General features: G+C 38.5%; 1 protein-coding gene across 1 annotated transcript; it reads left to right on the top strand.

Moving 5' to 3' along the window:
• Window positions 1–4592: 4592 nt before the first annotated feature.
• Window positions 4593–111818, top strand: LOC124169656 (homeobox protein OTX1-like). The gene is made up of 5 exons (XM_046548307.1): window positions 4593–5322; window positions 67798–68168; window positions 107238–107334; window positions 108737–108975; window positions 109554–111818. Exons 1-5 carry the CDS (start codon window positions 5103–5105, stop codon window positions 110253–110255), a joined length of 1629 nt encoding a protein of 542 aa, XP_046404263.1. The 5' UTR covers window positions 4593–5102; the 3' UTR covers window positions 110256–111818.
• The last annotated feature ends 32361 nt before the right edge of the window (window positions 111819–144179 follow it).

Consider the following 144179-nt stretch of genomic DNA (forward strand, 5'->3'; position numbering starts at 1 on the left):
ACGTGGATATCTTGGCTACATTCCAAATTTCATGGTGAATAATCTTAATTAATGGGATTACATTACATTTATTGCCGTAATGATGCTCACCAAAGCTGTCGTGAAGCTTTAGCGAGAAGAATGCAACGGGATTCAGAACCAATGCTCCATAGATGTGCATAAATTATCAATATGGCCTTAAAAACACAAACTCATGGCATAGGTTCATCTAAAACGTAATGAATTATTATGAACCATAAATGATTTTACACTTTCCCGGTGAACAGAATATTTAAACTTTTCTCAGGTTTCCACGCGGGTAAGATATTTAACGAGCGCCCAATTTCTTCGCATAATGCAAAATGTCAATGCTAAATTAGTTATCAGCCTAATTCTGAGTGTCTTTATTTAATTAATAGCTATAAGATAGAAATAATTCTTAGAAATCACTTTATAGACGAATTATTAAATAGAAAATTTCAATTGTTTTTTTTTTCGTAAAATCTGTATCACTCTTGTCAGTGAGATTTGAGATTCCATGTAAAAAATTGTAAGTTTTCAAATATTTAAAATTTTTATTCATTGTGAACGTTGTGGAAAAATGGTGGCAGTAGAGGAGCTAGACATTTATTTTAAGGAAAAACCCATGATTGCCGACAAGATCACTACTATAGGAAATTTAGGTATACTTATTAAGTATATCTTCCTATCTGGAGCCAATAAAATTCTATCCGTTGAGATCATATTGGATTTAACCCATCTACCGAATGGCTAGCTATTTATTCCGAGATTATAAAAGGGGGATAATGTATCGGATCAATCTCCTCTATCAATCTCTCTTAGAACTTGGGCTCGACTTAATCCTCTTTTTATCTTCGTGGTATCCGATTATCAAAGTTCCGTTCCATCAAGAAGCTTTGTGTGGTATTGGACATTGATAATCGAATATTGGGAATATTAGGGATTGGATAAAGTGAACTCAATACTGCAGAAAGGCGATTCTCTTACCTTGCTCACAGGATTAGCTGAGGCTAGATAAGGGCTTCCTGATATGGCCTACGGATAAAGAGGAAATAGGGAAAATTTGAATGAATTTTTATTGATTTTGAAGGTCCTTAATTTGCCTTTAAGAATGCCAGTGATTGGTCATTTAAATATGAATTTATCTTTGGGAAGAAGAGATCGTTATTCCAATGCATTTAGCGCAGTCGTAAAATATCAGTGGGAGGAAATACTGAACCTGCTAGCTTTCACATGGAGAGTCTGGGTACGTCCTACCGCCAAACGTGTCCCGTATTACCGCAGACCTAGCACAAGGAAATTTTATCATTAATCAGGAGTGTTTTTCTCCTTCAGAAGAAGATATTTTCATATTTTTTGGATTTAATTTAATTGCCTACTCTTGTCCCATCTGGTCTATCTCTTCACAAACCAACCTCTCATCCCTCGACTGTGTCAGCAATTTTTTTTGCCAAAATAGTAAAAAATAGATAACCGCATTTACGCAGCATGTCCACTAATGCTATCATCTCCTCTCTCTCCATCCCTAATCTCACTACCCATAGGCTCAAAGCTGATTTAAAACTTACTTATAAGATACTCAATTCCACCATCGACTGCCATGAATTGCTCTCTTTTATCAATTTTAAAGTTCCACCCCGCCCTACCCGTTCTCATCCCCTAACCCACAAGCCCATTACTAGACTTTCACTCACTAAACGTTCGTTTTTCTACCGCATTACTTCTGTGTTGAACTCACTCTCTCCACACATCGACCCCTTTGCACTTCCATTGAAATCCTTCATAAGCCTTTCCTTATCTTATCTGTCACCGAAGTAGGCTGTACCTGCAGATTCTTGTTGTCCTTTAGTTTTTGTAAATTTAATTGTTTTCTACTTGTAATATTGCTTCTTCGTCCTCTAATTTATGTATTGTTACCTGCAAACCACCACTGCCTCAAATCCACCCCTGAGCATAAAGCATATTTCAAAGAAAGAGAACAACATAAGTACAGCATATATTTACCATTTTATAGTGGCCAGGTAACAATACATAAATTAGAGGACGAAAAAGCAATATAATTAGTGGAAAACAATAATTAAATTTACAAAAACTAAAGGACAACGGGAATATGAAGATGTTGGTTTGAGAGGTTACTTAAGATTTTTAAAAGAACTCTTTTCTCCAACTTCTCTTAGTACTTTCTCATTACTTACTTGGTCGACCCATTTTATTTTCATCATTTTTCGGTAGCGCCACATTTCGAATGCTTCCAATCTTGACTTCACTGCACTTATCAACGTCCAAGCCTTGCTCCCATAGCCAAACACGCGCCATATGTTGCATCTGATGAATTCCATCTTTTCCCTAAGATTTTTAGAAGATTTCTCTGTTCACCTTCTCTTCATTGCCTTACATATTACTTAGTCGGCGGATCCATTTTATCTTCATCATTCTTCGGTAGCACCACATTTCGAATGCTTCCACTCTTGACGTCTCTGCTGCTGCCAACGTCTAAGCTTCCCTTATATGGAGAAGTAAAGGAATGAAGGGAATGTATACGCAAATGCTACAAGTTCCAAGCGTGGGAGAAGTTTGAGTTGTGTCAATCGTGGAGCGTAGCATTCCCTATTGTAAAAACGCCCCTCTCCCTCGGGGGGTATTCCATACTCCCCGGCCCCAGGTCATGACCCCCCTTAAAATTTGATACTGAATATGCCGAAGTACCTATGCTACATGCTGTTAGAAATATTACGTTAATTAATGAAAATGAAATGAAATTGATATAATTCTGAAATATATTGTCTCCGCAAGTATTTTACGTTGGGAAAAACTTTTTATGCACAAGTGCCTTAAAATATCACGCATCAAGGGCATGGGGACCGATTATTTTCCTTGATCTGCATCGCATTTCGTAGATTTTGGATCATTTGATTGGGAGTGCCCGAAGGAAAAGCGAATTCGAATTCGAAGCGTATGTTTCATCTGCATATACATCTACGTAATACCCCGCAAGCCGCCTGAAAGTCGTGTGGCAGGGGGCGTTAGGAAACCAGCCGTTTACAAATAAAAAGGAAGTGCTCTAAGGAAATTACGACTAGCATTTATTGAAATCCTTTACGGTTCGGGGGAAAAACGAATTCCCATATCTATCCGTTCGGCAAAACATCTCTCTTAATTTATCGCTTCTGTCGGACCTGGAAATGTAGTGGGGCTCTGATATTATGTTCTCCGTGTCGCTCCTAAAGATATCCATTCTCAATTGTTCAAGCAATCTAAGCCTTGCGCGCAGCCTCCGAGTCTCTAACGGCTCCCAGCCTAATTCGCTCAACATCTGGGTGTTGAATGTTGAATAGACATTATTTCCGACCGAGGAAAAAGTTTAAATCATTGATGGCAGCCGCCTGTGAGCCGTAATTTCGATACCTTATTCTTCACAGTGACTTAAATATGTCATTTTCCCTATATACACACATACGCCAATTTAGACACATTTCACGAATCTGCGCTCATGTATACATTATCATAAATACGTTTCAACCACCTCAAACCGTCTCAAAGTGCGGGTAGACGGGCGCCTATCTCGACCAGAGCCTTTCTGAATGACAGACAGGCTTCAGGCGTCGTCGTATTCATCAAACCTTCACCGCTTTCAGAGACGAGACGTCTCGGATGCACTCAGTGCCATCTGTTAGGCGACTGCTGCAACAGGACGAGTCACTAAGCGAGGGAGGGCGAAGGAAAGATATATATACATATTGGGAGGGGAAGTCACACGGAGTATGGGGAGGAAGGGGAAGCCGCTTGCCTTTCGTCCAATGCAACTACTCGAGCCATCGATCCTCGCCGTCCAATGGGAAGCCGGCTTTCGCCGCGGCCTCCGACAACACCCCATTACCAGCCTAACGAGTCAGCCAACCGTACCGGCAGTGGGACCCGCGCCTACACACCCCACCTCCACCGAAACTTCCCGCCCAGCTCCTTTGGCTTGTCTCGCGCCGCGCCATTGGACGAAGGGTGCCGTAACCGATACTACCATTGGCGGAGGGGGTCGAGTATGGAAGATGCCGCGAAAGGATATACTCCCTTCACCTACATGCATTATATATGCACCTATATGAATGCACATTACTCTATATATCCTATCCTATAGAATGGTTGGGGGAGTTGCGAGTATTATATGAAGGCGGGAATGGGTTGAGAGTGAGGCCTGCTTGATTCCAGGTTGGTTAAAAAAGGGGTTATGAAAGGATATATGCCTGTAAGGGTGAGGAGACTAGTTGAGGGTACGAGGGAGTAGGGATGAGGAACCTTTCCTTTTATGCACTGCACCCTGTCCCTCCCCAAACCATCAGAAGAGTTCTCCCTTGGAAGTATATCTATTTGGAGGGGTTCATTATATCCGGGTTAGTCTTGCCGCTGTGAGGGAAGGGGAAAACTGCCGGCTTTCTGTGCCTACCCCACCCTCCCGGCGTGGAGTTCGCTTAGTTCGGTGGTGTGGGTAGGGGATTATACGCTCTGGAGGGGAGTTTTGCCTCCTCCTACTCCCAACTTCCCCTACCACCGGTGCCTGCTCGTCCGGCGATGCCTTCCACACTTGCCAGCACGCCGTCGAACAGATTAGACGCTGGCTGTGGACCCAATCGTTTCGCTGTTATCGTCCGGCTTCGGTAGACGGGACCAGAAGGACATCTCAGCTGGTGCCTGGTTGTGGTACGGGGTATTGCCCGCTTCGACTCGGCTAGTTTGTTTCGGTGTGAAGACAGAGATAGTTCCCCTTCGTGGACGAGAGAAATCGACACCGCGGCGCTGAGGACTGTGTTACCAATTAGACCGACAGGATAGCGCCCAACAATCACCGCGGATGAAAACAAGATAGCTCTATTTCCCGTGGATGACAGGATATCATCCACACAAGTGGCGCCCGGTGCTACAACACGGTTTGGGAAAAGTTTTGTGTACTTTCTCCCGTAAGTAGGGAGCTGAAAACTTGTAAAGTTCAGGAGAAGTCATAGACGTTTGTTGTGGTCGGCGCCGGGGGGCAACGGTTTTGGCGGAATCTGCAGATTCGTCTCCCGGTGTTCAAGACGTCGTCGGAGGCCCTCTTCTCGGGGTCCTTCGGGATGATGGACAGGGCGACAGCGGTCCACGCCCGGGCGGCTGCAGAGGCGGCGGCCGCGGCGGCCTCGTCTTCCGCAGCCCTCCTGACGGCCGCCCCACCGAGGTCCTCCAGGGTCGTCTACAGCATTGACCAGATCCTCGGCCGGCCGCCTTCCTCCTCGCCGCCACATCACCACTCGGCGTCCGGGGCCATCCCCATGGGCTGCCGAGGATTCGCAGACGGTGAGTTTGAATGATACTCAAAGCTTCTAATTGTATACGGTAATGTAACCTTCAGGAAAATGATTGTAGCTCTAAGGTTTATAAGCAACAAGCATATCAGACGAGACTTAAATTCCACTCCTGCATCATCTCAAAGTCGGTCTACATAAATTTGCTGAATCCTTTGATTAACAGAGAGCCTAATACTTACATCTCTCTGGGACTGTGACCCTAAACCGAACCGTAAGCATAAAACTCCAAAAATTGCCCTTAACACCTTCCACATCCCATCCCCTTAATTCCCTTAATAGAAACTGTGCCATGGCTATACTGTTTTGACCTGACAGCAACCAACATTTGAAGTAACCCTCATTGAACAGCTGTAATGCTGTTATTTGAGAATGAATAAGATAAAGAAATCCGTTGCGTCCGTGCACGTAAGAATTGCTTTTTTAACTTTCCACATTTTCATAATTTCACACATTCATTACAGTACCTACTACAATGCTAAGATTGGTATATTGCAGCTCTATATTTCCCCTCTCCCACGTCAGTTTTTTCATCTCCCTAAGGATCTTTTCCTCCGTGCCCTTCTTGATCTGCCCTAAATAATTATCCTATGAGGACTTTTCCATAAAAGTTTATTCAATTTCACAAAATTTCAGCATATTTTCATATTTTTATGCAATCTATCGGCTTTTATATGAAGACTTAGGGAATGGAAAAGAAAAATTCTTACCGATAGTGCTAGATTTGTTGACTAACGACTTTAGATTAGGTGTGAATTTCCACAATCAATTAATTTTACTATACTATAACGAAACTAGGTTCGTGTGTAATTACACCTAATGATATCAGGATGTCAATTATTTCTTATTCGCAGCTCCGACTCATATAAATGGATAAACAACTTTTGATAGTGTGGTGACAGGACTTATTATGTTTGTTAGCACGACACGGTTCCCTAAGAATTAAACACGCGAGCGTGTTCACAAGCGTGCAAAAACAGCTAAACGTTTTGATATTGCATGAAAGTTGCTAACTGTATTCTTTATTCAGCAACTGCATTCAAGGCGGAATTTCGTTGGTAATTTTTTGTACAATATGCCTGCTTTCGTAAGAATGTGCAGAAGATTTTAAACATGGCACACATCTTCAAAATATTAGCATCTATTAAATATTGCTTCAATTCATCGGCTATCATTCTATTCTTAGAAAATGCGAATAAAGTGACGAACTGAAGATGATTGACGGCGATGGATTTATTTTCTCACCGAGGTTGCAATCTAGATTCACATCATCTTATTAACGTGCGTGACAATCATGTTCATTTGATTGGTTTCATTAGCGTCATTTGTCAAGTTATTTGACGGTCGCATCAATGACAACAATATATGTGGCGCCTTCGATATTTACATAATTGATCTGCTGATGGTAATGCGAACTCCTATGAAAAGTAGGGTCGCATGTAAATTAGCCTTGTGGTATTGACATATCATTTCATTTTTTGACCTAAGTGGAAGAATTCGAAAAAGATTTAAATTGGGAACATGCTGGTGACAATTTGAGGTTTATTAAGGCGACAGGTATCGCTATTTTTCAAATGCGTATTGATTCACCAACGTGCAAAAACAGCGTAATATATTTATACCGCTCCAAAATTATCACATCTGCACTCAAGGCAGTATTTACACCTGCAAACATTGTGTGTAAATTATTTTCTCGAAAACGCGCAGAAGAGTATAATGGTAACGGAAAAGGTTTCGTATATTTCTAGTGGATCATTAGTTTCTGTTTATTGCCAACAATACGCTACCGGAAGATTCACGCAGAGATCTTAAAAGTATGCCAAATTCATGTCACTTGCAGACTGTATCTTGCGCAAAAATGCCAGAGTAAACGCAACTTTGTACACACGTGGTATTGGTTGTCTCACTGCATCAACATATTTTGCATTTTTTCACATTAAAAAATTATTACTGCGTTTTAGAAAGGACAAAGGTAATCTTCATCATTTTACTCCTGTAGCGGTCCGGAATGGTCGCTAGGAAGCATTTATAGACCTGATCCGCAAAAACTTTAGCCAATTAATGCTATTATTTGTAGATAGAAATTACTTTTCTTGACGATTTACGAGTTTCAAATAGACATTTGTATTTCCCTGAATTTAATAAGCGCTCCAGTGCTAAGCAGGGCCTTCTCTACGATGTAAATGTTGTCAAAAAAGGCTCTATCATTTTGTTAGACGCTCGTTCTGCGTATTCGTTTTAAAATCATGCCTTCAACCATGCTGAATAGGGTAAAAAAATAAGAAAATCCAATGAGGGTACGTCAGACATGTAGAAATTCTGAGGCTAGAGGAGAATGTCAAGTATTACCACAGGAAAACGTAAGTGGACGTTGGAAATATATTTATTTATATACGCTCGGGAAAAATTCTATTTTCAAAATGATCAATGTTTTTTTTCTCATAAAGTTCAATGAAATTATTAGTTTTGAGCTTGTGTTCACACAAACACAACACTACTCCGAAATCACAAACAAATGCGCGCAATAATAAATGTATTGTTAATTGGCTGGTTAGGGTGAACTTGCTTCACCGGGACAGCATTAACGCACCTGCTGTGGGCCACGTAATGAGTGAGTAGAAAAAAAAGATTTACCAGATATTTCTGGAATAGAGGTACGTCACTGGATGATAGGAAGTTAAGTGATAGTTGAATCAAGGCTCCACCAATTTTAGATAAGGAAATGTTCTCATCTCTTCACGACTCTAAAAAACGACGAATACAAATTTTGTTTCGTGTTTTCGATAATATAGTGCTCACCCTAATGGCATCCTATTAGGCTTCACGTATGGTTGACACGCTATGGATAAGTTAACCAGCTGCAAGCAAAACAATGTTTAGAATTCTATTTAAAAAAAGGGAAATGTCACTGAATATCGCATTTTTTATACCAATTTATCCGTGGCCTTCCTCATTAACAAAGTAAATTATTTACTTGTGTTTTTGTCATGATCATTAGTCAACAATACTAAGATTGGTTTGACGCAGCTCTCCATTCTTCCCTCCTATCCGCTAGCCTTTTCATAGAGACGTATTTCTTCTCTTTTACACATTCTTTCATACAACTGATTTAACTGATAATACTTTATTGGTATCACTTTTTCATAAAGAGCGGTGTCAAGAGTAAACATAGTGATATCTTTTTGATATCACCATACGTAAAAAATATATCACTTTTCGATGCTTATTTTAGGAACAAATTTAGGAATCACTTTTATCTCAAAAATAAGAATTTTTCGTCTCCAATTACTTCAAACTGCTTTGGTAAAATGCACTAAAATATATTAACCGGGAAGGCTTGGCTTTTTATTTCTAATTTAACAGATGATACTTGATTTTTATCAATTTTTTAATTAAGTTTGGTGATTCCAATAGTTGATATGAATGCTTTGACACATTCCTTAAAAATGATTTTTTCAAATGCGGTAGTATTATGCAATTACAAAACCTAACAGGGTATTTAAATGAGCATCATCGTAAGTCAACAATCCTAAGATTGGTTTGATGAAGATCTCCATTTCTCTCTCCTATCCGCTAGCCTCTTCGTAGAAACGTATTTCTTCTCTTTTACATCCTTTATAACCTGTCCTATGTAACTCATTCGATGCCTACCTAATCCTCTCTTCCCTTCCACCTGTCCTTCCACGATCGTCTTCATCAGGCCGTCATGTCTCATGATGTGGACAACTAAGTTGTGTCGTCTTCTCATTAAGGGTTTTAAAAGACTTCTTAGCACTTCCTCATTACTTACACGGTCCATCCGTTTTAATGTTATTTGTATTTTTTAGTAAAATATGAGTCAATTAACTCTCAATAAAAGATACAGTGTCCGGCGTGATGCGGTGGAAATCTTTGATATTCAGCTTATTAAAACAACTTGTCTGTTTACACACTCTTTTATTTTCACCGACCATGGTTTCGGCAACTTGTGCCTTGACAATGGCACAAGTGGCCGAAGCCATGGTCGGTGAAAATAAAATAGTGTGGAAACAGACAAGTTGTTTTAATAAGCAGAACAATTAACTCTCTCATGATCTATCTAATGAAATATACTTAAGTATAGTCGAGTCGTGAAACTGTGCTGAACACCGGATTTATTTTTTATTTCACTTATTTTGTTCCCAAACCACCGAACACAGGTCATATTGGTCATTTGATATCGTGGTATTCAACAAATTTAACAATTAAACATACACGAGCAGTGGCGTAGCCAGGAATTTTGTTCCGGGGGGGGGGGGAGGGGGTCCAAAACCAGAGGGGAATTTTTTTGAAACACAGAGAACTAAGTTGAGGGTTTTCAACTACTTTTAAGACTTTTTATAATCGAAAAAAACTTCAATTGTCAAAGAAATCTTTTGCAATAGAATAAAATAAAATAACTTTATTTTATTCCACACTTTATTTTAAATAGCACGACCCGGGTTTCAACAACTACTATTATTATCAGGTGATAACACCCTGATGATAACACTACTAGTTGAAACCCGGGTCGTGCTATTTAAAATAAAGTGTGGAATAAAACAAAGTTATTTTTTTATTCTATAATGGAGCAATTCCACAATATAACGCCTGAGACCGTCTTATATTAAATATTTTATAAATTCATGATTTTTCAATATTTCTCTCTTTCACGAAGTAAAGTAACTTTGTTTTTATTTTATTATTGGGGGGGTCCGGACCCCCTGGTCTCCTTCGTTGGCTACGCTACAGTACACGAGCAACCATGCCATGGATAGGGGTGACCTACTCAGGCGGGACTAGAACCCGCGACCTCTTGTTTGGAAGGCGAGGTCTTTATCCAGCCGCCACCGAGGCCTTAGTTTTTGGAATACTAGGAACTTTCAACCGAGTCAGACGACTTTCGGATGTATATCTCTTTTCTAACTTAGTTGTTCAGTGGGATTTTAATGCCGTTGGACAGTTTCTGGTAAAGCACCTGCCTAACTGCTGAGGGAATTAAGAGTGGGGGGGGGGGAAATTAAAAGGGGAATATATGGGCAGCTGTGGCATTTGCATTGGAGGGTCAGGGTAAGCGAGGCGTAACGAACGAAACCTGTGTTTTTAGACGGGGTATCCACCCCCGATGATGCATGTATTAACTGGACACGGGTTTGTAGGGTTGAATTCAACGATAATTCTCACAAGTTCTGCGGCGTTGTGTGACTAAAGTTTTGCCAGAAGTAATACTTAGGTTGTGTGTCGATCCATCGTCTTGGAGTAATGGGCTTGTAGAATTTAAAATGCAAAGTTTTTCCAACGCTTCCGTATATTTATTAAACTTTATCTACTCATTATGATTGTATATTAGTACATATTTTGATAAATTTAAGGGATAAAAGATTATAACAAGGATTTTACTATAATAAAATAAAAAGAAGTTTATATATTCAATTATAGCCCTCATGAAGGTGCATAAATATACCGAATCCTTTTTTTTTATTTTCTATAATGCTCAATTATAGAAATAATTCATCTAATGTGATACAAGACGACCAGGGTGCCGGTAATTCAGTGTTATTTTCAAGGTAAAGCGTCTCATGAGTAGGTACCATGTTCATATAAACAGCAATACTATTACGTCCACCGGTGGATGGTATTAGGACCAATTGCGCATATAGGCAGTGTAGAAAGTGACTTTGGGTCGCCAAAAGCCGAAAGTTTTGTTAAATTATCTCATGAACTCTTATGAACTGGCTCCATTACCTTGGATACGTGGTATTACACACCTTTGGCTGTCTGGGGAGAGCTCTAGCCTCTCCTATGCGATCCAGCTTTCGGTTTTGGATGAGTTTTGAGGTAAAGTATTTTTCTTGGTCAGAATAATTGGGAATTGAAAAACCTCTGTAAGCATATTATATTTTGTTATTGATTTATACCTGTCGCAGTACAGGAAATATTTTCAGACGGAACTATGTAGTTGGTTCTGACACATTTAGTGTGACAAGCATATATGGGAATTAATGTAGTACGAGCCGACCCGGGTGCCGGTAATTCAGTGCTATTTTCAAGGTAAAACGTCGTGTGATTAGGTATCATCTTCATATAAACAGCAATACTATTACGTCCACTGGAGGAGGATATTAGAACCAATTGCACATATAGCTAGTGTATAAAGTAACGCTGGGTTGCCAAAAGCAGGCGGTTTTTGTAAATTCATTCATCATCATAAGTTATCAATCAAAAGAGCTGTTTTACACGCAAAATATGACGTTCGTACCAAGGCGCAGTCAAAATTGCGTCATGTAAAGCAGCGAATTGCTAGAACGCATGCAATAATGCATGGATACAAGATGACAGAATAGCCCCAGTTCTAATTTCGTTCAAGCGTTCGTGAAATTGCTCGCCAGATCGAAAACAATGCAGTTCTAACCTACGTAAATACGTGGCCCATGTAAAACGGCCTTAAGATAGGATTGATGCCGCTTTCCGCTTCCCTATCTGCTAGCCTTTTCATAGTGACATGATTTTTCTCTCTTTCACATCCCTAACAATTTGTCCGTATATTTCATTCCAATATCATTCCCATATTAAGATGTATCTTCTTATACGGGATTTTGGAAGATCTCTATTCTCTCCCACTAATGTTAACTCATCTTATTGCTTACTCATTATATCCATTTTATCCTAATTTTTATTCGTTAGCACCGTATTCCAAATGATTCTTGACAGGGTAGCATTTTAGTTGTAAATGTCTCCATCATAATCCGTGACAAATTAATCTTCTTGGATCTTAAATCATGAGAACCAGTCAATCAGAACCGACCTCGGATCCCGAAAGTACCTATGTAAGACGGCCAAATTTATGCATCGCCACTTCTGACCTGAAGAAGCCAGCAGGATGGCTGGAGAATCTGTCCTCATCTAAGGACAACACAACGCGAAGGAACGCCCGAAAGCCCTGACTCATAATTCAATCTTCTGAATTATTCATAATAGCCTTTTAAGATTTACAGAGATGATCATGTTTCTGAGTACTTAGTTGTCTTACAGTGGCTGCCTCTTGTCTTTCATAGGAACAACTTCAATGGGTCTTTTCTGTACTTCCTCTTTAAAAGTCATATTCGTGATGAAAATGAAAAAGCAGGAGCAATTTCCACTATTTTACATTTATTAATACTACCGGTTTCGCTTTTCAGCATCATCAGGTACAATTGTACCTGAAATTGTAACATTTGTATGTATTAACATTTGTACCTGATTTGTATGTAACATTTGTACCTGATGATGCTGAAAATCGAAACCGGTAGTATTAATAAATGTAAAATTGTGGAAATTGCTCCTGCTTTTTCATTTTCATTATGTCACGTTTCCACTCCATCTCGCCTGAAACCTCAGACTATAGTCATATTCCTGAATACCTCTACGATCTATTCACTATTTCTATCTATCCTCACTTCAGTATTTAAAAAAATAGCACTGTTGTTTTGAAATATAAGAATCTTTGTGCTGATTAACTTGATTTTTTAAACATTTATGTTCAATAACTCCTCTGTTTATGTCAAGCTTATTTCATAATTACTGTATTATGAGTGGAATGTGTCTGTACTTATGTTTTTTTTGCTCTTTTAGTTTTCCCAGAGCATAGACATAACAATTCATTCATTCATTTTTATATTATATATCCTCCCCATCTTAAACGCCAAAATGTTAGCCCAAGACGTCTGCTAAACATGAAGATTATGTTCAATTCATGTCAACACAGGTGACATGAAGGAGAGTTTTCTTGGCCAAATCTGCCAGGCAGTTAGCAAAAGATTATGGCTTTCCTCCTGAGGGTAGATGGCTAAAAGGATAGAGCACAAGAATTTCAAAAACTCAAGAAAACAGTTTTGTTGCAGTGAGATAATCAGCTGGAGGGCGGAAAAAATAATGTGAAATAAATTGTTTTCTCACGGATAGCATTTGTCGGAAAATCGGTTATTGACCCCCTTAGTTGAATGCGGAAGCGTTCTCCATAGGTTTTTCTCCAGAGCAAAGTATGGAAGTTTGTTATATTAGCTCATGTTTTTAAATATGTAAATAACTTAGGAGACAACATTTAAAATTCCTAGTTCAAGCGTGACCATTAATGCAAACTGCTAGATTGTTGGAAAAGGCGTCTCACTAGTAATTTGACGAGTAATACTGATTGGTAAAGTTGGTCAAACCCTTGTCCTGAATTGACCTAGGTTGTGACACGCGTTCATCAATTAAATAATTGGAAGTAAATTGGTAAGTAAATGTAAAAATAATCTAATTAATAGTAGCGGGCGTAATTCTTGGAGGAAATCCATAATAGTAGGGATAAAAGGATCAACAACTTTGCTATTTCCACATGGCAATTTATTGAGACCGACCACGGTTTCGTTACAGCGTAACATTATCAAGATGTACCACCATTATCACCTTGATAGTGTAACGTAACCATGATCGGTCTCAATTAATTACCATGTGGAAATAGAAAAGTTATTATTCCTTCTATTTCTACGTAAAAATAATCGCTAAAAAGCATGCTGAACGATGCTAGAAACTTAGCCAACGAAAAACATGCTGCGGACCAGCGGTTAGTGACCCGTAAAAATGAATGCGGAAGCATTGCCTCTGCATCTGTCCTCCTGGCTATGTGCCTACGGCATTTTGTCTTTCGCACTGCTCGGTAGGCACTCCTTTTAAAACGTGGCCGAGTGCCGCTGAAAACGGCGCCGAAGCCCCGTGATTCGTTCGTTCATGTAAAACCGACACCCGCGCTGGGACCACCAAGTTTAGAGCGAACTTAACATCTACATAATACCCTTCGAGCCACCTTCAGGGTGTTTGGCAGGGGGTGATCAATCGCCAGCATGCAGAACGCAATTTGACTCCCACATGCACGCCACACGGTCCAAAAAACGTCATGCACACTAACAAATTGTACTACTACATGCTGTTAGAAATAATAATAACATTCTGAAATGCGTTATGTTTTACATAAGTTAGTAGGATACACCACAAGTCATCTAATCTTTCTGTGAGTTCTAACGCTGCCGTTATCTTAATCTCATAAATAGTTATCTCTTAATGATCGTGGAAAATAAGACATTCTGGATATGCCTGTTCTACAGTCTATCTCTCTTATTTTATTTATATGATCTGATCAACCGTAGTATGTTGGCGTTCGTAAGGTATGGCTAACTTCGTTAGAAAAGACACTGATCATGAATTTATCTAAATGGTTTAATCTATTTTTCAATCTACGGTCTGAGAGAGATTCCCAACCGAGTTTACATGTAACTACATCTACATGATACCCTGCGAGCCACATCTGTTTATTTTTTTTCAATAGTATGTCTTCCACCATGTTGATAGGGAGTAAATTAAGAAATATCAATGGGGGCCCGTCAAACATGTTAAAATTCTGATGCGAGAGATTAATACCAAGTAAAAAAATATTGGGAAAACATACGTTGACGTTAAAAATATATTTGTATACGCTTGGAAAATGAACAAAAATGATTTTCCATGCATATCTGTAATAGAGGTATGTCACTGGATGATGGGAAGTTAAGAAACGGTCAACTGGGGTGTTTGGCAGGGATGATCAATCACCAGCATGTGGCATGTACAGGATTCCCACATGCACACCACTCGGTCATTAATATGTTTCGCATACTTACAAATTATACGTCCGCATCATTCAAAGACAACACTTGCTAACTACTCGTGGAGGTAGAACTGCAAATGTCTACGAAGCTAGAGCATGCAAACATGCTGTTAGAAATAATAGGGATATTTAGAAACGTGTATTAAGGTATACCTATGCTAGTAGGCTTCAATACAAGTCAAGTAACCTATTAGTAAGTCCTAAAGGTACCGTTATAGTCTCTTATCGTTCGCGAAAAAACGACATCTTGAATCAATGAATATGAACCATTACCATATTCAGAATAACATTGTGAATATCTGAGACGCTAATAACACTCAGGATTTGGTAATGCGTTCGTATATTTTAAACTTCAGGAAGTGTGTGCCGTTTTTTGAATTCACTACCGACAAAGCACCCTAAAGTTGGCTAGCATAAGAATAGCGTTAGATCAAGAAAAACTCTTCGGTTTATCATTTTTCTTGGAATACAAATTAAAATAACGTAATTTAAATTTTTGAATTTAAATATTTTATTTCTTACAAATTTTAGTGGAAACAGCTAAAAATGACTACTGACTGTTTTTTTTTAAACATAGGTATGTCGTTCTAATGACTAGTGTGGTGTTGGTAAGATGGTCATCAAGGTCTCTAACGGTAGGCGTCAAAACATCACAGCAGTAATCTAATAATCTTCTTGTTCCGTTGTGAACTGTCACGTTTGTGGTGGGCATAATCTTTTCTTCGTGTTCTGTTATATCACACGTCGCACTTAAATAATATTAAGATGAGTGGCCTTAGTGGAGATTCCTGAGTGGAGAGATACAGCCTATTAGCTTCTGGACCACAAATGGTCGTCCGTAATGTATTGCGAGTTTAAATGACTTAAAATCATGAATAGATATTCGTTAATGTATACAAGTTGTGTAATATATTTATCACTAAACTTAAGTGACTCAGGTCTTACTAATCTTCATTTTGTTTCAAGGTAGAATTTTTTATTTAGTAACTTTTATGCCCCACAGCTTTAGGTAACGAATCAGATAACATCTCAGTTTGACGAATGTGCGGTAAAGCGGCATTTAAAAGTTGAGTTTGAAATGTAGATTTGTAGAACATATTTTTATGTGCCTCAGCAACATTATTAATTCGGAATTATGACACAGATTGGCTGTAGAAGGTTGTTCTACCTGTTTATCCCGTGGGGCAAATTCGCACTTTAGCCAGACATATCACCTCACATGTTTTCATCGAAGTGGACAAACATCGCCGTTTCGAAAGACAAATTATATGCAGCACAGAAGAAAACAGTATCTCATGCAGCCTATTCTGAATATGAAACCGCGAAGTCTTAATCTCTAAAGACCTCATTCATCCAGTGATTAACCCAAAGATTGGTTTTTATCGTTGTGTCGAATGCAAATTTTTGATCATGCAATATATTTTCCTGGCACTTTTGAACATGTTATAAATTAAACAGGATTTCATTCTTCAGTGATCAGAAAAAGCATTATTGAAAATATATGTATCAAATATCATGTAAATTGATCGTAATAGCTTACTCAAAGATTGAAGACTTACCTTATGTCCTAAATCATAAAGATTTTTATTTCTTGTTTAATAAACAGTTTGTTTTCACGGAATTAATTTTTTCCCAAACAAATGACTTTTTTACTAGCTAGGGCATTAGGTACTGTGGCTTTATATTTTTCTGTTTCCTACTTATTGTATCCCGACAATGTATCCGATATTTTTTTCTAAAGAGATGCTGAATTATTGCCTAGATTATATCTTATGTTTAAGGTTTCATCTATGTCGAAATTTGTCGCACGACAATGGGCATAAAATAGATACCGTTTGAACATATGAGTATCTTTGCATGACTCCTGTAGGCAAATATGAGGAATCTCGCAACCCATTTGACAGGTGCAAACATGCCGCCGTGTAATTCCATCCCAAATAACTGAGTCGACCAAAGTAGAATAGCGAAATGCTCCTTCCCGTTTGCACAGCCACTCGCAAGAGCTATACCTCGACGATAAACCGTTCCCGAGGCACTGGAGTGGGGAAAAAGATTTAAGTTGGGAATCCCCTGTTTCCACACTCGTGCACCCAAGGCAAAATCCGTGTCAATGTTCGCAAACATCATAATTGATAGCAAAGCATTGGGAATGTATCAAAGCTCTCATTATATTCAAATCATGTTTATTCCCTTCCAAGGCCTTGTCCTCTTACCTCTGTGTACGAAGTGTGCTTAGAAAATATTGGGAAGTAGGGCCTTAGTTTTCCCAGGGATGGCAAGTGATACGAAAAGAAAATATTTCGTTTCGACCCGGAGGTAAACGAAAATACAGGGCCAAGGTTTAGTTTCGTTCCCGCACGGAATTAAAATCACCAAGAAGTTTAGTTTCGACCCGAGACGAAGCTTTACTCCTGGGTACGAAAATAAATTGATAGGTACGATAAAAGATAATAAATAAATAAAAAGTAAATTAATTAATCGAAACTCCGATGCTCAGAGTTAAGTTTCGATCCTTTAAGTTCAGTGGAGGGGGATAAGAGAGAATAGTTTCGACCCGTTACGTTTGACATACGCGTAGGGAGGTTAAAACATTGAGCTTAAAAATCGAATGGCCAGTTTTCGTTCACCGTTCTCCTGTTAGTGGATATGGTTAGTTCTCCTGTTTACTACTTATCAAGGCATCAGATGAATGAATGAAGTAATAACTACTTACTAGGGCATCAGGTGAATGAATAAAGAAACAACTTCTTATTTTGGAAATTATTGAAAAAACGTTTTTTTTCACGTTCTTATCGCGCCGGATGAAAAATGATTCCAAATATTTTGAGGCGTTTCATTTTTTCTAATTTCCCATCTATAATAATAATAATATTCATTATCAGTGGCGGATCCAGGATAGAGGGGTAAAATCCCAGCGGTAGTAGGGGTCGGAAAAATTACCATTCTATCTAGTGTAAATTGGATACCCATTGATTCGCCACTGATCATTATAATTTTACATGCAATAAGTACTTGTTTTAAACCACGTCATTAGCGCATGTGCGGAGAAACCCGCTGAATAATGTCCTCTTCGTAAACATAGAAATAAGCTTGTTAACCCCTCTTAAAATCTTGCGGGAAAATTACTCGTGGTGTCTGTGGAATATCCGCGACAAAAAGTGACTTACGCAAACCCTCGTCATCTCAGCACTTTCCCCACTCACCTCCATGTCCCTTCTTTCCGGGGGTCTGTCCCCCCCCCTCCGAAATCACCGCCCCACTCCCCCTGTCCTCTCCCCTACTCCATTGTCGGGGTTTTCCTTCTTCCAAAGACCCCTTTCACCCCTCTCGGAGATTGCCTTGGTCTCCTCTTATTCAATATCCGCGTGGTTTACCTTCCCACGCGCTATGGCCGGAGGGTTGGGGAAAACTCCGCGGTGGAGGAGTTGGGGGGTGAATGAGGGAAGGAGGTGGGATATCACGCCGGAAAATTCCTTCTCAGGACGAGCCATTTCAAGGGTGTTTGGCAGTGGTTTACCATTTTTGCTCATTGGGACCTAAGCCAGGAGCGCAGCTAGGAATTAACACTTAGCGTGCCATGGATGTAATATTACGTCTTTCCATTTAATTGGCTTTGTATGCGTGAATCCGTAATATATCGCCCGTGGTACTTTTCCAGTTTACTGCTTAAGGGTTCTGTTTTTTCAAAAATCAACTGCTGGATGGAAAAAGAGTTCACTTTATGTCTTTAGGACGAAAAGTCCTCTGTAGCTACCGGCATCCTCATCTTAGGCCACTTAGTGTGAAAATTCTTTGGGCCAATGGACCGTTCGTTGAGGGTGCATTGACCCTTTTTGTCATCCAGGATTTATAATGCTTTGCTTGGAACAATGCTTTTTTATGATTTCCATGCTTTAAATAGTTCAAATTGAGCGTATAAAAAAAATTATTATGCATTTTATGGCGGTACATCATATGTTGCAACTTTTTTATTTTTAAAAAACAGTAGGTTTTCATTGTTAAATTATATATTTAAAAATTATCAATAAATGTTATTCAACTCATTCATAAAGTAGAGCAAAGCCCATTTTTATTGAAATGCACATCGATATAAATATATTTTTTATGCTTATGTTTTAAAAAATGTACGAATTTAGTAAAAATGGCTGGATTTTTCAATAGGGCTTTAAATTTAGCAGCCGGCACTCAAAGTGTTAAGGTTGGGGGGGGGGGGGAGGGGGTTAGTTACAACTAATACCGGTGTGTGTGGGGGTATGGAATACCCACCAGGATAAGCGGTATTTGCGAGATTAATAAATTGCGGAATTTTATGATAAATGGTTCAAAATGGTGAGTTTTACGGTTTTCTGAGGGATATTTTATTAATCCTTACACTATTATATTAGTTATATCAATCCCATTAAGTAAAATGGATTAAACTTAAAAATTTCACTGAGCTCTGGGGGGGTTTTATCCCCCAAACCCCCCCACCCCCTCGCTGTGCCACTGACCTTAGCAACATGTTACACTTTTTGCTGTCTAACATGAAGAATATCTTTTGAGACGTATAATTAATATTATAATTAAAATTATACATTAGGATTTTGAGAGAGAATGAAAGGGAGTAGGCCTAGTTGTGAATTTAAGAGAGGGAAGTTCATGAACTAAGGGAAAACTGCCACGAGTAGATGCAATTAAAATACTCGATGAAAACCTATCCTAATTGGTAGGCTACTTAAATAATAGTAAAACGTATAAGACTTTTTAAAGAGATTTTAGACGCATAATTGTTATTATGATAAAAGTATTCTACCGATTAAGGTAGGTTTCCATGGATTACTTTAGAAGCAATCACGGAGCTTCCGCTTCCTTCAAACATTGCCCTCTTCAATTCACAGTAAGACCTACCATCTTTCATTCTATCTAAAATCCCATTGTCTTCCTTACCCTCCCTCGTTTACAATATCAAAAATTATTGCCATTATTGAAGAATCCTAAAGATTAAGGCAGCACCTATTTCAAGGAGTATTAAAATTTGTATTCTGGCGGTCTCTTCTCCCTTCATGAACTTCCATCTTCATTTCACTATAAGGCATCCTCTCTTTCAGTCTATCTAAAAAAACCTATTCTCTTCCGTCCTTTTCTTCGTTTACCTGACATTATATCTTCCAGCATTGTTTTTAACATCCCCTCCCCGCTCAATACTCGCTCCATCCATAACTTGTCTCCTCCGTATCTCGTCTAGATAGGTAGTATAATTTGTTAGTAAGCGTGATGCTTTTTGGACCGTGTGGTGTGCATGTGGGGGTCCATTTGCATGCTGCATGCTGGTGATTGATCATCCCCTGCCAAACACCTTAGAGGTGGCTCGCAGGGTATTATGTAGATGTAGAAGGTGCCACTCCTCACCAACCATGTCCAGCAATTCGTCGTTCCTTCTCCTTTCCGTCTATTCAGCTGAATCGCTCTTTCCCTATTAGTATTCGCAGAGGCAATACAGAAATTATTCATGCAATTTTCTTGTCTTGTATTACTTATAATCTTGTCGCACGAGTCGGTCTTTATGAGTTCGTGCTCAGTACTCTCTTCGACAGGATTAGCGAATTCCTTGCCAGTCTGAATTATTTGGCAGGATTTAGCTTTTACTAACCATTCATCATTTATTGTGCAATTGCGAGAGAGTAAGATAGGTCCTTATATTCATAAATTGAATATGCTTCTTCCACATGAGTAGTGATGTCGCCGATGAAATAGAAATTGATGCAATTTTCTTCTCAAATGTTCTAATTATGTTAGTACGAAACAACCTTTAAGAATCGTGCTCAATGCTCTCGTCGACAGCATTAGAGAATTCTTCACCAGACTGAAGCATGTGACAGGAGTCTCTTTCCAAGCATTCATCATTCATTGTACTTAAGCAATAATGTAGGCCATTGTATTCACAAATTGAATCGCTTCTCCCACATGAGCAGTTATGGCAACGCTTAAAATAAAGCTTAACGTATAGATTAATATTCTAATTATGCTCGCATGTAACAGTCCTCGTGCCCAATGCTCACAGCGACAGGATTAGCGAATTACTTAGCAGTCTGAAATATGTGTCAGGATTTAGCACTTACCCAGCATTTACCATTTATTGTGCTAAGAAAGTAATGTGCTCAGAAACTGAATTACTTCTCCCAGGTCAGTAGTTATGGAAACGATGAAATAAAGCTTAATGCAAGTTTCTTCTCGAATATTCTAATTATGCTCGTACGAAAACGTCTTTATGATTTCGTGTTGAATACTCTCATCGACAGGATTAGCGAATTACTTAGCAGTCTGAAATATGTGTCAGGATTTAGCACTTACCCAGCATTTACCATTTATTGTGCTAAGAAAGTAATGTGCTCAGAAACTGAATTACTTCTCCCAGGTCAGTAGTTATGGAAACGATGAAATAAAGCTTAATGCAAGTTTCTTCTCGAATATTCTAATTATGCTCGTACGAAAACGTCTTTATGATTTCGTGTTGAATACTCTCATCGACAGGATTAGCGAATTACTTAGCAGTCTGAAATATGTGTCAGGATTTAGCACTTACCCAGCATTTACCATTTATTGTGCTAAGAAAGTAATGTGCTCAGAAACTGAATTACTTCTCCCAGGTCAGTAGTTATGGAAACGATGAAATAAAGCTTAATGCAAGTTTCTTCTCGAATATTCTAATTATGCTCGTACGAAAACGTCTTTATGATTTCGTGTTGAATACTCTCATCGACAGGATTAGCGAATTACTTAGCAGTCTGAAATATGTGTCAGGATTTAGCACTTACCCAGCATTTACCATTTATTGTGCTAAGAAAGTAATGTGCTCAGAAACTGAATTACTTCTCCCAGGTCAGTAGTTATGGAAACGATGAAATAAAGCTTAATGCAAGTTTCTTCTCGAATATTCTAATTATGCTCGTACGAAAACGTCTTTATGATTTCGTGTTGAATACTCTCATCGACAGGATTAGCGAATTACTTAGCAGTCTGAAATATGTGTCAGGATTTAGCACTTACCCAGCATTTACCATTTATTGTGCTAAGAAAGTAATGTGCTCAGAAACTGAATTACTTCTCCCAGGTCAGTAGTTATGGAAACGATGAAATAAAGCTTAATGCAAGTTTCTTCTCGAATATTCTAATTATGCTCGTACGAAAACGTCTTTATGATTTCGTGTTGAATACTCTCATCGACAGGATTAGCGAATTCCTCGCCACATTGAAAGGACTAAGTGAACGCCCTACTATTTTCCTCTTGCACGGATTTCGTGGACGCCGAAGCCATTGGGCGTCGAGTTTATGACAGCAACGCTATGTGATTTATGTTGATTATGTTGAGTAAAGATCCAAGAATGATATGCTAAATTTTTTGCCAACCTTTCGAGATATTTATTTGTCTTTCGCTAGTATGATTAATATTTCTATGACCGTGCGGTGTGCATGCTGCAATCCTTTTGCATGCTGCATGTTGGTGATTGTACGCTCATTAATTGCCAAAACGCTGCCACACACCCTAGGGGGTGTGGCTCGCAGCGTATTATGTAGATATGGATCTTCTTCATGGCTTTTTTGCAAAGATTTGTTTACTGATTGTAACTAATCTAGTACAGTATCATAGTTACCATCAATAATTAAAATACCGGTTTAGCATAAAGTCTTGCCCTTATTATAAAAAGTTTATTGCAGTACAACTGCTTGATATAATAATTTAAATTTAATACTGTTACATAGATCAGTGTTACTAGTTTTTTTTAAGATCAATTATGTTATTAAAATTCAAGGTGTGCCCCCTTGGTTTCTTGGAGAATGTCGAAGCGGTATTCCAGGTCCAGCCAGGTGTTTTGTAACATGTGTTCTGTAACAGTACCAACAGCAGCTTGTATCCTAGTCTTCAGTTCGTCGACGTGAGCAACTGATGTGGTGAATACTCTGTCCTTGATATAGCCCCAGAAAAAGTTATTATGCTAAACGTATATTCTGTAATAAAGTTTTGTAATCAGGGTAAGACTTTATGCTCACCCGATATAACAGGCAAATAAGCTTGTACATCATTTCTAGACCAATACTAAGGGACGTTAATCAACATAAAAAAATTGAGGTCAGGACAAAGAAAAAAGAAATCGATTTATATAATTTATGCAATTTTATTGCGGAATATCCTTACTCTGCTAGTACGGAACAAGTGTTAACGCTAGGCGTTCGTCGATAGGATGGACGATTTGCTTGCCAGACTGAGAGGATAAGAATGCTCACAAAGGTTTTTCGGTGGATCACTGGCGTCACTATGAGGGGATATATACCCCCAAAGCCTCGCAAAAGTAAAAAAAAGATATTTAACACTATTTTCCAGTTTTGAAATTTAATAACTGCATCTGTTTTTAGTTCATTTTTTAGTGCCAAAATTATGTAAAATGTATATCCAGGCATGTCCTTTTTCAACAATTTTTCCGGACCCCCCGTTTCCCCGGGGGGGGGGGGGTGTCGCCATCCCACGCTATTCCATCCCCCCAAAGCATATTCCTAGTCGTAAAGCCTATTCCTAGCCACTGTCGTGGACGGCAAAGCCAATAGCCCTCGAGTTAATCACGGATTTGGATTGAGCTTATCGTTCATTCTGTCGTAATGTGGAAATTCTACCGCACCATTTGGGCACGAGCCAGCTTGGCCAATCGAGACGTTGTATCGCCACAATTTCGAACTACGTTGGTTCTGTCCTTTGTTTTATTCGCTTGATTTTCCATCAACCAGGTGGCGCGATTACCGGGTGCTCATTATCGTGCTCGGACGTGTTTATCGCCACGCCTGTGTGAACTGTTGCTTCGTTCCGGCTATCGATCATTAAACACTTGGATTTATCTCGAAACCGGCAAGTAAAATACCTCAGACCCGACTCCCGCCCAGCAGTTCGGGTTTCGCTGGAAATACAGTTACTCTTATCTCGTTTTGAGAAAAATATCGTTATTTCCATGCGAAGATATATCAGAAATATACCTAATGGCTACTAACGAAGTATCAAAGCCTGAAAATCAAATCGCGGTCTAGTATTCATACCCATAGAATTTTCATGTCAATTTTTCAATGTTACTGATTGCTTCAAATAATCATCTCGGAATTTCGTTTTCCTTCTTATTCCTGCAACAAATACTGCAATTTCGAAAATATCTCCACGAATTCAAGGAAATTGCCGTATTATCTTTTCAGAACGAGCGTCTGCCTTTAATTTCACTGTTAATGGATGCTATTCATTAATGGAGGGCTTAGAAACATATTGGTGTTGGTCAAAAAATCAAAGTTTTTCAATAATTAAGTAATAATTTGCAAAGAAGTTGGAGCTGTGCTGAGGCCTCCCAATATATGCTGCTATTTGGCGGTCCCTAGTTTAACTATGACTTGTACCATTGTATTTCTAGGCATTTATACAATTTTGGAGTCGGTTGCCATGAATATATTAAAATCAACATAAATTTACTGGCACAAATCAGCTCTCCTCATGCATTGTTTCACTGTAAATGGATGAAATGTATATTTTCCTGCAAGGAGAAAATTTCAGAGGAGAAAATCGGTGGATCGCATCTGCTACCAATTTAATAATATTCTATTTTTATTTAATTATGTATTTTCAATAGGACTAGACCTCACAGAGTTTGGGGCCGGGAAAGGCGTAGTACATCAAGTTTCCCGCGCATTTCGTTCGGGATTAGCCTTGTCGTAATTTAGAGATTTTCCGGCACTATTTGGGGACGGGCCAGCTTGGGGAAGCCATGCATTTTATGCCCAAGCCTCGAGGTGCGTTTTTTCACGCGCTTATATTTGCATCCACCAGGAGGCGCGATTATCGGCAACGTCATTATTGTGCTCGGACGTGTTTGGCGCCACGTCTGCGTTAACTGTTGCTTCGTTTGGGCTGCTGGTCATTAAACGCTTGGATTAAACTCCGAAACCGGCGAATAAAACGTTACAGAGCCGACACGCGTCCCGCCGCGGCGTTAAAATTTATCTACCGGCGGCGGCGTCACGCGATTTGGCCGTGCGCGCCTTTGTTTTTGGCGGGAATTGATTTTAATGGACGGGTAACATTGTTGACTATCGCAAAGAGCAGAGAATGATGTGGGTTCAATTGGAAACATCCGCCTGTGAAATGTTCAGGGATTTGCCCGTTACGAAATCGCAGCACAGGGACTAGTTGAATTACCTAAGGATAGGGATAGGTCCAGAGCTAAATATTTTTGCTATCCTCTGTCTATGTTTACGCACCCTCCATTTCGTATCGTTTTACTATCCGACCGTGGTGCTCCTACGCTCGTTTAGTGTATGCCAAATAAGCTGCCTATTGTGTGCGTTCGCATTACGGAGAGATCGAATAAATGAAGGCAACGCGTTTAATGTGCGCAATAGCGAGTTATCTCCGCTACCTTAGAACCACTTGATTTTTACTTTACTAATCACTTACTTAACCCCATGCTCGCAGAAAATGGCTCTCCTTGGTACAATTTCAGAACATGTGTTTGAAATCATTATTTTCCTGAAGCTATTTAGGAAGTATTTATTTAGTGGTACTTACGATAGATGTCAATCAATACTAGAATATATGAAAGGTTTTGGCAAAAATTTGCATGAGCAGTGCCGCAGCGAGGGGAAGGGAGTTTGGGGGATAAAACATGCCACAGAACTCAGAGGAATTTTGAAATTAAATCCCTTTTACTTAACTGGATAAATATTACTTATAGAATAGTGTAAGGAAGTGTAATATCCATCAGAAAGCCGTAGGACTCACAATTTTGAACCATTTATCTTAAAACATTTCTGGGGGAGGGCACCCGCACGTCCAGTATTATTTGCGCCTAATTCCTAGCCTTAATGCCCAGCTGCGTGCCAGTATATGATGTTCGCTATATTTCAAGAATCATAGTAAAAATCAACTGCGATATGTTCTTGAAATGTGTTAATTTCATGTTAAAATATTATCTTGAAGTGTAGTGCATTAGTTTTAGATAGACACATTCTAAAATAAAATTGTGGCAGTTCGCAGTGCCGCGCTATGAGTGTGATATTTTCAAATGAATGCTGTCGTTGGGATTTAATCACGTGAGTTGCTTGAAATGGCTCTTCGGTCGGCTAAAATTGATGGAAATAGTATTATCTTGAAAATATAATTGCATACATAATCATTGAATTTCCTGCCTATGAGATCCTATTGAAGGACATTCCTTGGGATTTGATGACATACTAAGTGTCCGCCCAGTGACAAGGGGCTTATGGGTGTTTTGACACTTTCAATGAAGCCGAGCTTGGCCAAATTTTTATCTATCGTATAGTGGTTGGTTAATACCTAATAGATAATATTGGTCACTGAAACCATAAATTTCCTAACTGTCTAACATTAATTATTAATCAGCGAAAATTATGGTGTAATTAAAGTGTCTAAAATTACTAAAATAATCAACTGCTATACCTACAAACGTAATCATTTTTGGAGGCGGAGTGAGCTCCCATCAAGCATGATACGCTCCAAGCAAGATTACAACACAACTACATTTACAATAAGCTAAAAGCTGCTAGTATTGGAAGTATCTCACTCATTTCGTGCATGGTTAGAATCAAACAAAAATGTTTGCCGCGAATTAAAAAGGAGAAACAGTACTTAGGCTGATGTGGGGGTTTCTTGTATTAAGCAGTGGATTATTAAATAAGAAATATAGTAATCAGATGTTCTCATGCTATATACGGCTACTAGTACTCTTCTTCTGGCTACATGCAAGTTGCTGATTGCCTGCTCCTGCACTGAAAGATCTCAATCTAACACATGTTCTCCATAATGACTGAAACAATTTCTGTCGCACGTGCCAGGAGACATAGGGTCTTTGGTTCCGTTGTGATAGATCGGAAGTAGTAGATTATTTCCATTGACCAGTTTTAAATTAGCTCTCACATTACTTCAAATTCGATTTCCATTCCAGATGGAACGGGATGTTATCAGTGTAACGCTCATTACACCCTTCGAGGCAAAATAAATTAGTGAACTCAACTTATCTTTCATCTACAGATTAGGATAACCTAATGGGTTTGCAAATTCTTCCCTTAGCCCCAGGTGTCCATTTGCCTTAGGCATTTCAACTGGTTTTTCCGATATTATATGAAGGATTGAGTCAGCGGAAATACCAGTTACCACTTCGAAGTTGAGAACACATATTTTCATTGAACCGGTACAAAATTGCTGGTTAGTTAGAGAATAACCTAACATCTGAAACATTTCGTCATCTTTGGAAATGCAATTTTTCCAAAGTCTAAAAGACTAGTTCACGAAATAGAATCAAGACCATGGGCGTAGAAAGGGGTAGTTCAGGGTTGAGGGTGACCCCACACAAGGCTTGAGTTAAGGTCTGAGAAGGTTAGCAAAAAAACTTTTTGGCGATAAACAGTCGCTCTTGAAGTGCGGGTACCCCAGGACACCCTACGAGAAGGAGACCAATGTTGGACTCAATGAAATTTTATTGGCTGAGAAAACAAAAAAAGATATACTAATTCGTTTTCATAATAATTACATGTGATGCTCGCAGTTAATGTACGAAGCAATCGAAAAAAGTGGACTTTTTTCTTCCTGCATGACTGAAATCTGCCTGCCTGCCTGTTGTTAACTTATGCATGACTTGGCGTCAGCTCTTTCCTTATTATTTTCACATGTCACTATAATTACTCTAAATTAAAATCTTTAGTCATCATTTTATACAGTCTTTTTTACCGCTGAAATCAACTCCTATAAATAAAGTCTTTAGTCATTCCTGGTTCCTGGGAAACGTGTCTTGGTTGTAATTCCTTTATGACTCTTTTCTATAATATGGATTGATTTTTCATATACGGGGTATTTTAGGAGAAATTTGCAATGCTACAGGAATACAAGTAGTCCTTGAGCTTAATAAAACGAGACTTTTGAGCCTTTTGATACGATTGCGCTATCTCACCCATTTTGAGATTAATAGTTTCAAACAATTATAATCGCACAATTTCGTTCAACCTTGATTATTCGACGGGCTTAAAAATCCAAGATATTCAATAAAATACCGAAAATGCTGAATATTCAAGAATAAAAGTACTACAAGTGCATTTAATGAAATGTTGGCGTTGCCATATGGCAGTAACTTAAGTTGTGACCCAATGCTTATGGACTAAAAATCCTTAATATTGTCTCACTTACCATCTCCTGAAGTATAGCCGATTCTTCCTAAAATATCTTGTAAAAAAGAGTAAACATTCTCATAAAGATTTTTTTTTAGAGGAACTGGTTGTTGACAAGGCTCCCACCATTGCCGTAGCAAGGAATTTCGTTCGGGGGGGGGGGTCCAAAAGTAGGGGGGGAAATTTTAAAAAAATAGGGTTCTACGTAAAGGTTTTAAACTAATTTTAACACTTTTCATAATTGAAAAAAACTTGATTTTTTAAAGAAATATTTTGTAAATTAATAATTTTTTGTTTTCTTTTATGAAGGAAAATAATTGTGTTTTTATATTTCGGGGGGCTGGGGGGGTTCGAACCCTCGCCCTGCCTAAGCCACTGGTTCCCACCACCATTTTGAATTCATGCTAATGGTACGAAGTTTTTGAGGATGCTTTTCATATGAATTCGGGGACAATCAATCAATGTTTGACAGCAGCCCTCAAATCAGAGAATAGCGGCTTGACTCACGTGGGCCAAGTTTTTATATTTTCAATAACGGGCCACGTGTTTAGGGGGAGGTTGACGCGAATAGTGCCGGCGTTTTCTTTTTTTTTGAGCTTTGAAAATAAGCATTAGGTCGAAGGAGAAGAAGAAGAAGAAGAAGACAGCCGCTTGGAAGAAATTCTTTCAGTTATCATTTCGCCCACATAAAATGTTGAAGGGAAGAAATAGCGGTTGAAAAGACGATCTCCTTTGTCACTTAGAAAAGATGTCGTGGAAGAATAGCGTATGATGTTGAAACGGAAGTCAATCTATCCTTTTTGTGCCGATCGCCTATCGTAGGAAAGGTTGTAAACGTGTATTTACAGCTACATATTCATATTTCCCAACGGACCTCCTGAAGAGTGTTTGAAAGGGGTTCCAATTTCGACCTACGTGTATTTACATCTACATATTCATATTTCCCAACGGACCTCCTGAGGAGTGTTTGAAAGGGGTTCCAATTTCGACCTACCATGCTGTAAGCCACAGGTTACTGTAGCCGTAGACTGAAAAATAGACTAAACGTATTAGATAAATTCAGTAGCAGTGTAGTTTATGATGAAGTTAGCCATATCTTACAAACGCCATCGCTCTACGGTAGATCAGATTAAATAAATAAAATAAGAGAGATAGATTGTAGAACAGACAGATTCAGAATGTTTTTTTTCCACGATAAATAAGAGATTATAACGGCAGCGTTAGGACTCATAAATAGATTAGAAGACTTGTAGTGTATCCTACTAACTTAAGTATACCTTAATGCATGTTTCTAAATTTTCTTATTATTATTAACAGCATGTTTTGTGTATTCAGCTTTTTCGCAGAAAACCCTAATGAGTAGTTGGCAAGTTGGTCCTTTGAATGGATGTGGTAGTATAATTTGTTAGCATGCGTAACGTTTTTGTACCATGTTATGTGCATGTGGGAATTGCATTCTGCATGTGGGTGATTGATCGCCCCCTGCCAAACACCCTAGAGGGTATTATATAGGTATAGATGTTACGGTTTTTAATTATGGTTCTGTTTTTGGTTTTTAATTTTGGTGAAGTTTTGGTACGATCAGAAAGATGCATTATATATGGCTGGGGTTGTCTCTCTTAAAGGATGTACCATTTATTCAGTTGCAAAAGTACATCATCACATCTGAAACTGAATACATGGAGCAATTATCGTCATTCCAGTATTTCTGGGCATATTTTCCAGTAACTTTGATTTATAAAAATGAAATAAATTGCTATAGAGGCTGATGGAAGACCAAGTTTTGAGCTGTGATGAATTTTGTGGGTCTCTTATCTTTTGTTGCAAAAATAAATTTGTGGACTTCTCCCTTCTGTTATCTAAAATAATTTTAATCGTTGTGCAGTCTACTCTAGGAAGTAGGGTCTCTCTAAAAAAATTAATTTCACGCCTTTTACCGGGCTACATTTTGGGTATCTACATACAATAAAATCTATTTCCGACCATTAACTGACTTACTGATAGATTCATACAAATGTTTGGGGTGAGCGACGCGAGATAAAACAAAACGTCATGCAATCGGCCCCCTCTAAAATCATTTGAAACACCAGGAAAAATTTTCAGAAGACTAAATTTTCGATCAATTGCAGTGTTACCAACTATTCCTTTACTTTTTGGAGGCACATATCAGGAAAATCGATTTTTCAAAAATATCATTTTTCGAATCTACACCACGAGATAAAGAGGAGAACAAATTTTCAGACTGATTAAAGCAATGTAAGTTATTGCCAAACGTTGCATTTTATTTTTTTCGTAAATTATCATCTCAGAAACGGACGGTGATACGAAGTTGCGTCTTAGGGTTCAACAAAAATTGTAAAAAAAGGGTGGTGAATAAATATCGTGACTGAAGTCACCAAGAAAGCCGGATCTAGCGGGAGGTACGGGTGGAGTTTACGCCGACGACAATCCTTCTGCGACTTCACGCTCCGCCGCCAGATGTCGGCCTGGTTGTGTTTTACTCCGCCACACGTTTTGTTTCCGTGATGAAGATCGTGCGCGCGACAACAACAATCTCTTTAGCCTTTCACCCCCTCTTCATCGGCCAATCCTAATCCTCCTACCCTGGCCCGTGGTCTCCTTTTGTCACCTGACCTACCAGTTATTGTGCCCTAAGTGAGCCCGTGTTGTCAGGGATTATTTTTATAACCCAGGAATTCCTTCGCCAATCCTTTGAGACACACGAGATCCCTAGCATGGGACAGGGAAAGCGACACATGGGCAGCGACGCGTCGCGGAGGAAATTCGAACCGCCGACCTGGAGATACCACAACAGTTCTTGATCACGTCTTTTCCGACAGCGACCAAAGTAACCTCTTAAGATGTGGATTTTATGTTGAATCTTCGTGTGCCTTTCACCCCTGTTGACTTCGTTCGGTGGGGTAGGGAACTTAAATGTGTTTAAACGAGGGCTTTCGGATACCTGTGGAACGCGAGTCATTTGAATTTTGAATGAGCATCAGGTCTGTTAGTTGTATTCATGTAATAGGTGATTTGATTAGGCACTTAATACGGTAAAAAAGATTAAATTTTATAGATATTTGGGTATATATAGCGGACAGAAAGGATTAGTAATCCGTATATACCCCGCAAAAAATGTATTTTATAGCTAATAAAGTCATGCATTCAAAAATCTTATAACATATCAAAATATTCGTAGTTCTCGCATACAAGTTAATGGCTGTTGTCCTTATTTATTGCTGGATTTTCCTTTAAGCTAAAAAATGAGCAAGCCTAGAATCCTTCAGCTTTCCGCGATAATATTTTCAAAATAATTTCACAATTATGACACAATAATTGATGAAACATTAATACCTAAACATTCAGAATAGCGTGTTATTTCATAATTAATGTAACGCAATTATTCTGGATATTTTCTACGCTCTATTGGACAAAAAAACATTTTATTTACATGGTTTGAAGTTGTTAGGGAAGAAGGGCAAAGGACGAATCCGAATGAGTTGCATAGGTCAGGTTATAAAGGATGTAAAAGAGAAGAAATACGTTACTAAATAAAAAGACTAGCGGATAGGAGAACTACGTCAGACCAGTCCTAGGATTGTTGAGTGATGATGATGAGTTTCAATAGACAATCGACTGTAGCATATTGAAAAATCGTATGATTTTTAGTTTCCTTTTTTTCTGTTGACGGGATAGCAAAATGCAATGCAAGCAATTCATTTATATCTTACGACATGAAATTTGTAAAAAATCCTTTCTCTCGTCTCAATCCCAAGAAGGTCCTTCTTGGGATCTACACAAGAAAAAAGTATGTTGAGACAAGAGGAAGGATGAGAAACCAGCCTGTTTTCAACCCTTCTTAAGCCCAGGTGATGCCAAAAAAGAAAAGATCTGTGGGGTATTACGGAGAGGGTTGAGGTGCCGAAATTGGGGGTGTAACTCAATCTGTTGAATCCATGAGACGGTCTGAGAAGAGGAAAGCCGCTAAGTATTATGGGAAGGTGTGGGGTGTTAGGATGGGGTGGTTTTAGTTAAGATCAGGGTCGGCAGGTGGAGACATACGGTCCATTATTATAATGTGAAAGGGGTAAAATAATAGGGTATCTTCTTAAAAATTAAGGACTTTTATTACAAAAGTATGATTGGAAGACTGCGTAGGTGTGTACCACTATGCAGATAGCACTCGAATTGCTAGATACGCACTAGAGTGCCCTAGTAGGTACTTGAGTACCAGAACAGGTAAATGGGTATCAACCCATACATACTTGTGGTTACGCTAGTATTGTCCGTAATTATTCGAAGAGTTTATCATATATTGTGCATGAAAAAAGTTCGGGCATGGATGACTAAGGCTTATAAAAAACACGTGACAAGTGTAATCGTAACAATTTCCCATTTTATGGTGCACTTTTACAGAGAAGGATTTACTTAAACTATGAAGAAATTGCCACATTGATCAATTATAATAGAGTAGCATGGCAAGGACAAACAAACAAGGGATAAATGACATTGTTACTTATACATGCAGGAAAGTGTGTGAGTTCATAATTTGATGATAGAACATAATTATTAAGGATATTTTCTATGCCTTTTCGGTCAAACAATCATGTTCTTATCAAGGTTCGAAACATTCCTTCACTTCTTCCAGAATTCATTTCTGTTGCTAACTAACTAAGAAATTTAGGCGCAATATAAATGTCGAGTTTTTTTTTTAATGTTTCAGCATTAGTTCCCATAATACTAGCATTAGAATCATTGTTGATTGATTTGTACCTACTTAAACTACAACTTCCTAGTCAATTTCTGCTTGCATTGATCATATTTATTAAAAAAGCAGTGATGGTATAGTTGCATACGGGTAAAGTTTATATATGGAATTCAATAACATTTCAGGGTTCAACTCGTCTGCAATGTTTGATTTTGTTCCGTGGAACTAATTTTAAAAACTATGTTGAGTCTTACTTAACTGGTAGTAAGAGAGCTCGCTAAATGTGGGTATCATATGAACAATATATTTGCTTTTAAATGGCTTAGGGCTGTGAAAATATATTCGCAAAACGCCTGCTAAATGTCTTTCAATCAGTTTGTGACCAACCTTATTAAATAGTAAACAAATAACCTTGTTGAATTAAAAATACTTCGTTTCTTCTCATCTGGTCTTTTGAGCCATGCCTCATTATTTGCATATGATGATATCAGTAAATTTGTGGCACGTTAATTACCTAATCCTGTATTTCACATCCCGTTCTGATAGCTCTCAAAACAAATTTGCAGCAGTACCATTATTTTGAAATTTAACTACAAACTTCAAGTCATTGCAATGGGATTTTATATTCCTTATATTTTCACTGAACGGCTTGCCTATCGGAAATTTTCTCGACAAATTCAAACTAATGACTATCAACTTTTTGAATTAGCTTCTCGCATAAGATCATTATTAATGGAGGAATTGTGTGCTTAGAGATTATCCTGGATTGGGGAATCTTCCTCTTTAGATCTTATTTGCAGCCAATTTAATGAAATTCTCTTATTAAATTTGGTCTTTTCAATCTGACTCCATAGAAGACGTCATGCATCGTAATCTCGAGTCTCGCCGATTGTATGCGAATCTTTGAATTTATCCCTCTTTTTAAATAGCCCGAGCACCTTTAGGTATCTCTCTCTTTATAAATTTCCTCGTAATCGATGATCCTTATTCGATGAATTTCAGTAATACGCCTTAATATTTTCTTTCCCATCTTTAGAAAACTCGAGCGGAAAGGATTTTCTGTTTTCTTTCACTCTCTTGAAAAGACTAAATCCTCTTTTCCCCTCATGAATCATAATATCCTCGTGCTTCACAATAACTCTGATTTGTTAGCCTTAGCGTCTTCTCTTAACGCGATAATAATAACATTGAAGTTTGATATAACTTGAAAGTCTCTTTTTTTAATACGGAACTGACAAGATAAACATTGTACTTTGATGATGCTCTATGCCACATTTTCTCCATTATTAATTGTAATTGGTTCCTCATGTTTATCTCACTATGTATTACTTAAGTCAGTCTGCTGTTTTTCAGTACATTTTTCTTTTATAACTATATATTACCCTTCAAACCGTTAATAGAGGTGTTTGGCAGGGGGGAACTATCACTAACTTTCAGCACCAGAGGGTTAAAAATTACTTTCACGATCATACACCACGTAATATGTACTCTGCAAAAAAGTATGACAAATCTCACTATGTATTACCATAGAGTAAGAATATACTTATCTATGGTATTACTTAAGTCAGTCGACTGTTTTTCAGTACTTTATTTCTTTTACATCTACAAATTACCCTAAAAACCACAAATAGGGGCGGAAATTACTGTTTGTGTTCTTTTATCATGGATTTATAGAACTTTCACAAAATCCAGCCACAAACGATTTTATAAGTTCTTTAGTAAGGTTCATCATACTTGACGAAAACGAATTAGATTCTTTATTGCAATTTATTACAAGCAGAATGTTTCTTTTTCTGCAAATAATTTTAATATATTGTTACTAAGCAATGCTTAGAAAAGTCAACTTTCCGGTTATAACGAATAGAAATCTATGAAGAACCATTTCAGGTTACTTTACCATAAGTTTTATCCATGCTTCATTAAAGTGTAGGTTAAGTTTTTTTTCAGAATTAATTTCACTAAGGCATTGATACATAAGCTCTGGAAGCTTTAGACGCTTCATACGTTAGATTTAAAAAAATGCATATGTGAGCACTTGGGGTTATAATAGTTGATAATCTCTATATAAATGACAAAGTAAACAGCTGAAATATTTGCTGGGTAGCAAGAACACATCACGGATGCCTGATATGAATTTGAATTGTGGATAAATATGAGTTTATGAAGCTTTGTGTTTTGAAAAATCTCGTAATGTAGTTCTTTATAACCAAGCCACCGTTATGAGTTGGGTCTCCAAAGATATCCTTTTACTGTTGTGTATAGGCGATTAAAGGTCAATCATATACCACTCAAGCCTGCAAAATCTCTTGTACGACAAAGCCTTTCATTTAAATGGGTTTCAGACTAGCAATGCCAAGGCTTCTGTGCACCTGAACGGTTCAAGGCAGTTGAAATGAATTCCGTTGCTATAGAATAGCCTCATAGTAGAAGATGCAATCAAGCATTAAAACACAAGGTAGGTTGGATGAATAGACATCGCTGCCTGGTTTGGGAATGCTGCACCATTACTTCTGGAATATACCTGATTCCCTTGTTCCCACAGACTGTTCTCATATCTGCCTGAGAAGGTGGAAATATTCACTCTATTGAGGTATTTCAACGCCACCTGGCACTATCACGCGCGAATTAAATATTTTTTTACGTCTTTCCTTTCCTTAGCCGTACCTACTGACATTATGGAAGAATAATAGCTTTGCAATCTCCATCCGCAATTGATTTCACGATTAAATTCAACTTCATGTGACCTCTAATTCATCGAAGATTGGCATCCACCATCGTGTGCATTATTTCTGTCTTTCGAAGCACAATGTGTGGTAAAATGGTCGATTTAATCGTAGGTTTATCATATTTTTTCCTCTACCGTGGGAAACTCATAAGACGCCGTCCAAAGCACAAGGTATTCGTCTTATTGTGTTAATTATCCTGAGCTCTCATCGAAATATAGAGGAGGATGGTCTGATTTTAGAACCACATGATGTTTCGTGATTGATTTGGGATGAGTTCTGAATACATTTTCTCAAACTCCCCTCAAGTCTCGAACCCTTGGCCTTGCGAAGCGGAAGCTTGCCAACCAACCACCAGATTAATCCGATTCCTTTTGATTTCACGATCATCTTCCAGGTCGAAGCTTTCGCCAATGCGCTTTGTATTCTTACGCGGAATAGCTCCTAATCGGGCCGCATTCGTCTTGCGTGGGAAACTTGTACAAGACACCGTTCGAGAACCGATGATGCATCCAAGGTCTGGCGGGGCGGAGGGCCAGCCCTTCCCGGGGACTCCTGATCGTCGCGTCGGCATAATGGAGCATTCGACTGTGGGCGCTGGGGTGGTGATCGCATTAGACTCGCACCAATGGAGACGGCCGGCCGAGCGGCAAAAAACCCCTCGCCTCATTACCTCAACTCTCACGCCCCCTATGCCTTCGCGTCGTGAAGAGCGAGGCTGTTCCCGCCACCACCGTCTTTTAAACACCACCAGGCGCGGTTCTCACTAGCGACAAACAAAGAGATGGGAATGCTTCCAAACTGAATTAGGGTATTTTCAAAGCTCTTCCGCGGACAGAGACGCGGTTTATGCAAATTTAGCTGAGAAATTAAATCGCCGGAGACCAATTTGGACTACCATGCCAAAATATTTCTTGCGATAATTTGAACAAAAAAAGTATCATTTTCAGCTGAGTTTAGGTGAAAATGAGGTGTTCATCTACGTCTACTAAATACCCTGCGAGCCATCTCTAGGGTTTTTGGCAAGGGGTGATCAATCACCTGCATGCTATTGGACTCCCACATGCACACCACACGGTCCAAAAACGTCACGCACACTAACAAATCATGCTTCCAAATGCTGATAGAAATAATAATAAAATTCAGTAACATGCATTAAGTTTTACATAAGTTAGTAGGCTACCCTACAAGTCATCTACTTAATCTATTTATGAGTTCTAACGTTTCCTTTATAATCTCTTATGGCGCCACGCACCGGTATATGAATGAGTTTTGAGAGGACTATTATTCATCGAGTAAAAATTTATTCCATCACTTTGTTTTAAAAGCAATTGCTATCCTTATACTTCTCTTGTTGGACGCTGAATTTTCCTCTTAAATTCTCATTATTATTATCATCTTGCGTTAATAGATACTTCTGATTTTATATTGCTGCTTACCTATTGATTATTAGTTGTTGTTTTAGCACCGAGGTTGGCATACCAATTAATTGAAATTTAAATCTCGATGCATAAAATTTTCCATGGCACTAAACTATTGAAGAAATAATATCTCTTAATTGAACCAGCTCTGTAAACATCTGGGAAATGAAAATAAATTATACTTTTGTACATTATAGGGATATAGGCATGTGAATCTTCTCAATGCATGCCTTAGTATAGTCAAATCCTTTCAATTTCTGCCAATGCATCGCTAATAAAATGGGAAGGCATCTTATTACACAGCTTTAGCATTAAGCTTATCGTAGGTTAACGTCGTTGAAGTACCATTTAAGGTAAAGGGTGATGCTAACGATTTTTAGCTCGCAGGTAAGGAAAATTCCGATAGCCACTGGCCTCATTCATGGTGGTTTAAAAACCTTCCAGCTGAGCTTCAGAAGCTGTCTTCACACCATCCCCTCTAGCGGAGACCAATTAGCTGTCGGCGAAAGGGTTGGAGGCTCTTTCCCCGCGGGGATAGTCGAATTAACTTGCGCATGAACGGTCCACCTTCCTCGAATGCCCTTACATGTGCAGCCCAGGTGCGTCGGCTGTCGAATTATCGGTGCAAGGTGGAGGAATCCATTTTATGAGAACCTGCAACGGTTCATCATGGGTCTCCTATTACGCGCGGAATTTCTGAAGCCTTTTAAGAATCGTATTACTAACGGAATTCTCCAATCATAGGATTAACTGAGGCATAGGGTTTTTTTCTATGGTAAATGCCGAAGGGTTGAAGACCAAGAAGAATGATAAAGGGTACCCATCGTTTACCACATTATGGATTGAAATCCCCGCGCGCTGGTTGAAGTTCGGGTCTAATTTTCAGCTTACCACTGCTTTTACCGCGGTTAATTTTGGCTTAACCAAATTCCATTGCTATAGAAATGGACCTATTCCATTTTTTCGCTGATTTTTTTTACCCTAATGATAATGAGTAACGGAAATTAAGTACCCGCGCGCTGGTTCAAACTGCGGTCTAATTTTCTGCTTAAAACCTAAGGAGCCGAGGTGAATTACGGTTGAACTAAAGCTTATTGTTATAGTAATAGGGATATTCAATTTTTTTGTAGTTTTATTTACTCTGATAGCGATGTCTGGTGGAAAATTTTCATTGGAGAGTATTATATTTAAAAAGAGTTCCCGGATATACGATTGAAAATTTATTCCACGATAACACTTCTAAAATTAGCGTGAATCCTTCGTGACCATGGGTACTCAGAACTATAAGCGTGCAAACGCAATGGGCCAGGTAGCAGGCTGTCCGTGATAATACCACGCTTAGGGTTCTGGTTGCGACGCTAAACACTTTATTTCTTGGAAGATGATCGTGGGACGAAACCATGAGCTCTAAACTCATCTGTTAACCCTTGGGTTGAATCGCTGACTGAGTTATCTCCGTTGCATAAACCCATCAGTGATATTTATTAATAATGTAATCATTGAACAAGCCTATTCACATAACTTGCCTCATCCGTTGATGAATTGTAATTGAGACTCGCACTTTAGCTCCCCTTATTTTTTCCCCTCCCCGCCTTAAGCTCCCCCTGGCTAGCCGTCCGGCCCCCGTCGGCTCGTGACTCTTCGTCCCGTCAATCCACCCGTGGCGTGAAAGAAGCTTAGCCGCGGGTGATCGGCGCGCCTTGAAGGGGTTGTTGGGAAGAGGGGCAGGTGGCACAATGCACGCCGTTGAAGGAACAAAATCAAAAGGATGGGACGATCGCACTCATTCCATGTCTCAGGATCCCACATCCTTCGCATCACTTGTTTTCCTAAATGCCAAGGGAAACTGCTTAGAGGAGGCCCAATTCCATCCCATCGAAGGCTGATTTCTGTTGCCACTTCGGTCGCGTTTTAATCGGTTTTCAAAAATGTCCGCGAAGCGGTGATGAGTGCAATGCGATTCACTTTTTTCCAATATTTTGCAGTATGATATTTGTCTTTTCTAGGGATAACATTGAAAAGTAATGAAGTTAATAGATCATATAATCATGTTCATTAATTTCAGTTGATATCCCTACTTAAACCTGATTTCCCCGTGAAATTCGGGTCACTATGCCCGTCAGCGACGCGAGTGGCGACTTTTGTAAACCCATTTCAATGCGCGGTGCGTGAAGGCCGCTATACACGCTGAATGATCATTCACAGGATCATGCGAGCAAAATAGAACATGTTCTAATTTTCACTGAATGATTATGCGCTTGAAGGTTCATTCGCGAATTGTTCCGTCATACACGGTGAATGATGATGTGCATGATCATGCTGAATGATCATTCGCCGTCTATAGCGGCCTTAGCAACACATTCAGAGCCCGACTTGATCGATCGTATTTTGTAATATTCTTACTAAATGCCTTGGCAAATCTCATAACCCCATATCCTTCGCCTTACTTATTTTGCTACATGTTTGGCGTGGCGTAGTCTCATATCACTTGCTCTGTGCTGTAACCCGAACTTTCCTCCGCATATTTTAAGGTAGGGCTCATCCCAGACTAAACTGTATGCTTGTGATCTCACTCATTCCACATCTCACAATACCATATCCTTCACCTAAAATATTTTCCTACATGCCCTGCCGTCGCCTCATTTCACTTGACTAGTATTATAATCCGAACTTTGCTCCGGATAGGTTACGGCAGAGCTCATACCAGACTAAACCACAGACGTCTGGTCTCTCTCATTTTGCATCCCATAATCCCTCATTCTTCGCCTCACTTATTTTCCTACATTCGTTGGCAGACGCATAATGCGTTCTCTTATTTCCATTGCTGCAATCCGAAGATTAGTCCGGATAAATTAGGGTAGACCCATCCCAGACTAAATCACAGGTTTATGGTTTTAACAAATTGAGGCAAGCTCCATAAAGGCAGGCAAGTTACTTTCCCCGGAACACAGAACAACGCGGGGATATGTATTTCGCTTAATGCTTCAATGTGGAGGGTAGAGCTCAACCCGAACTAAGGAAGAGGTACGTAGAAATCTTTTATTTCGGGTTGGGAGCTGAGTCCCTAAGCCACGCTGTACTACGGTGATTTTTGTTGAGAGACTCATATTTGGCAATGAAGACACTGATAAGAAAAATTTAATGTATTTAATTTTTTCAGTTTTCCCAATGAAGTTGGAATTTTATTTTTTACGATATCGAGTAATTTCAAAGTTAGACTCGGCTTTCCCTAGCCGTGTTTGATTTGGTATGATTTATCTGTTGATATGTATGTGTTGTTACTGTCGTGCCTATTACGAAGTGCGAACCCGCGTGCGGACTTGGACGTAAATTAGGAATTAGTCGCACGCAATGCGAGACATGGTCCCATTTGCGTCTGCATTCCTTTTTGGACTTCTCCCCTTGTCTGAGGCTTCGTTTCGCCCCTGGAACCACGCCGTAGGAGGTCCCCATTCATTCTTCAGCGCTGTAAAACCCTTTTTCTCCTGTCCAACCGAGTGTTAGAATCCTCCCACCTTTGAAAGATAGGGATAGGATCACAAGACTTGCCCCTTCCGACGCTCTCGTCTGTTATATTCCATGTTTCCAGTCCTCACCTTTAGTTTCCTTTCTATTCCGGCCTAGTCTCGCTATCCGGGTATTTTTTCTTCCTCTTCGGCACCTTTGCGTGTCTTGATCACACCTAGTTTTCGGCACATCTGACGTTTCACCCACAACAAAACGTGCTTTATTCGGTCTCACTGCATCCTACCTTATATTGCCTGCTCTACGACTCTTCTCCGACTGGTGACACGTAAGTCCCTTCTATTCCCCTTTTGAATCCTTGTTTGGTGTCATTTTGAACGCATTTCAAAGGGTCTCCTCTTTCTGCTATTCATGTCCGTATGAAAGGGCCGTACCACACTGCCTGGACTTGCCGTGTTTTCGGCTTGCAAGGAAATGCTTGTAATGAAATATCCGGGCTAAAATCAGTCAGCTCTAAAAATCGATGCTAATTATTCTGTCCAGGATTTTGACAATTTTTATTGTGTACTCCAGACATAGATTATTACCTTAGCCAATCGTTTTGACATTATTCTCTATTCCAATAATCATTATTTATGCCATTCATTATTTAGCGCTTTTAATAATGAGAGAGATAGACTGTAGAACAGACAGATTCAGAATGTTTTTATTTCCACGATAAATAAGAGATTATAATGGCAGCTTTGAAACTCGGAAATAAATTAGATCACTTTGTAGTTTAGCCTACTAACTTATGTATACTTTAATGCTTGTTTCCGAATTTTATTATTATGTCTAACAGTATGTGGTAGTATAATTTTTAAGTATGCTTAACGTTTTTTGGACCGTGTGGTGTGCATGTGGGAATCCAATTGCATACTACATGCTGGTAATTGATCACCTCCCGCCAAACACCCGAGAGGTGGCTCGCAGGGTATTATGTAGATGTAGATGTACGCCATTGATTTTTATAGTGATTTCCAACTGTCTAGAATGTTAAATGCCCCGTATTTGACGCGTTTAAATTGTTCAATCTGATTTAACTCTTTACTTCATAATCCATGCAGTGAGCTTACGTGTCCGAGATCTTTCGCAATCATTATCACTTTATTTCTCCTAACCGATAGTGGTGATGAGGGAAGGGCATCGGTTGCAAGAGTGAAAATAATATTGAAACACATTGCCCACGCACAAGACCGAGCAGTAGTAAAGACGACGTACGAGTTCGTAACCTCATCATCAAATCTGCGAAAGGGTCAATTAGTTCCTGGATTATTTTACGGATAGCGCGAGGAGTAGACGAAGGGTAGGAAAACGGAAAAATGAGGGCTTCTTTATTTTTCTAACTCTATTGACAATTAGAATAAATGCTTTCTTGCCACGGAAATCAAAACAATGGAGTACTTACAGATTTTTACCAGGTACAGGGGCAGTTGAAAATTAAAATATATCTGGATTTAAATTTCAATGAATTAGTACGTCCCACCTCGAATATCAAACCACTACTAATAATCGGTAGGTGAGCAGCATCGTAAAAGTCAGAGATTAAAATTAACATGTGGTAATAATAATAATGGAAATCTAAGGACACAATTCGTTGTGTAACTAGAGAAGAATCAGAGTAACAACTGTTACAAAAATTAATGGTATAAATGATTACTCTCAGGTTTACTCGGTTAATATGAATTTACTGAAGTATGTAAGCTACACCACCGATAAAATTACCTATTTATAAGTCCCAAAACTTTAATGAATATCAGAATTCCTTTTTTTATAGTTTAGTGCTATTTGCCCATTGAAATGCAGTGAGATCGATGTGGCTCCATCACAAGCTAAGGATGCTATTAAGGTATTGTGCTGGAGACTTCAACGCCCATCCGACTAGCTGGCCTCAAACCAATGTCCTGGAGAGAGTCTTTGCCTTCGAGCGAATCTTCCGCTTCTGTAGCGAGTCTGCAAGCGCTTCTTTCTGGCTTCGATGCCTCTTCTCTCCGCAAGCTCAGTTCGAATGGGTGTCGGGCCGAAACTCATATGGGATTATCCTCAGTTGAGTCCGTTCACGGTGCACACTCGGGTGCCTCCTACGAGGTGTTCGATTGTGGACGAGTTAAAATCGCTCCGTTCGTAAACCTGTTTAAAAATTTGGCGCTCTGGGTGCACGTCTGTCTAAATGCATTATCTCCTGTGGGTTTGTGAAGGATGTTGTGGACGAAGTTGCGAATTCCTACATTGCATCGCTTGTTTTTCTAGTTCCCGGATGTTTTTACCGGTTTAATTTTCGCTTGGGATTAAAGAGACTATGTAAATTGTGACAAAAAGTAATACATTTTTTTAACAAACATAAAACAAGTTATATGCTCTATATGTCTTTTGAATGACCATGTTCTCCCGTATTTATTAGCTTTTTTGAATAGGGTTGGCGTTCGTCTTAGTTTTATGAATACTCAGTGATCGCTGTGTAATGACTTTCAAATAACAAATTATGACTTTCCTAATATGCGTAGACCTTCATGAAAATGCAGTTTAATTTTTTCTATTGCTCTATGTTTTTTTAAGGATCAATTTTTTATGCCAACTCTGATATGAAATCAGAGCTGAGCTGATTTGAATGAAGGATTTATAGTCTTGGCTAATACCATAGATTCGCGTACACCAAGGGACCATAAAACGATAGTTTGGCTCTAGGATAGATGGAGTTACTAGGTAAATAGGCTCTACATGTATAGTGAATAACTTACTGTATGTTGTATATGTCTAATGTGTAATTTTCTATCTGCATGCATTTATTTTCATGTTATAACTCAATCATAAAATCAGTTAATAAACTAACTTTTCGTTTATCTATGACTAACTTGTAGTTTCATTTCAATGGCATCATTTTCGTGGCCATAACACTTTCCCAGTTTCTGGTCTGACCGCGTGTCGTTGTCCTGTGTGCTTTGCATGTGTTCGGCAAGCGAGCGCGTATATAAGAAACCCTTTCTAACTCAGAGCTGCTTCTGGGAGAAATAAAATTTCAACACTTGTCAATTTAAAAAAGTGAAAATTTTCCTCTCGATCACAATTATTGTGGCAGCTACATATTTCACCATTTAACTTTACAGAGCAAAAGAAAACGTAGTTTTAAATTTTCCTGAGTGAAGCTGAAAATATTTATTTTTGATGATACTTAAAAGCAACGTTCGATCATAATGAGTTAAGGCTAAGATGAGTGCTGCATGGCTGTCGTGGTATCACCCCGTGCCAAACACCCTTTTGGTCCCTTGCACGATACCTCGTAGATGTAGATGTTAATCCAACCACCCACAAGGACTTCACGTAATCGAAACCACAACATAAGTGAAGTAAATCATTTCCTTAGATCTTCATGAAACAGGCGTAAAAAGGACGAATTACTAATAATAACCATGAATGAATTTTTGGCATATCGCAACTATGTTATAACTCATGCATGAATTAATTACTTCGCAAACTTTTCATTTTTTGTATCAAAAACTAGCACTTTAATGTGTATTGTAGGATTTTCATGTCCTTAGCACTCTCCTAGTTCCTGGCCTGACCGAATGTCGTTGTCGGGTGTGCTTGGCCTGTGTCCAGCAAGCGAGCGCGCGTCTGATTAAGGCTAGAATGAGTTCTGGATGCCTGGTGTGGAATCAGCACTTGCCACACACCCCAGTGGTGGATTGTACAATATCTCGTAGATGTATATGTAGATTTATTATTAATCCTTGGCAATATGTGGGCGATGGAGAGAATGGTTTTTCTTATGCATGTACTCCTTTATTAATAGGCAGTTTTTTGTTTCTTTCCCATACGGGCATTCTTTCTCGGATCAATTTTTAATGCCCACTCTACCTCTTAATCCCTCATTCATTCATTCATTCTCCGGGAATCTCTCATTTGCGCCGTTTTGAGCCTCTTGCACAGAGCAGTCATTAGCTGAAGCCTTTTTTTTATACCTCTTATTTAGCCGGACTTCCCGTTGAGGGACTGCGCTCTCCACCGTAGAAGAGAGCTTTTCATTTCCCATACCTGCTCGGTGAAGTGAGTTTGGATAATATTCGAATTTCAACGCCAATTTCTCTTCATATAAATGAGCATCATATGAGAAACGAAGTGCATATTTTTATGCTAGGCTTTCGGCGAACTTCACCACCCCTTGTAATCAAGGGTTGATTGGAGTTTGGCGAAGATTAGTAGAATGAACCATTATTTAGTTAAGATTATTTTATATATATAATTAAGATTGATAGAAACATGTTTTATTATGTAATGTAGTTTGCTGGCTTCGTTGGCGGAGTGTTAGGTCCTCGCCTGCCAAAAAGTGGTCGCGGGTTCGAGTCCCGCCTGGTAATGGTTGTTCATGCACGTGTATTTTTAACTTGTCAAAAAAAACCGATGCTTATGGCCAATTGGTCCTGTTTATGGTGGTATGAAAGTAACAAATGTTGTTTTATAAGATAAATGACCATTATTGGGCAGGGAGATCTGTTTTAATGCTCTAAACCGAAGATCAATTATAGCTCATCATAAAATGATAACAATTATTTTTGTAATTCTTTTAGTCTTCTATAACGGCCTTTTATAGCTACCAAGAAAAATCTTGAAGAAATAACATGAGTATAGATAGTAAACTTTATTATAAAAGTCCAAAATTTATAAGCCGTTGTTAAAAAAATGGAGCGGGCTTTAAAATGTGTGCTAGTTATTCGCTTCTTGCTACAATAACTAGTGAGGCCTTACTGATAAAATGGGATGTAATTAGAATGCTACAAAATCAACGCCACTTTAAAAAAATGATGATGAAAGTATTCTAATTTTTATCAACACTCACATTAGTTTGACAGAGACAAAATTTTGCATTAGTATAACCCTGCGTGATTATATTATTTTTAAATTAAAATAGGTACGTTAAACTCTCACCGGTATGCCGGATTTGACTCAAACCTTTCTATCAACAACTTCATATTTATGTTTAAATATTAGTTTTTTTAGGGGTAACTATGGGGTGAAGTAGCCGAATGAAGTACGTACATTAAAGTCTAGCAACGTGAAGATTTTTTCTGTCAGAAATAACAAGTCTGACATTTAGACTAGAATGACTCCTGATTTTCTCAGTATCCCCAACACAGAACTAACACTTATGAAAAGTCCGTCTCTGATGTCGGAGCACGATTATGGAACAGTTATCCGACGGATTTTAAAGATTCTGTCTCCTTGTCTCTATTCAAGAGATTTTTTCAATACATTCAAACCCTTGCACGTGTGTAAATACTTTTGATACTTCTTATATTCTTATGTCATTTATCACGGTAATGTATTCGTCTATGCCTATATATTTCCAATTATAAAATTTGTAATTCCTGTATAATGAACTCTTTTGTATGTAATAACCACAATATGTTCTTAATGAACAATGCCCAAGAGCAGTAAAACATATTATCATAATTTAATAGTAATCGGAAGTTCTGGAGGTAGTTTACGATATGGGAAGAGTTATAAAAGCCCTGGATAACGAATTGACGATGAACCGAAAAATGACTTTTTTCCTATCCGAATCTGCCTTCGAACAACCCACTACTCACAATCAGAGAAAGACGATTAGACTAAGGAGAAATCGTATCTCCTAAAAAGGGAATGAGTGGAAAAAAAGGTGGAGATATATAATGCCCGTATTTAAGTACGATATAACTTGCCTGTCCGGGGGTTTTAGGTAGCTTACATTTGTTTGCAGATAGACGGCAAAAAGAGCTTACGATCCTCTTTCATTTTTTCCCCATATTAAAACGCGTGTGGATGTGTGAGTGCTTGAGCATTTATGTATGAAAAGGAATGAATTAATTCCGGAATCCTGGCTGAATAGCGGGGATGTTTTTGGGAACGAGAGAAAAAAAGGGTGATGGGATTTTGGGAGGGGTTGGTAATGCTGATGAAGGATGGGCGGGGCGAATTTTACATGCATGCCCACCAACCGTTAAATTTTTTCAGACTCGTCCTCTTTTTGAATTGAAGTGAAGCGTTTTTTTTCTACCAATGGTACTCAACCCTTATGTTTTATGTGCTTGTATGCTTTCTTGTCTTTAGAGTGGATTGCATTATCCTATGGTGCATATTCTTTGGAGGTATTAGCACTTGTTCATTATGTAATTTCTTTTCCCTGAAGTGGATTGAAATAACCTAGGATCTATAGTATTGGAGGGTAGGTACACACTTTTGCGCAATTAAATATTCCAAAATAACGCTTACAATTTTGATGAATGTGGAGCAACTATCTTTATTCATACTCAAAATAAGATGAAAATAGCATTCATATCCTTATATAATTATTATAATTTAAGGATATGAATTTTAATTATATAAATTATAATTTTTGCATTGAAGATAAATATATATCCGCTTTAGCAACCAGATGGCGGTAGGTAATTCTGATGAAGGGTTAGAGGGGCGAATTTTACATGCATGCCTTTAAAATTTATTTCAGACTCGTCCTCTTTTTTAATTGAAGTGTTTTTTTCTACCAATGGTACTCAATCCCTATGTATGATGTGCTTATGCGTTTTCTTGTTTTGTAGTGGATTTAAATAACCTAGGATACATATGCTTGGGAAGTATTCGCATTTGTACGCTATGTAATTTATTTTCCCTGAAGTATACTCATATATTTCTAAATACCTCTTAAACTTTTGATCAGCGAAGAACACCTGTCATTATTCATGCACAAAATAATATGAAAATGGTAATTATATCTAAGTACCTATAACTTTTTAAATTGAAGAAAAATGAATATTTGCTACAGGTTCACCAATTAGGTTATGGTGTATGATTTTGTTTTTTCCCGCCGTATGACACGTGAAATATTCTTGGGTTTTTCACCGGGTGAGTTGCTTGTTGGCCTACGTTTCGACGGCAGCCTCTGCCATTGTCCTCAGGAGCATGTCGAAGTAGGCCGAAGTAGCCATCGAAATGTCGGCCAATAAGTAGTGGCAGATTGTTGTAGTTCATATTCCCCATTACGATTCGTTCTAATTGATGAGAAATATTCGAGAAAAAGATGATGTTGAGAATTATTGAATGCACGAGGAAATGTAGGCCTTTTCGAATTTCCGATATTTAAACATCCTCATTGAGCTTCAGGATCAACTTAATTATCAGAAATCTATTTTAACTGGTGGTAAAAACCATATTAATAACAATACGATGTGGTCTTGATGATTTTGACTAACTGAAACTGGAGGAATATGAAAAAAGGGTAAGACTGAATGCAACTGTTACCTCAGTCTAGTACTTCCAGATATTAATTCCAAGCCATCAATTTGTTTTCGTTATCCATAAGGATATTTCCATTCCTTTTATTCCGGCATTGAGTCTTGCGCCCCGTTTAATGAGGTGTTTTCTTAAAATCCTAACGTTAGCGCCTGGGAAATAAATCGTGCCTCTTTCCCGAAATGTGTAGAATTTTTACAGCCTGCGGCATCGTAGTGTGAGCTCTACCTTCACTTATCCACACTAATCTTAAGGTTGGAACATTGAGTGAGTGAGGGATCGATTAATTATATTGGCAATATTACTTGTTTCAGGATGAGATTGTTCACGCTCATGTTCCTTCATGTTCTCATGTATGTCTTCAAAGTTTAAAATAAGTATTGGCCTAAAAAAGAGAAGGAACGCGTAACAAATAGATTCGAGGATGAGGTTTAATTACCTCAAATACTTGTTGTTTTTATTATGAGGAGTAAATTATTTTTTATTTATATAAGTTAAGTATATGAGTTCACATTAACCTTAGTTTGAAAGGATATCATCTACCCGCTTTCGTTCTTGACTCTCAAAATATCTACTTGCATGAATAATAGATATCAAGAAAAAATAATCATAGTATGTAATTATTATGGAGAAAATACTCTGACAATAAGAGTTTATGTATATATTGTCATCGGATTCACCATTCACAAAACAACATACTAGTATAAGAAAAACTAAAAAAATGAAAAATATATGCATTAACTTTAAAAAGAACACAAAAAATAAGTAAAAAGCTGAACTCAGCAAGCAAAAACTAAATTGATGTAACAATTATGTGTTTCTATAATCAAAGAATTAGGTGGTTTAAAAGACATGTTTATGTTTATTTATGTTGATAATCACAGCTAAAATACACTGCTAGTGTGTTGCCTTGATAGCATAAGAGGGCTCTGCAGTAGAAGAGGAGGTTTTGGCCGTTGTGTCTCCCTCTCCCCCTTAAAACTTTTACCCCCTCTACAATGCTTCCCCCTCTCTTACCTTTTGCCCCCTCCGTGGGATTCTATTGGCAAATGAGAGATAATCCGTTTGGTTGCGCACGCGGCCATCTTCAGGTGAATGAAGACAACCGCCCAGCACCCACCAGCTTCCACCCCCGGCTTAAAAATAAAGTCGTCCCTTTAGTAGGATCCTCTCCCGGGCGAATAAACGTAAATGAAAATAAAAAGGTACACGAATCGAGTGCCCCTTTTTATATTAATCCCAAGCAGATCCCTAGTTTCATTTGCCTCGTTATCTCTGCGGAATTGAGGCATGGACAATGACAGCAGCGGAGAAAACAAGGGTAGAGACCTTCGAAATGCGGTGCTACAGAAGAATGATGACGATCAAATGGATCGATCTGGTTACTATTGAGGGCAGCCTACGAAGTATAGGAGAGAAGAGGAACCGAATGAAAAATTTGATAAAACGGAACAACTTAATAGGCCAAGGAGGATAGCCCATGAGAGGAGAGAATTCCATCAAAAGAACGATCTAATTTAAACACAGAAATGAGAAAACAGTTTATTAGAACTTAAATTTGGAATATTTTTCTCTACGGAAGTGAAGCATGGATAATGATAGCAGCGGAAAAACCAAGGGTAGAGGCCTTCGAAATGTGGTGTTAGAGGAGAATGATAAGAGTAAAATGGAATAATTTAGGTAGTAAATTGTTAGTTCCAAGAAGAATACGAGAGAAGAGACGCCTAACGAAAACTTTGATAAGACGGAACAACCTAATGCGCCCACAGGAAGAGAGCATTCCTCTGAAAGAAAGATCTACTTACATCGGGAAATTTGAACAAAGAAGTAAGGAAATAATCCATCAAAATATATATTTGAAATATGTTTCTCTACGCAACTGAGGCATGGGCAATGACATCAGCGGAGGAAAGAAGGGTCGGGAGAATGATGATGATCCAGTGGATTGACAGAGTTAGTAATGAGGAAGTCTAAAAAAGAGTAGGAGAAGAGTGAAGCCTCATGAAAAACTTAACAAGAAGACGGAACAACCTTATTGGTCATACCTTTAGACATGATAGCCTGGTGGCGATGATTTTCGAAGGACAAGTGGAAGGCAAGAACGGTAAAGGAAGACCTCGAACAAAATATATGGAGCAGGTAAAGGAGAGTGTGGAAGAGAAGAAATACGCAGGTATGAATAGAATAGTTGATGGGAGAATTGAGTGGAGAGCTGCGTCAAACGAGGCCTAGGTTTGTTGATTAGAGGATAGTCCAGAAAAAATCTGATTTTTTAAAATTCATTAGCGTATAGAGGTACACCGGCCGACCTGCTTGTGGGCAATGTTTGCATAGATACTTATTTCTCCATACAAGTCATTAAACTTTATATCCTGAATCATTTGAGTGACCACAGGCATAGAATTATTTCATGATTCCATGAGATCCTGTCTGTCCCAACGATTGCTTGAAAGGTGATTCAATAAGGAAAAAATGGAAAGAATATACTTATCGGTAAATTTTTCTGAATAAATTTCACACAGATTATCCTCAACTCGCTTGGGTAAGAAATGAATTTTAGAATATCTCAGCTGTATACTCTATCAATTATCGAATATATGTGTCATTAATTTTTAACACAATTCGCTTAAGTATTTTTAATGAGGCTTCATCTGGAAAGTGCCATATTTGAAAGATTTTTTTACTGTGTTTTGTCCAATTGTTAACATTAACTGCGAAAGGTCCAAATTCAATTTGTGCATGCTATTTCCTTCCATAATCACGAAAATAGCTTAATCACGGTACCATAGAGGTAAAAATTGTTTTCCTTACTAATGAATAATATATTTTCTCTACTCTTGTTACTATATACGAATGTAGTTCGTGTACGTGATTTTTTCGTAATTTTGAAAGGGCTAAAATTTGTGTCTACGACTTATTACTTATAAACAAAGGGCGTAATTACTTTACTGCTGTCACGCTGTTGTAAAAAAATCTGATTATCGATTCCCCTAATAATATGATTTGCATTATTCGATGTAAAAAGAATCTATTTTCAACCGAGTGTATCTCTAATTAAGTTTCAATTTTTCTGCATAACGTGAAAAGGGTATGGGAAAATTTTACCACCTGGCGCCCAAATTATGAAAAATGCATGATGAAACGGAACGATTGATCCAATTACTATTCTTTGAAATTAGCATATTTTTTTCGCTCTGGAATACAAAATCAAATCTCGGCTACAAAAGAGAGCACGCGTTTGAGTAATTAAGCATCGAACAAAAGAATGTTTTGGTAATTTTTCAAAACATAATGAGATCGCCATTAATTGACCTCCGAACATAAAGATGAGATTTTTTCCCATTGTTGTTCGCCGAATAATTCACCGAATTTTAATTTGGTTTGCCCGTCGGTGTTGGTCGTGATTAAGCGCTTTGGAATTTCAAAAAAGTTTATTAACTTTTTAAATAAATCGATTCGCTAAGCCCGGGAAACGTCAATACATACTCGTCCTGCTATCTCTCGTTCGCTTGTTGGATAAAAATTTTGTGTATTAGAAGTGAACCATATTTTAAACTTGAATTTTCACGAAGCAAGCGAGATGATGCGTTAGATACGAATGGTGGATTCAGTTCGAATGGTATTTATAATGCGGTGATAGTACATTGTGACCGTGCGCTTTTAGGTTGTGGGACCAAAGTTATACAATGTGTTATCCCAGCCATGTACTATTTCAAAGTGTGAGATCAAATTTTTGGAAAATGCACATTCTAGGCTTCTCATCAAAGAGAGTGTTGAGCAAATATTGTTTTAAATAAATTGATCTCACATTATTGGACGCGCTGGAGGCGCATTTCAGCCGTCCCAATGAACCAAGTTCACCACTACCAGTCAGGTTACAATAACAATTATTATTTTGAGCATATGTTTGTGTTGTGAGTGTAGTGTGTTGTTTGTGCTGGCAAAAAGTTAATTACTGAGTTGATGACATTTGAAAATATTGCAATCTGAACAGAATATTATTTACAGTCATTATAATAAATATTATTATTATTTTTTCAGTTGGAAGTAGCACTTTTTTACATTTTGTTATTTTATTCGTTTCTTTTTATCTATTATTATTTTGACTATTTTCTGTAAATAATTAATGTAAATGACTTATAAATACACTGTTTGTAAGTAGCTTTAAGGTTTGCACTTACATTGTTAAGAGATTTTCATCGTATCACTACACGAGCTATAATGTTTCTTTCTGTGAAAGCATAGTGTATTGTTAAATGATGTTAGACTTAAACAGGTTCTTCTACGAGGCTACCTAAAATTACTCTACATGTGTCATTGAAAAGTAATTTGTGTGGAGTAATAATCATAAACATTATTATAAACTAACTCGGCGTAGAACTCGAGAAGAGTTCGTTAGTGTCGCGTGTTCACCTAAAGCCTAAATATTATAATTTTAATTACCACATCTTCTCCACGCGAATGTACGTGAAAAACGCAGTCAAGGGGATCGAAATGGAGAAGGATCAATTCCATCCCATAGAAGGCTGATTTCTGTCGCCCCTATGGTCGCATTTTAATTGGTTTTCAAAAATGCAATTGAAGCAATATTGTGTGGCAGACCACCATATTATCACCACGGACGATATAACATCTATACGGACAGTATAATACACACGGTAGTATGACGAACGATCGAAAAACTCCTACGACAATCAAGAAGTAATTTTTGCATTTTCATTTTATAAATCAGAGGCGAATTAAGGAATAGAATACTTGAATATATACCTACACTGTTTGAGACGACCAAGTTTGGTCAAACCAAGATGGCGGAATTCTAAACACGATTAAAACTCGAATACAGCGCCTCCACTGTATTTACAACCTCCTTGATTTTCCCCCAATATTTTTCAGTATAATGACAGACATTTTTTAATGTTTACGAATCATTTCATGTAATTAAGTGCAATATTTATATTTTTGCATCCATTTACCTGGAAACTTGATAGTTGGAACTTGGAAAAACTACCTTTATTTCCGAGACATTTAAGTCATTGCGAGGCATATTGTCATGCGAGGAATAGCATTGAAAAGTAATTTGATAGATCACATCATAATTTGCATTATTTTTCGGTTAATACCCCTAATTATGCCTTATTTCCTCGTGAAACTCGGATCAATTTGTCCGTTAGCGACACGATTGGCGACTTTTGTAAACTCATTTAAGTGCGCGAAGGATGACAACACATTTTGAGGCCGACTTGAGGATCCTCTTTTGCAATATTCGTGAACGCAGTATTGGAAGATCGCAAACAATTAATATTGCACCCACAAATGTCTCGCATGATATCATCTCACAGGGCACTCTCGAAAGACCCTCTTCCTCCACCGTAGTCCCTTACACCGTTTGATTGCGGGCCTCTTGATCTCATATGAAAACCTAATAGGGCGTCAGGGACGTCGGGGAGAAGGGGCCACTCGAAAAAACAGCTTACGAGCGCGCGAAATTGAACAAGATCAATTCGCTTAATTGGAATTCACGAGAGGACGTGAAGAGTGGGTGGGGTAGAGGGGGGTTTTCCTCCTCCCCTCCCCCTTTTATACTACTCCTGCCTCTATATGGACAGCGTATAGTTAGGGGTGGAGTCCGCCAAGTGAAGACTTAATTTGCGCCCTGCACTCGCCGGCCGTGGCGAGCGCCCTTAACAGCGGAGATCCGGTGAGGAAATTGGGGGAATGAAGCCGAAATGGAGATGGGGGGATGGAGGAAGTGTTCTAGAGGGCGTCTTCAGCGGGGATGGGAGGTTCAGGAAGGGGTTGAGTGGAAGCTTTTCATCTCCCGTGTGCAGTTAATATCTCCGAATGAAGTCTTAATCTGCGGGGCCGCAAAAAAATAATGACCCTTCGGAAAAAAATGGTATTCCTTCATTACGTCCTTTGAGCTCAAGTACTTCAGACTATCGCTCTTATATGCACGATTCTCTGAAGGTTGGACCCTTTTTGTACTCTAAACGTATGCCATTGAGTTTACGACATTGTATTTTACTATAAGATATAGTTACTGTATAGTCGTAAACTTAAGTGCCTCGGCTATAATAGTCGATTTTACGAGTTACAACTCTCATGTTTCATAGCTAATGCACTTGAAAATATAATTGCACTTAATTTGATGACATAATTCGTATATATTTATAAATATCTATATCAATACCAAAATTCCCTTTGAAGTCGTAATCTGCGAGGGCATAAAAAAGTAATGACACTTCACCCATCGGAAAAAATGGTATTTCTTCGCAACGTCCTTTGAGCTCAAGTACTTCAGGCCATCTTCCTTATGTGCACAATTTTCCGAATGCTGTACCCCTATTTTATTCTGACCTTATGCAATTGAACAAGATATTGAAACTATATTATCGTAAACTTACGTGTCTCGCCAAAATAGGTACTTTTTCCAAGTTCCATTTATCAATTTTCATAATTTAAATATACATATGAAAATATAAAAAGTCCTGCCCCTTATTTGATGAAATACTTAGAATATATTGTGAAATATCTGTATTATTTATAAAGAATCAAATAAACATTTAATGAAAAACTCCATACAGTCGCTCACAATTATTCGTTTTTGCGACTTATTCCATTTCACCACATTACCACTCTCACATATTGCCCAAGAATATGATATTATACCTGTATTGTCATTTAACTTACGGGTTTCTCTGGAGTAATCTAGTTTTTCCAAATTCTAACCTCTTCCATCATAATTACATGTAAATTTTTTTTTCCTGGTACGGATTTGAAAGAATTATTCGTTTTTCTTGAGGCATGATTGTACTTTTCCCGTCATCTCAAAAATTGAACAATCCAGAGATTTTTTTGACACATCTCTCTTAATTCTTTTATCATCTACTAATAAACATTTCCATAATTTTTTTTTAACATCACCTAGTACGTCATTTTTTATGATGTGGCCGATTGAATTATCCTGTCTTCTTCTCAAGTTTATTCAAATTTCCTACTGTTCATAAGATATTTCACATACTCATTCGTTTAATACATTCGATATTCATCATTCTTTCTTCAGATCACATTTTGAACACCTCCAGACTTTTTTGCAGCTTCTTTAAATAGCTGCCTTTTTGCCACAAAGAGACGGTATGTCCCAAATGTAATTTTTAATGAATTTCTTCCGTATTTCGGGGTTTATGTTCCCAGCTGTGATTAGATTTATCTTTTATGGAAGGTAGCAGTCTTTGTATGGGATATTATATTGACCATTTCCTTTTTTCTTCGTCCATCATTGGTTTCCCGGCTACCCAGGTAGGATTGCTAAGATAAATAATAGGAATTTTATGCAAAAAACTGAAGATTTAAAGACATGGATGAAAAAGTTGATTTATATGCCCCGCGGGAGATTGTTAGTGTAGTCTAATTCTGTTATTTAACGCAGTCTAGGGTTTTCAGCTCCTCTGATCTTTGCAGTGTTAGGAGTATTGAGATAAGGCAGGGATAGTAATAGAAACTAAATGAAAGTAAAAAACCGCTGAAATTTCAATACTTTCGTTCCCGAGAGCGAAATGTAGAAACGAAACAAAACGGCGTGATAAACTCAGGGTCGAAACGAAATCGGAGTCAAAACTACTTCGGGTTGAAACTAAAATTCTGGGACGAAGCGAAACATAATTTTTCTCATCGAAGGGACCACGTTCTTCACCTTCGAACAGTTTAGTTTCGCCCCACACATCGAGTACGAAGTATGGTTAGAGGTTCGGCCTACTGCATTTAAAAGCATGGTGCACTCATATTTTTACCATTAACAGGAGAACGGTGAACGCAAATTGGTTATTCGATGTTTAAGCTCAATGCTTTTACCTCTTTACACGTATGTCAAACGTAATGGGTCGAAACTATTCCCTCTTATCCCCCTCAACTCAACTTCTGGGATCGAAACTCAACTATGCGCAGCGGAGTTTCGATTAATTTAGTTTCGTTCCCGGGAGTAAAGTTTCGTCCCGGGTCGAAACTAAACTCCTTGGTGATTTTAATTTCGTGCGGAACGAAACTTAACCCAGGCCTCGTATTTTAGTTTCCCTCCGGGTCGAAACGAAACATCTTCGTTTCGCTTCACTTGCCATCCCTGGTGAAAAGATTAAAGGAATCTTGAGTGACGATATTTAAGAAATGCGATAAGAAGTGCTCTTGAGCTGGAAATCCCCAGGAATTGTCCATTCTTGATGACTGTTCTGTCCTCAGGTGAGTTTGGGCACCGTTAATGGGTCCTCGGACTCGATATGAGGGGAAGATAAGGGACTCGCTTTGGCACGAGCTGCCCAGCGCAGGTGTGCACTCAAATTTAATCCATCCCGAATGTAATAGGACCTCCGTAAGGCTCATTTCAACAGCGCACACTCAAATATACGGTCGGAACTTGACTCAATTCAACCATGCAGCACCACTCATAGGTCGCGCGTTCGTGAAAACTGTGATCAACGTATCTCGAGGCTCTTTCGTCCCATGGGCATACCCAGCGAGCGGCAGGAGGGGGCAACTGCCCCCCCTAGAAGCAAAAATTGCAAATGTCTTTAAGGAAAATAATAATTTTCAAGAAAATGATTTTTAAAACTAATAAAGATATGTTGCAATTTCCTTAAAATGTTTATTTCATTCACCTTTTCCGTTCTTATATCTTATCTGCAACTTGAACAACCATGGCTTGCCCCCCCTCCCCAGTTTTGATCCTGGGTACGGCCTCGTTTCATCCCCGAATCAAAAAGCGCGCCCGTAAGAGAATGTCGATTTGAACACCTGGGAAGTCAGGTTGAAAAATATATAGTGTAAGTACCGTCAACAATGGTATCTGCCAGCTAGACAAGACTCCTAGATTTACGTCAATATACAACCACGCAATTAGACGCTTAGCGGAAGATAGAGGTTACCTGCCTTTATCCTGTACATGTATTCTCTAAAGGATTTATATATCACAGGTTTACAGCTGGGATATGAGATTTTTAAGACTGTGTAGAAATTTTATTGAAACAAATTTATTATGTATGCATCTGGAAGAAGAGAATACTGCAACCAGGTTGTGTCAAAGGCTCTCAATAAAGAATGTTTACCTCACAAACTTTTTTTTAGCAATGTTAATATAAAAACAGTATCAAGCTGAATTTTGCGGGATCACTCGATAACCAAATAAAATAAGATTGGTGAAATTTCCTCACTTAATGTATTTTGTACTCAACGCACAATGACTTCGACTTATGAACATGCCTGTTTCACTTTGAAAACGGCATCTCAAATTGTCAGATCCATGATCTTTTGAGTGCATATTATATTTGGAGTGGAAATATTACCGTTGTTTTAATTTAATACATGTATGTATATTAACACTTTGTATGCTATGGGTGTAATATTATGTCACGTGAAATCCATCGGTTTTCGCTGTTAATTAAACAGACGAGGGAAAAAAATTCAAATTTATTCTTGAACCCTTAGAGTGCTGGGTAGAGCGATAGCGATCCTCCTGCTATGCCATATGCTTATAGTTCACTAATTATTCAATAGTCAATATTTATTTTATTTTAGCATCAACTATTTTCTTTCAATTATAAAAATTAACTCATATTACAAAAAATTCGTCAAATAATACATTTAAAAGGTTAAACCACATATACTAAAGACATCCTTAAGTTTTTGAATATACATATATTATTGTATACCTATAGTTGTTTTTAAGAACTAATTTTTTTCCTAATAGTCTGCAAAATCAGCAAAAATGCCGCGGCACTTTTAGCATAGTGCCTTGAAAATCGGTTGTCACTCACAGGATTAATATGATACTAAACACCTATTCCTCGCATCAAAGGTTGCATGCTAAGAAATAACACAAAAGTACATATTGAAATTGCCAGGACTGTGATACCGATCTACTGTACTAAAATTAAGCACGATAAGTTTTAATGCATATTGTTTCGCAATGAAAGGCGATGCAATTTCGTATCTCTCCACATTTCATCTCCTATTATCTATTCCTATCCCCAACCGGCCTATACCTACCCTGCTATTCAATACCAACCTCCACCCTATCATGCTAACCACCCCATTCTCCTCCCTCCCGTATAAACCCTGTCCCTTCCATCCCCTAAGCCTTTAAGGCCTTCTGCATTGTGTTTGTGTAGTGAGGCAATTGCAGGATAGGTCTCCCTTATCCACAGCCCGTTCGATTCTTCCCTGCCAAAGGTTTTTCACAATTCCGTGTAATTAGCTAGCGGCGTCGGCTGAGGTATCGGGAGACCGGTAAGCGTTGCGGGGCAAGAGTGTACGACTTGGGGTGGCTTCCAAGGGCGCGGGGGGCTGAATTAGGCAGTTGGGGGTGGTTCCGGGCGTCGGGGGCAGTGATTCATGAATTAAAGGGCGTTGAAGGGTGGGTCTGAGATACATATGTATGCGTAGCAAGGTATTCGGGTTGACCTCCGCGTCGATTCATCTTCATGACGAGTGTCACCGGCGTTGCATCCGGCGTCCTCAGGTTCGAAGTGTTTGAAAGGGGTGGTGCTTTGGTAGGGGAGTCCTTATTGCCTGGGTCTATCAGCTCCCCAACATTTCGTCCTTAAGCCGCTGAGTTTGCGGAGAGGTTCGCCCGTCCGGTTTTTATTGAGGGTCCTTCACCTCCGTCTCTTCTTTGGACGTAGGTCCTCCTCTCTGCCTGTGGAAGAGCATGGACTCTTGTAGCGGTCATGTTTCGGTAGCAATGCGGCGAATGCCCTTGATAGAAGATTGTTCGGCTTTTCCGAAGCGGTCTTTTGCAATCATCTTGAAATGATGCTCGATGGCTGTGAGGGTGTACAGGATCTCCCTGGCGTAGTTCCACCCTAGTTGCAGGATGGTCCTCAATGCTGAATTCTCCGCCTGCAGGTTTTTTCCCCGTCATATATACATAGGCCTTGGTTTTGGCTAGGTGCGTTCTGATTTGTCCGTTTGGGTAAGAGTCTCCTACAGGCGTTTGAGAGCGAACAGCTGTCCTCCCTGTTGAATGTGGATATTTTAGCTATTTCGATAGCCTCTCGTATGACTCAGGGAAAGTAATGCTTTTCTCTAGCGATGATTTTTGCATTTCCAAAGTCCACATTGTGTGTTAACATGGAAATTACAGATCCTGGTCTTCGCAGTGGCATGAAAGGATAATGGCCCGTGGTTCGATTCCCGGTCCAGGGGAATTTTTTCTCATGACAATTTATATGCATTTCACCGGCGTTCACGCCGCATTCAAATCTATCACGTGGAAGTATGTATACGACATTTAATTTCAAAAACGAGTGATGATGGCGGCGGGTATAAAGCAGGGATAGCAAGGGAAGCGAAACGAAAATGATTCCTTTAACCTCGGAGGGAAACTCAAATGCGAGACCCAGGTTTAGTTTCGTACCCGCACGAAATTAAAATCAACGAAGAGTTAAGTTTCGAACCGAGACGAAACTTTACTCCCAGGAACGGAACTAAATTAAACGGAATTCCGCTGCTCATAGTTAAGTTTCGATCCCAGAAGTTGAGTAGAGGGGATAAGAAGGATAGTTTCCACTCATTTCATAACAGATTATGGAGAGTTTAAAACCCTGAGCTTAAAAATCGAATGGTCAGTTTGCGTTCACCATTCTCTTGTTTGTGGTAAAAACATGAGTGCCCCACGCAGCTAACGGCGGTAGGCCGAACCTCTACTTCATTCAACCATACTTCGTACTCGGTATGTGGATCGAAAGTAAACTACTTGGAGGTGAAGCGTGGTCCCTCCGGTGCGAAACATTATCTGCGTTTCGTTTCGTCCCTGTGTTTTACTTAAGTTTCGACCCTAAGAAGGTTTGACTCCGATTTCGTCTCGACCCTGAGTTTGGCTCCCCAGGTTTAAATCCATTTCATTTCGTTTCTATATTTCGCTCCTGGAAACGAAACTATTTTAAATTTTACTGGTTTGATTTTACCTTAATTTCGATTGCTATCCCTGATATAAAGCTTGGAACCTACATGCTTTCTATGATTTCGAACTTATCATTTCTAGAGTACCTTTGGGACTCCGGTAAGGTCTCGTAATACCGACGTGACAAACGAGTTTGAGCCAGGATCAAGACTTGAGTATGGTAATGAAATTCTACCCGAGGGCATTTCCCAAATGTACTTTCATACAAGTATTCGAATACCCAAACAGTATCTAATTACTAAAATAGGTTCTCCACAGTGGCACCGACTCCATGGGGCTTGAGGGGGCCCCGGGCCCCCTCAAAAATTCATTATGGGGGGTGGGGAACAACTGCGTCAGGCTTGGCGATTTTCACTAGTGTCTCCAGTTATCAAGAGTCAAGTTTTCAGGGTTCTAATGTTGATCATATGACTTCTAAAATGCTTTAAAAACTTTAAAACTCACTATTTATAAAATTTCCCAGGGAAAGACCCCCGGTATGGGCTCCCCCATTATTTTGTTAAGTCGGCACCCCTGGTTCTCCATTACCCAGGTTAGTCTTTTTTCGTGACGTATTTCTCATTTAAAACTTATGCGACAATTTCGAAATTGTCTAAGTATACCCATTGAACCCTCGCCAGAATTTACCACTGTAAAAATGCCGCCTGTGAAAAAATACCAAGGTAAATTCCTCATGTCTAGGAAACAAGTAGATGCCGAACAGAAAAACTTGATGATGTCGGCGAATACCGGCGAAACTGTCGTCACAAAGAAAATCCACGCGGTGAAACCCAGGAACATGGAGACATCATCTAGACAACACCGCGGAAAACTACGCATCAGAAAAACTTGATCCCGCCATCAAACTGCTGGCGTATATAATGACTTGACAATCTTTCCAAAAATATCATATTCTTATTTTCTGACGGGGGAGAGAGAGGATCCAACTTCATTAAATAGCCTACACGTTATTATTTTGTGTGGTTGAGAAATCAGTATATTTATTTCATTTTCACATTATCACACAAAATTGGCCGGTGATAACTCTTCATCCTCAAATATTTTATATATTTTTCCAAACAACAATGAAGGAATCCCACACAGTGGAGCCGAGTCGACTTTTATTTCATACAAATGTACGAATGGATCTATTTCTTTACCACTATGCATCAACCCCTCCCAAAGCACTCCCATTCTCCTCTATGCTTGATTTTTTTAAGCAGCCAATTCCGTAACACACACAAATTCGTCGCCGCTGAACACCGCGCGAAGCCCATCCAATTTTCCGAAAAAAATGTATAACCCCGAGAAAGAAATATCTACGGTTGCAGCGAGCGAAATTTCATCGGTGGTGTGGGATAAAATAATAACGAAAATATACATATGTATATCGAACCGTGGAAGGGTGGGTTGAGATATAGTTCGGAGGTATATCGCGAGAGGGAAAAATTGCCTCCCCGACTGTGACCGGGATGAATTTGTTACCAACACCATCTACCGGTAACGCCTCCCACCCCCGTCCAGCCAATGACTTCATGCAGATAGATGTATGAAAAATATAAATCGGGTAATGAGTCCGTAATGATTCAATGGTAGGTGGGATGGGAGATTGTGTAAGCTGGGTTTGGGACTTGGGCGCCCATGGTGTTTCATTTATTTATTCACTTTATTTTTTTCTTGCGGGCGGTGGGAATTACAGATCGGATAGGGTAGGGGTGGGGGAGGATACAGTAGGACATGCGTGTATGGTATGGGGTGAAGTTTTGAAGGGAAAGGATAAAAAAAGACTCCCTCAGTCACCCCTATGTGGATTTTCGGCCGATGAATGTTTATTTTTTTCGAGAAAATATTTATTATTTCAACTTTTGGGCATTCAGACTGGTCAAGGGGGGAGTTTTTGGAAGCTCTTTATATTCAATGTTATCTCTTTTCATTTTTGCTAAAGATGAATTTTTATTTTTTCACCCCCCCCCCTCCTCCCAAACTTCATTCATTTCTCAAATGGCATTTTTTGTGTATGCAAAACGCATTTTGATCGCAAATGAGAGCAAAGCTGAACTCCCAAAGCCGTTCGCTGGTGGAAGAGGGTATGGGTAACGTCCCTTTTTCGGTTTTTTTTAAATTAAATATTTTTACTTAAAGGATGGAAGCGACCAAAGTTAAACCGGACTCATGAAAATGATCACGAGTAAAGACATGCATGGTCGTTTGCAAAAGAGTGTTTTCAGAGAAAATTTCGTTAGAGGAAAGAAAAAAATTGATTTTCTGTGTGGACATGTGGGGTAATATACTCTATATATATTCCATGAGAAATCTCTGTCCGGATTTTAGATATAATTACGCGAAATGAATATTCTGCTGAATATCTAGCTCGCTTAGGATAATGTGTCATATTTATAGAAATGCTATTTTTAAATGTGAATGTTCTTATTTCTATAGATTAAGTAAAATTTTACAGTTTCACCTCGTTTTGTACCTTTTTATCCAATGAATATATTATAAAATTACGTAAAATATTACGTGTTTTTTCATGGCAAAGTGGTGATAGACCTGAAAATTATATTTTTACCTATATGATTCCCTGCTTTCCAAACCTTTGTTTTTCATGTTAAGATGAGATTTCCTCAGCATTAGTTGCAATGCGCTAAAATGCGTTGCAATATGAACAACGTGTAGAAAAATCCTTCGTAAAATTTTATAGCTTTTGTTACACTATCTGCTGTGTCAAATATTTTCTTTATTATACTTTGATGAATATCTCACATCTTTTTTGTATAGGCATTAGCATTTTGGATAATTCATCAATGCAAAATTTGTCGAGTTAAATTATGCTTTTAGTTTTAAAAATGAATTACTATCCTTAATTGCTTACCACCATTTGTTCTATTGAGTCATATTTTCTCAAACCTTAATTATTTTCGAGTCATGTTCATAATGATAATCGTAACGTGGTTATTTTTTTCGGATACTCACCTAAAACCAATCGAATAAAAAACCTTAAGTGGACCCTAAAGGTTATGAATGGGATCACAGAACGTTTCTCCATCGTTCAGTGGATCACGATTCATAGTTCAAAGAAAAGCCGGGGAAGTTTTCTTTGACTGCGGGCGACTAGTCATCCAGGTTGGATTAGCCTACTTATTACTTATTAGATTGTGACGAGGGATTGTATGGCACATCGTAGTTTATTTCATGTTCATGGAGGAACAGGAACTTTCCATTTTCGTATTCTTGCTGATTTTCTCCGGTTTATAATGCTGATCTACATCTACATCTACAAAATACCCTGCGAGCCACCTCTAGGGTGTTTGGCAGGGGGTGATCAATCACCAGCATGCAGCATGCATTTGGACTCCCACATGCACACCACACCGTCCAAAAAACGTCCCGTATAATAACAAACTATACTACTATATGCTGTTAGAAATAATAATTGGATTAAGAAACAGGCATTAAGTTTTACATAGGTTAGTAGGCTACACTACAAGTCATGCAATCTATTTACGAGTTCTATTGCTGCCGTTATAATCTCTTATTGATCGTGGAAAAAATGACATTCGGAATCTGACTGTTCTACAATCTATCTCCTATTCGCTGATGTTTGGCTTGTGACGAACTTTGTTGACGATCGTATCAGACGTCCTCCTGTATCCGTTATAATAGGTCGCTGTCCCTTCTGAGGCGTTTTCAAATAACTAAATCCCGTTACGAACCTCAGACTCACTGAATCATTCTCATGTGTTAAAGAAGAAAATATCTAAGTTTGAAAACACGGTGTGGTGGATATGGAGAAAGTTTGTGTTCAAACTCCGTAGGCAATTGTATAAAGTGAATTAGGTGTGGAGTTAACAAGACGAACACGTACTTATTTGTGAGTGATATTTCGCGTACCGTTATATTATTTCTCAAAAACATATCGACCCTTCTTGTTGTGTAGCCAAAACACTGAAGCTTGATTCTAAGCAAATGCGAAATGCTAAATAAAAACTTCGGGAATAATATCACCTGTTATTGGAACAAATTTCGCCAGTAAACAGTACATTGCTGCTGATAAATCTATGCCAATGGTAATACATCTTTGTTCGATTGTTTAGATGCCTAAAATTTTTAGATAATTTTCCTTAGTTTTGATGAAATTATTTCAATAAGTTATTGTGTCTCTTAAATATCTCTTTTAATCCAGAAAACCATAATTCATGCTGAAAACATCTTCGGATTTGGCGGGATTACAAGAAATATAAACAAATTATAAGTCTGCGCTGGCGCTCGATGTCATGTCCTCGGAATTGGCGTCCAAAAATATTTTTGAAATCTTTATTCGTTTATTGAGTTAATTTAGAAAACAAAAACCTGGTATGAAATTTTACAAATTGTGATATTCTCTGTAGTAAAATACTCTAATAATTCATATCATTAGAAAAGAAATTCTCCTGAATTAATTAGTAGTTACCAATGCAATTCATTGCTATGTTCGTTGCTTACAGCCATGAATACTTTTAAGTAGGTAATTTTCAATTTTCTCTGTATTCTAAATATGCCCAATATTGATTCACCTGACATCCCGCAAATTTTAAAAGTATTAGTATGATATAAGAATTGGCAAGCCATACACAGCAAATTAATTTCAGCGTTATGGAATTAGCTTGTTGGAATCAACCGTTAATTTTCAACATTTCGAGGCTTATGGGATTTGTTGAGGTAACTGGGATCTCTTCCTTAATTATTAGCCTTATGTAGAATTTTCATGTCAGCGTAATGGAATTTGCTTGTATTTATTGACCGTCAAACGGTCGGTGTTTGCAATATTTTGGGTTTTGTTGACCCTATGTGAGTTAACCCATAAGTATTCAGGCTTACGTAACACTTTCATGTCAGCGTAATGGAATTTTCTTGTTATAATTGACTGTTAAACGGTCCTTGTTTCCAAGGTTTTAGGTAGTGGTGAGCTTAATATGATTTATTCCAAGTTCACCAGCTATTTGCATTTCCAAGAAAAGGTGCGACGATGTTCCCGTTAATTTAGGTGCCCGTTAATATTTTCGAGTTTAGTAGAGAAGGTAGATTCCAAGAACAGATTAGGCACGTTTTAAGAAAATCCGAGTCCACAGAAATCGTGCGTTTCAGGTACAAGCGTGATACAAGATATAGCCTGCAGAAATTAGTGTTATGGACTTATTTCGAAGTTCGTATTCACTGCATCCGCTCATTACTCTCTTAAAGTGCTTCTATTATTATACTTGTCTAGTCCAGATTGCCAGAACCATCTTCGAACTTGGTTCGAAGAGCAATAACAAAGTAGAAATTCAAATATACGTCATAAGATCTGCATTATACCTTCAAGAAATACCTCTCTGCTTTACGTAGGCATGCCGTTAAATTCAGAGTATTTGTTCTCTTAAATGGACCCTTAGTTCCCTTAATTGATAGTTAGAAAATTAATTAAACATAGGTGTTCTTGTGCGTTGGATTCAACCATAATTTTAAAATTCATTTGTCACTATCCTTTAAGATATTTCTTTGTCTTTAGACGTAAATGAAGGGTTCATCAAATGAAATAGCATATGTAAGTGCTGCTGTTGTGACTCTAGGAACTGCTGAATTTTCAGATCTAGAAAAGCATGAACCTTTACTAAATATGAAATCAATGGCATGAATTTCTCGACTGGGATTGTGAATAACGAAAATCGCCGTACTTTAACATCAGGTTTAACAAATTAAGTCTTACTAATGCAAATGAGTTAATCAATAAAAATAGCGTGATGAATTGCAATATGAAATTAAAACAAATATAAAAGAATGAAGCAAGGCAAGAAAGTAGTGTAAAAATAAGTATAGCATCAGAATTATATATTAATAATATATCATAATAACTATATATAAAATATTATATACCTAATTATTCATGTATAACTATTTATAAAATATTATAAAATTACGTAATAGATAATATATTTTACAATTATTTATAATTATATAATATACTACATCCTAAAGTCACCATATATATTATATAATTTTGTAATATATTTTGAATATCTCTGTAAATTTGTCATATAATTTTTTATATGTAATACCCTGATCCGCAATGATATTTAACTGATCGGTACCACCGTTAACAGGGTAGTGGCGTAAAAGAGAATACAGTGAATGAACGAGTGCGACACAGCCACAATGGAGTTTTGGAAAAATCCATCTCTCCCGAAGGACCTTATCTGACCCCTCGTCCTCTCCCCTTCCAGCTAATATGGCCACCCTTCCCACGCGGCATCGTACGGAGCCTATCCCTTTCCTGCTTCCCATCCTCCCACACATTAATATACATATCTCCACACACACGAACCACCGCCATCTCTCCAATTTTTTCTCTCCCCCGCTCGATTTTTCTCATCCCTCCTCCCTTTTTCCATAAATGGGCGTTTATTTTTATTTTTATATTTATATTTGCCCGGCGCATTGGCTCGCCGCGCCCTCGCCGCCATATTGCGGCCACCGCCCCTCTTAACCTCTTCTCCCCACCTACTTCGTCTTTCATTCCTCTCGTTACCCAGCACGGCAATCTTTTGTCTTCCATGATGCTGTTATTTTTGCATCCGTTCCGCCTCGTTGCCGGTGGTGTATGGAAGTGACCAAGCTCCCACGCTGTCGACTGGGGGATGTACCTCAGGGGCGTGGACTTGCACCTTTGCATTTTTTTTGCAATGACTCCATGCCGACAGTTGAACAGTCGCCTGCGAGTATTAATCATTATTGGGCTGGAACGTCCTGGATACATCTACATAATACCACGATAATACCCTGCTAGCCACCTCTACGGTGCTTGGCAGGGAGTGATCAATCACCAGCATGCAATAGGATTCCCAATTGTACACCACACGGCCATAAAAATGTTACACATACTAACAAATTATACTGCCACATTCATTTAAAGGCAAAAATTGCCAATTACTCATTTAGGTAATCTGCCAATAAATCTATCACACACAAAACATACTGGTAGAAATATTAAGAAAATTCTGAAGCATACATTAAGGAATACATTAGTTAGTAGGCTACGCTACTAGTCATCTAATTTATTGGTGAGTTATAACGCTGCCTTTGTAATCTCTTATTGACTGTGGAAAAAAAGACATTCTGAATCTGTCTGTTCTACAGTCTATCTCTCTTATTTTATATGTATGATCTGATCTTCCGTAGTATGTGAAGACTTATGAGAATTTAGACACTTATGAAAAGATTTAGACACTGCTACGATAGACGAAATTTGTACACTAATATGAGCTTCACAATCTTGGCGAACCTCTTTCTTTCGTCCCGTGTAAAATCCACATTTAGTCACTTACTACCTTCCCATGCCAACGCTTCAATTATACTACGATTAATATCAGTCGTCGGTTATCAATAACATATACATTTTGTTACTTCCACAAAATATTTATAGAACTTTTTCTATTACCGGTTTCGGATGTTAGACCATTATCAAATGCAGAAAATTGAACAATATATAAATGACACTACATATATATGGTGGTAGACTATGGTTGGGGATGGTGGAATATGGTGGGAACAGAACATATATTTTATATTTTTTTATATTTTGTGTAATTGATAATGGTGTAACCACAGAAACGGGCTGAAATTCGTGCGTAGGTTTCCGCGGCGTTATTCACGATGACTGTTAATTTTCGGGTTCTCCAGCCGCGTCTGTCGTTTATGGTTGACAACAGTTTCGAAAGCCATCCTGCTTTCGTCTTCAGGTCGAAGGTGACAAGTTTTCATTTACTTTTAGTAAATAGTTTTCGGCTACCCAATCGGCAACGTGTGGAAGAGAGTGCTGACCAATCAGCTCACAGATGGAGATCGGCCAGTGAGATAAGACGGCAAAAAATGAATTAGCAGTCATCGTGAACAGAAACGGGCAATAAAAATTTTTATAAATATTTTGTGGAAGTAGCGAAGTGTCTGTTATTGATAATATGGAGCCCCTCCACCACGTGAAAGCTTCAAGTTTCAATTTAGCAAGTGTTTGAGATAAAAATAATCTCCTGCTAATATTTTTCTTATTCTATCTCTCCCAAATAGATGGCGTGGATTCTATGGCCCGCAATGAGTCTTCCTCCTCCCCATCGCCCTCTTCTCCCGGCGAAGATAACCAAGACGGCGAGGGTCACTGCATGGACGGGAGGCCGTCCCCAAGGCCCGGGGGCGGCGGCGGAGGCGGTAACCTCGGCCCCTCCCCGGATGGCCTTTGCGGTGACGTAGGCCAGGGGGGTCCTGGGGGCGAGGAGGACGAGGAATCGAACAAGCCTCGTAAGATCCGTCGCAGTCGGACCACCTTCACCACTTATCAGCTGCACCAACTGGAGAGGGCGTTCGAGAAAACGCAGTACCCGGACGTGTTCACGAGGGAGGAATTGGCCATGAGGCTAGACCTCAGCGAGGCAAGAGTACAGGTACGTCAAGCATAATCCAAATCATAAGTATATCAGGTTATTAGGTCAAAATGATGCAAAAATTTTATGCCGACGTTTCGGATTATTTGTAAACCATCTTCAGGGCTTATTTTTGCTCAGGGTTGTTTATTGATAGTTATTTATTGTTACTATGATGTTTCGGTTTATTTGTTAACCATCTTCAGGGCTTATTTTTGCTCAGGGTTGTTTATTGATAGTTATTTATTGTTACTATGATGTTTCGGTTTATTTGTTAACCATATTCAGGGCTTATTTTTGCACAGGGTTGTTTGTTGATAGTTGTTTATTGTTACCATCAATAAACAACCCTGTGCAAAAATAAGCCCTGAAGATGGTTGACAAATAAACCGAAACGTCGGCATAAAAGTTTTGCATCATTTTGACCTTAGCTCCAAGATAGTTATGATCGTTAAAAAATAGAGGTCAAGACAAGGGAAAGGCAATTCTACTCATCAGAATCATCATTGATGTAATTGTTACAATTTCCGCGGTCCATATGTTGTGAAATAATGAAACGTTTTAGTTAACGCGTATCTGATGTCTTAAAAGTCGACGTTTCTTTCCCTCTGCCGGGGACCTCTTCAGGCTTACGTCTATTTATAAATAATACCCTGCGATCCACCTTCAGGGTGTTTGGCAGGGGGTGATCAATGACCAGCATGGCATGCAGCATGCAATTGGATTCCCTCATGCACTCCACACGTTCCGAAAAACATTGCGCATTCTAACAAACTACATTCATTTAAAGGCAAAACACTGCTTGACTGAGGTGACTCGCAGAGTATTAAATAGATGTATGCGTACCTGCATAATGCGCACATTGTGCAAGACCTGGGATTAGCTTACCTTGGTCGCCTTCACCGTTCATTCATGCTCAACGAAATTGACAAACGAGGAGCCATTCTTTCTCCTTAGCCTTTCTATTCTCCCCCACCCGTCCCAAAGTCCGTTTCCCACACTTGACTCATTATACGGAAACCCCTTCCACCAAGAACCTCCTCAAGAACACCTCTCTCGTGTCTTGGGTTTTTCCAACGCCTTGGGTGGCTGCTTAAAGGAAGTGATAGGGCGAAGGGTGACTGTTGCGATTTGACTTTCCTCGCCAGAAGAGATTGGGAATGATATTTAGGGAGCTACCAAGAACAATTGCGAGGGTGAGAAGCCAAAAGGTAGAAGTGATTATTTTCTCGACAGAGTAAGGTGAATTTAATTGTTAGAAGAACTACACAAAAACTTGGTTGTCATGGGATACGAGTGAGTCTCATGTTTGTGCTGACATCGAGTGGAAAATTAAATGCACTTCTAAATATCTAATCGATTTAGTTTGTTTTCTATACCTAATTTCTGTACCCAACAATACATAGAAAAAAGAAATCACTTGTACCCCTTGGCTTCTCACCTTCTCAATTATATTGTAGGCATTTTTGACTGAACTTTTTCCATGAGATTTTTAACTAACGGGTGTAAGTATTCGGTCACAGTTTGAGGCGTGATGGTTTGAAGAATACGATCGATTAGGCGTAAAGAGGGTGGATGGAATTTTTGGTATGCATTATGTAGGAAAGTTTAAATCTAAATTTATCTAAAATATCAACTGATAGTTGAATTTAGTGGAAAGCCTTGTCAAACAATTTTATAATTGCTTACGTATGGTGGCGATGATGAAATTTTTTTCTCTCTCAGAAATCTATTTCTTAGTTGTTACTTACTCATTTCTTAGAGCGAATAACCTCTTAACTCTTGCATATACAAGCCTCAGGCAAATAAGTCTTTTATACGCAAGTTCAAGTATTCCGAATTATTATGCATCTACATCTACATCCCTGCGAGCCACCAGCAGGCTTTAGCAGGGGGAGACCAATCACCAACATGCAGCATGTAAGAGGACCGCCACATGCACACCGCACTGTCATAGAAATATTACGCATGCTAGCAAAATATATCACTTTCTAGCATTTAACTTTTACAAAATGCTCAATACGTTCCATGCGTAATAATGTTCGATTCTTCTACAGTTACCAGCTATTAATTATTTAATGAAATTGTAGTTATGCATTGCAGCTTTTAAAAAGTACATATTTGTAACTGTGGGCATTTATTTTTCCCTGATAATTTCAATAGCCCAGTCTCTTGTATTTGCCTCACCCTATGTATGACCCAGAGGACAGTGTACCCTCTCCTAGGGTTCAACCCTGGTAGGAGGCATAAAGGGCCTTTCACAGGCCCTGGCAATATGGGTTCTCCCTTTCCTCAAACCCTTGCTCCTGCAGTCCTCTCAGGGATAATGCCCTCCGTTCAACCCTCAAAGTTCTCAGGTAATCCCTTTACTAACCTCGCGGTGGTCCTGATTGAGGGACCGTTTGGGCAATTAGGATTATCGTTTGTCGTTAATTATTGGTGCTACCTCAGCCATTATCTTCCTCGGGCTGGGTTTGATTTCATTGTCACTGAAAGCTTCTCCTCCATATTCTTCTCCTGGGTTATGTCGTGAGTTTTCATCATAATTTAGATAATGACCGCTCCTTCTTGCTGATTAGGAAAAGGCACGTGCCGTTAAAGTTTCCATTGCAACCATACGAATATATCAACCTCTATAATGTCGTGCTATGCAGAATAAGTTTCGCGCATGCATTTTCATTTTTTTTAAACCATCCACCTGCACGCATTAACATATGCATCACCTAAAGGCTATCCATACGCGGATTAATGTTATAAATCATATAGCGCACTATTTATTTTGTTCGTCAAATTTTCCTTCTTACAATGGACCGTGAATCGGATATGAATAGGAAAGTGTAAGGTTATAACAGTAAAATTAATCTTTCCATCAGAATCATTCTGTTAGTACTTTTGGGAATTTATTTTTAGCATAATTGTTTACGCATGCATTAGGTATGACAAAATGCATAAATGCTTGGAGTAACTTTAAAATGGTCAGGACCCCACTGCTTAATTAATTGTCAGATTCAAGACCTCGGTGCCTAGCTCTTGTGCCATTCTTTGCAAGCTGTAACAAGGAGTTTTAAACTTTTTTGCATAGAAATAAGTTGCCCTATTCTTATCGCACCTTCCAATCTATCGTCAATTCATTATGAAAGATTTTCTGTCCTTGGTAAGAATTTGGTACCCGATCCTTCGGCATCATGTAATGTTTATTTTTCCTTTGAAACATTCAGTAAAATGAATTTTTATATTGAAATGGAATGGAGACCGCCGTTTCGAAGATGTATAAGCCATTAAACATAGACTAATATTTTTAAAAACGTTAATGATGGTCAATTTTGTAAAAACCTTAAACGTGTGAATAGGTTTAACGTTGATGTATTTACAGCCGGCGTTTGGTTGTCCTTCAAAGTTCAAATTTGAAAGTCCATGATTTGGATGGGGTGGCAATTTTTAGCCCGAATAATTAGCTGCATGTAAATAGTTGACAGGAATCGTTTAGAATGTCTAAAACTAATGTGACGGAAGACGACAGGACACTCGTTAAAAATGCGGGCGGTTTCGTCGGTTGGGTCCTGAATACCTGGCCGTTGTGTGGTCCTCTTCGCTTTCCGCTGTTTTGAGGTAATCCCCGACCGTCTTCGCTGGATTCTCGGAAACCTTCCCAAACTGTCCGTCCATTGCCCCATCGCGGCCACTTTACGGCTTAGTGGCCAATAGCATCGCTCCTTGGGCCCCGCACTTCCTTTCCCATCCGTTCTCTGAGGTTAATTCTTGGGATTAGCTTAGCTAGTCCTTGACTCCAAGCGCATTCGAAATTCCTTGCGAGGAGTAAAAAAATACGAAATGTTTCAAAATGAATATTAGGATTTTGAGTCCAAATAGAATTTTTATTCCTCCTATTATAAAACCTCTTACTAACAGGGATAACCACGGTGCTTGGTTACATTATTTGTTTATTTATTTATTTAATCCAGTCCAAAAACAGCACGAGGCCAATTACAGGGGACTCACAATAACAGGAGTAACAATTTAATAACATTAAGCAACGTAACCAATAATGAACAAAAAATATTCAACAGTATTTACAAATAAATAGCAAAGAATACTAAATTTCATCGGGTGGTGCGAGGAGTAAGGGGAAATAACGATAATGAAGGTGCAAGATGGATGAGGGATGAAAAAAAGGATCAAAATTTGGAACACATTTGGGATAGGAGTTAATGGAAGGAGGATGTCTGAATAGAAAAGAACGTTTAGAGACAGAAAGGCGGGGGGTGAAAAAATGAAATAGGTCACTCGACCTCGTCGTGCGCGAAGGAACACGAAGCGGAAAAAAAGAAAGAAGGCTGGATGATCTGACTTTGCCATTAATGATATTTAAGAAGAGTCTCCGGTCATTGAGGATACCGCGATCAGCTAAAGTTGCAAATTTTAGTAATAGTAGTTTTAGTAATATTTGTAAAAGACTTCCGACGCTATAAATTATGAAAGCCGTTTTACACGGCGCACGTTCTTGTACAATCTGACGTGTGTACGAAGGCGCAGTCAAAATTGCGTCGTGTAAAGCGGTGAATTGCTATAACATACGAGAATGCGTGGACGTGAGATGGAAAAATAGTCCCTGTTATAATTTTGTTCATGCATTCGCGCAATTCCACACCATTTTAGAATTAGTGCAGTTCTAATCTGCGCAATTCCGTGCGCCGTGACAAACGTTCTTAAGAGAAGTGCTATTTCGCACTCGTCCGGCCACGCATTGGAATATGCAGTTACCATAAGGGATCCTGCGCTGAAAGAATAAATGCGCGAATTCAATAAAATGCAAAGGAAAGCTGCGCTATTATAAAAAAATGATACGAGCGTTACATGAATTAAGCTGAGAGCCTCTAGAATTCGGAGACTATGCGCTGGTAGGCTTAGGTTGCTGGAGAAATTAAGAATAGGAGAAATGTTTTTGAGCAACAGGGGGAAATCATATGAGAACTTAACTACATTTCCAGATCCGAAAAAGAACAATAGATTAAGGGAGAGACATTGCCTAATAGATAAGTATTGCAATTCTTTTTTCTCCCGAACAATAAAGGGCTTCAATAAATTATTAGAGAAATCTTTTAATTGCTAACGGCTGATATCCTCACACCGCCCGCCACATGACTATAAGGGCAGCTTGTAGGGTTGTATCTATATGTAGCTATATGAAAAAAGTGCGTTTAGTCAATATCTACTGTACTTTAGTCTATCTAATGTCAAGTTAAGTCTGAAGCTATTAGATAAATGCGTTTTCTTATTTACATACGGTATGAATGACATCCTTGTCAGTCTTAATATGTTGTCGCAATATAGCTTTGTATAATTGGTAACCCAGCTGCCTTATCAGCCTCGTTTAATTCCATACATACCTATCTTTAATCTAAGACTCAAGCCTTGTTATTCTGAGCGCAACCGTGAAGGAAACTTTTCAGATCAGCAACGAGATTATTCTTTCAACCATCTCACCCCTTTTGTGCCCTCTAGGAATTGCTTGTAGGGATTTCCAAACAGATGGGGAGAATAAGCGTGAACGGGCAGTGAAATTCTGTCATGGGATATTCCATCCATAATATCAGGGAAATCCCAGGGTTCCAACCGTTATGCTCGCGCAAGAGTACACAACTTGTAACATTCTAGCATTCTGGTCAAGGTGATGGAGTTAATTTTTGCTTGTTTATGAATGAAAAAGTGCGTCTTGTCATACATTTTTTTTAATTCATTAAATTGAAGTACATGATTGGAAAATTCATGTAAAGGTACTGTCTCCATTCATCGAGCGAGAAAAATTTATGTGCCAGTCTAATGTGGTAATTATCACTGACGATTCTATTGAAAGAGCTTTCGAAATAATTTCTTTATGGGATTTTTTCCGATGTATTTTTCTCGCAATTTTACCACCGTACGCTGAAAGAAGCCCTCAATTAAGGCAGAGGGTCTCTCAAGATCGCATTTTCTATCGATCGCAAAAGCTATTTTTGAAATCCTGCTTTGTCCTTAAGTTAGTACATTTTTTGCAGTGAAGTTTTCTCGGGTTTCGCACCGGGTCAGGTCCTCTATTCCTCCTTCCAACGTTTCGATGGACAACTCGCCCATCGTCGTGGAAGGAGAAATGGAGGACCTGACCCGGTGCGAAACCCGAGAAAACTTCACTGCAATTGTTCGCCGGGAAAAAAACCAAAAATTATAGTACATTTTTTGGTGTGTTAAAATACTTCTCATTCATTTCGGAGTCTCGTTTCCACTGTACTCATGAGTACGGCAATGTTTCTGGACTGGAGTCTAAAAATACTCTGATTCATATTCATTCATTGAGACATAAAAACACCTGTGCCTGTTTTTTTTACGTTGATGTTTGAGCTGCCCTAGCTACTAAACATGTGGTGGAAGGAATAATAGTGACAGAGGGTTAATATATAATATATATGAGGGATAATAATATGTTCTCAGACGACGTGAATCACATCCTTCGTTTACCATCGTACTATAGTAGACGTGAACATGAGAATAAAATAAAAGAAATAGACTGCAAAACAGAGAGATTTAAAATTTCATTCTTCCCTGGTACTATTAAGGATAGCAACGTTGCCTCAATAGATAGGATTAATGGCGTCGCTCGCTAGGATCACTCATTGCATGTTTTTTTCATAGTTATAACCTTGCATGTATTTGCTTTAGGTATTACTTAACATAAGAAAGTTTTTTTTATGAATATGCATGTGTATTTTGCTAGTATGCGTAATATTTCTATGACCGTGTGGTGTGCATGTGGCGGTCCTCTTGCATGCTGCATGTTAGTGATTTGTCACCCCCTGCCAAAAACCTTAGAGGTGGCTCGCAGGGTATTATGTAGATGTAGATGAATAGTTTTAATTTTTCACATTTAGGTTATGTATCTACGTCATAGAGGATGTGGAAATGGAATTCCATACCAAAAGTGTTGATGTGGTTGCCAATGGAATTCTTAGCCCTTTCCTACCACAGCAATCCCGTTATACTTCCAGAGGTAAATGAACTATTGGGAAAACATAGTGCTAGTCACCACGTGTGAAAACATATCGCCTAAACACTCCATGCGAAAACAAGTAACTCTTTTGCAAAACACTCTCCCTGACCTACCTCTTTCCCCTCGAGGCAAATCAGTTTCGGCCCGGTAACGGGGCATCAGACCGAGACGTGAGTTATTTTCCAAAGGAAATAGCAAGCCGTTCACCGTTAGATGAAAATGATAGCCGAAGAATTTCACTCCCATGCTGTCGTTTATGTTAGGACAACTAATATGGTGGGTAGAAAGATTACAAAATTGCAGAATAAAAAAAATGTACTCATGAAACAAGTTTCATTGTTGAAGCATGGCATAACGGTTGTCAAAACGAATGTAACAGATTATTTTTTTCAAACAGAATATGAAAGGGGAAAGTAATAGGGGAAGAGTGATATGATGCTTCGTCATTAAAACTGAGTGTATTTTTGATATTTTATATTTGATCCCTTCGTTTTGAATAAATTTATCTTAGAAGACGAATTTATTTATAACTATACCTTTATTGTTAGGAATAAATTGATCAATTTTACGGATAAAAGTTAATTTAAGCAATATTGGTAAATTTAAAGGCATACTAACCATCGAAATTTCGCTTTTGTATAGACAAAATCGCAATCTGTTGGTCAAAAATTTACAAACAACCTTAATTGGCTGTGACGGTCACTTTTTGTAATTCTCATTAAGCGATAAGGATTATAGAAAGAGTTCTAACAACCCTGGAATATGGCATCTTGTATATCATGCCGTCTCGAATGCTCATGATTATTTGCAAATCATTGCAATATATTTGGGTTCTATATTTCAATGAAACATTGAAAACACCCATGACCAGGTGGAACTCGAACCCGCGATGTTTGGATTGGCGAGGCGAGGAAACTAATTAACTATCCAGTAATACCATATTTTGCCTCTAAAGCATAGGTACTGCTCTTATTAATTGCAGCCTTGCTCCTTAATATGCAATAAATAATTGATGTTACACATTGGTACACATATATATGAGTGAGGTATTTGATTATAAAGTAGATCATCTCGATTCCACAGCATTTCAGTCTTTAATTTAATGTATCTTAATCACTTATGGCTGCAGTTTTGCTCCACAACTATCAGTGAACAATGGATACAGCATTGTGGCGTTCGTTTTTATTATGTGGTAATTGCTTAGCATGAGTATGCATATACATCATGCCTAGATAACTGCATCCCCATCCCAAAGTTTATGCTTAAAATTTCCTCCGTTTGAAATCTTGCTACTGGATACTTAATGAAAATGTTATATATCTTATTGACAGTTGTGAATATTATGCACTAACACCTTGGTTTAAGTAAGCATATAGATCGTGCCGTGTTTTTAAGTATCTAGTGCATCCCCAAGTGACCTCATCCCTCGCACGCTTGCCTACACCCCTCGTATCCACCGTCCCATTGTCCTCTCCGTCCCATCCCAAGCTTGCAACCCCCCCCCTCCCGTTTCCAGGCTCCCCCAACCCCCCGAGAGGGGTGCAGGGGGGGGGGTGTCGTGCGGACGCCCCTCGAATTATCCGCTTTCTGCTCCCAATTGCGCACCCTCTTCGAATCGGAGTCCACATTCGCAGTAATTGCCGTGGCCACCGCTGCGAATTAGCCGGGAATTAGCGCAATTTTAATCCCCTACCATACCCCCTATCCCCTTCTCACCCCCTACCCACCCACCGCTCAAAATCCATAGCCCCAAAACCTTAATGCTGTGCCGTGGGCCGTTGGTAAGGGATCTACGGTTGCATGTGTAAGAGAGGATATAATGGCATCAACATCTGTGTAGGTAGGTACCAATCAAGTAACTAGGGAGATGGGCGCAGTTATCGTAGAATGTTTAAGTCTAATGTTTCTCGATCACTTCTGGTTTGCAGTCTTGTACCACAATTATCGAGAAATATTTATTGATGATTGTCATAAATTATTGGATTTGGCATTTGGGCATGTATGTTTATTCTATAATATTTACCTAGGTATGTGGTATTACTCGACATCATCTGTATACATACACATGATACAGTGATGTTTTATTGCATCCCTATCCCCAGCTTTATGCTAAAAATCCGTTCCGTTTGCAGTCTTACACCTGAATAACAAGTGTAATGTGGACAAGATATGTGATTCTCATTCATTGTTACGAGTATTCTATGATGTCATCATTATCATAAGCAATTAATCCGATGATTTGCTTGGCGTAGCATTTCACCATACTCCTATATTGTCGTATGTACGTATTTATTCTGTCTTACAGCCTCAAGAAGTAGTCCCGTCGTTTGTAAAAATCAGGTTAGGGATCGCTGGTGCATGTATAGGAGATGATATAATGCGCATCAATATCTTCGTTGGTAGGTGCCAATCAAGCAACTAGGGAGATGGGCGCAGTTACTCTTGGAATATTAATCTAAGTCTAATGTTTCGTGGTCACCTCTGGTTGCAGTCTTGTTCCAGAATTATCAATGAGTTGTGGGTGTGAAATTTTGGCATACATATTTATTATGTGGTATTTTGTGTGCATAATTAGAATGAGTATGCATGCACGTCATATCAAGTTTATTGCATCTCTATCCCCAAGTTTATTCTTAAAATCATTTCTGTTTTCAGCCTTGCTCCTGAAGAATAAATCTATTTTTGACAAGATTGTGTGTATTCGATTCATTTTTACCAGTATTATTCCAACTTATCATCGTCATAAGCAATCATTCTGAAGATTTATTTAATGCAACTATTCACTCCGCTCTCATACGAGCTAACATTTTCATATTTGCATTTTTTATCTCTTTTACATGCTCAATAGGTAATCCTTTACATATCATTCGGGGTCTTATTTTGCCCTTACGTGTCCGTCGACGATTTTTAGCATTAGGCCATCATGCGTGATGATATAGTCGATCAAATTTTCTCGTGTTCTCATTAGGGTTTTCGAAAGACTTCTAAAATCCTAATCTGTTATAAATAATTTCATTACTCACTCTTAATGAAATTGTATCTAGAATTGATTTACTGGTATTCAGCATATTGGAAAACTTTCTTCAGATTTATTGGCTCTTATGCATTGAGCTGGGTCTAACTAAAGGAATCCTTGAAATGGATTTCAAGTGTTACATTGGCGAAAAAAGTATTGATCAACGTAAGTAGGGCACTAGCAGGAGGAGGTAATTCCCTTTAAAATGCAACTTTAAGTTTTCAGATTTCATGCAAAAAGAGAACCATTGTGGCATAGAATCATTGTCCACATTGTCAAAACTAGAAATACTTTGAAAAAAATAATTGGAGCTGAAGTGGTGCACAAGTGAGCAGAGATAGAATAGGCGTGGTTAAGTGACTACCATTCTAAAAGTCGAAATGGTATTTTCAATGCCGAGTAGTAAATACCATTATTACACCGAGGCATACTCAAAAAATTTAATTTTTGAAAATTTCATTTAGAAATTCCGTTTGATAAATCTATAAAGATGTGACCTTGTCATCCATACATAATTTCGGCGTAACATAATTCCGCATATTCTACGTCTACATAAAACCATGCCAACTAGATAAAGGCTATTTTGTTGGCAGTAAATTTAACCGATAATTGCAGAAACAAACGTAGGAGACAATTTTCCTATCTTTATGGGGTTGTAGGTACTGCTATACGTATTTATATGCTGTTATCGTATGAGTTGGTGTTATTTCTCATTGATGTCTACTTGTACATTGTACTACCAATTTAAGATACTTAAATATCTTGTGTCTATTGGATTTAATTCCTATTTATGCCCTTATGTTGTATCTTTTGTATGTGTTTCTTATGTTTTCTATATAACCGGGCCATACGTGGTCCCGGTTTTACTATATATATTTTTCCAAATGTTATTCATACATATACCTCATATACTGTGCTTACTTAACTGCAGTGGCAACAAAGATGACCTTTATGCAAGACTATGCCATTTCGCAAAAAATCCTAATCAGTTTCCATATGTGTGAGAATTATTGGAGTCATATATGTCCCAGGAATTACCCACATATATCTCCTATATTTTATTTTACAGTGTGGGTAGTCATTAGCGAATTCTACCTATCACACACAATTGGGGTACAGACGGCCTTCCGACAATCCGTTTAATTCACATTTGATTCACTGGCCGGGGAGCCTAAAAAACCAACTTGCATAATCCGTCGTAGGAAAGGTTCATTGACAGTGTGGGTCTTACAAATTGGTTTCTTTGCCATAGTGGAAACCATTGCGAAACTTAGAATGCAAAAGGAAGGCCGTATCCAGGCGGATTGTCGTGCATTAACTGACTTAAATCTCATTGTGGGTCGTACCTTCACCTGGGCTTACCTGGAGTGTGCGGTTCCCGTCCCATGCTGTCACTGCAGCTGTCTGACTGAAGAGTTCTGCTTGTCCAATTAGCGAGTTCGGATGAGGAAGTCTCCCCCGCCTGCGGCCTCCGTAGCTTCCGGCCAGGATTACCAGGCGTACCATTGAAAAACGCGCTCTCGTTGACCAGCTAACCGAAAGTGCACTAGGTAAAGGAGGCCCCAGTCCGTTCCGTAAAAATTTCCGCATATTTTACTCAGTCCGCGTCAAACTATCCTGAGCTATTGCGAGTATTATCGTTCCCTATTATGCGTGGAAAAACGACATCTTAAGTCTATTTGCCCTGCAGTCTATTTCCCCAATCTTATCCATGCGATTGTTTCCTCCTGTGTAATGAATCCCTCTTAAAACATCATGTAATATTAGTTGCTCAACTAGTTGACCAACTAATTAGTTGCTCAACTTTATCATTCCCATCATGAATACTGCTAATAAACCTGTGGTCCAGGAATGGACCCTATTATTTTACTTGCCGTCGCTTTTTTTTGTATGCTAACGGGAAGCTAAGGTTGTAGAGTTATTATCATCACTCGAGGCATCACTAATGGATCGCTGGAAGAAAATGCATTGCGACAGCCCGAAGCCAAGTATTTCTTCCCCGCCCGAAACGCCGGGAGTGAGTCACACTTCCAAAGGATTCCGCACCCTTGGTATTCCTGCTACCTCCTTGGCCAAATCGGACGGCGTCCGTGGGTGAAAGCACTGCTGAGACTTCATTTGTCGAATTACCCCCGGCATGGCCGCTGCATCGTTCATAATTGGGATGAAAACGTTCGGGTGGGCGAAGTAATACGGGTGGCTGGGAGGAGGTGAGATATTGGGGTGTATCCCATTATTGCTACCACTAGAAACAGTTATTGAAAGACTCTATATATGCGAAAATAAAGCCTTCTGACGTATCGAATAAAGTTACGGAAAATTAACCTCAAGTAAGATGCTCGATGAGGTCATTATAATGGCTTCTTATAGAAAATTGGCAGTATCCTGGTGGAAATAAAGGGATAATTTTGATCAATAATCATTGTACGAAAATAAAACATGATTTTATCATCATTACGACGAAATGATATTCTGTCCTATTAAAGATATTTGTTAGAATTGAATGGCTGTATCAATTTTCCTTTAACTTCTAGAAATGTGCGGAAACCTTATGATTTGTCGCCATGAATATTAATTAAGAATAATGATGTAATTGTGGCAGTGAAAGTAGTTGAAATTATAGATATCCGTATCCTGATTAACTGTTTTTGCAAAGGACACCGTGCAGAGAATACATCTACATCTACTTAATACCCTGAGAAACACCTCTAGGGTGTTTGGCTGGGGGTGATCAATCACCAACATGCAGCATGTAAGAAGGTCGCCACATGCAAACCGCACGGTCAAAGAATCATTACGCATAAAAGCAAAATGTCTATGCATATTCGTGCAAAGCAACCTTGCCGACGGAAAGTAATTCCTATAGGAAATCCATGCAAGGCTAGAACAGTGAAAACATTTTTAAAAACATGCAAGGAGTCGTAGCGAGTGACGGATTGATTTCATTCATTAGTCGAGACACCGTTGCTATCCTCAATAAGACGAGGAAAGAATGACATTTTAAATGTCTCTGTTTTGCAGTCCGTTTCTTTTATTGTCTTCTCAAGATCATGTCTACCACAGTGCGACCGTAAACAAAGGAAATCAAAAAGAGATTATAACGGCAGCGTTAGAACTCATAAATAGATTGCATGACTTTTAGTGTAGCCTGCTAACTTATGTAAGACTTAATGCATGTTCCTGAATTTTATTGTTATTTCTAACAGCATATGGTAGCATAATTTGTTAGTATGCGTTACGTTTTTTGAACCATGTGGTGTGCATGTGGGAGTCCAATTGTATGCTGCATGCTGGTGATTCTCATCCCCAGCCAAACACCCTAGAGGTGGCTCGCAGGGTATTTTGTAGATATGTTTCACGTTTCACGCAGATGTAGATATGTTTCACGTCGTCTGAGGAAAATCTTCTCCGACTTTGCTTAGTAAAATAAGGCTATAATTCGTTCTATGCTCCTGTAAAGATTCTCATCCTAACTCTCGTAACAGCTGGCGAAGTCATCTCTCGTTTATCACCAGGTGAGTTGATTGAAGGCCTACGTTTTTAAGGCCACCTCTTCAATAGTCTTCATTGCCCTAAATAAGATGCCAGAGAGAGAGCCAACGAAACGTCGGCCAACAATCAGCTCACCCGGTGGAAGACCCGATAAGACTTCACCAGCATCATTCGCAGGGGAAGAACAAAATCATGTCTCGTGTAATAGAATATTGGAATACCAGGAATACTCGAGCTAACCCGCGTATACCTGGCATTAAGCACGGGCAAATGTTATCGCTCAGGATTGGTTTACATACTCAAAATGTTGTTAGAATCGAATTTTCTGTCCACTTCTGCGTGCTTTATGAGCACTCCTAATGCCCTTCCCCTTTCCAGGGAACGTTTTTATCATCCCATAATTATCCCCTTTTCTCTGTTTCGGTCTCTGCTCACAACCCTGACGAAGCTCACCCGCGTCCACCTGGCGAAACGCTCAATTACGGGTTTGAAGTTGACTACGAAATAAGGCGTGCATTGGGGGAAGGCTGACTTAGATGAAGGGGCTAAGTGAATAGTGGAGGCTCATTTCATGAACAAAACATATTTCAAAGGTCTATTAAAGTCGCATTGGTTCGTGTTTACCCCATAAATCATTATAGTAGATCTAAAAAAATTTAATAATTGTGCTATCTTCGTGATGTTTACCATTGAAATATTTTTTCTACTAAAAAATTTACTTAGGCATCCATCTTTCATACTTCCTTTCAGTTCTTGGATAGAGTGAAAATGATATTATCTCATAGAAGTAAAAATATTTGGTTTATTAATTGTTTATTGATTAGTAGAAGAACCGTAACCCCTTCCACTCTAATTAATTTTTTTGATATCCTCTTATATTTTTGTAAGTGGGTATTTATAAATGGAATGGTAGATATTTTTTAGTTTGTAATCAACGCAGAACTGTGAAATATAAAGTGATTATTATTGTAAATAATGTAGTTAAGTACATCGAGAACACTGATATATCGCTACTAGTTTAAAATCATATTGTTACTTTCAATGTATCATATCTCATGAAATATGGGTTCTTTATGTTCATTATGGATGCTTTAAAATTGCTTTCTTTAAAATTTCATAATATTTATTTCATGGCTCGTATCCGTATCTATATTTTTCCCGTGGTTCTTTTAAAACGAAATGGTGGGCAATGAAGTGAAATTTTGTAGTTTGTAATCAGCGTACAGCAACGAAATGAAAAGTAATTATTATTTCATATTGATCACGAACAAGCCCTCTTTTAAGCTCTTCCCGTAAGAACATCGAGAATACAGCTTTCGCTATTCGAATAAAAAAGTGTTATTTCTTCTAATGCATCATATTTCATGAAATATATTTTCTTTATGTACATTATGGATGTTTAAGCATTTGCAAACTTTAAAAATATTTTTATTGCTCCCTTAAATAGTGCTAAATCATAAAAATCTGATGATACGCTACACACGTGATTGAGGGATTTGGCATCGGGAGTTCATGACGAGCTAAACTCATCATTTCCGCGCAAGGGATTTAAGGGAAACAGATAATTTCAGCACAACCAGCACAGCAACCAACTTTATGTAGCAGTATCACGCGTGCGGCATCAGACATCGGAGGTTGAGTTCCCTTCTAGCCGGAATAGTCTGGAACTTGGGACGTGCAGAGAGTTTTGTCGGAAGGTATAGAAAAAGGACGAGGGTGATTAAGTCCTCTCCTGATTCGTACATTTATAAGCCCTTTTATGACGCGAGCAAGTTGACCGGACGATTAGAATTTGAGTGCCCCCCGGAGGCGGAAACGGGGGCAATAATAGGGCACTAGTGGGGGGGGGAGGCGGAGGCTCTGCGCGCGTGGCGGACTGCTTTAGTCGCAAGGCGCTTGGCAGGGGGTGTATGGCAGGGACTGACTGGCGTTAGGGTGAAGTGGGAAGAGGATTAGCGTGATGCGTTCCCCATATTATGAGGCTGGTAGTGGGGATGGAGCATTGGAAGGCAAGTAGGGATATGTTGGAGGAATATATATATATACATACATATATATATGTGCAATGTGTACTGGGTTGTAATGCGTGGGGTGTGCCTACTGAATAGAACTGGTGGGTTGGAGTGGATACTCCTTGATCTCTTGTCGTGGGAACTGCAAACAGGGCCTCACTATTGTTGGCGATGTCAGACGGAGGGGCAGAGGAGTATTGTATTCTAAAGGGGGTTTATCCATGAAGGGAGGAGGGTTGTCAGGCTATCGGGGTTGTCAGCAGTCTAGCAATGTTCCCTTATCCCAGTGTTCATTAGATCCTGGCTTAGGCAACCGGGTATATCAACGGAAAAGAGTAAACATCTTCGCATAATCATTAAAGATAAGTTGATAATTATTTTTCGGGTTAATGCCGCGTCGACACATTTTTTGGTGCACGAAAGTTTCGGACGCATTCCTGTTCCCATCTTCGGGTTCATCTGCATAATACACTGCGATCCACCTCTAGGGTTTTAGGCAGGATATTACTTTTAAAAAAAATCAGTATTTTTTTCTCGTAATTGATAACTCTTGGCACGAAGTAACTACATTATTGCCCGGTTGCTTTTTCTCAGTACTTTACCAGCACTGGAAAAGGGAATATTGCAGTAAACCGTGCGAGTGTATCTACATCTACACCTACAAAATACCCTGCGAGCCACCTCTAGGGTGTTTGGTAGGGGGTGATCAATTACCAGCATGCAGCATGCAATCGGACTCCCACATGCACACCACACGGTCCAAGAACGGCACGCATGCTAACAAATTGTACTACCATACGCTGTTAGAAATAATAATAAAATTAAGGAACATACATTAAGGTATACATATGTTAGTAGGCTACACTACAAGTCATCTTATCTATTTACGAGTTCAAACGCTGCCGCTATAATCTCTTATTGATCGTGGAAAAAAAGACATTCTGCATGTTTATGCTCTACAATTTATCTCTCTTATTTTATTTATATTATCTGATCTTCCTTAGGCGTAAGTTAGAAAAGACACTACTCTTGATTTTATCTAAAAAATTTAGTCTACTATTAAATCTACGGTCTGACAGAGATTCCCATCCGAGTTCATTTAAGAGGTCAGTTACACTAACAAGACTATCGTAACGACCTTTCACGTACGTGGCAGCTCTTCTTGGCATGCGTTATAACTCTGTTATTCCTTTTTCATTAGGGCCCCAAACACTGGCAGCGTACTCCAAATGTGGTCTAACGAGGGAAAAGTAGCTAATGTCTCTCACTTTGTCGTCGCACTTTCCCAATATTCTTTTAACAAAACCCATTTTACGATTAGCTTAACATGTTTATTCCACGATAGATCATAATTGAGTCTAACTCGTAGACATTTCACGGATTCAACTGTCTTTAATTGGGTGAACCGAATTAAATATCCGAACCGAATCATATAAATAAAATAAGAGAGATAGTTTGTAGAACAGACAGATTCAGAATGTCTTTTTTTCCACGATCAATAAGAGATTATAACGGCAGCGATAGAACTCATAAATAGATTGCATGACTTGTAGTGTAGCCTACTATCCTATGTAAAACTTAATGCATGTTTCTTAATTTTGTTATTATTTCTAACAGCATATGGTTGTATAATTTGTTAGTATACGTGACGTTTTTTGGACCGTGTGGTGTGCATGTGGGAGTACAATAACATGCTGCATTCTCATGATTGATCACCCCCTGCCAAACACCCTAGAGGTGGTTCGCAGGGTATTATGCAGATGTAGATATAATTATGCTATAGTGTAGTTTGAAATAGTACAGTTCATGATTAGTTACACTGGAAGTCTTAAGCCTAAGCAGCCGGCCGTAATCAATTGGGGGTCTCATTGCATTATATCTGGGAGCGGCTGGATGATCGGCCGGTTGATTAGGTGCACGCGTCGCGCATCAACCGAGACTCGACACGCTCCCTCTGTTAAAGCTTCACTCCTCTATTAATATCCACGCTTTACGCTTAAACCCCACCTCATGCATAGACTATTGCTCTATTCCGCATATTGCGATGCATCTCCATGTGCATAATAGCAGAAAGGAGAATTATAGGTCCTCGATTATAGGTACCTTAGTTATTTATCTAACGTACTGAATAACGTAGGGAGGGGTAGTAGTTAATTGGGTAGTTGTAATTGGGTAATTGTATGTAGTTAATTTTAGTCGTATGTAGTCAATTGGGTAGAGTAGTGAATTGGTAATATTGTTGTGGGAGGCCAATTATCATCGCCATTGCTACCATTGCAGTTAGGGATTTTTAAAAAAATACTTGACGCGTGAGTCTGAAGTCTTTTCTTTCGTGAGTTTTTTTTCCTCTCGTGAAATCTTTCAACTAGAAACCTCTCGTCCACGCCAGAGCGACTTCTCATTCGCCACACGTGCTGATGAATCGCAGCAACCGGTGAGCAGTCGAGTCACACAGTTCCCTTAAGGCCGCAGAGGCTGCCGGGAACGTTGTCTCGCCCCGTCCTCCAAAAAACGACCCCAGCGCCTCCACGCGGTGCCGTGGCCGTTTAATTGGACAATTTCTAAAACTTGGAAGCGGGGTAGGCGATGGTGATCCGTTCGTTTTTTTTTTTATTCATTCGGGTCTGACCGAGTGAAATCGACTCAATTGACCGACACAATAGGGGCAATCGGATGTTCTTTTCGCATCACGCCACGAACCCCTTCCCCTGTCTGAACCCATTACGTCTCCACCTCCAACCTCACTCCTACCCTATACCCTGTCCAAATGCATACACTTGATCTGATACCCCTTCTGTCGATTTTTCATTGGAAGCGTGACTATTGAATTCAGACCGTACATACCGAATTTATGTTTCCCGTGAATATGATATGTTACAAATATACTGTAGCGTGACCAGAGAGGAAGTGTTCGCAGATGGCATTAAAAGTATACTTCACTTACCGTCGTATTATGGTAGAAGAGTTCACGAGAAGAAGATAAAAGAAATAGACAGCCGAGAACCTAAAAGGGCCGTCGTTTTACAAGCATAGCTGACATTAAACCGGGAAAGGGCGCGCGGGGTGTTAATGACACCCCATGGTTCTTCTTTGACCCATTGTACGTACATCGTGGTATCTACAGTGTTGCTAGATCTTATGCCTTCAATTCTCATACTTTTTAACAAAATACTGCCAGTATCCCATAAAATTTTCATTCCGCTTCAGGATCGGAAGGAGTTAAAGTGTCCTGGGGTGTCACCTACACCCCACGCGCCATCCACGTTCCTCTTCCAAGCCATCGGACTTCCCCTGAGCTTTTTTCTTCATGAGAGCTAATATTTTTTTTCTCTTTTAGCACGTAGAACTGCAATTCATGTAGAGTAGAGCATGTAGATTGAAATTCAGCATGTTCAATAAGATATTTCATGCCTTGAAACACAAAGTTGTAAAGTTAACGTCAAATATGCTGCCGAATGTCAAAGAAAGGGTGTAGAAAACTTCAGTTGAATACATTTCTCCCATTATCAATTTTATGGTAATAGTGTAAAAGTAAATATTTAGTATCAGTCTAATTTAATGGCCCATGTAATAAAGAACACAACATAACTTTATCATTCCACGTAAAGAGAAAAAAATATTTTCTTTGGGGTATTGATAACACCCTATGCGCCTTCAAACGTTACATTTCACCGCATGCCCTCTCCCGGGTTAAAAGAAATCGCTGGCAGAGCTGTAGGCAATCCCAAATATTGAGTTTGAAAAGTTTTCCGAGGATTGGAAAAAGCGTTGGCACAAGTGCGTGATATATAATGGGGACTATTTGGAAGGTGACAAAATTTATGTCGACGAATAAATAAATGTTAAAAAAAATTGAAATTCCACTTATTTTCTGAACACACATCGTACCTATCCCTCGGAAAAATATCTATCTGATTTTGTTGCTCATATCGGACCTGGATGGAACCTATTTGCAATGGAAAAAAGTATGAATCCGTCTCAAAAAATCAATTTCGTTGTGTTTTTTTCGAAAACACAGCCCCTGCCTACCACTTTCAGTAGGATGGGATTTGCCATGCAGGCGTAATCTCTTCTTGATCCCCAGCTGTTCGCTGTCAACCTGGCGTGTTTATCGCCTGCTTTGCCGGCGACAATGCATATCTGCCTCCGCGGTCGGAGCAAGATTCTTCGTTCCTGCCCGGAGCGAATCGCTACCATAAGCATTATGACGCGCTCTCCATTCTCCCAAAATGCACTTCGCCAGCTTCAAGTGACGTAGTCGAATTCATGCATCATATGGAACTGGTCCACCAATTCCCCAACGGTTTTCCGTCTAGTTTCATCGGGGTATTGAGTACCCAGAGGATGGCTTTATGAATAGAAATTTTCATCTTTTAGTGTTTTAAGTTAAAAGTTCTTCCAGTGAAGCAATTGAGGGGGTGAAGAAAATTCGTAGGAGGGAAAATTATTTTCTTTGGGCATTATTCGAACTCGAAACTCCGGGATTCATTCCGGATGTCCTACCAATTGAATTAATTAGGCATATTCTTTCCTACGGTGTTTTTCGAGTGAATAGAGTAGAACTTTGTCAACCTTTGTTTGTGCCGCAATGATGAAAAACTTAGGTTTGAATAAATACTGAGGTAAAGTTTTCAAATTTCAGGAGGGCTAAATGTTTGTTTGCGGGACGAGTCTTCCTCGATCTGTCTTTCTCTAAATGCGATAATGTTAATGGGTAGAATAAAAAATAAACTTAGCTAAATTCCACACAATATTTATTAAATACTGTGTGGAATAAATTTCATACTGGTTTCAGGTCATGATCAAGTACTCAGTCACTCAGTAGGTTCTCGCAGGTTTTTCACGCCCCCCTTCTTGTGTGGGCGTTTTCCTGCAGTGGGTTTTTTCGCTGAAGGTTATTACATCCTTATCCTCACGTTTGTTCCCATAAACAGTAATCTTTTTTACACAAAATTTTCACACATACTTGTTTATCTTTCTTGAAATTTCACAAACAGAGTCTATTGCATATATTTTGTATGGTAAACGTTTATAAACCATTTTTTAATATGTTTACATTGACGCTATCGAGGGGTTAGGTGGTAGAGGTTACTTCATAGTCTCAACCTCGCCCGAATAAAGGCAGTGGTGCTGCTAGAATGGTTCTAAAGTACTCCATGGAAACCTACCTTAATCGGTAGAATGCTTTTAATAATAATAATCATGTCACAGTACCACGAGATGAACTCGCGAATCATCGATTTGAATGTTACTGGAATCTCTTCCAATGAAGCCGGATGAAATTTGTCCTATCCCAAAAACGTATCCCTTCTCAAGCTCTCACGGGATGGTTAACGGAGACAGGGTAGGAAGGGGTACTTCTCCCCTACCCCTTACCCAAAACACCCCCTCCACATTTACCCCTTCCCCCGAAGACCTCCCCCCCTTCCTGGACCGTGGACTCAGCTCCATTCTAGCGAGCGGTGGAACACAATGGTCGCCAATCTACCACACAAAACGCTAAATGATCCCCTGACTCACGTCTCCCCCTCCGTTCCCCCCCTTTATCCCCACCCCCTGCGCCACGTACCCCTCCCACTCTGGAAACCAAGAACCAAGTAACTGAGTAACTGTTTTCTGAGTTACTGAGTAACGGATACATTTTAGATAATAATTACTTATATATATCATGTGCTCAGGGTACACTTCGTGAAACCACATATCTACTGTGCGAAATAACTCGGTAATGTTCCACAAAACTTTATTACCCTAGGTTTCAACCAGTGCATAGTCATTATTAACCTTGATAATGAATATCTAGTAGTTGAATATAAGACACGGTCTCAGTCGTCACTTTGTGGAATTGCTTCATCATAGAGTAAAATAAAATTACTTTGTTCTATAAAGTGTGGAATGGTTCAAAGTAATTTTATCTAGTAGTTGAAGCCCAGAATCTGAATAATGAAGTTTTGTGGATCATTAATTAGCGAGTTATTTCAGATTATTAATAATTAATTGTAATCCTTACAGTAGGATGTGAATTCTGAACTAAAATTGATCACAATGCAATTTATAACTTTTTTTGTCGCCAAAAAATTTAAATCGCAAGCATCACAGAAATGAGAGCTCTGGGTTTTAACTCGAGTGACGCGATAAAAAATCACGGCACCAGTTACCCGCGCTAACGTTAGCAAAAAAGAATGTTCGGTAACCCCTGTGGTTCCAAATTTTTACTGCTATGATGATTAGTGTGCCATTCAACGGATTCTCAGTTTATTTCAGTAGGATAAGCAGGATAAAAAAAACCTATCCGAAATTTGGACTGCAGCGTGAAACTGATCGCAAATTCAAAAATGTAACTGTAACGAGGCCTAGTAACTCATTGTCGATACTTTATCGTTCTCTGCTGGGAATCGTTATTCCTTCTCCTACCCTCCTATCTTTCCAGCCTGCTTAACACCCCCTGCCACACTCCTCCTAAGCCCCCGCCTCCTACTACGTTTCGCCCACACGCCACCCTTATTTTCTCCTCCTTCCCACCCACTCCGCCTCTCAAGCCGCGTGCAATTTCCCCATTTGTGTAGATTAATTGGAGAAATTGTCCCCAATTAAGTTGCAATTCAGACGGTTGTTGTCGACAGCCGAATGAGACGCTGTCGGGCAGGGGTACGGAGGGGAATGAGGGTGGGGGTAAGGTACGGGGAGGGGTGGGTTCTATTCCGTAGTAGTAGGGGTAAGCTTAGGAGGAAGGGTAGGTCGACGTTGGACTGAGATTCTCAACGGGAGACGAATTACCCCATCACCACATTAGATTGGGATACGTGGATTTTTACCCTATTTCCTGCTAGCGTGACGAATAAATTACGAAGATTCAAGCGTGATAGGGTGTAATTCCATATTTTTATTGCAGTGTAATATATTACAAAGTTAATTTATTAACAATAATGATGAAATTTATCGACACTTGACGGTACGGTATTTGGAGGAGGCGTCCGACAGCTGAGGTCATCTGCGCCAGAAGGGAAGGGTATGGAAGGAAGGGTGGAGAGAAACCCGGCGTCGGCATTAGCCTATTAGCCAAGCCTTTAGCCACATAACATTCAATCGGGGATCAGGCGCACGCTGAAAATTCTCTGCCACCGCCGGGATTTGAACCCGAGCCCACGGGGTGGGAAGCTGACACACTAGCCACCACAACAACCTGATCCCCCCTCCTAACTTGACATTTTACATAAACAATACATGGTCAATGTAATATAGCATATTACAAAGCTAATGCATTTACAAAACAATTTATTTAATGCATAAATTATGCATATTTGATAAATAATCATCACAATGAAAGATCTGAGATTTTCCCGGCGTATGATGACGTTGAAGTTGTTTCGGGTTTCCCAACGGGTGAGGCTCTCCATCTCTGCAGTCGTCGTTTCTGCCGTGTCGTCCATCGTTATCAGGGCTTATCTACGAGTTGAGTGAAGTCCAAACTATATAAATCGGATCACTCAACTTGTAGAAAAGTTCTGATGACGATGGACGACGCGGCCATCGAAACGTCGGCAGGGATGGAGAACTTCATCCGGTGGGAAACCAGAAACAACTTCAACAATCATCAAAATTTTAGCCCCACTAAGTCTGTTAGGACTTATCAACGGTCGCCATTTTATGCAAAGGTCATCTGCTGCGTTGAAATATCATTCCATATTGAAATAAACACTGGTAATTTTTCACGATTATAAAATTTATTACGACCTAGGTTTCAATGCTACTGAATCATCTTCACAGTGATGTAGTAAGATTGAAAATTAGGTCGTATTTGATTATTAAATAAACTTGGAAAATCCCAAGTATTTATTTCAACATGGGAAAATTGCACTCCATCACGCTTCAGTCTTCGAAATTTATGTGTGATAAGTTCTCAGAGTTGTTCCGCGTTATTGTTAGGGTTCAAGGTAATCATAATAATTTAAAATGTAGAATAATATTGTTCTTAGACCAAATAAATTTTCAGCTACGAAAACATATTTAAAAGAATAACTAAGCTTCTCTTCGGTTGGCGCGCCGTTCAGAAAAATTAACCCATTAATCCCCAGCGTTGCGTTAACGCAACATTATTGAATCCAAATTCTCAGAACAAGTTTCTACCCCAGAATAATTTTTTCTTCGATTTACTGACTTTTTATATCTCCAGTTCTAATTTTGTCATTTTCACCTACATTAACATTATTGCATCATTGTATTTTTATGACTGATGGCGTTTGGCATAAAAATCGATGCACACATACGAAATACCCTAGGAAAAATGACACACCCCAGCATGTCCGTCAAGGCGGAATGGGGAATTTCCTCCAACGGAATACTGATAACTCCCGGCGAAGATGTCGAGTGTGCAAATCAAGATAAAAAATAATAGATATAACCTGAGTTTTAGAAATTACTTTTTTTGTAATTATTTACCGGAGTTTTCCGTATTTATTTACCGTAATTTTTTTGTATTTATTTACCGTGCACGCAGCATTATGAAAATCATAGCATATGATGAAAATATTTTTATTCCAAAAATTCATCTTAATTAGGCCAAAGTAAATCTGAAAATGGGAAACAACCGAAGTTAAATGCCCTGAATACAGGTTGGGAAATGGGGAACATGCACAATTTTTAAAAGTACTATAATAAGAAGGCCCCTACCTCAAATGTACTCGCTGAAAATCTGGCGGCTGAATAATGCTTTTTAGCTGAGTTATGAGTCTTTAAAAATTAATCTTCGTCGGCTGCTTGAAAACACGACGTCATCGGAGCGTGACGTCACGGTACGGTATCCACTGATAACAGACATAGGAAGTGGATAGAAAATCGGTCAATGCAGGGGCTCAAACGAAAATTCGGCGAAAAATAATTGCTATTTTTACTTCGATATCTTGCATTCAAGGCTCTACCGCTCCACTATCTTAGCGAAGTGAATGGTGTACCGTCCGATGACGTCAGAAGCTGTTTCAGGTCACGTGACTTCGAGCGATATTCGAGTAATTTTAATTAGCATTTCATGGCCTTTATGGAATACTAGGTGAGATTTGGTATATATATTTGGACTCGTGAGAAAATTGTCTATTCACCGAGACTTACTAGCATGATGAACAAATTTCATGCATGTTCCCCATTATGGGTTAAACGCAGCCAACGTTTTGATTTCCATATTTAACCCTTAACCAGTGACGTGAACTATTTATTACACTACCAGTAGAAAAATAGGAAACCGCAATAAATCAAATATTCATAAAATGTTGCGACGCCATTTTTATTGCTTAAGTTTATGTTTCTTCATCTTCTAAAATATTATTCGTCACCAATACGAATCAAATTTTTCGGTAAAAAAAGGTAATTTAAAACAGGATCCAAAAGCTGATATCGAACACACTTGAATTATTGTTCTCGCTTTTAAGCGTCCATATCTCGCCACTATTAAAAATAACGTCTTGGTTGTCAAAGAAAGATGGTTACCTAAAAGGAAACGATAGAATTTATCTCGTTTATTCCTTTTCTTGACGCATTCTGCAGGCGTTACGTGAGGTCTCTCAGACCGCTAATCGAATCAATTTGTAAATTTACAGAATTAAATAATGAAAACGTTTAATTTTAATTGTGTTATATCCTCATACAAAAATTTGAAGCTAACGATGATTTTAAGTGATAAAAACAGCCAATTTGAAAATATTCATAATTTTAAAAACACAGAGGTCTCTCAGACCGCACATCACCGCTTAAGGGTTAAATCATAGATATTTAAATACGGAATATAATTATAAATTTATCAGTGTGAGCAAGTGATTTGTCATTAACATACGACCGGTTCAGTCGTATCTTAACGTTGGCATGGAGTGTCCCAGATTCCGCTAAGTTTCCTTCGGAAACTTGCGTCGTTCATGCTCCCTGGAGAACGATAAATTTCCTGGAATGTAAGGTCCCCACTCAACATACCTACTCCGGACTCATCTGCATGATCAGTCCGATAGGAATCACCCGACAATGCACTCTGGAGTGTGTTTCCATCGCACGCCGTTTCCGCCGCTTCGCGACCATGGCGCTGAATTCGCACCGCTCCACAAGCGGTTCAACTTCGCTTCATTTGCGTAATTAATTCGATAAGCGATCATGCATCGAGTTTTAACCGATTCCTGAGTCGTCAACCATCCATCCCTTCGTATTACTTCCTGGAGTTCACTTCCCACGTCCGATGCATTTATAACTGTACTCGATATGTCGAGTGATTGATACATTTCATGATATGTAAATTTTCCTTTTCTATATCCCAAGACCAATTTTCGCATGTATTGATACTTTTCTCATTTTTGTTTTGAGAGTCGCTTAACGTACAGGATGTTCAGTTGGGTAACTCTGATTTCACCTGTGATTCGGGGTGTGTCAATGCATTTATAGTTGTATATATCAGTGATGCATTGGTGTGGGTACTTTTTTATTTCTTCGTTATGAAAATTCAACGTTATTCTACAATATCCCCAGAAATAGTTTTATTAATATTAAAATAATAATGAGGAAAAAAACGTATATGTAATGCAGACATAAAAGTATTTGTGGTATCCACAACTAGTTCACTTATAGACTTGGTGTTCCAGAACATGGCATAGCAAATAGGATTAGCAGAAAATGGAGAAGGTTTATAAAACTTATTATTGTTTCTCCTAACTTCAGCTTCACGATTTTCAGAGTGTAAATAAAGTTATATGGTATCATCATCGCTCGTGCATTATTATCAGAGGGTATTAGTGAAACTTGGCTGGGCATTGGATGTTGGTATATCTATAAGAAATTATGATTCCATTAAGAAGGTATTTGCCACGATGAATTTCGATTATTTGCCTGTGTCTATGATATTTCCTGTCCATCGCCTACAATGGAAATATTGCAGAGAGGAAATCGTTTTCTCCTTATTTTTTTACCGTGGTGTAGTTTGGGAGATGAGCGTAAACAATTTGTGAAGACTACTACGTAAGTGTATTCTTGCATTCTCATCCGAGTAATGTAGGGCAGTTTACTTTGAACCTAAGACAAGAGAGAAAGCTGATATTAAATTCGATAAATTCAATATCAGAACACGGTTACTTTTCATATGTATAGTCTGCAGCTAAAAAACTTGTAATTAAAAGCGATAATTATGATCTCATCGGGTCCGAAAAATATATATCGAAATATCTACCAATAAAAAGTCGCCTCCCGATAAATTATCACCTATCAGTGGGCTAAATCTGATATTGTGTATCAATATTTTATCATGGTATTTTCATCGACAAAATTTTTTCAATTTTTGCTATCGTGCAATTCGATATTTCGATTTTTATTGGACAGCAATAAATCGTCGGAGTTCAAAAATAATAATCGAAGCATCAATTTACTTTATCTTGAGATATTTTCCAATATTTCGATACATTGATCAGACCCGTATGATGTATTCTATAATAAAGGCGGCCAAATGACAAATGGCGTACATTAAAATTGTCTCGTGAAATTTACTGCGCCGAAGATGAATCCCTGAGGGACACCATGAGGAAAAAATTAAATAAATACTCGCTCTCAAGTGTCGGTAGGAACGTGTGCTCTTTGTAGGCTTTGAGCGAAGAGCGTGAATATTTGTGGACCTGCGTTTATTTTCGCGAAGTGGTAATCCCGCCAATGTTTCTTTAAAATTTATTTTTTTCCCTCACTCGCGCGTCCGGTAACGCAATTACTGCGTGTTGCGGTGTGAGGGGAGAGGTTGGGGAGCGTAATACGTCGTAATGAACCTAGTGTCACACTTGAAGAAAAAATGATTTCGGAACCCATGAAGTTCCGCACGCTTGCATGAGCACGAAATAATTTGGAATTGGAATGTAAAAAAAAAACTTTCCAGGGGTACAAAAACGTTCCGGAAAACATTCTTTTTGACGATTACAGGGGGAGCTTTGGTGGAAAAAACTGAATTAATAACTCTTTGCAAAAACATTGCCTGTTCGGGAAGGTCCCTCAGGGGTTTTGGAACTCTGGAAAAATTGTCGTGCCTTCCTCAGGATTTCACGTTTTGTCGATGGGAGTTCTTCTTCCGCCTTCTTTTCCCTCTACGCTGATGACCCAAAATGGCGGCACGCCGAGCGAATTCTACTCATTTGTTTCAGTTCTCTAACATATTTCGGAGCACATGCGAAGCTCAACAATGAGATTGAAATATATTCTTCAGTAAGCTGGCGTAATCGAAGGTGGCTGGCATAGAGGTAAACTAAACGGATTTAAAAAAATAGCACACCAATAAAATGCTCTCTGAAATCTCTGAATTGCTTATAAAAACTGATTTCCTTGTTGCACTTTTTAATTCCCAAAAACAATAGATAATCATGGTGAATAGATTTGGTTTTATTCGAGCTCTATCTCTGCAAAATGTTCTCTAAAACCTAAGAGTTGCACATAAAAACAGATGGGTACTTTCTTTTTTCCCTGAATACTAGATACTCGTGGTGTATAGGATTGGTTTTATTTGTGTTCTGTCGTATTTATGTTTTTGAGATGTAACATCAAATTAATTGAAATATTTCCAGTCACCACTCAGATGTGTGAGATATATTTTTCAAAATTTGATATATTAGAAAAAGACTATTGATGAGACTATATATTTAGAGCAAAGCTAATAGTATCCCTAAGCAGCAGGAAATCAGATGCTGATAAGGATACACACTAGTCCCTATAAAAAACTCCTAACTTTGTGGGTAGGACAAATTTGATATACCCAACTTTTTGCCAAATATGTAATTATTTATATAAATTACGTACGGTATTAATACATAAAATACCGGTCAGATACAAATTATTGAATGATTTCAATTGGTTTCCATTCATATAATTGTCTAATTTCTTCCATGCAATTAAATACATTTTTATTTGATTTCATTTATGCTCCCTTACATTACTCGGAAATATTCTCCTTTCTTGTCGAATATTTCTCTTGCCCTTTTACAAATATTCACATTTTCAAGTGATTCACGTCGATTAATGTTTGCGTATCACTTGATTTTTATTAATCAAGTATTTATTTAGTTCAATTTAACGGAATTATGTTGAAATTATTCGAAAATAATACTTTAAATGAAATATTAGATTACGTTACACACGATGGACTGTGGCGTTGATGCTCAAGTTGTTTATCTGCTCATATTTCAAATGCGAAGTGATAAATATTCAATTTTTCGCTGATCGGATGTATGGAGATAGTGTTATGGAAACAAGAAATTCGATGAGGCGTAATCTTCATTCTTGCCAATGGAATTTTTATTTCCTGGAAATCGTTCATGCATTGATAAATAATCATTTTCGTGCTTTCCAACGGGGGTCCACGGCATCAAAAATGGCGTTTAGCTGCCTCTCGAAAAAAATGAATGTCTACTGATAGGCAGCTCATCGAATAAAGTGTGGGACTATGGAAAGGGGGCGAGAATTTTCGATTTGAAAATGGAGGAAATTGTAATTCCATCGATGAACGGTCGTGCGAAACTAATTTGAAATAGATCCCTGGGATTTGTTCGAGAATGACAGGATATTTACATGGAAAATGACGAAAGTTATCATATAATGTATTTTTTCTCCCTTCTATATACTGGTAAATATTTAAAAATTCATATTATTTATTAGATACAGAAAACCTACAAATATATAGATTCACTTATTTTGACTCTGACAATGGCTGCAGTCTAGATCGAAATTTATTTATTTATGCCCTAATCATCGAAGCCTTTTACATCGGTATTTTTAAAGTTAATAATTTCACGTGCACGAAGAACCATGAACTAGATAGGGACAAACTACCCAGGCGGGTCTCGAACCCGCGACATTTTGTTTGGCAGGCGAGGACTTAACCCCGCCGCTATCGAGGCCGTCAATGCTGTAATTTTGAGATTTATTAAATCAGTAAATATACATTGAGTACAATCAGTAGTTTGAGGCAAGATTAAATGAGATGCCTTCAAAATCAGGCCTGAAGATGTTGCACTGCTACCAAACTGGTCGTTATTATAAAATTACGTATGCATTTGAAAGTTAGAAAGCTTTTTAATTTCGATACACACTGATTCATAAATGATCTTACGATCGGATAGTGTTAGATTAGAGAAAAATTCATGTTGCTTGCGGTTTATGAAGTTTACTGATAGTATTTGTTCGAGTATGGCCGTTAAGGGCTTCTGTTATTATGTGTGTAAGACAGCTAGTACTTATGGGGTGAAGGTCATCAGAGGACACAGCCATTTCGTGTGGAATGGGAGGACTGATAACGTGGAAAGCACATGGGATAGGGTGGTGAAATTATAACGAAGCAGGTAGGGCTGAAAGTTTTGGTTCCATGTGCTTGACAAATGAGCGTTGAAAGCGAATGTTCTAGAACCCTACAAGAGGATGGTGATCTCTTGCCTTGCTGAGGATAATTCATAAAAATTATTGTCACCCATATTTAGATTTCTAATCTCGCTCATAGGAAGGTACCAAAACTGGGAAGTAATATTATAATATTTTTAATTATGAAGTTTGTGGGGACAGATATAAGGCACTCGCTTTGGCTTGCGATAATCTCCGTATCTTTTCATTAAGTGGTAACCATGTCTATGAAATAGGGCCGATTTCGACAATTTAGTGCCGTTTTCAAGGGTCTAACAGGTCTAAGAATAGGGGTAAACTTACACAGTGTATTGGAATGGAAGTGGGTGTTAAACATAAGGTTGCAAGGTTGAGGCTAGTAATGTAATTTCAACGGTATTCTAACATTTCATTAAAGCTTTAAATTAAAAAGCAAAATAACACTCATTATGTTATGTTAGAATACTGTTTAAATTACATTGCTCGGTGGCGGTGGGGTAAAGTGTTTGCCTGCCAAAATTAAGGTCGCGGGTTCGAGTGACGCCTGGGTATGTTACCTTTATGAAGGGCATGGATGTTTGTGCACGTTTGAGGGTTAAATGTCATCAAAAATCCCAATGCAAAGGCCGATTAGTGCTGTTTCGGGGGTATGGAATAAATAAATTAGAGGGGATGAGAAGTTAAGAGGCGTAATTGTTTTTTTTTATGAACAGAGTTAAGTACAGAAATCAGGTAAAGAAAACAAACGAGATCAACTGCATATTTATCAGTACATTTTGGGCCGGTTTATAATGTCTGGTTAGCCTTAACCGGAACATGGTACAGCCAAAACCATGGCTGGAGAATGTTAGTAAGCTACAGTTAGAAAAAGTAGTTCAAAATGACGTTTCGTTAAACTCATGACTTTCAACGAAAGGATGAGTTAGCTCCAGCTTTCATGCTCTGCAAAATTTTAACCAGGCATTATAAAACCGGCCCTTAATATTCCACTAGCTATGAACACGGAATAGAGACTCAGTCCAATCCCCCGGCCACCAAGATTTTGTACATTTCTTCTATAAATTTCTATATCTAACTCTGTTAAAAAAAGTTACTTGTACCCCTTGGCTTCTGACCCACTCATTTAAGAAGTGCCTAAAGGTACTGAGTCCAATTGTCATTTTTTAAACATTCATTGTCATTTTCAAGGGTCTAACCCGTCTAAGAATGGGGATAAACTTTCATATTGCATTGGAATGAAAGTGGGAGGTAAACTTATAAGTAATGAAATGTTGTAGGAGGTTTTAAGAGTACATTTGAGGGTTGAGAATCCAAGGGCACCAGTGACTTTTTTCTAATTCGTTTATTGAAATCAGGTAATTATTTAGAGTTGGGGCGTTTAGGGTAGTGGCGTAGCCAGGAATTTCGTTCGGGGGGGATCCAATAACAGGGGGGGATATTAAAAAACAGGGTACTAAGTAGAGGGTTTTAAACTAATTTTAACACTTTTCATAATCGTAAATACTTCATTCGTTGAAGAAACATTTTGTTAATTCATGCCTTTTTCAATATTTTTTTCTTTAATAAAGGAAAATAATTGTATTTTTATATTTCGGGGAGGGGGTCCGGACCTCCTGGAACCCCTCCTGGCCACGCCACTGGTTTAGAGCGCTTGCTTTGACTAGTTTGACGACTACTAATTCTAAGTATATTTTCTTATGCATTTGCGAAAATGTGTATGGCCCTAGGGGCACTGAAATTGTAGCGAAGTACGCAGGTGGTAAAGGACGAGGACTACGAAGGACAGAACGCGAAACGGCCCAGTGTTTTTGAGGCACGTGTCTGACAAAGGGAAGTTGGAAGCGAATATTGCACGGAGTGCACACGAGGTCGTGGAATTTCGATTCGCCATTGTTGCCCCATCATGCATTTTCCATTCTGCACGGAACGCTGTCACGACGGTTGCCTGGTGTGGGAACCTCAACTCTCCTGAGCATCAAAACTGGGCACCGCTGGGCGAACGATGATGATAAAAAAAGTGACGAACGGAGAACGAAAAGAGAGCGAGGTAGGACTATTTATTTCACCTTTTGCGGTGAACGTGTTTATTTTCCCAAGCGCAATGGAATTTTTTCATCTGCGAGAGGATCTTTTCATAAAAGAGGAGCTCAGGCAAATGACGCTCAGCGTGTTGTCTACTTTTTTATTTCTCTCTCTCTCTGCTGTATTCTTTTGGAAGGGTTAGGGCATGAAAATAATAAAAGAATAACGAAAAAAATTGCGCTTTTTTCCAATTTTGGATATTGAAATGCGCTCGCCTTTCCATCACGAGTATAACAGATGGCAATTTGATATTTTTCATACATATATCGCGGTGCCTCTTTCAATTTTTTTGTCTACCTTCTCTTCCTTCTCCCACCCCACGAAAATGTCAAGGTATTACTCGCGTGATAACTGGATTCACCATTCTCGGTTGTCATGCTGATTTCAAGGGAGCTCAGACGCGGAGTTATGAATACACATAGCGTCTCTATGGAGGGAGGAGAATGAATTGGTGCATTGCGTAATATATATAATGGATTTTTCAGTTATCACGTGAAAAAAGTGTATCACCGAGAATTGAAGTGTTCCCTTGCCCCCCATATATATAAAAAAATAATCCATCAGGGGGATGAGAGTCATCCTGCCGCCTACAGATTTCATTTTGTTGAAAAATTCGCTAATCTGAATTCTGGAAATGTCTTTACCAAATTGCGCGCTTTTTTTATTTATATAGCTCCCGCTGAAATATTCCTATTATCGTTCTCGGCGTCGACGAGCGTATACCTAATGATTCCATCGGAATATTGTCGCAGGGGGCAATTTTCGTGCAAAAGAATTAGTTGTCATCTTTCTTCTTTTTACTATTTTTTTTGAAAAACGTTCTTTCCCCCTGGGGTTGAATCTGCAATTGTGATATCTTTTCATACAGTTGCGACTCTTTGAATTCATTACTGGTCGCGCTCACGGTACAGAATGGATGTTGAGGGTCTATTGTGACCTCTTTCATTCTCTCTGATGAAATTGAAGGTTTTCAGGTATTGCATATCAATAGCTTGAAAATGGATCGTTTGGTTCACTGTATGTCATCGAGAAAACTGCTCAAATGAGTAAGCCTATCGTCTGACGAAACGAGGGGAACATCAATTTGCCGAAGAAGAAATGCTAACTATTTATTGTGTCCTGATATATTTATAAAATAACTTTACTCTTTCGAATAAACAAATTTAAATGTTGTATCAATTCTGTTTGTTACATTATGTGTAATTTTGCGACCAATATTTATTCGTTATCCGCAAAATAGAGTGATTTTCTGTGACCCAGAACTTTATTTTTATAACAGAATTTACTATCTATTGTAGGAGAAAGGCAATCATTGTCAGGAACAAAGCCGCGAAAAGATTTTTCTCCCAATTGGGTAGTTTATGTAATATTATGACCAAAATTTATTCGTTATCCGCAAAATAGAGTGATTTTCTGTGACCTAGAATTTTATTTTTAAAACAGAATTTATTATCTATTGTTGGAGAAAGGCGACCGAAAAGCCGTGAAGAGATTTTTCTTGCTAGTGGGTAACAACATTTATTTTTGGACACTTAATTAGCAGCTTATAATATAGTGCAACTTATTCTGAAAAGTACAGAATAAAATTCATAGTACAAATGGAATGTTGTTGAGCTAATAAAAGCCTATTAAGGTAAGCCTTTCGAACCGTGAGAGGAAAAATTCTTTTATAAAAATGGCGGTGATGAAAGACTTGCAGTTTACCAATATAGCAAATGTAATGCTTCCAATTCAGAAGGTCCCTTCAATACTTACATCTCCCCTACGTATCATTTCCCATTTCATTTGTATTAGTTTACAGAACCCAAATGCGGAGTCACATTGTAGTTTTTCCTCCTTTGAAAACATTTGCATTCATAGGACGGAGACTGTAATTACAACGGGTGTACGTTGTATTCGTTTCTATTCATCGTACTATGAGGAAAAGGCATCAGAATTGTAGTGTAAAGCAGAGAATACTACTTTGAAAGGGTTTTTATTTCCTTTTTTTATCCTGGAGTGCATTCTTCTTTCCGCGTGTACTTAACTCAAGTGGTTCCGTTCTAGTCAATCTTGTAAAGATGTTCAGACCTTCTCTTGCAAGAATTTTACGGCGTTTTAATGCTTCTGCAAGAGAGATTGCGTAGCTAGTGATGTGATTTTACAATGGGAAAATTTTGCTTACTCCTCAATCCCGAGTATTGTGCTGAATCTTCACCTCGTGTACTTTATTTCAGATTGATTTCAAGGACGTCGACAATGTTGAGTTCGTTGCTCGCTTCCCTGATTGTTATCCCGTATAGGTATCGTGTATTCTGCTGGAGTGAACGTGGTGGTCAATTACCAGCATCGAAATTAGTTGTAAATTGCCCAAATAAGATGCATAAGAGAGTTAATTTTGAAAATGTTTATTTTATCTAGGATGCGGTGCTGGCGACCAGTAATTTCAAGATCACTCACATTCTTAAGGATAAAATTAGGTCTGATGTGATTTTTTTTAAGTTCATTTAAAGTTATGAAATAGAGTGGTCTCTCTGAGATCCGGCAAATATTGGTCTAGAGCACGGGAAGATAACGAATACGCCAGGTAACTGGGAATAACTAATAATGACGCAATTAAATGGCAGAAGTTATGTTTTATTGTGAACATACATGTAGATAATATATTGTATTATAGACTACATTGGGACATACATGCAATGAAAGTGTAAACGTATGGTAAAACTACAAAAGAGAGAAATAAAACTCACATTACAGTATTGTATTGTTGTTTATCAATAGTCCACGCTATGCTGTTGAATTGGAAGGCTCCCCTCTCAGTAACTCTACTACGCCTATTTTATGAATTGGACTAGGCTCTCCTGCGATGGAGATTACTCGAAATTACTCACTTGTGACGTGTGAAGTGACGAATTATAGAGGGAGTACTGTTTGTTGATAAAGAGTTAAAATAGTGAACCAGTGATAGTGACTATCATGGCTAAATTTCCATGTCACAATATACCAGTTTGAAAGTTAAGAGTGGTGTTAATAGGGAGAAACGGCAAGAGACTAGAAAGTTATACGAAGGACGTTTTTTTTTTTGCAAACTCCGATATCTCAGCAAAAACACCATACAAGCGATAGGCGAGTACTGCGCGCATAGGGCGATTGCATGTCCTCCGCACCACACACTCAAGTTATTTATACGGATGATCGGATCGGATACCTCGGATCCAAATATCCGCGGATATTGCCCTTCATCGGATACATCGGATCCAAAGTCGCGGAAGACATCGGATCTGGATCCGAAATTTTAAATAATAGCTTCAGTGAAAGCAACGAAGTAGAAGCCCCATTAAGGGTGGAAAGAGTTCCGATTCTCTTTTCGAATGCGCCGTCGCATGCGATTCTTGTTCTACTCATGAACCGTTTTGTTTAAAAGCTATCGCAGAGGTTACGTAGTTGAATTTCAGCCGTCAATGGCAAAATTCGACTGGCACATAGTGTGACTCTTCCCAAGGGATTGAACAATCATCGGGGGAATCGCAGCGTCAGGAATTTGAAAATGCATTTGGATCAGAAAATATCCGATCCGAAAGATCCGGCTCCGAAAATCAAGGATCCGATCCGAATCCGTAAAAAATCCTGGATCCATCGTCATTTATGAACTTAAGTTTTTAGTTTAAGGTTATCAGCAATCTCATTAACCACACTGCTTCAATTGATTCTCCCGCCAAGTGTGCTCTGCGGAGCGACAGCTAGAAAACTCGCCGAATGGCTTCAGCATTGACATATCTTGACCTTTATGGCGATAAAAGAGAATTTTCCCTTAATGCAATGTGGCTAGAGTGTGAAAAATTACACCCATTCCCATTCAAAACAGAAGAGGAGATATGCTGGCTTCAGGAAGTGTTCTGATCCATGACAACGACCGTCATCTCAACGCTGATGCAGCCCAACTGCTCCTTTAGCAATTTTAATGGGATATTTTCGATCACCCGCCGTGCAATGTCGACATAGTGCCGTGTGACTTCCATCTTAACACTGAAGTGAAAAAGTAGCTAGTAGGGAAGGGTTTTCAAAAAGGCTTTGAGCATCAGAACTGAGGCAAAATTCATTGGAGGTCACTGGCGGTAAGATCTTCTGAATAGGGTATGGTAAAACTTGTCCACAGGCACGACCAATACCTCAATTGATGAGTCGATTATGTCGAAAGGATACCAAAAGTGTGCACAAAATTTAACAATGAAATAATTTTTAATCATTCACTTCGTCTTCTGTTCACGACCCTTCGGAGTTTGAAGAAAATTTCCCTCGTATTTTCTCTCTCTCTCCCCATTACAAGGTGGTTTTCCTCCCTTGCCCTTTCGACGCTATTTTTGCTTTTCGTAGACCTCGTGTGCCAACTCTACATCGCGAAAATAAAGGCAAGTTCTCCACCTCTTGCCGCCCGCACCAACCTCACTCCGTATACATCCACGCGGCACCCTGACAATGGACCGCAGCTGCCTATTGTGACCAGATTTCTGAGTCTCTTCCTGCAGCCAATGGTCCTCCGTTTCCCGTAATAGTGGGGAGAGGGCACGAGGAAGATCATGGGATGATGTTTCTGCGACAATAGCAAGGAACAGATTGGAAAGCATGAGCCGTAGCCATGAACCGTAGTCTTACTAGACTCGACGACTTACGCTTTTTTCCGCGATTTAAAGTGCTTAGTCATCATTGCAGTATTAACAAAGAATATTCAGTCGTGAGAGTAAAATTAAAAGTTTTGCTATTATATTTGATAATGGGTCACATGGGTATGCGATACCTTGATTCGATATACCTTGATTCACCTTAATTTTGAAAACATAGTACAGAGCAAGTTAACCTGTCTATAGATTCCTCTGCTAATTATTAATCTGGGAAGAACAGTTCATAGTTGATTCAGTTGCATATAGTACATGTGTGGCTCATTTTGTGTAGGCATGTTTGAGTTTGAATCATTTAGAGATATTAGTCACTTCCACAATCATGTTCTCAATTATACCTCATTCAATATTGACACCATCAATATTGAATTGTTGCGGAAGAAAACGTGAAGTATAGTAAGCGAATTACCTTGTCTCGTCGTTATAAGAGAAATTACGTAGTGCATAAGTAGCGTGCTTGTAGCGTCTCCAAACTTCAAGTTCTTCGAATAATATTTAGAAATTGAATCAAATGTGACACACATGGGGTAGGTTTGGGGACGTGTTTGAGTTTGGAACTATTAAGAGATGTGAGTCTCTCCCACAAAGGCTGAAACAAACTCTAAATGGTCTTATAAAATTTATTGACGTTTTTATTTGATAACGAGGTATTATAACGAAAAAATATGTAAATATTGAACACTCTAAATACTTTACTCTTTAGGGGAAAAGAAAAAATGAAAAGTTTCGAAGCGGCATCTGAAAACGACTAAGAATATGTCTAATAAGCGCATCTCCTACCCTCTTCGTTATGAGAAAAAGTACGTACAGCATAAGTAGCCTGCTAGTAGCATTTTCAACCTTCAAGTTCAAAAACATATATTTAGAAATCGAATCAATTTCAACACTCATGTGGCAAGACATGTTTGAGTTGCAACTCTTACGAGATATAAGTCACTTCTACAATCGTATTCTCAATTATACCTCATCTATAATTCATACCATCAATATCAATTCTTACGTACTAAAACGTGAAGTCTATCAAGTGAATTACCTTGCCGCGTCGTTAATAGAAAAAGTGAGATCAAAATAAGTAGACTGCTTGTGGCGTCTCCATCCTTCAAGCTCTTCGAAAAATATTTAGAAATCGAATCAATTGTGACACACACGTGGCAGGTTTTGTGAAGACATGTTTGAGTTGGAACTCTTAAGAGATGTGAGTATCTCTGATAAAAGGCGTCCTCAATGCTTGTCCCGCGAATATCACCCATTCTGCAGCGCTATTGGCCCACAATGGATATTCGATTGCAACTTCACCCTCTTCCCGATCGGTCCCAATTAGGGCTTCCTCGTCTTTCCACTAACGTTTCCGCCCCTTGGCCCCCTCACCCTATTGACTTCAACCACCCTTCCAGGGCCGGCACGTGTACCTTCGCGGATTTCACTTCAATCAGGGCCGGCAACGGTTCCTTCCTCCTCGTCTTCCCTTTGACATACAGCGCCGAACAGTGGGAAGTATTTTTCTTCCTCCCCCTGTGGACCAATTCTCATTTCCTTGTAGTCTCGTTTCCTTTCCATCCATCTCCCTTCTCACGAGTTATTCTTTGTGTTCCTATTCTTTCCTTAGCTCTCAAGTTGTCATGATGAAAGCGAATTCTAAATGGCCTTATACTAATAATTGACGTTTTTATGAGACAACGTGGTATTGTAAACCATTAACATGCATTTAAAATTTGAATTATGGTTTAGTTGAAGCATATTACTTCGGAATCGTTTTTATTTATGACTAGAAATTATGAAAAAACATAATACTTGTTCCTGCTTTTGTCTCTGAAAATAAATGATAAAACCTTTTGTGCTGACGTAGGGCTTGGATCTCCTGTCAGCCTCGCAAAATCTCTCTCTTATGATTGAAAAAGTCTTGGTAAATGAGGGTATTGTGTATAGCTAGCACGAGGCAATCTTTTGTGAAGAAAAAGGTGTAAAAATACGAAACAATATTCAGCCATGAGAGAAATTTATGCAATCAGGTTTCGATATCAAGTAATTTTTTATAGGTCAACATCTTTTGTTCCTCGAGGGAATTATTATAGTTCTCATATCTAATCATCCATTTTGAATAGCTACACCGTTTCCATTTTAATTACCATCACCCACCAAAGCCACTAGCAATTAGAGAAATTGATGTTTGTACGATAACAGTAGCCTCTAAGAAAGGAGGTATTTCTCCATTTCTCATTCCAATATTGTTGGTTTTGCGTTGGTTTATTGTTGCTTGCTATTATTTTATTAAATATTGTATGATTTATTCGAAATAAATGGTGGGGAATTGAATTGAATTAACCAAAGAAGCTCTGTCGAAGTGAAATTCCCCAGAATCTTGCTTAGCTGATTAATATATACATATTCACATACCCAGTTGTATTTGTTTTTATAATTGCTAAATGCTATTTTGTTGTTTACTTGCAGGTGTGGTTTCAAAATCGTCGGGCAAAGTGGAGGAAGCGAGAGAAGGCTCTTGGCCGTGACAATCCTGGTTTCATCCATGGCGACCACCAAGGCAGTGGTGAGTATCGCATATACCTTACCATCGATATCCACGGCTTTCCCGTGAAAAACTGTCTGTGTATTCAATGCATCTACTTGCTACCCCGAAAGCCACCTCAATAGGCGTGTGGCAGGGGGTGTTAGGTTAGGACACAAGCCGATAACAAATAAAAAGGGAAATGGTCAAACGAAGTCCCGCTTAGCTTTTTTATAAAGTCGTCCTCAGGGTTGAAGTCCTTACCTACTATCATACTGATGATCGCGGGTTCGATTTCGATAGGTTGCCCTGACACAGGGCATGGATATGTATGGTAGTCTATTGTTAGTTGTTGAAACCCCCGATGGAAAGGCCTCGTTATCCGCATGTATATCCCATAAGCATTTCGATTTACTCTAGTCACTGGTGTCTCTTCTCATAATATACGACGGAACAGTGTAGGGATAGGACAAGGCAGTTTTATCTTGAAAGAAAATGCATGCACATATTGGTAACTCTAAATATTGTACTCGTTGTTTGAAAAAATGGCAGATTATTACATTTGAGTAACCGTAGAAGCTTTTTTAAAGTGAAAATTTGCAACATATTACCTTGCTGATTAAACATACATTTGCATACAGTTCGATGGCCACTAGTATCTCTTTTCACAATTGTATTTATGAGGGCACTGATAGCACGAGGCAGTTTTTGTGAAGAAAAAAAATGTGCATATCTGTACTTCTAAATATTGTACGTTTTCATTGAAACAATAGTAGAGAACTTCATTTAATTAACCGAAGAAACTGAGTTCCAGTGAAATTTCCCAGAATATAGCCTTGCTGATTAAACATACATTCCTGTACAGTTCGACTATAACTGGTATCTCTACTCATAATTGTATATATCAGGGAATAGTTCTAAGGTGACGCGAGGCAGTTTTATTGTGAAGGAAAATGCATACACATGTTGGTAACGCTAAATGCTGTATGATTTATTGGAAATAATTATTGGAGAATGAAATTTAATTAACCATAGAAAGTCTGTAAAAGTGAAATTTCCTAGAATCTAGCATTGCTGATAAAACATATATTCACATATAGTTCAACTCCCTTATCATAACTCCTATTATTCACATTGATTGACTTGATGGTGGTAGTTATCATCCAGTATTCCCACATACAGTTGAGTTTGCTTTTTAACTGCTATCTCTTCTCATAACTTTGGTTATTCCAATTGATTGGCGCTTGATGATGACAATTATCAGCGAGTGTATCCCACGTACAGTTTTATTTAAATTGGTCACTGCTATATCTTCTTATAACTTTGGTTATTCAAATTGTTGACTGTTGATGATAATATTTATCAGCCAGTATATCCCACATACAGTTCAGTATACTTGTGTCATTACTATCCCTTCTCATAACTTTGGTTATTCCAATTGCAGGTCTTTCTGCCGCTGAGTTCGGCGTCCACGCGCACTTGGGCGGCCTTCCACCACTAGGCGGGCCCCACCACGACTCACCCTTCTGGCCCGGTGCTCTCGGCTTCGGGCCCATCATGGGCCTGCACCCTCCCTCGGCCGCTGCCGCAGCCGCTGCAGCCGCCGCGCTCGGCCTCGGACCCTGGGGTCCCCCGCCGCACCCGGGCTCCGTAGACCAACCCCCGACCTCCGGTGCACCACCCGTAAGTAAATTATTTTTCTACTAGGATGTATCAGTTAGTAAAACACCGTTATTGACCAAGTGCAAGATAACCACCAGTACTGGAGACTTTAAACGTCTGAAAGCTAGTAATTTTTCTAAAAAAGTGACTGATTTTAGCGTAAGTAAACTAAAAAAATATATTATTAAAGTGGCTCAACCAGAACTAAACAACTGATAGCATCTGAGTGAAAAGTGTTTCAAAATAAAATGGTTATCTTCTAGTTAAATGCAAAAACTTTTTATTTTTAAGTCTTTCTCAGTTCCTATTCGGTAGGGTATTCTGAAAGTGGTATTTTCTTGAATGACGACTATTGTCAAAAAATCAACTATTGATGTGCAGAATATTCATACTTGAATGTCTATATTATTGAATTAATGATGCTTCTAGCTTTCTGAACTGGCTTACTGAAGTATTGGAGGAAAATTTTCAGTAAATTTAATTTATTACTATACTGGAATTCCTCACGGATAAACATTAAGTACTCATTATTTTATAGTTAATTTTATAAACCGTCAACCGTTAACTTTAGATCATTAATACATTTCTTCCCATTCCAGGCCTTATCCGCTTCGCCACCCACCTCCGCCTCCCCAACTTCACCCACGCCGCACCACCATCACGCCGCTGCCGCCGCCGCAGCAGCCGCCGCTGCCGCGCCTCTGCACACCCTGCTGTCCCACTACGTCCTAGCAGGCTTCCCACCATCTGCAGGAGGACCGCCTCCGCACGCTCTAGCTGGTCTCTTGCCTCCCGGAGCTTTGGCGGCCGCCCTACACCACCACCATCACCATAACCACCACAACCAACAGCCTCCTCCATCCTCAGCTTCATCTTCCTCTTCACCTCCACCGTCGCATCCAACGCACCACCAGCACCATCACCCGCACCCGTTGCTGCACCACCAGAGGCTGCTCTCCGGCCCCCCGGCCCACCACCATCACCACGTCGCACCCACGCTCCCGGATGCGGCTGGGCCGGCGAGTCCGGCATCCCACGGGGCAAGTCCGGCACCTCCGAGTCCGCAGGCGGGTGACGCGCCTGATTCCGGAGCCGTGGGGCCGGGTATGCAGCAGCCTCCGAGCAAGGGGCCCGCTGCGGAAAGCCGGAGGAGCAGTATAGACGCGCTGAGGCTGCGTGCGAAAGAGCATCAGGCGCTGCTGGAATTGGAACAAAGGTATATGACGACGGTGAAGGTCGCCATGCCTCGGGAACAGCAGCCCGCACAGCAGCCACAGCAGGTGCAAGTTGCGAAGTCGTAGAGTACAATAAGTGGGTAGCATGAAATGATGCAGTCATTGAAGTCTCCTAGTAATCAGATCAATTACCAATAAATCAAAGAGCCTGGAGCCATGCAGCCGTTGAGGTCTCCCGGTAATTAGTTGAATTACTGTTAAAGCTACGAATCTGAGAAAATTCAGGCGTTGAGGTCTCCCGATTATTAATACGGGGTAATTGATACGTTGCTATTGGCTAACAAAAAGTGAAATATGCCTCTGTGGAGTGCCAATGCAGACATTGACGTCTCCCTAAAATTGAGTTGCAATCTGAAATCAACGAATCTGATGGACAGCATTTAGGACATTATGTTCAGCCTTCGGAGAATGGACTTACGAAATGGACATGCTTATGCTAGAGGTTAATTTAAAGGTGCCATGTTTGTCCCTCTCGAAGTGATGACATTTCGCAGAAAATTGTTGGATTTTGTATTTAAGGACTTCCAGGGTATCGCCTAGTTTTTGTGGAATTACAATATATGTGGCTATGTGAAGTTGGGATAGAGAATCCATTTTATTATTTCGAGAGTTAGCGTAATAGAATGGATGGATGTTATTGTGACACAATTTGAGGTGTTTATGAGTTTGAGGAGTTAATGAGTTTTTGTTACCTCATCAGAAATTCCCCTGTCAAAATCAGTGTTGGACTCTTTGTATCTCTGAGGTGAATACTTGAAGATTGTGAATAAAAAAGTGGGCGTTTCTCAAGGTTAACGGAAGAAAGAAAAGGTCACTGAAGTGATTGACATTGATTGTTCGCTATTAAAAAAACTAGTGGAACTGTAGTGAAATTTGATCACAATTTTTTGCCCAGTAGTATTATTTACTGGATTTTTTTGGTAAAAAAATCTGCCCTACATTTGCTCATGAGTGTCATCCCGACAATGGTGAGGGAAATGTTCCCGACTGTGTTACTAACTGTGATTACTCGTGAAGAGTTTGAGCTCGAGGTGATGATTTTCACCGCAATGGTACATTTGACCTTATTCTGGTCTCGCATTCCCCTAAGTTACCTCATTCCTTCACAGACATTTTTGTGAATATCCGCAAGCTGGCAATAATGGATTTTGGTGGTCAAGAGAATCACCTCAATCGAGTAATCAAACTTGAAAGACGAATTTTAATTTGAGTGATTCGCAGCCGCATGTGTAAGTGAACAATGTGTCGGTAGTTTTCGTAAATTATTTAAATATTCTTCTGCCAAAGGTACCTATAGTTATGATTATCTTAAGCGGACAGACAAAGTGGTGATGATGGTTGCAGCTAACTTTACAATGGCTAACTTTACAATGCATTTTTCATTGTTATCAAAGCTGTGGAAAACATTTCAATTTTGATGGAGAATAATTTTATTACTGTTTTGATCTTATTTGTTGTGAAGGAAATTTGAATACGGGATGAAAAGGAAAAACCTAAGTTATCTCGATGTTCTTGGTTTTACCAACGAAGACGAGTTTTATTTGGTCTCATTCAGTGTATAGTCGTTGTAAATGAAGTTTCAAAAACGTGAGAACATAGACAATACTTCCATTAAAACTTTTAACCATATGATTGATTGCTTTACTTATTGTTTCCTATCATTACCAGCCCCTAAGTCACATTGTTGGTTTATTTGAAAATTTTCATACAATAAACGAAATTAATTGACTTATATTGTTGAGATCCTGATTTTTAAAGTCCATTTTACAGCTCTATTTTTATAGACCTTATGTATTGAATTAGAGGTAAGTACGTTCATTTTTTAGCCTAGTTTGAAGGTAACTTTTGATATAATTTGCAATGAATACTTAATTTGATGAATTAATTAATGTTATAATTTGTAAATTGAAGAAGCTCAACAAATATTATTTGGCCATTTGCTTCTGGTATTTATGAGGTAGAATACTGTTGATATTTCGGGTAAAGGACAGCAGATGTTAATCTCACAAACAGTTATTTATCATTAAGCCTACCTTCACGTTGATAAAAGAACTTGAATTACCAATCTTGACCACTATAAAATCTGCTACAGAAATTAGTGTACGTTCAAGTTGTTACGATTAAGAATCTGCACGTTTTGAGGAAAATAAGTGTTCTTAAAGCATTAGTCATGCAGCCAAAAGGGAAAAGTTAATCTTAAATGCTTGGCTAATATTTGGTCAGTATCGTTGATTCCTGTATAATAACTATCAAAATTATTAAGTAATTCCTTATTATGCCTCATGGTGCGTTTAAAGTCCAATATGTTAGCACGTCGTTCTAAGATACTATTCAATCGTAATAATTTTAATTGCCATGTATATAGTTATTTTTTGGGAATACAATATTGCATTCATGTTTTAAATAGAAGGGCATTGGTCCATGAAATAAGCTGTGCGGTTGTCAATATTTTTTCATTTCTCTAACTCTGCCATGAGGGCACTGTAGATAGCGAAGCAGCTTTTTATTGTTTTTGGTATTCATTAATATTAAAATATTCTAGCTATTAAGGTAGGTGAACATGGTGTTTATCAGAAATATTCTGGCAGTCTCACTCTTTTCAAGTACTTCTCTCTTTAATTCATAATAAGTCCTAATCCCTTACATTCCATCTTAAAATCCTATTCTCTTACTTCCTTTCCCTTGTATAACCAACATCCTTCCCTCTAACACTATTTTCAAATCCCCTCCCATTGAAGTACTTGCTCCATCCATACCTTCTGTCTCCACCGTATCTAATCTAGAAGTTGCCTATCCTCGCCTACTGTGTCCAGCTCTCCGTCGTTCATCCTCCAAAATATTTTGAATTGGAGGATAAAATGAGGTGTATGACAATATATAAAAATTAGCTTCCTTGAACTCTCCCATAAAAATACCATTAAAAGCCCATTACCTTTCTCGTAGCCCAAAGCCCAAGCCCATTTCTCGTAGGCCGTCTGAATAAGATGGGCCTATGCAGCTTGGAGACTAAGCGTACGGCACCGTACGCAGAGGCGCAAATGTAACGCCCAATTCAAATTTCAACGCACTGAAATCAACCGTCACACAGTGAAACGCCCTGAAGTCTCTGGAGTTCCTTATCTACCTCCTTCCTCCAGTGCTGAACCTCGGTGCTTTCGAGTACCTTATCATTCTAATTGCTCTATATCTTCCCTTCCCATAAACATTGCACGCTGCAGTTGTCGGCGGAATATAAGACTTATTCAGTCGCGAACTGCCGATCGGTGTAGACACGTGGAGTAAAGTAACGTGAGTCCTTTTCCTTCTCTGGAAGACCAGTACCATTTGAGACAAAGGAAGAACGCATCACACCAAGGCCCCTTGTCACCTAGACTCCCATAGCAGTGCAGCCAACCACGGTTCATACCAATGTGAGTGCCAATCTCTTTTCAAAACACTGTCAGTGCCTGGTGGATTGTTCTGTGGTGTGTTTCACGGGTCTTTGTCACACGATTCTTGATTCAACCCGAAGGTTGGTTTGATTAGGTAAAGGTAGAGCTCAGTCCAGACTATATCATAGGTACATGAATTTTATACATTCTACATCTACATCTACATATTACCCAGCAAGCCTCCTAAAGAGGTGTTTGGCAGTGGCGCGGCCATTGTCCACGTTTTCTTTTAAATAAAATTTGAAAATTTTTCTGGGTGTTTTTATATCAGATGTATAATTTTCATAATTGAGATGCAGGAAAATGCTTGAAAGAGTTTACTCTGCGGAGCCTGAAAAATATCTACATACTACCCTACGAGGGTGTTTGTCAGGGGGCACAATCACCAACCTGCAAGAGTATTCCTACATGCACACCACAGGGTCATTAACACATTACGCATTTTATAAACTTATACGTCCACACTCACGCAAAAGCAAAAAATTTCACCTATTAGCCGGTGGTGAGAATAAATTTCACATTTGAGTAACTGATAATGATTATTGACAAAGGTTTGAACGAATTTCTCTGATTATTTAAAGAAGTTAGCCTAAGTTTTTATACTTTTAATATGAATGGGTATTCCATTCCTCTTGTAGTAAATGAATGCTCTAAAGTCCTACCCAGGGAGACTACATAAAAAATCACCAAAAAAGTATCTAATTCAATCAATCGGTCTTCCTTAAAATTCTACTGTGCTGAAAGATTCCTTGCGGTGATGTCAAAACTTTAATGTGCAAGCATTTATAAAGTTTTAACTACTAATAATTCAAGCATTTATTATAATAGATTTCTTCTATTATTCAAATAATACTTAAGTACGTCAAGCAAGATGTTTTTCTATCACTCAAATGATAATGCTGAGTGTTTTTGACGGATTAACAAACATTTTTTTGTTTAAACCTTTTTAAGATACGTTACATTTTTTCGTATAATCAATTATTGCTTCAAATTTTGATTTTTGTTGAACAGTCGAATTTTTTTATTTCTACAAAAATCGGTTTATAAAATAAATCGATTGATCGAAAATTGATTTGTCAAACAATCGATTTCTCGAAACAAACGATTATCTACAAGAGTTCGATTGCTCGAAAAATCGATTTCGACCGATTTTTATTTCTATTAAAATCTATTTCTAAATTAAATCGATTTCTCGAAAATCGATTTTTCAAACAATCGATTTATCGAAACAAACGATTATCTACAAAAGTTCGATTGCTCGAAAAATCGATTTCGACCGACATTTTTCCTTCGCCAACCCACTCTCCCAACCCTCCAACACTATCGGCCACTTAGTCACTTATGCCTCATTTCCCCTCTGTGAAGACTCATTCTCTCTCATTCACAACTCCTTTTTTTTCTTCCACTTGTCCTCACGACCACCCGCTCTCTCTGTGTCTCTCTATTACGCTCCACGACTCGAGTGGGAAATTAAAACAAAGAATGAGAACAATGAGGATTCTGTCGGGATAATAGGGTGGATTGGGCAGAAGGGGTTGGCGTGGAGCGGGGGTGGATTTAAAAGGGGAAGAAGGGAGTCGTAGTGGTTCACTTGGTTCAGCGTGATGAAGGTGCACGGCCAATGTCTCTGATATTTGCGCAGCCTTCAGTGTGTGCTGGCGGGGTAGGTTTCATGTTTTTACGGTACGTAGCACATCAAATCTATGACTATGAATAAAGGGCACCTTCACCTGTTTTATTTAGCTTATTTTCGAATAAATACTCGTTACAAAGTGGATGAACCGAGGGTATTCGATTTAAACTATTATCAAAAGCAGACAATTTGTTACTTCCACAGTGTATTTTTAAAAATGTCGACCGGTTTCGGCTGTTACACCGTTGAAACAACAACCTTGAAGTTTATGTATACCAGGACTAGCCTCGGTGGTGACTTTACAGGAGACATCCGCGATGCACAAATAGTGCGAAAAATCCACAGAGAAAAAATAATTCGCCTTGACCGGGATTCGAGTCCGGATATTTGTGGACTACACCGGACAAGGTGATATGGACTGCTGAACATATAATTCGACAAGCAGACCAAATCATGCGCAATACACCACAGCCGGAGAGCAAGCGCGGACTTCGAATGCATAGAGGTGTTCGCTGTTGACTATTGTGACAATCCTCGGTAGCTTAATTGGCTGAAGCACTCGACCGGAATACGGAGATCCGGGTTCGAACCATGGTCAAGTCGAATAATTTTTCTCTGTGGATTTTTCGCACAACCTTGAAGTGTTTTTACAAGCTTCGAAGTTCTCAGTAATTTTCGTAACCTCCCGGACCCCCATTACTATTGGGAGGTTACCCTCAGATCCAGATCCTCCATTAAGCCATATTTGTACTTGCATCCGCCACTGCTCGTTTATATGTTTTCATCGTTCACTCACTCACTCACTATTTACGCCCATCTTTTCCTCGACTTCGGTGGCACCGGAGATTGGTCCTAACCTGCCATACCGAAGGTCGCATGTTCGACTTCCTCCTGGATAAGTTTGTCTCTATCCAGGGCAAGAACGTGTGTGATTGTCTATAGCTAGTTATGCGAGGGTAACTCCATAACTAATGCACCAAATTTTTATGACACAACACCCCTTATTTTAGTTTCTTCTAAGGTTTGCAATATATTAACACATCCCTTAGGATCACCTTTTTACTTTTAAACATAATATCCGTCCTTTTCAGTAGCCTTACGCCGCCACCTTGGAACAAAGGCGTGTATGCCTGCTCGGTTAAACTGTGACTCGGCGTGCTAAAGAATGATGGGTGTTAGTACAGTATTGGGTCTACCGCTGCGTCCACGATCTTCAATATTGGCGTACCCATTCTCACCAGATGCTCGTTGTGCCCAATGACTAACTGCACTGCGATCGACATCATCATCTCTATACACCCTCTTCAAACCTTTCGTGAATGTTTCTGACCGTCTCATTCTCACAACCAGGGATGGCAAGTGAGACGAAACGAAAATGTATCGTTTCGACGCGGAGGGAAACGAAAATACGAGGACTAGGTTTGGTTTCGTTCCCGCACGAAGTGAAAATCGAAACTTCGTTGCTCATAGTCAAGTTTCGATCCCTGAATCTGAGTTGAGGGGAAAAGAGTATGAGTGCCCCTTGCATGTAACGGCGGTAGGCCGAACCTCTACTTCATTCAACCATACTTCGTACTCGGTGTCTCGGTCATAACTAAACTGTTAGAAGATGAAACACGTGATACCTTCGGTGCAAAATATTATCTGTGTTTCGTCCCAGAGTTTTAGTTTAGTTTCGACTTGAATAAGTTTTTACTCCGATATAGTTTCGACCCTCATTTTAGCTCCCCAGGTTGAAATCCATTTCGTTTCGTTTTTACATTTCGCTTTTGGGAACGAAACTATTGAAATTTCACTGCTTTTGACTTTATTTTAGTCTCTGTTTCCATCACTGCCTGGAACGGGTGTCTTAGTTATCTATAATTATCTGCGTTTCGTTTCGTTCCAGAGTTTTGGTTTAGTTTCGAAATGAAATTTTCGAAAGCAAATGTTTGTCACCCATTCTTAAAAATCTTGAAGTTACTAGGAAAGGGCTCTAAATGTTCTGCAGAGAGTTTATCCCAATCATCAACCGTCCTATAAGGTATGAAACTTATGTTTATGATTATGATATTATCTTTCACGAAAGTTAATATCCACCCGTAGTTCGGTCTGCCACTTTTTTCTCTCTTTTCTCTTGAGTAGTGAGTCGCGACCCTTCCCCCAGAATGCCCCCAGCCACTTATGCTGCCCACTTTTACTTTTCACGTTTCCCGGCTTGCTTGCAAGTGGAGTCCTCTTTAATCCTGAGGTGCAAGGTGGGGAAGGAGCACTAATTGCGTTTCCTGCAACCTTAAAACTTTACTCAATTTTACACTTAATCTTTAATTTTCCCGCATAAAGTAAGACAAAGTATAAAAAACTACTGGGAAATAACTTCATGGAAAGTAATTGTAATATTACTAAAAAAGTAGTTCTTTAATGCGAATAAGATATAATTGTTTTCAGTATAATATTCTTTGAAGCTGCCTTTATTTCTTAATCATCAATCCTAAGATTGGTTCGATGAAGCTTTCCACTCACTTCTATTAGGTACGTATTACACGGTAAAATATTTAAAACATATCTTTTATCAAAGTTCTCTGATATAAAATTTTAGGTTTTCCCGGCGCATAGATTGAAGAAAAATTTCTCGGGATTCCCACCGGGTTTGGTATTGGGTTAATTCTCCCAACGTTTCAGGGGTTCACTTGTAATGGTTCATTGCAAGTGAACCCCTGAAGACGATGGCAGACTTAGCCATTGAAACGTTGGGAGAATTAATCCAATACCACACCCGGTGGGAATCCTGAGAACTTTTTCTGCATTCTCTGATATAGATTTTTCACGTAGTGTACTACTAGTCCAAAATATTTTATAAAATATTCACTATTGATATATTTAATCATAGATGACTCATCATTTTCCAGTGTGACATGGCAATTATCTAAACCTAAGTATTTTTCTTTCTTATGCTCCATTACCTGTTCGACAAATGTGGTATATCTTAATTGTATATAGGAGTTATCTTATCTAATGTATATAGGAGTTATGCTTTACGTCTTCTATATGTTTATTCCTATTGCTAATGCTCTACCAGCATCCCATGATTAGGTCGATACGGCAGCCATACTAGTTTTTACGTCTATTATCTCAAGGCTGGGCCGATACGGCGGTGACATCGTATTATTTGTTTATTGTTTACCTTAATGTATTATTTTTTCATATTCATTCATCAATGTCTGAAAGACCAATGAGTCAACGATAGTAAATATTTTTTATTATTGCTGTGATCAGATCGATATGTTGTGATGTCACACTGCGATACGCGTTTTGAACATCGTGCGCCTCTCGGTTGGAACTTAGGAAGTGGTAGAATAGCGGACAGGGGGTGTGTGGCAGTGGGTTTCGCATTTGAGCCGTAATTATCACTTCCGCACTCTGCCATTGTCGGGGTGAATTCACTCAGCGCTGAAAAGGAGAGCAGGCTGGTTAGATGGAGGACGGAGGGGAAGGTAAGGGAATAAGGGAACGGAGTGAGGGTTTGCAGAGTGTAGTAGGGGTGACTGAAGGGCAGGAACACAGTAGGAGGAAAGGGGTACAGCGTGGTGCATTGTGGGGGCACTAATGGGGGGATTACGAGTCCTTATATCGCCCTCACTACACCCTTGAAAATTTTAATTTCAAACTAGTGTGTGATTGAACTGTTGTAGGTATGCATCTTGTAGTACGAGAGTATTTGTAGCCGCTTATTCGCTTTAATTTCAAGCTAGTGTGTGAATCAATTGTTGGAGATATGCGTCTTATAGTATGCGAGTATTTGTAGCTGATTATTCACTTAAATTTTAAGGTCGTGTTTAATAGAACTTTTGTAGGTATAAGTCTTTTAGTGCTTGAGTTTTTGTAGCCACTTCTTGGTTTTAATTTCAAGCTGGTATGTAATTAAATTTTTGGAGGTATGCCTCTCATATTATGTGAGTATTTGTAGCTGATTCTTCACTTCAATTTTAAACTTGTGCGTAATAGATCTGTTTTTAGGTATAAGTCTTGTAGTATGCCAGTATTTGTAGCTGCTTCTTCGTTTTAATTTCAAGCTAGAGTGTGATTGAGGTGTTGTAGATATGCGTCTAGTAGTACGTAACTATTTGTAGATACTTCCTATCTGTATTAAATTCTTCGAAACATAACGATATTTTCCAGGGAAACGGTTATGATTTCAAGCTAGTGTGTAATTGATGTGTCGTAGGTATGTGTATTGTAGTACGTGAGTATTTGTAGCTGCTTCTTGTCTGTATTAACTTTCAACTCTTTGAGATATTACAATATTTTCCAGGGAAACGTTGAGGATTTCATGCTAGTATGTAATTGAACTGATGTAGATATGCGTCTTGTTATTGGTGAGTATTTGTAGCGGCTTCAGCTCTATATTGAAGCTTAACTGTTCGAGACATTACGATATTTTCCTGGGAAACGATGATTTCATGCTAGTGTACGATTGAACTGTTATAGGTATTCATCTTGTAGTACGAGAGTATTTTAAGCTGCTCTTTTTCTGTATTAACGTTCAATTCTTTGAGAAATTTCAATATTTTCCAGGGAAACATTATCTAAAAGTACATGTCTATCTGACTTTAATTTTTCCCTTTCCTTGATATAAATAATAAATCCATCCTTATTTATGCATTCCTATCCTCACTAGCAGATTTAACCTGCTTTTCCACACTCATTATCTGCATGAAAGTTTCTTCAAATTACTCAAGTTCTCATAATTTCATCTAAATTTTTTGTAAAAATATTTGTTAATAGTCAATTCTGGTGAGAGGGTCTTTGGTTGACATTTCTTTAATTTTCAAATAGTTTGGTCGAGTGTTTGTACTTTAATACAACCTCATACAGTTTGCCTTCATGTAGTGCATCAGTATTTTTGCTGTTTCTTCTAAGCCTTTATTTTCCGTTCATCGTGAAAGTGAAATGTCATTGAATTTACTATGTCACATATTTTTTAGTTGTTTTATAGGAAACAATCATCCACACAAAATTTTGTGTTCACGTTCATGAGCCACTCTTTTATGCAACCATTTTACTTACTACAATTCTCCTGTCTCTATCAGGATAAATATTTATTCGTTTTTATAACAGGTATAGAGTTTATTGGTGTGATGCACGATAATTTTATTATTTGGTTTCCTGTGTTCTGTCTGCATTAGCCAAGTTCCATCGAAAATCGGAATTAATGCCGATATGATGAAAATGTCATAGAAAGAAGTGGCGCAGCGTGGGGTTTTTTGAGGGATACCCCCCAGAGCTCAAAGAATTTTTTTATAAAGATATTTTCACATGAAAAATTTTGAAACTAATATGAGGGGCACGGATGGCTCTCCAACAAAAACATCAAACAATTCAAAAATCCGTAGAACTCACCATTTTGAATCATTTATCTTAAAAATTTTCTGGGGGAAGGCCCTCGCACCTCCCGCTTACTCTGACGAGTATACCCTATCCCCCAGACCCCACAGTGGCGACTAAAACCCCCCTAGACTTCATTCCTGGCTGCGCCCCTGATAGTAAGATTCTGGTAGTGATATGACCTTTTGACTGTGCCATTGTCCAGCACAAAGTCAGAAGAGAAAAGGGGTACATCCTGGCGAACTTTTGAGCACTGGGATATAAATGGGAGGATTAATGGCACCCATACTTTATTAGATTTTTCATTTCGATATAGAGTAGGGTTGAATGGCTCTACATCTGATTAATATTGATATTTTTACGCTGATATCCGCAATTTTCTAGTATTGATTTCTTACATTTCAACTTTTTCCTCAAATTCCTAAAATTTCCCACACTTTTCAATTTTTATAATTTTTCTTGCTCCTCACGAACAACGCTTAGGTACTTACTCGTATAATCAAGGGCATTTCAAGAGGGAATTCACACTCCTTACTTGTTGATAGGGTTATCTATAGAATTAATCAATTCCACAGGAGTTACTCAACTTTCATGATCGATTAAGGGAAAGTGAGGAAAGAATAGCTTGTTGAACTGCACTACTATAATCAATTCTCATCTTATTACTCTTTTTTCCCTTAGGTTATGTGTTCTAGGCTAATGTAGGTTTGAATTCTTGTGGATTGGCTCCTTTCATGTCTGGTCAAAGCTTCCATTTCTCCACAGAAGTATAGCCAAAGAATTATATGATAGAGAATTCAATGATAATTTCGTTAAAATTTCAAAATATTCCTTTCTTTTTGTATAATTATGCTTCCTTGGTGTTCCTTGAAGGCCATTCAGGATAAGTATCAGAGAAAGAAGGCATTAAGGGGTAATGGTAAAGCTCTATACATAGAGGTTTAGGTAGTGGGTTATGCGAATACTCATGCAACCCATCTTACTGTTTTTTTTTTTAGTTTCAGGCTATAAAAGGGCTGTACGCATACATTTTGTCCATAAGGGTATTGGTAGCCACCTTTTCCTTTTTTATTGCTCAATTATTTCTAATTTCTTATGAAATTCTTACTATAATTTATAGTTTTTAATCCATTTCCATGTTTAAAAGGAAAGAAAAAGTTATCCTTATTCATCTGTTACCATATTTTTTCATTTTTTATATTTATTTTGTAGCCGAAGTCAAGTTGTATGTTGTGCAAAGTTTATTAGTGTTTTGTTACATTATCCTTTGGCATAATGAAATATCCTTAATGTTACTTGACCTATGCCCTTATAGGCCTGATGGTACCTTATAAACTGGCCTTTTGCATTTCAGAGCAATTAAATTCCATATATATTTATAAATATTGTGTTAAGTAATCTATTTAATTTTTAGGAGTGATAAAATTGCTATATGTGAGCTTCAAAATGATTCTATTTTCTTCTTCAACAATTCATTCACAGAAAAAGTTTATCATTCATTATTGAAATATCCAGTACTTGGGGCACATACCATAGATTACTGATAGTTGAAAATGTTGTTGTTGATGAAAATGATGCTGTTGAGGAAAATGTTGCTGTTGATGAAAATGTTGTTGTTGATGAAAATGTTGCTGTTGATGAAAATGTTTCCGTTGTTGAAAATGTTGCTGTTGTTGAAAATGTTGCTGTTGATGAAAATGTTGCTGCTGTTGAAAATGTTGCTGTTTTTGAAAATGTTGCTGTTGTTGTTGTTGTTGTTGAAAATGTTGCTGTTGTTGTTGTTGTTGAAAATGTTGCTGTTGTTGAAAATGTTGCAGTTGTTGAAAATGTTGCTGTTGTTGAAAATGTTGCTGTTGTTGAAAATGTTGCTGTTGTTGTTGTTGTTGAAAATGTTGCTGTTGTTGAAAATGTTGCTGTTGTTTAAATAGTTGCTGTTGATGAAAGTGTTGCTGTTGTTGAAAATGTTGCTGTTGTTGAAAATGTTGCTGTTATTGAAAATGTTGCTGTTGTTGAAAATGTTGCTGTTGTTGAAAATGTTGCGGTTGTTGAAAATGTTGCGGTTGTTGAAAATGTGTCGGTTGTTGAAAATGTTGCGGTTGTTGAAAATGTTGCAGTAGTTGCAAATGTAGCTGTTGTTGCAAATGTTGCTGTTGTTGAAAATGTTGCTGTTGATGAAAATGTTGCTGTTGATGAAAATGTTGCTGTTGTTGAAAATGTTTATGTTGTTGAAAATGTTACTGTTGTTGAAAAAAATACTGTTGTTGAAAATGTGGCTGTTGTTGAAAATGTTGCTGTTGTTGAAAATGTTGCTGTTGATGAAATTGTTGCTGTTGATGAAAATGTTGCTGTTGATGAAAATGTTACTGTTGATAAAAATGTTGCTGTTCACGAAAATGTTGCTGTTGATGAAAATGTTGCTTTTGTTGAAAATGTTGCTGTTGATGAAAATGTTGCTGTTGTTGAAAAAACTGCTGTTGATGAAAATGTTGCTTTTTTTGAAAATGTTGCTGTTGTTGAAAATGTTGCTGTTGATGAAAATGTTGCTGTTGTTGAAAACATTGCTGTTGTTGAAAATGTTGCTTTTTTTGAAAATGTTGCAGTTGTTGAAAATGTTGCTGTTGATGAAAATATTGCTGTTGATGAAAATGTTGCTGTTGATGAAAATGTTGCTGTTGTTGAAAATATTGCTGTTGTTGAAAATATTGCTATTGTTGAAAATGTTGCTGTTGTTGAAAATGTTGCTGTTGTTGAAAATGTTGTTATTGATGAAAATGTTGCTGTTGAGGAAAATGTTGCTGTTGATGAAAATGTTGTTGTTGATGAAAATGTTGCTGTTGATGAAAATGTTTCCTTTGTTGAAAATGTTGCTGTTGATGAAAATGTTGCTGTTGTTGAAAATGTTGCTGCTGTTGAAAATGTTGCAGTTGTTGAAAATGTTGCTGTTGTTACTGTTGTTGAAAATGTTGCTGTTGTTGAAAATGTTGCGGCTGTTGAAAATGTTGCTGTTGTTGTTGTTGTTGTTGAAAATGTTAATGTTGTTGAAAATGTTGCTGTTGTTTAAATAGTTGCTGTTGATGATAGTGTTGCTGTTGTTGTTTATGTTGCTGTTGTTGAAAATATTGCTGTTATTGAAAATGTTGCTGTTGTTGAAAATGTTGCTGTTGTTGAAGATGTTGCTGTTGTTGAAAATTTTGCGGTTGTTGAAAATGTGTCGGTTGTTGAAAATGTTGCGGTTGTTGAAAATGTTGCAGTACTTGGAAATGTAGCTGTTGTTTTAAATGTTGCTGTTGTTGGATAATGTTGTTATTGTTGAATATTGCTGTTTTTGAAAATGTTGCTGTTGTTGAAAATGTTGCTGTTGATGAAACTGTTGCTGTTGATGAAAATATTGCTGCTGATGAAAATGTTGCTGTTGATGTAAATGTTGCTGTTGTTGAAAATGTTTATGTTGTTGAAAATGTTACTGTTGTTGAAAATAATGCTGTTGTTGAAAATAATGCTGTTGTTGAAAATGTGGCTGTTGTTGAAAATGTTGCTGTTGTTGTTGTTGTTGAAAATGTTGCTGTTGTTGAAAATGTTGCTGTTGTTTAAATAGTTGCTGTTGATGAAAGTGTTGCTGTTGTTGAAAATGTTGCTGTTGTTGAAAATGTTGCTGTTATTGAAAATGTTGCTGTTGTTGAAAATGTTGCAGTAGTTGGAAATGTAGCTGTTGTTGCAAATGTTGCTGTTGTTGAAAATGTTGCTGTTGCTGAAAATGTTGCTGTTGATGAAAATGTTGCAATTGTTGAAAATGTTTATGTTGTTGAAAATGTTACTGTTGTTGAAGATAATACTGTTGTTGAAAATGTGGCTGTTGTTGAAAATGTTGCTGTTGTTGAAAATGTTGCTGTTGATGAAATTGTTGCTGTTAATGAAAATGTTGCTGTTGATGAAAATGTCACTGTTGATAAAAATGTTGCTGTTCACGAAAATGTTTCTGTTGATGAAAATGTTGCTTTTGTTGAAAATGTTGCTGTTGATGAAAATGTTGCTGTTGCTGAAAATGTTGCTGCTGTTGAAAATGTTGCTGTTTTTGATAATGTTGCTGTTGTTGTTGTTGTTGTTGAAAATGTTGCTGTTGTTTTTGTTGTTGTTGTTGAAAATGTTGCTGTTGTTGAAAATGTTGCAGTTGTTGAAAATGTTGCTGTTGTTGAAAATGTTGCTGTTGTTGTTGAAAATGTTGCTGTTGTTGAAAATGTTGCTGTTGTTTAAATAGTTGCTGTTGATGAAAGTGTTGCTGTTGTTGAAAATGTTGCTGTTGTTGAAAATGTTGCTGTTATTGAAAATGTTGCTGTTGTTGAAAATGTTGCTGTTGTTGAAGATGTTGCTGTTGTTGAAAATGTTACGGTTGTTGAAAATGTGTCGGTTGTTGAAAATGTTGCGGTTGTTGAAAATGTTGCAGTAGTTGGAAATGTAGCTGTTGTTGCAAATGTTGCAATTGTTGAAAATGATTCTGTTTCTGAAAATGTTGCTGTTGATGAAAATGTTTCTGTTGTTGAAAATGTTTATGTTGTTGAAAATGTTACTGTTGTTGAAAATAATACTGTTATTGAAAATGTGGCTGTTGTTGAAAATGTTGCTGTTGTTGAAAATGTTGCTGTTGATGAAATTGTTGCTGTTAATGAAAATGTTGCTGTTGATGAAAATGTCACTGTTGATAAAAATGTTGCTGTTGAAAATGTTGCTGTTGATGAAAATGTTGCTTTTGTTGAAAATGTTGCTGTTGATGAAAATGTTGCTGTTGATGAAAATGTTGCTGTTGTTGAAAATGTTGCTGTTGTTGAAAATGTTGCTTTTTTTGAAAATGTTGCTGTTGTTGAAAATGTTGCTGTTGATGAAAATGTTGCTGTGGTTGAAAACATTGCTGTTGTTGAAAATGTTGCTTTTTTTGAAAATGTTGCTGTTGTTGAACATGTTGCTGTTGATGAAAATATTGCTGTTGATGAAAATGTTGCTGTTGATGAAAATGTTGCTGTTGTTGAAAATAATGCTGTTGTTGAAAATATTGCTGTTGTTGAAAATATTGCTATTGTTGAAAATGTTGCTGTTGTTGAAAATGTTGCTGTTGTTGAAAATGTTGTTGTTGATGAAAATGTTGCTGTTGATGAAAATGTTTCAGTTGTTGAAAATGTTGCTGTTGATGAAAGTGTTGCTGTTGTTGAAAATGTTGCTGCTGTTGAAAATGTTGCTGTTTTTGAAAATGTTGCTGTTGTTGTTGTTGTTGAAAATGTTGCTGTTGTTGTTGTTGTTGAAAATGTTGCTGTTGTTGAAAATGTTGCAGTTGTTGAAAATGTTGCTGTTGTTGCTGTTGTTGAAAATGTTGCTGTTGTTGAAAATGTTGCGGCTGTTGAAAATGTTGCTGTTGTTGTTGTTGTTGTTGAAAATGTTGCTGTTGTTGAAAATGTTACTGTTGTTTAAATAGTTGCTGTTGATGAAAGTGTTGCTGTTGTTGTTAATGTTGCTGTTGTTGAAAATATTGCTGTTATTGAAAATGTTGCTGTTGTTGAAAATGTTGCTGTTGTTGAAGATGTTGCTGTTGTTGAAAATGTTGCGGTTGTTGAAAATGTGTCGGTTGTTGAAAATGTTGCGGTTGTTGAAAATGTTGCAGTACTTGGAAATGTAGCTGTTGTTGCAAATGTTGCTGTTGTTGGAAATGTTGCTGTTGTTGAATATTGCTGTTTTTGAAAATGTTGCTGTTGTTGAAAATGTTGCTGTTGATGAAACTGTTGCTGTTGATGAAAATATTGCTGCTGATGAAAATGTTGCTGTTGATGTAAATGTTGCTGTTGTTGAAAATGTTTATGTTGTTGAAAATGTTACTGTTGTTGAAAATAATGCTGTTGTTGAAAATGTGGCTGTTGTTGAAAATGTTGCTGTTGTTGAAAATGTTGCTGTTGATGAAATTGTTGCTGTTGATGAAAATGTTGCTTTTGATGAAAATGTTGCTGTTGATAAAAATGTTGCTGTTCACGAAAATGTTGCTGTTGATGAAAATGTTGCTTTTATTGAAAGTGTTGCTGTTGATGAAAATGTTGCTGTTGTTGAAAACATTGTGGTTGTTGAAAATGTTGCTTTTTTTGAAAATGTTGCTGTTGTTGAAAATGTTGCTGTTGATGAAAATGTTGCTGTTGATGAAAATGTTGCTGTTGTTGAAAATGTTGCTGTTGTTGAAAATTTTGTTGTTTTTGAAATTGTTGCTGTTGTTGAAAATGTTGCTGTTGATGAAACTGTTGCTGTTGATGAAAATATTGCTGCTGATGAAAATGTTGCTTTTAATGAAAATGTTGCTGTTGTTGAAAATGTTTATGTTGTTGAAAATGTTACTCTTGTTGAAAATAATGCTGTTGATGAAAATGTTGCTTTTGATGAAAATGTTGCTGTTGATAAAAATGTTGCTGTTCACGAAAATGTTGCTGTTGATGAAAATGTTGCTTTTGTTGAAAATGTTGCTGTTGTTGAAAATGTTGCTGTTGTTGAAAATGTTGCTGCTGTTGAAAATGTTCCTTTTGTTGTTGTTGTTTTTGTTGAAAATGTTGCTGTTGTTAAAATAGTTGCTGTTGATGAAAGTGCTGCTGTTGTTGAAAATGTTGCTGTTGTTGAAAATGTTGCTCCCAGCTGTTTTCGATTTTTTATTTAAGGCTATTGTTGGTTGATTATTATTTTACATGCTTTTTACACAGGTTAATTATTTTTGTTGCTTCATCTTTGCATTGATTCCTTGTTATAAAAGTGCCAGAATGGAGATGATGCATTTTATTTGCAAGGTAATCGTACAGTTCTCATAATTCTTCAAGTTCACCATCAATCGGTGTAGCTGATAGCTGAAATTATATTACTTGGCAAAATGTGATAAATGAATAGTTGCGTTCGACCATAGGATTGGAAAGCCTTTATTAAGTTCATTTAATCCACATTCATTTGCTTGGCAAAAATAGCCTTTTAATCATGCTGTATATACATCTTTTATTTGAAAGAGTATAATGATTTCATGACCAACTACGTCATTTTATTAACTATAGGTAGTTAGGAGATTTTAATTCCCTATGATACTCCTAATTGAGTGAGTGTAGTTAAAAATAACCTACATAACGAATAAGAAGTTCCGTGTAATTATTCCATTGCGTCAATATGTGAATAACCTTTTTTTAATTACTCTGCGACGTATATTACGTCCCAATTACCCTCAATTCAGTCCAGAAATAGCCTCTAATGTAGATTATTAAGGGGGTATAATTTTAGTTGGCCTATAACAAATAAACGAACCCGACATTAATGACCTGAGAATTTTCCACTCAATGTGGGCGAGCGAGATGCAGGAAAACAAAGGAACGACGATAATAATAATAAAATTAAGGGAGCAGGAGAAAAGAATATAATGTTGCCATGACAACCTCCTTTCACCCTACTCGTGGACGGAAAACTTGGCCTTCTTTATCCTCCAGCGTTGGAGTAAGGATAAAGAAAATGTATTATACATATATTTAAAGAAAAAAAGAATGGACCTAATTCCACATTTTTTAATTTAAATTCCTCAGGCCGTTCCATAATTCCCTTTCGACCGACAACTTTGACGGATATTCATATAAAGATGCTTGAAAAATGAGGTGCTCCTATGGGGAGGGGTACATGATTAAAGTTGGTGGAAAGGGGAAGGCTGAAAAAAAAATTGCAGGGAAAAGCAGGGGGTGGAACGGCATGAAAATGAAACGAAAAAGGAAGAGGGAGGTGGAGAGAGAGGGAAGAATGAGACGGGAAACAAAAAAAAATCGAAAAAAAGTGAGCAGCAGCGGTGCGCACGATTGTTAAAGATGGCAGCCGCGCGACTTCCCCGTCGCGCTGGAGTTGAATAGGACGGCGAGAGGAGGTAGATTCAGATGAAAGAAGAATGGGGCAAGCTGGGAAAAAAAGACAGGGGGAGGGAAGAGAGTTTTTTAAGGGTTTAAAAAGGGTAAAATGGAGCGGGGAAAAGGGGAGTTGAAGACAAAAAAAAAAGAAGGGCGAAAAGCGTAGTGGTGGACAATTACATTCAAATCCTCGATAATGGAGAGGGCAGCACTGAATTAAGGGTGGAAGTGTTTAAAGGAAAAAATGAGAGGCCGAAGAGAAGTCGAGTCGAGGGGATTAATGATACGGGGGTGGAATGGGGTGGCTTAAGAGACAAGAGGGGAGGAAGCTGGAGTGGAGGGGGTGCGTTTTTGAGGAAAGGGACTCAAAAGTGGACAGAGCGTAGGTCTGGAGGGCGGGGTTTGATATCGGAAGCAAGGTATGAGTGATGTTGGACGAGTGAAAAGAAAAGGTGGAGGGGTTTCTCAGTAAGCGGATTAGCATTTAAATTCGCATGTTCCTTTGCAAGTTAAAATGCATTTCTAGTGAAATCGGAAGCCAACTTTTTATCGAAATAAACTATAAAATATGAACTTTTACCACTATATCTTGTCCTTTTTCATTAAAGAATTGAATGTCGCTCAAGCACCCTAAAAACGAAGTATTCTATCGGTTTCCTAGCTTATAGCGCCTTGGAAGGCTACTCGGGTTTTACACCGTGTTCATGACAGTTGCGCTGGAATCCGAGGTTTGATATCTGAAGTAACGTCTGAGTGAACGAACGAGTGAAAAGAAAAGTGGAGGGGTTTTTCTCAGAGTGTGAATTAGCAAGCAAATTTACAACTTTTTCTGCGAGTTAAAATGCAATGCTAGAAAAATTGTGCTCCTACTTTTTTCCTCAATTATTTTTGACGGGCAGTTATTTAAAATTCGAAAGTTTACTATACTTTGTTACTTTTCATTAAAAAATTTAAAACGCCGTTCGAACACTATAAATGAACGCAAGTTCTCTCTATAGTTTTCCTTGTGAATAGCATCTTGGAAGGTTTCTCGTGTTTTCCATCGAGTCAATGAAGAAAGACTTGAAGACAAAGAAATGACTTCAGCCTGTGGTGCGAAAAACACGCATTTGCCCTTTCCGCGCAGTACCCGCTTGTTGCTTGTATGGCGTGTTTGCTGGGCGATCGGAGGTTTAAAAATGTCACCCTTTAATACTGTCATGGTTTAACATCATATATAACGGTGTATAAGGACATGTTTTATTTTAGGATTTGATACAAAGTTTCGACAAAATCTTCAAATATTTCTTCCAAACGCAGAGGCGATTCACGATTTTAAGTTTCTATTTATCGCTGACTTAGTTCTAAGAACACGTATCACAAAAATAGCAACTTTTCAGGAGAGCTAAAAACGATTAATTTCTTTTACACTGAGACTTAAAAACCAAAAGTTCATAAAACTAAAAAGAAGCATTCATTTGCAAACAAAGACTTGGTTTTTGCTTGTATTTTATTTTTTAATGCTATTACACTTTGTTTACGATGCCTATCTGAAACCGGCCGAATTTGAGATCTTCCTCCAAATTACGTTTAACTACGTATAAAGTGACCTGTTTCTTGGAGAACTTTGTAGGACGTTAGACGCTGAATAACGACATAGTACGTTTTAATTTTAGACAGTACCTCAATAACCACAGTTTCCGTAACGTTAGCAACAATGCAAACTTGAGATAATCAATACCAACCAACTTGAGTCATACCGTGTTTGAAAAATCTGTTTAGTCTGCAAGTCACCCCGAGGAAGTTAGCTTGATAGTACCTATACCTGACCGGTAATCGCGTGATCCGGGTTCGAATTCCGGGTAACATCCTCAAGGATACATTACATACATACATACATTTGCTATAGGTTTTGAGATTTTTTGTTATTGACTCCCAGTTTAGTGCCATCAATTCATAGTGCATAAATCCTTATATTGGTATGGTGAATTTTATACTGTTTTAGGAAAACCGTGTTAATTTCATATTCTTTATTTTATTTTTATTTTCAACTTTTACTAGTGAATAGAGCATACCAGGGGTATTAAAGAAATGTATGCCAAATGTGATAACTAACATAATCTATCGAGAAAGTTTAAAACTATTTTTCCATGTCGATGGCTAAGTTCTAACAACACGTATCTCAAAAATAGCAACTTTTCAGGAGTGCAAAAGAACGATTAATTTTTTTTACTTGTACACTGAAATTTAAAACCAAAAGTTCATAAAACTGAAAAAGAAGCATTCATTTGCAAACAAAGAGTTGGCTTTTACTTGTATTTTATTAAAAAAAATACTATTACACTTTGTTTAAGATACCTATCTGAAACCGGCCGAATTTGAGGTACGTGTTGCTAGTACTTAGCCGTAGTTATATGCATAGCCTATTTACATACATGCATAAATTCAACCTTTTCACAGCATATCAAGAATAATATTCTCCATTACTATGTTCGAAATTATCGTACACGCACCGAACCACGTCCCCTAGGTCCCACGTCCCCTTATTTGGGACATTTGACAAAACAAAATGTCTTCCCAATCACATCGATAATTCGCTTAAAGTGGCTGATAAAGCTGTTTGAAATGAAAGTGGAAAAAATAGAACCAATTTATCCTATTTTTATGTAAATTCGTTATCAGTTTTTATAATATCGTTTCCAGCTTGATTTGGTGGAAATTCGATACACCCATGATGAAAGAACGCAAATGCAAATTTCCACGCTTTTTTTTGAGTTTTGGAATTAAAAAGTGTAGAAATTACCATTAGCGTTCTTTCAAAATGGTTATTATTGTATTGTTTTCTATTTTTGAAGATATGCTACAAGGTATTGTAAGGAAATCAGAGACTAAACTGAGAAGCAGCAAAAAGTAGATTTTTAAGGATTCGCTGAGAGATGTGGAGGATTAGTAAGGGAATCGAATAACGAGCTGTGTAGCACCGTAAACTCTGCAGCCTTTATGCAAAGTTACTGATACCTTTGGCGATTACTGGGAGGTATTTATTTTCAACAGTGGAGTCTCGGGAGCGCTTTTTCGGGCTGGGATATTGTCATCCCCCGCATCAATGTCACCCTGGTCTGCTGCCCGTGAAAAGGGAGTTGGAATGTATTAGGGGAAGGTTGCCCATTTCATGCGCTAAGGAGAACTGAAGGGGATGATGGGTGTTCCAGGGTGCGGGCAAGGAATGTGGATGTGAGGGTGAGTAATAGCAATAATTGGTGGAATGGAGTGGAAGGGTGGCAAAGAAATGGAACCTGATGGAGAGATAGGAAGTACATTATAATCCTTATCCACGAATGACGGTGAGTTTCCTTCGCAGTTTTGCTGTAATATTATGTATCTAGCGATTTAATCGTTGGATTATTCTTCCTCATAGGAGAATCCTCTAAAATATCTTGCACAGTAATGGCTTCGCCTAGTTTCGCTCGCTAGTGGGCCCTTCTTGCTTCTATAGCGTTAAGGTGTTTTCCCCCGTCCCAATTATATCATCGGACTTAAACAACGTTCATTTGTGGAGCCAAGAGTGGGGACTCGAACTTAATCTGAGCAAATGCATGTCGGTACATTTCTTGCGGAATTCGTCCAACTATAACCATGTTTATTCTGTGGATGGTATTAACATAAAGGCAACAGACGAAGTGAAGTACCTGGGAGTAATGATAACCTCGAAACTCTCGTGGGGAACACATATAAGGAATATCTGCGGCATGGCCCTGAAGAAATTAGGATTCGTCAAGCGTATTGTGGGAAGATTTTCGGATGTGAAAGTGAAAGGAAGGTGCTATTTCGCACTCGTCCGTCCGCAATTTGAATATGCAGTGAGCGCATGGTATCCGGTGCAGAAAGACTTAATCCGTGAAGTGAATCAAATACAAAGGAAGGCTGCGCGTTTCATCAAAAACTGCTACGGGCGTACAGACAGCGTTACGCAGATGTTAAGCGAATTAGGCTGGGAGCTGCTGTAGACTCGGAGGCTGCACGCTAGGCTTAGATTGCTTGAACAATTGAGAATGGATATCTTGAAGAGCGACAAGGATAACATAATATTAGAGCCACAATATATTTCCAGGTCCGATAGAAGCGATAAATTAAGAGAGATGTTTTGCCGAACGGATAGATATGGGAATTCGTTTTCCCCCGAACCATAAAGACTTTAATAAATGCTAGTCCCAACTTCGTAGAGCACTTCATTTTTTATGCGTAGACGGCTGGTGTCCAAACACCCCCTGCCACACGCCTTTTAGTTGGATTGCGGGGTATTATGTAGATGTAGATCCCTTTCAACCCTTTCCCAACCCCAGAGGCGTCGTCGGGCTCCAATCGCGGCGGCGCACAGTGGACTAGAATCGAAAAAAGCTGGGCAAAACCTCAAAAACGATTTTTTTAGCTAGAAAGTTGAGACTTCGCATACATATTCTCATATAAATTGTGCATAACTTTCCAGATTATTTTTTTCCTGTGTTTTCACGTTAACAATATATGTGAGGTTAAAGTTGAACAAATTTAGCGAAAAACGACGACCGTCGATTTTTTCTGAAATTTGTCAACTTTATCCTCGTGCAGTGGTTTCATGAATACTTTTATCGACAAAAATGTTATACTATCTTAATTGACACTTCTTTTTATTCCATTTGAAGGGTTTTTAAAGATTTTGTTTCATCAATATCCATAGATATATAACAAAATGGCGGATAGTGTTTTCAGCTCATTTTTTTTACATAAACATAGAGAAAAAGTAGATATTACCCCGGACTTCCGCCAAGCGTGTGGATGCAATATGGTCTCATTCACTTTTATATGTGGTTAATTGATATAATAGTGATAGAAAGTAATCACCATAAAGTAAAATTAAGAAATATTGCTACGAATGACTCTTATTATGCAATCGCTAGGCACTGCAAAAGGTGCAGAGAAAGGTTTCTTTCTTTGAGTGCGTTCCATATACTACTACGGAGAATGGACTTAAATCATGTGCTTAAAGTAGGGAAACGAACTTTTTATTAACAAACTTCCATCTTTTTTCCTTCCCCTTCACTCCCCTTCCCGGGTGCGCGGGCGTATCAGTTGAATTACTGGGTCCCGGCTCCGGTACGTTGTAACCTTCTAAGGACCCCCCTTGTGTCCTGATTCTCTGCAAGTTTATGCTGAGTAAACATGGGACACCTCGAGTAGGCTTTCGGAGGGTGATTTAAGCGCAACATCTTTTCTTGCGGGTCATACACAGCGTGTATCTATTTGTACGAGGTGCGTTCGGAAAATATCGGGAATTTTAGATTAAAAAAAAATTTATGTATCTACATTTATATTGTTGCTTTATAACACCCATTCCCATCAGATAATTATTAGATTAAATGTTTATAACCGTTTCTCTCACTGTTTCCACGTTTTAATCGGTTGGCGTTCGTCATCTTCGACTTCACGGCTGTCTCACTTTTTACCTCTCGCTAATTCTTTTTTTACACATAGTAAACTCACCATTCGCCTTTGTTAACATTTCACACTACATGTTACGCTTTATTTGCTGATCATCAGCAATAATTGGTGGAATGGAGTGGAAAGTGGCAAAGAAATCGAACATGATTAAGGGGCAGGGAGCACATTATATTCCCTATCCACGAAAAGCCCGGCTTTTCCCTCGTAGTTTTGCTTTACGATTACGCAATCTACGGAAAATCGTAGGGTTTCTCTTGTTAAGGGTCAGTTGTAGAAATGAATGTGACAAACTATTGCTTTTATCTATTATATTGCACTCACTATACGATATCATGTAAACCACAAGAGCCGACTCCATGGGGCTTGAGGGGGCCCGAGCCTCCTCAAAAATTCCTTATTGGTGTGAGAAAAAAATGTCAGGCTTGTCGATTTTCCCCGGAGTGTCTAGATATCGAGATTTGAGTTATTAGGATTCTAATGTTGATCATATGACTCTTCTAAAGTGCTCAAAAAACTTAATACTCTCTACGTATACAATTCTCCGGTGCTAGATCCCCGGTTCGGGCACCCCCAATATTTTTCGTAAGTCGGCATCCCTGCATCAGAGAATCACATGTGCATATAAGGTAACAAGCGACTATCACAGAGATGTAAATAAACAACTATCAGGTGACAATCACATACAATAGTAACATAAGCTACACATAAAGCACGTCACTGAACAAAATAAGATCATCACAGTGTTCATTGGAGAAATTGCTCTCTCAAATCTTTCATAACACCACTTGACGACAGTTTCTCTTTCTCATAGGGTAATCCATCAACAGCCAATCTTGAAGAGTTTGAGTTCATGAGTGAGTTGAATGCATGTCTTCGTTAAATTGATCCCGAAGTTACTTACGTTCTGAAGTTTTTTTACCTGAGTACATTTGGTTTATTTTGTGGAACAGTTTGATAGGTGTCACTATAAAAAAACGTCATTTAGGCAGTAAAAAACTGCGGAACGTGGATACATCAGCGCTTTTTTGTGAGCGTATTGACGAATTTAAATTTATTTTATCACAATCTATTAGTCCGCGTTTTTTAAAATGAAATCTATAATAACTATATCAAGTATAAAACTTTGCCAGATATAGTCATAAAATTCTCCCAAAAACAACAAAAAATATTCACCAAATATCACCAAGTCTGCGTTTTCTCACCAAATCAGTCCCATGTATAAGGTAGTTTTAGCTTATATGCAAAGCATATTTTTATTCTAATGATACACTTGCTTAAGGCGGTGTCATATGGGGAAGGATACTGATGTGGGATAGGGTTAGACTGACTAGGGTGTGGGTGAATGAGTATGGAAGGATATAGGGTGAATTCAGGAAGGGTTTGAGGCCGGTAGTTGGCCAGCAGATCCTTTTGGGGATCCCTTCGACTTTGGGGATCTCTCCATTACCCCCCTACCACTTCCCCCTTGATCTGACGAGGGGTACCTTTTCCATTTCATCTCTCGCTGTTACCTCCACAACAGGGTTTTAACGATACATACGCAAATTTGCCGGCGTCGGTGGCGGTGGGGTAAAGTCCTCGCCTGGCAATCCGTAGGTCGCGGGTTCAAATCCCGCCTGGGTAGGTGATCCCTAACCAGGGCATGGATGTTTGTGTTGTGCGTTGTTGATATTAAAAAATCCGTTGTAAATGCCGCAATGTGCTGTTTGCGGGGAAATGGGAAAGGAATAAAAAAATGATAGCATCGCATTATATCGCAACGTGATCGACAAATCCCGTGTTATCGGTTGGTTTCTTTAATTTAATTACAAATTATCTTCGCCGCCCCGAAAACAGCGCATTTAAGGCATGTATAGCGTGGAAATATAACGGAAAACAACGTTGGTAGATCAAAAACACCCATGGCAACACTTCCAAACGGGACTTGAACCCGCGACCTTCTGCATGGCAGGCATTACCCAGCCTCCATCGAGGCCAGAAACTCATAGTCATCAGCATCATGGATCAAAAATCTTGATATAAATTTGACTCACATGAAAATTTCACGAGATGCTATTTATCTATTTTATTCATACTATGTAGAGGCATTACTTTACGCATTCTTTTCGCAGCACAATTCACACCCAGGGTCGCTATTAGCCTAGATTACATGTACTCCAGAGTTAGCTCTCACATAGATCATGCACCGCTCTTTGCAGGTTCACCACAACCATGAAAGAAAAACAAAATATTAAGTAAATAAATATCCAAAAAGCTGCATAAACCTGATAGTTGTTCCTTATTTCCGAATGTGGGATCAGATTCGGGTGTCGTCCTAGTTTTAACAAAAAAAACGGGGGCAGATCAGCGTGATTCCCTATATTTATCATATTTCTTGTGAGTGCATGCATGTTACAAGGTAAGGATTACAAAAACTTACCTGGTAATTGGTTCAATTCAATACTTAAGAGGCAGCTAATAGAGGTTATTTTTGGTACACATTTCTCTTTAGCCGATGAGGGATTACTCTTATAGTTCTTTCCGAAGCTCGCTCCATGCTCTGCCGTTCAAAGTTCAACTGCGTAGGGAAATAGTTTACATTTTTCAATTATATGTGCTTCTTTTCTATATTAGAATTTTAAGCAGTTTCAAGGCATCTTGCCGCCTTCTCGATTCAAAACCTGGGATGGCAAGTGAAACGAAACGAAAATGTTTCGTTTCGACCCGGAAGGAAACTAAAATACGAGGCATAGGTTTAGTTTCGTTCCAGCACGAAATTAAGATAACCAAGGAATTTAGTTTCGATCCGGAACGAAACTTCACTACCGAGAACAATACTAAATTAATCGAAACTCCGCTGCTCATAGTTAATTTTTGATCCCAAAAGTTGAGTGGAGGGGGATAAGTGGAAATAGTTTCGACCCATTACGTTTGGCATACGATAGAGAGTTTAAACATTGAGTTTCAAAATCAAATGGCTAGTTTGTGTTCACCGTTCCCCTTCCTGTGGTAAAAATATATGCGCACCCCATGCATCTAATGGCGGTAGACCGAACCTCCACTTTATTCAATTATACTTCGTACTCGGTGTGTGGATCGAAACTTAACTGTTCGAAGGTAAAGCACGTGGTCCCTCCGGTGCGACACATTATCTGCGTTTCGTTTCGTTCCAGAGTCTTACTTAAGTTCCGACCCGTAGTAGTTTTGATTCCGATTTCGTTTCGATCCTGAGTATAGCTCCCAGGGTCTAAATCCATTTCGTTTCGTTTCTACATTTCGCTTCCGGGAATGAAACTATTGAATGTTTACTGGTTTTGACTTTCGTTTAGTTCGTATTGCCATCCATATTCAAAACATCTTGCCTTCAAGGATAGAATGGTCGGGATAGTTAGATGTATTCTGCTGAAGGTTTATTTAACTCGGCGATATTCTTTTGTGTGGGGTGCCATGGAGAAAATACACTTACCAATGAATTCGTCTTAGTATTTGAGTACACAGACGATTGCATTTATCCTGAAGAACATCCGTTGAAACCAGAAAATATATCTTAGTATTCTGGGGTATCTATTTCGAGTACTCGGAGTCCATATAGGAAACTCGTAACTGATGTCAGCTATTAATATTCCAGTGCTTGGAAAATTATTCTTAACGTGTACTATTACAACACGGATCTATTCGTTTTCAAAGATGGTTCCAACATTTCACAAACGATACGATACTGCATAAGTATCGGATATCAAAATCGATGCGTCCATACCGCGTATCGTGGAGCCCCTCCCGCCGCCAATATAGCCGCCCACGCTCCTCGCGCGGTTAAGTGGGTGGGTATAGAGGCGCAATCATTCGTCTTTTGTTCTTCAGAGGCGCTCGGATCGGAAGGAGTGCCCTTTTGAAGGCGACTGAGGACGATTATACTCGGCTTGGAGTGACGTCAGGGGGAAATTTTGGGAAGAGGGAAGGGGACAGAAGAGGGGTGCGTGGTTGTGTCCTGGAAGAAGGGGTAGGGTTGATTTTTTTTGTTAGGGCTCTTTTTGAGCGGATGGTAGAATAGAGAATCCATGGGGGTGACGTAATAAATGGAGTACAATGCTCCGCAATGAATGTGCCTTGAGTTGCATTCGATTAAAACATAATATGTCCATCTTATCAAGGGCAGGTGCCTGTGGAATAGATCTTAAACGCAACTAAAGATATTGAATTATTCAATAGCTAGGCTGTGGGTAAAGGTGAAGTTTATTCCGCTTCGCGGGAAAGATTCGCATTTGCGTATTTCCGCGAAGGTTTCGATTTCCGCGTGGGTAGTTTCTTAGTGCAAAGGCCTAAGTGTTAGCGTGGTAAATGTCGAAGGTCATTGGTTCGAGTCCCGCCCGGGTATTTTTCTAGGGTATCGTTGTTTGTGATTGCCCGTTGTTATTTATTAAAGTTACCCGATGTAAAGGCCTAATAGTGCTGTTTTCGGGGTGATAAATATAAATAAATAGATCTTCTAGGCATGTAAGTAACCTTGATTAACACGTGAAATAAATAAAATATGAAGGAGAATTACGAGATTCGTCAAGAACTGCTAAGGGTGAACAAAAAGATTTGCACAGATGTTATACGAATTAGCCTGGAGTTCGCTAAAGACTCGGAGGCCGCGCCCTGGGCTTTGATTGCTTGAGCAATCGAGAATACAAAGAATTCTTACTTACTTTTTCTTACATCTTAAAGAATGACCTTATTCTTTTTGAGTTTGAAATAAGAAGCAATTGGTAATCTCGTCACGGTTATTCCGTCACGTGTTTGTTTATGACTGTGATAAACATATTATTAATTTGTAGTTTTGACAAATTATGTCATCATAAGCGATGACTCAAAAATTGTTCAGAGCCTTATTAAAAGTTTTGAAATTCCACTTAGATTCACAGAGTTTTGAAGATGTTTGATATCATTACAAATTGGAGGTTGATCTGGTAGTAATTCCGTCATATGTTAATTTTGGGCATATTTAGAAGGCATTTCTATAATTAATTTTGTTTCTGTATATGGACATCACCTTCATAAATGTTTTTAATCATGCACAGTAGGCATTTTTGCAATTAATTTGTATTTTACAATTTTGTCGAAACTTCCTATTGCATAGTTTTCTCTAAAAGTAATCCCATCACAAATGGAATTGCCCATATATCAGTTCAAAGTATACCGGGACTAGCCGCGGTGATAACTTTTACAGGAGTCACCCGCAATGCACAATCGTGCGAAAGGTCCACAGAGAAAAAATCATTCGCCTTGTATTTAGAGCGACACGGATAACATCATATTAGAACTCCAGTATATTTCTAGGTCCGGCAGAAGGGATAAATTAAGAGAGATATTTTGCAGAACGTATTGCTATGGGAATTCGTTTTCCCTCCGAAATGAAGGATTTTAATAAATGCTAGTCGTAATTTTGTCAGAGCATTTTCTTATGACATAACGGCTGGTGTCCTAACATCCCCCACCTCATGTCTATGGAGGCGTCTTGCGAGGTAGCATGTAGATGTTGATGAATCGTGTGTGTGGTTTTTTTATTCTGTGTTTTCACCATTCTTTGTGCTTACGAGTAAGTCTCTCCCGTTAGGGAAAACTTCGCAAAACATTAGATTTAGCGTGCTTGAGACCCAATTGGAAATTTGTTCCTTAGAGAAAATTCGGGATTATTCGTTAAAACTTTCGCGGGTACTCGTCATGTTGAATAAAAACTTTTGGGCTAACATGAATGAAAAGTTTTGGACATAGCCCAAAAGTTTTCATTCAACACAAATCTATGAGGTTTGTGAGCGAGCGTGTGTGGTTTTTTGATCATGTATTTTCAGCATTCTATTTATTACTTAGGGGATATAATTCGCGTGGATTCGTCTTAAGGTGAACAACAGGGTTTGCGACGTTGCATTATGCGTCTTAAGGTTCGAAGAAACACTTTTAATCAGTGGCGTAGCCAGGGGGGCGGATTGGGGGGTCCGAACCCCCCCCCCCCCCGAGATATAAAAACACAATTATTGTCCCTCATGAAAGAAAACAAAATATTGAAAAATCTGGAAATTACAAATTGTTTCTTTAACAAATTAAATTTTTTCGATTATGAAAAGTGTTAAAATTAGTTTAAAACCCATTACTTAGTGCCCGATTTTTCAAAAATTTTCCCTCCTGGTTTTGGACCCCCCGAACGAAATTCCTGGCTAAGCCACTACTTTTAATGTGGGCAATGTCGACTGTTACATAGTCTGTGTGTGTTAACAGCCAATGGTTTTTCTCTTCAAATTTAATTATTTAGTTATCAACTTAGATTTTTCCAAAAAAATATATCGGGTTAAATTTGACTAAAATTTCTGCATTATTGCAATCATTATGTAGCGTATTGTTTTTTCTGCTGCTATTAGAATCACATTCACTAGTTCTCATAATATTTAATAGAATTTTTAGATAGGTAAACCCATAAATGTTTTAAGCAGTGGAGGTCAATCAGAGGTTCACTTCAAGCGTTTGCCCGTCGAACTGCTAATTGTTGCTGCGTATGTTTTACTGTGCGTGCAATTTTTCATCTTTAACGAGATTACTTAGGCAAAACTACTGAAGATAATTAATGAAAAGGAAGAGTTAATATTTTGATTAATCCTCAGAGTCCTACATTACTTTCCGAGTTACTTGAAACGATTATTACTATTTTACTATTATTCATTGCCTTATAAACCCGCACGATGAATAGATTGCCCATTTTACGGGTACCAACATTTGGGCCTAGACTAATATTTTAGCCGATTATAATAGGGATATTTTCCTAATAGGCAGAGAAAACCAACAAAAGGTTGTGTCTTTTGGAAGAATTATGACAGAAAGAGTTAGAATAAATGTGAGACTTGGTCAAACACCATGTAATAGGGTGGTTTCCAATTATTTCTTATTGCCTAAATCGAAAGATTATCACTCCTGGAGTACACATTTCACGATTTTAGATTTTTAAATGAAGATATCTATTTTTTGCGATTAAATGAAAAGTGAAACTTTTAAAGAGCGCGAAAACGCGACGGCTAAGTATGAATGCTGGGAAAAGCCCGTGCAATGTCAGGTTGCTGCTGTATGAGACCATCAGGGTGCGAGGCTATGAACGCCGATACAATGCAGGCTGCTTGCTGCCGAGCATGGCGGTAGCGTATGCTAGCAGGTAGCGCTTGTCTTAAAAAAGGATTATTAATACTTTATCAAACGAAGGAAACTTTCTGACCATAGGCAATTTTAATAGGTGATTATTAAGAGATGTTTCCCTCAGCTCTGTGCCTCATGCATGCATTGGTAATCTCAGACGATGTAAAACTCCTGACTGCTCGTATAGCATCTAGGTCCCTATGACGTCACGTGGAGTGGCATCGAATGGGCGCCAATCTGGTATTTTTCAAATGAGGATAAAAATTGACCATTGCCATTCGTCTAAACCGGTATTTCTAAAACCAAATAATTTGTATATTATGAATACACTAATGGTGGGTGACGAATCGCAATCAATTCGTTTAGTTTTTTTTTTATGAAGGAAACTACCCTATTGCATGGAAAAAGGATCAATACATAGTAATGAGAGCAAATAAGTTTGCAAGGGTTTAGTCACTTCCTAAGTGCTTGAAAAAAAGGAAATGAAAATTCGAAACCTGATTCCCGCACGTACAATATTAAAGATTGACAGCTCCTTTATCAATTCCGGAACCTTTTTGCATGCACCGGCACAAGTTTAAGAGTTAATGAACAAAGGAAAGAGGGAATTAAGGAAAAAAAAGAGATATTGGCTCATTTTTCCGCCGCGATAATTCCCAATTGTCTCCAAGTCCTCTCTTTTTATCCCACTTCTCCCTCCTTACTCCACTCCTTTGTGTTCTGCCTTTTTTTTCTCTCGCGAGCTTTGAGTCGCCTCAGCCCTTTTCTCGTCCTTGCATTGCCACCTTTCCGATTAGTAACCCTGTCGAGCGTCGCGTTGTCCGCAGCCTTTTTCAAAGTCCAACCTCTTTGCCGAGAAACCCCACCACCCCCGATACTCCGACAGAGTTCTCACCAAGCCCTCTCCCTTATATGTGTGCATTGTCTTTTTGTTTTGAGCCGTTTGCTCGCAGCCACGAAAGCGCACCCGAGGACCGTCATTAGCAATCTGGGAAATTTGAGGAGGATGTATTGGGAATTTCCAAGATCGCGTTCCAAGGCTTTGGTGAGTGGATCATGTTAGTTGAATGATTTACCCGATAATTTATTTACCTAACTTCCTTCTCACGCAAAGCTAGTTACAATGAACTTAATTGTTTTTCATTAAATAAAAGAATTACAATTTGTTAGGTCTACTAGGATATTTATAAATGCTCTACCCGGGTATCTTCACATAGTTACATCTTCAGGTTTTACTATGTACTTTCTGGTGTACATCTGAAGATGTATATATGTTGTAAAACCATGGTCGTTCCTTTTTAAATATGCTAGTGTACTTAACAAACTTTAATTCTTTTATTTTACATAATGGAAAGGATCCATACACTGAAGCCTGAAGTAAACGCCTATATTTAATATTTTAATTCAATTTTAATGCCCCACTTACTTGACAAATTGTTCTGTCTCCCAAATTACGTGCAATGTCTAATATAGGTTCTCCAACGATGCTATTTTCAAGTAAATAATTTATTGAAATACGAAATAATTGAAAAACAAATCATCCGCTTAAAACTGTGAAATTGGGAATCGCAATCAGTATTTATAAGTTTTACGCATTTTCATTTAATATTCGCCGTAAAAAAACGATGGTAAACACGTAACTTGTAGGTAAAAGTTTTAATGCTCTTAAAAAGTGTGTGTTAGTTCTTTTTATTTTGAGCTGTTTCCTCGCAACCAAGAAAGCACACCAGAGGACCGTCATTAGCAATCTGGAAAATTTGAGGAGGACGTATTGGGAATTTGCAAGATCACGTTCCAAGGCTTTGCCGAGTAGATCAGGTTAGTTGAATGATTTACCCGATAATTTATTTATCTACCTAACCTCTCTCCCCAAACTATTTATAATGATCTCCATTATTTTAACTCTATCTTGTTATCCCGGTATTAACTTCAATGAACTGGTGTCTCCCAAATTTTTTTACTAAGTATTATGAATTTACTCTTACGATGTTATTGAAAACTAGGTATTACCTACTTACGATTGAAGCATACTAGAGCTGTATACAGTTTCATGCTGAGAGTTTATTCCTTTACCTGATAACCACCTTAATAGAAATGAAGATTTTGGTTGTTGGGAACATTTTAATTTCCAATAGAGCGAAATGAATTCATGTCTCAAGCTATTAAAAAATTTAACTAAAATAATTATCTCTTATTGCTACTTATTTTTCATTTTATTCAAATTTTACGCGGAATGACGTTTTTCAAGCTTGAAAATTGAATAATAAAACAGAATTATATGGGTTAGATAAAGAAATATTTTTCCAACGTATTAAAAATTATTTTTACGTTAAAACAGCTAGCTGCAGTTATATCAGCTGTAAGAAATTCTTCAAGATTCCAAATTTTTCAATCCAGGAAGGAAATGTAAATTTGACGTAGAAATTAAAGAGCCAAAAATATTTTTAGAATTGACAAAGAAATTCAGATTAGTTTATGCTGAATTGTTATACACTTTTCGTAGATGTACCAGGTCTGTCTTTACTGAATCACTCAGTCGTCCACTGATTCAACCCAAAGTTGATTTACGTTAGTTAGAGGGTAGAGCTCGCCCCGCGGTAAGCCAAAGGTATATAACACAAAGCAAGGGTAGTAGGGTAGTTTCTTTCCCAGTACCTAACACATCGCACGCACTATGAGGATTTTTTTTGGAGTTTCCGACGCGGGAGTTGAACCTCTCCTCCAGTCTTAGGTCACGTGTTTGAAACCTGCCTGCGGGTGTTATTCACCATACAGGGCTCGGTTTCATGTTAACGTCCAACGAGTTAAATGTGAAGAAGGACTTCATAGCCCTAATTTCGTTATTTCAATAAATATATGAATAGTATGATTAATCTACATCTACATAATACCCCGCAAGTAGCCTACATAGCCGTGTAGCTGAGGGTGGTAGGGCACCAACCATCCACAAAAAAGGAAAGGTAATGACTTTATTTAGTTCTACCTAGCATTTATTGGTATACTTAATTATTCCGGGGAAAAAAGAATTTATTTACTTATCCATACGGCTAAATATCTCAATTTATCGTTTGTGTTGGGTCTAGAT

Source organism: Ischnura elegans, chromosome 12 (genome assembly GCF_921293095.1).
Source record: "Ischnura elegans chromosome 12, ioIscEleg1.1, whole genome shotgun sequence".
NCBI lineage: Eukaryota > Metazoa > Arthropoda > Insecta > Odonata > Coenagrionidae > Ischnura > Ischnura elegans.

Excerpts from the sequence above, each read along its gene's own strand:
- LOC124169656 (XM_046548307.1), top strand. The coding sequence starts at position 5,103 with ATGATGGACAGGGCGACAGCGGTCCACGCCCGGGCGGCTGCAGAGGCG. Across the intron at positions 5,323-67,797 it reads CTGCCGAGGATTCGCAGACG|ATGGCGTGGATTCTATGGCC; the intron begins GTGAGTTTGAAT and ends TCTCCCAAATAG. Across the intron at positions 108,976-109,553 it reads CGACCTCCGGTGCACCACCC|GCCTTATCCGCTTCGCCACC; the intron begins GTAAGTAAATTA and ends TTCCCATTCCAG.